Source organism: Amblyomma americanum, chromosome 9 (assembly GCF_052857255.1).
Source record: "Amblyomma americanum isolate KBUSLIRL-KWMA chromosome 9, ASM5285725v1, whole genome shotgun sequence".
NCBI lineage: Eukaryota > Metazoa > Arthropoda > Arachnida > Ixodida > Ixodidae > Amblyomma > Amblyomma americanum.
Window position 1 is genome coordinate 97781798 of NC_135505.1, and position 144179 is coordinate 97925976.

At 43.8% G+C, this 144179-nt stretch overlaps 2 protein-coding genes, 1 non-coding gene and 1 pseudogene across 4 annotated transcripts; 1 reads left to right on the forward strand and 3 right to left on the reverse strand.

Annotated features, from left to right (window-relative positions):
• Positions 1-15840: 15840 nt before the first annotated feature.
• On the reverse strand, positions 15841-28718 carry LOC144105207 (kunitz-like toxin PcKuz1). Of its 2 annotated transcripts, none has more exons than XM_077638351.1 (3): positions 27316-28575; positions 25596-25628; positions 15841-16253 (listed from the first exon to the last, which is right to left on the reverse strand). In XM_077638351.1, exons 1-3 carry the CDS (start codon positions 27526-27528, stop codon positions 16185-16187), a joined length of 315 nt encoding a protein of 104 aa, XP_077494477.1. In that variant the 5' UTR covers positions 27529-28575; the 3' UTR covers positions 15841-16184. The 2 variants fall into 2 exon arrangements, with proteins under 2 accessions (XP_077494477.1, XP_077494478.1); XM_077638352.1 differs by lacking the exon at positions 27316-28575 and adding an exon at positions 28591-28718 and having other exon boundaries at positions 15944-16253.
• Positions 28719-45474: 16756 nt separating this feature from the next.
• On the reverse strand, positions 45475-76256 carry LOC144103834 (peroxidase-like). Its single transcript, XM_077636534.1, has 17 exons — positions 76038-76256; positions 74468-74545; positions 72145-72441; positions 71408-71554; positions 66620-66749; positions 64155-64363; positions 63105-63275; positions 60953-61132; positions 58726-58827; positions 57748-57846; positions 55326-55523; positions 53061-53197; positions 51986-52153; positions 50627-50829; positions 48976-49145; positions 45812-45914; positions 45475-45726 (listed from the first exon to the last, which is right to left on the reverse strand). Exons 2-17 carry the CDS (start codon positions 74535-74537, stop codon positions 45645-45647), a joined length of 2466 nt encoding a protein of 821 aa, XP_077492660.1. The 5' UTR covers positions 74538-74545; positions 76038-76256; the 3' UTR covers positions 45475-45644.
• Positions 76257-99247: 22991 nt separating this feature from the next.
• Positions 99248-99319, forward strand: TRNAS-ACU (transfer RNA serine (anticodon ACU)). Its single transcript has one exon. It is a non-coding gene; the product is annotated as a tRNA-Ser (tRNA).
• Positions 99320-126064: 26745 nt separating this feature from the next.
• Positions 126065-126220, reverse strand: LOC144105802 (U2 spliceosomal RNA; annotated as a pseudogene).
• Between the last annotated feature and the right edge of the window lie 17959 nt (positions 126221-144179).

Consider the following 144179-nt stretch of genomic DNA (forward strand, 5'->3'; position numbering starts at 1 on the left):
TTTGTTAACTCATTAGAAAATATTCTTTTCCAAAAGAATTCTACAGACGATGATTCCTAGGAAAATGCATTTAAGTGCTTAGACTTATCTGGCGGGCGTCGCTATATATACCAAGGATTCTCCCGCACTGCGGAAAAGGAATACGTTCCAGGCATATTCCGCAATATTCATTAGCTGTTTAAAATCAAGTTTTCTTCCATTCTAAACGTTAGCTTACAGCGTCCATTCTGCACTTTGCTTCATGCCATAGCCTATAGATACCAATTTTAGCACGATAGCATTAGGGCTGTCATTGCCAACAAACTTCGCAAACTGGCGGGTTACAAATCGAACACTTTTGCTGAAAAGAAATTAGTAAGAAATACAATAACCAATTCCGCATGTATGGGCGTGTAGGTAGAACCATGCTGAAAAGAAAAAGTACTTGCACGCAAAGGAATGCACGGAAGGGAGGGTAAGTTAGACCGGTAGAGACACTAAATTTTTGGCCGTCATGTTAAGTGTTTCAAACATTGCGTATTGCTCCAGTGCGCTTGGTGCATGCTCCGCGTTTCATGAATTCGTTGCGACACTGCGCTGCGTGTTTTCGGAGGGCCGCTATCTCCGGCCGCTATCTCCGCGTCATTTGGCCGATTTTCTGATCAAGTTAGAACGGAAAGATACATAATGTCCGTGCGGACCTAACGCGTTGTGGTCTTCACATCACCCCGCCGGCGCTGCCGCACTACGAAAATTCTCCTGGTCCCGTGGATGCAGATTTCGTTATGAACAGCTAACTTTTTCGGTCGCTTCAGTCCGCGTATTTGCCTAATGAATCATTCAAGATAATTGCGAAGGATTCTGCATTTACCACGCGAGAACGTAACTGCCCCCGATAATGCGCCCAAGACGACGACTGCACTTTAGTGATATTTTTATGCAGTTGCGTGTGTACAGGCTGTAACTGCTCGTGTGTTCGGCATGAAATATAAGCTCGTTCTCCGCGGGCTAATCAAACAAGATCTTTTGCAGAGGTTGTACGCGTACTTGCTCGCGCAGGGCGGCAACCCTAAAAGAAGCGCCGATTAATGCTAGTGCGACGTCGGGAATATTTCATGCCCAGATAGTGGTCACCGCGTAGGACCGGTGTTTCTCGTTATTTGCGTCTGCGTTTTTGAATGTTTTCAGCATACGCATAGTTCACTTTTAATTGCTTCGTCCACAGTTATGTTCTGTTACCATTTGAACGAATTTAAATGGCCTTATTTGTTGTCCACAAGGGGCACCGACAAAAACATGCAGCTTGCCGCCTGCAGCATGCTGGTCGGTGAACCGGATCACACCGTCTCTGACTGGCGTTTCCCCCGGGCTGCACAGCAGCATTGAGCGAACACTGGGCGATCATTGGCAAAACTTTGTATTAAAGGTGGTCCTATATTTGCATTTAGGCAAAGCACTACCACTTTGACACATTGGCTGCACTTTCAAACCAGTTTAGGGCCAACGTTCGGCCGACCAAGCGGCCAACGCAGGCCTATTTGGCGTTCGTTCAGCAACACAGCCTAGTAAAGGCCTCAGACTGGCATTCCAGCTTTCGAACACTGGCATTCCAGCTTTCGAGCATTGATATCTAGATTTCAAACACTAGAATATCCAGATTTCAAACATTGACTCTCAGCTTTCAAACAGTGGTCTTCTGATTGCGAGAATTGGCCCATGCAACATAACAACCCACTGTCCAATGACTGGAACTATGGATGTACTAGTCAACCTAGTAAATATTTATAAATGAGGGTGCCAAACACTTCAGAAAAATGACCACTTTATTGTACGTAGTTACAAGGATCACGCTTCTAGTGCATGCAGGATGGCTTGCGCTCCTACCAGCCATCCCGGGAAGTAAAGGAAGGAGGGACCCGTGAGCATGAGGAAAGATGCTCTAGGAAAATCATTTATTTTCAAGTCTGCTGCGCGCCGATGACTCAGGTTGGACAACGCAGCGCGGAATGCTGCTGTGACACGGCTAAGTTATCCATAGACTGCTTAATGAAGCTGTTCTCCAGTGAACTGATCAGTCATATCGGAAGTAATCATCGCACTGCTCTGGCAAGAGGACTCTTGCACAGCATTCAAACAAATGCCTCGTCCAGCTCTTGCACGATGACCTCACGATGCATCGAGCCAGCAAAAAGATGCATGATGAGCCTAAATATGGCCGTCACAGGACAGAAACATAAACGATTAAATAACACTGAATTTTGTGCGAAAACGTCTGCGTGAAGACACTCGCAACACATTTTACAGGATAATTTGTAAGAACTAAAACTGCATTAATTGCACAAAGTAAAATTTATTTGCTTTGTACCAAGGGTTTGATTTTTAGTTTAATGCGCCGTGTCGCACCTCCAGTAAAGATATTCAATGTGACAAAAACAAATTAACGCGATATTGAAAAGAAATAATGCTATATTTTGTTTTGATATGATCACTAAGTACCTCTACATTGAGAGCTCATTTTTCATTCAGCTAAAAATGCCCAGATTCTAGCTTCTCCTCCGCATGGAAGTCAAAACAGGTATGAACAAAGACTTTTTTTGGGGGATGGAGTTAAAAATAAATACGCTGGACGGAAGAAACAAAGGACACCATTTTTTTCATAAAACAGTTTACCTTAGTCGCTTGAAATGCACATAACATGGGATTTTAAACTGAATTGAAAACCATACAAACACACCCGTCTTAAAGTCCAGAGTAATGCTTTTTTTTTCATTGAGAGGAAACTTGGGCAAAAGCTTTAACCAGAAATGCAGGATTTTCTATTGCCCTCAAAGTGTGCAAGCTAAAGAGAAACAGTACGGAAATAGTACACATCTCATTATCGACTGGTGTACAGTGAAACACTAAGCAGTTGTGATTACTATCCTGCATAAGCTGTACATGACAAACGTATTCCTCAATGCCAGATATGTCAGGTCACATGAATTCAAACCCGCTGTTCAACAAAGTAGTGAATGCTTGGTCAATTCATCGCACCAAAGACGAAAAATAAAGTTCTTACCATTCCGGCAGATCTGCACTGCGCACGACGTCAAGCCAGACATTTGGCAATGAGAGTAGATACATAAAAGTCGTCCTCGTGCTTTGTCTCGTCCTCTGTTCCTGCCGGAAAAAAATAAAGCCGCATGTAATCAAAGCAACACTTACTCCCGAAACCACATTCATTTCCTAACTTAACTCTAGATAAAAAAAATGTTATTCTTACAAATAAGATATCGCTGGGCAGGTTAGTAAACCGCGTCCGAGCTCTCATATGCTATCGGATGTTGCTTTTCGCTTGCGCGGATTACGAACGGCGCCAGCTCGAGTGTGCATGCTTTTTGATCGCGCTGATTGTGCGCCGCCATGCCAGCCACGGCAAGACCCGTCCTGTCAAGTATGTGTCGTGGTGATGCATCGCGCTGTGACGAGTGCCAGGGGAGACATTTGGGGGGGGGGGGGGGAGGGGGGGGGCGCTGCATGGGGAAAGTCATTATCTTTTACACAACTGTTGTGGTCGCCAGAAACAGTTTCCAGCTGAAAGGTGCAGAAAAGAAGACCTTGATGGGGGGAGGGAGAGAAGGGTGCACCAATGGCGAAGCGCGTAGCTGTGCACGGGAGAAACACCTAGAGGAAAGTGAGTAACATCACAAAGAAAAAAGTGCGCTTCGAGGAGTAGGGGCTTAACAATGCGCGTTTAGAGGGAAAGTACAGGAATTCAGGATATCGCTGCAAAACAGATATTCGGCTTTGCCTGAGGAAGACGATCTTGATGTTGATACAATGAGCGATAACCTGACAGCCATTATTACGGAGTGGGCAGTAGAAGTAGGCGGTAGGACAGTTCGACAGGATACCGGAAAGCTATCTTAGGTGACGAAAGATCTGATCAAGAAACGCCAAAACATGAGGGCGTCTAACCCTAACGATAGAATAGAACTTGCAGAGCTATCGAAGTTAATAAATAAGCGCAAGGTAGCCGACATAAAGTACTTTAATATCGAGACAATCGAGAATGCTCTAAAGAACGGAGGTAGCCTAAAAGCGGTGAAGAGGAAACTAGGCATAAGTGAAAACCACATGTATGGAATAAGAGACAAGAAGGGCAATGTCATTAGCAATATGGATAAGATAGTTAAGGTAGCCGAAGAGTTCTACACAAACCTGTACAGTAGCCAGTGTAGTCAGAGCGCTAATGAGAGAGACAGTAGCGCAAAGCAATGCGTCATCCCGCGGGTAACAAAAGAGGAAGAAAGCCGTAGAAGCAATGGAAAAGAGAAAAGAAGCTGGGAGGATCAGGTAACAGCAGATCTGTATAATGATGGAGGAGAAATCGGGCTAGAAAACGTAGCCACCCTGTATACGCAATGCCTCATGACCTCGAGTGTACCAGAAGCTTAGAAGAATGCAAACATTATCTTGATTCACAAGAAGGAAGACGCCAAGGACTTGAAAAATTACAGATTGATCAGCTTACTACCCGTTGCATACAAAGTATTTACTAAGGTAATTGCTAATAGAGTCAGGGCAGCCTTAGACTTTAATCATCCAAATGATCTGGCAGGCTTTCATGAAGGATTTTCCACAATAGATTATACACACTTTCAATCAGGTGATAGAGAAATGCGCAGAAGATAACCAACCCCTATAAATAGCCTTCATTGATTACGAGAAACCATTCGACTCAGTGGAAACCTCACCAGTCATAAAGGCTTTGCGTAATCATGGTGTAGAAAAGCCTTATGTCAATCTACTGGAAGACATATATAGCAACTGCGCAGCTACCATAGTCCTCCATAAAGTCAGCAATAAAATTCCAATAAGGAAGGGCCTCAGGCAAGGAGACACGATCTCGCCAATGCTATTCACCGCCTGTTTACAGGAGGTATTCCGAGGCCTGAATTGGGAATAGGAGTAAATGGAAAATACCTAAATAATCTGCGATTCGCTGATGATATTGCCTTGCTGAGTAACTCAAAAGATAAATCAAAGCATGATCAATGATTTAGAAAGGCAGAGCAACACGGTGGGTCTAAAATTTAACATGCTGAAAACCAAGGTAATGTTCAGCAGCCTAGCAAGGGAACTGCAGCTCACAATTGGAAGCGAGGTGCCGGAAGTGGTAAATGAATACGTCTCTATAGGGCAGGTAGTCACAGCTGATCCGGATCATGAGTGGGAAATAATTAAAAGGATAAGAATGGGGTGGAGTGCATATGGCAGGTTCTCTCAGATCATGAATGGCAGTTTACCAATTTCCCTCAAGAAAGGTGTACAACAGCAGTATCTTACCGGAACTCACCTACGGGACAGAAACGTGGAGGCTAACGAGAAGAGTTCAGCTTAAGTTAAGGACAACACAGCGAGCCATGCAAAGAAAAATAATGGGTCTAACGTTAAGAGGCCGGATGCGGGAAGAGTGGGTGAGGGAACAAACGCGGGTAATGACATCCTAGTCGAAATCAACAGGAAGAAATGGGCTTGGCACGGCATGTAATGCGAAGTCTAGATAACCGCTGGTTCTTAAGGGTAACGGAGTGGATTCCAAGAGAAAGTAAGCGTAGCATGCGGCGGCAGAAGGTTAGGTGGACGGATGAGATTAAGAAGTTTGCAGGCAAAGGGTGGACGCAGCTGGCAAAGGATCGGGTTAAATGGAGAGACATGGGAGAGGCCTTTGCCCTGCTGTGATTGTAGTAAGGGTGATGATCATGACCTGGCAAAAGGCACGGCTGGGAGAAGAGTTGGGGTGATATGAGCTTGAAAGAGAGAGGCGACGGGGCTGAAGAGTGTCAAAGCGGTTTAATATGCTCAAAGAAAAAGTCACGGCGAGTTCAGACGGCAGTATCTTTAAGAAAGGAGGATATGATTTATACCCGCGCTCAAGAATGGGCGCGGCATTGCAGGACTATGACCACCTGACGCGCGCTAAGCACCCCTATGGCCTTGCTCCCCCTGGCCCCTCACTACGGAGGTGCAGCGAGAGATCGTCGATATCACGGGAAAATGCAGCACACCACAATGTGCAGTGCAGCAGTTAGCCGGAGCCGTCGTCTACGAGCAACTGCGTGACCATCTGTTTGTATACACTGCCGGCTCCATGGCAAGCGAAAGTTCCTCGCTTCGCCGCAGCGGCCACCATCCCCGCCCTGCAGCTGCCCCGCCAGCAAAGAGTGGCTTACCTGGGCTATTAAACAACGGCGGAGCTACCGGGTCTTCGCCTGGACTTGGACCTGGTGCTCACCCTTACTCCACCGCCGCCTATATATGCTCTGCTGGGTGACTCCCGTGCCGCCCTTAGCCGCCTGCAGACTCGCGGCCATAGCATCTCGTTGCTGTGCGCGATACGCGAACGCGTTGAGCGTCTCGCAGAGCGTAGATGGAGTATTCGCGTGGAGTGGGTGCCCGGTCACTGCGGCATCCGCGGCAACGAGCAAGACCACCAGCTCGCCACCGCCGTACATAAGCTTCCTCCCAGCAACGAACCACTCGCCCTGGAAGACATGCGTGCGGTGATCTACGACCACCTCCGTCAGCAACACCCGGACTCTCGCATCGCGCGAGAAGAGCACATTTATGTCGTCGGCGCGCGCTCATTGTCGCGCCTCCAGCGCGCGATGATCATCCAAGTGCGCGTTGGCTGCGTGTGGCCCGAAGAAAGACGGTTTCGCCACGGCCTTTCGTTGAGCGACGCGTGCGGTGACTGCGGTTCAGTGGAGGCATTTAAGCACATGCTCCTTTTCTGCACAGCTTCCGCCGTGGCGCGTCGATAGATCCTTGCGGCCTACAGGGCACTGGGAATATAGTCCCGGACAGTCCCGAGGCGCTCCTGTGGCCGCAGGGCAGTGCGCGCACCCGTGACAGAACAATGGTGAGCCTCTGTGCGTTCATCGAGCAGGCGGGCTTCACTTCCCGCTTGCCCTTCGTCAGGTAGTGCACGCATGACACGAACGCTCCGAAGGTGGTACCTCGGACGGTACGCGGCCGGGCGCCCCACTCCGGCCGCTCGTGCAGCGTGCAGCGCGCGCGATTAGCTCGAGACAGGACGCTACGTGCGCGCAGGTATGTGTGTACAGATTATTTATTTCCTGTACATAATTGTGCACAGAGGCCGCTCGCGCACACTTATTTTTGAACAAAGCCTGAACAATCGCGCGCGAACAACGCGAGCCTGATTGCTTTATGCAGTTTGTAAATAGTGTACAAAGCTCCCCCTGTCCTTTATTGCTATCGCTCCCCTCTATACCTCTCCTCGCTATCATCTCCTTTCCCCTTTCACCTCCGCCAGCTGCAGCACGGGTGCTTAAGATTTTAGATAGCAATTGCCGGGGTCGGTCAACATACCTTTCATTTGGTTTTTTATTTATTTTTAAATAAACAACCACTAAACGCGGAAGCGTTAAAATATTGTTGCAAAGGCGCAGGAAAAGCATCATGTTCGGCGATTGAAAACTTTTAAGCGAAAAACATGGAGCTTCGAGATGGATTTATCCAAGACGCCTTCAGACAGTCGCGTATTATGTGCGGCCGTGTGCTAGTTCAAGGTGGCTTAAAATGTTACCAGAAAATAACAAAATATAAAACAGTAAATAAAATATTATGCAAGCAAAATTCGCACTCTTTCATAGATTATATACGGGACATATGGCAAACAAGCTAGGTAAACATGCGTCTAACTACATTTGTCAGTGTATTTATGCGCTGGTCGTCGAAGAATCCTCACATTTTTTGTTGCTGTGGAAGTTTCATGCAAAAAAGCAAACAAATGCGGATTGAATTGTGATTCTCAACTATTTCCGATGCTTTTCATCAAAAACGGTAATGTGTGAAAGCAAAAAAAATAATTTGCGAGCAAATAAGCAGAGACGTGAGCAAGAGCTATAGCCCTCATTGCAACTTACGCAACAGAGCAATGAAATGCACAAGAAACAATTATTTACAACATTACGATTTGAAAGCAAGGAAGGAAAAAGCAAATTGCAAAACACAGGCAAAGGCGCGATCACGGGGAACGACGTCCGGAATAAGCGTAGTAGTAGTAGAGTAATAGGACAGTGCTGCTACTCTAGTACTGCGCAAATACTATAATGTGCTCCAGGAACATGTGTTTTGATCTCAACGATCAACGTAAAGCATCTACTTTATCCACGTATACATATCAATTATAGTTAAACTGAAATGAGATAGGCCTATACAGGCCTCAAACCTCTTACAGAGAACTCAGGTCAGTTTTTACGAGTTCGAAAATTTATAACCCCTCTCTGTCTGTTGTGACAATATTGAAGTTGTCATGTCATTTTAGCAGATGGCATAATGCTGTGTTGACCAGCGTGTGCTAGTATACTTTTAACGCTGGATGAGTGATGACAAAGCTAGGCCAGTATAAACAGCTTTCCAGAATAGCATAGGCAATTCTAGCATACAGTGGGGGACCCTGGCTAACATGGCCAATTATACCCACGATTCCAAGATGGCACAGCCAGTAGTGGTAAAGAATGCAAGAATGTGGCCCATGATTGCCATGATCCGATGATGACACAGCTAGTACTGGAAAAGCGACGGATAATCAGGGCCAACATTGGATGTTATATTGAGTAGTTCAGCCAATATTAGATCCTCATTGAGAGCTCTGGGCCAACTTAGGGCCATGCTTTGCCAACGTATTTCTAATACTGGCCCGCTGTAATGTGCTACCTGGGCCGTTCATCGTATGTGCGTCCTAAGACGTACTCTATTGTCGATTGCAGGTCACTGCTGTCATAATTATACTTGGTCACTGTTTGCATACTCTAAAACTTGTAAATTTAATCCCACAATCACCGACATCACCCATAGCAACCTCACGGACTCGGTACGCCTACTCGTTGTGGAAGGGGGCGAGCCTGGAGTAAAGCTCAGTCTTTGTCGCTACTGAGTATCCATGTCTGATCACATCTAATATATTTGCTAGTGACGCTTACTTCTATAACTGATTAGGTATAAACAAGAACAGCTAGTCAAATGTTTGCTTAATCGCCGTGTAGGCTTCCCTCGCAACCAATGTGCTGTGTCAGCGACGGCGTATCTCCCGAGCAGACCACCGACCGCCGCCGCAGCGTCTGGCCGATGTCGCACATCGACGCTCATAGTGCGTCAGGTTACTGTACTCTGACGTCATTAATATTTTTTTATATCATTTCCAAGCTTACAGGCAATTAACTATTCTGTTGGCGACGTTTTTCAATCGTGACAATAAAAATATCTACGGAATCTTTGCAGCAAAACTGAAAAATGTTTTAAGCGCTTGTTGCGTCCGATACTACGCCGTGGGTGGCCTCGCAAAGAGAGTAAGACCATAACAAGCTTTTATAGCCTAAACATTTAGTGTGGCATCAACTTTAGGCGTAGTCCAAGATTTCTTCTTGTATTCGCGTGGAACTCTGCTGAAAAAAAAAAGTTTCCAATGGGGTGCTCTGAGCAGGATAACAAAGTAATGTCAGCGAAGGTAATGCAAAATTATTTCCTTAAAATTCACTCCATTCCGCCACTGCTCTACTTTTCGCTGTTTTTATTGCATCCAAACACAGAATCGGTTAAAGTGAAAGATGCTGCCCAGAGGGTATTCATGTTAGATCACTGCCACAATTTTCAACCCAACGGGGTTAAAGAGCACGCGTCTCAGAAAAGCCGGTGTCGTCGTTGTTGGCGTTGTAACACGATAACCTCCATAGAAAAAAAATGTGTAGAAAAGAGGAATTGAAACCCAGGTCCTTCAGAATGTGAGGCGAGCACGCGCCGAACACGCTGCGAAGGCTCGCTTATTTGAGGTGAATAAAAGTTGAACTATCGAATGCATTGCGGTCTTAGACTTCGTGAAGTGCCTTTGGGTACTGATGCATACATGAGTAATACCATGAGGCGCTGCACCACAGTGTCTCGTTTGACTTTTAACGGCAAAGCATAAGCGTCCGCCCATATTTTTTCTCTTGAGCCAGTAGCTTTAGCACTGCAGATTGGAGAGGAGAACGCTTCGCCTTTGAGGTACTAAACCTCGCTCTGAAAGATCCCCGGAGATTCCACCACCTTTTTTCTGTTTTTAATTTCATTTATTATACCCCTGAGGGCTAGAGCCATTACATAGAGGTAGAAGTAAAATGACCAAAAATGAAAATTCAGTAGCTACATTAATAAATAGCACCTGAATATGAAATGCTAAATTTTGCAACGCGGAACAGCTCATTGTTTTTATTGCATATTTGTGCAGGGTGGGTTTTCCAGTCAGTTCACGTCTGCGTAAAAAAAATTAAAAAAACACTTGGTTAAATATTTAATATAAGCGATCAATGACTGTCAACAAAGTTTTTCAATATCGACGTTTCGCAACATACTCGGTTTCTTCATCAATGTGTGAGTTGCAGCGCCGGGTCACCGAACGTAACCAGTGAGCGTAGGAAGACGGAATGGTTCCCACGGTTTCCAAGCAGCGATTAGGATCCTCCCCCCCCCCCCCCCCCCCTCGCGTTACCTGAATGTGCCACGAGTTAAGGAGGTTTTCTCTTTCCCTCGTTTGCTCGTTTTTCAGCAAAATTACTCCGCCAAATTCAATCCTATGGTAACAATCCTATGGTCCTATGGATCGCGCTGCGGTCACTGCTCATTTGTCTGACATCAGGTTCTAACCTTCCCCCGTACTTAGCTTCCCAAATGACAACGAGCATTCGGAGCAGGGGATTTTGTAAAAATCGCCTGGGTGTCAGGCCACTGGGCTGCGCTCTCCCAGTAGACTGCCTCAGGCCCAGAGCAGGCTTCATGCCTGCCTCAGTGTTGAAGCTAATCCGAACATTGTTTACCGCGTCCGCACAAACCCTGCCGCGGAGAGCCCTCCCGTCGGCCAGCCTAGGCATATATGCGAGGAAGAAAAGGTCAAAAGGAAAAAGAGGAGAAGTTAACGTCCTTGCGGCGCATGGTAGCAGTTTTCTGAACAAAATGGTCACGTCCGAGAAAGGGCATGAAACCAGTATTAAGTGACCTGCTGGAATATCCGTTAATTATTCATCCTTATCAACATTACAATCTACAATATTTGCAGGATAATTTGTGTAGGAACATCATTATGTACGCTGGTACCCAAGAAAGCGCGGGTGATTGAGTGTGAAATGATTTTGATTAATTTGAAACTTCAAGCAGTATTCCGCTTGTAAAATCTGAATTACCTACGCCTTCCTGCTTCTTCTCCGAGGACAGGATATAAAGCCTATAAGAATGAGACATCCTCGTTATCGCGAAAAAATTAGTGCAGCCAAATATTGAGAGGCGATGTGGGAGAAAAGCTTTTGCGTAACGCGATGGGCTTGGTGTGGGTTCTATCTGTTCAAACGCACATGTCCGTAAAAAACGAGCATCCTAAGCTGGTGTGAACTGACAAAATCGAAGCAATACACCTGAAATCTCAAAAGGTATGTGTTGCCACCTCAAACTCAACAAAACACTTATATTAATGAACAAAGTTGGTAGGCGTTTTGTTTCCCAAAGCAGAAATTCGGACTAGAAAGAGGCCACAAGTGGATGACAGGGTCGCACTGGTTCGACGCTGCTGAAATTAAACCTGTTCCACTCTGGCGGCAACGTGTCCCAGGTGCAAGCTTTTCAGGAGACGTTGCACTCCGCTGTCTACAATAAAAACGAGCTGACCGACTTTAATCGTTATCATCGCTCAGTGGACGGGTGGCTAAGTAGTTCACAGGAATTCTGACCTCAAAATCGTATTACGGTAACGCCATAGACACGCTGAAGGAACGCATCTGTCAACCAGCAGCTTACCGCGGTGTACTACTTGGTCAACCTCCGGCTAAGTAGCCCTGCACCATTAGTAGCTTCGGCGAATATCAAATATAATAATACTTGGTGCTTGGGGAAAGGAACTTGCGCAGTATCTGTCTCATATATCGGCGGACACCTGAACCGCGACGTAAGGGAAGGGATAAAGGCGGGAGTGAAAGAAGAAAGGAAGAAAGAGGTGCCGTAGTGGAGGGTTCCGGAATAATTTCGACCACCCAGGGATCTTTAACGTGCACTGACATCGCACAGCACACGGGCGCCTTAGCGTTTTGCATCCATAAAAATGAAGCCGCCGCGGTCGTGTTCGAATCCGGGAACTCCGGATCAGTAGCGAATATCAAAGGTTTACATGTATTTAGCGTGCCTTATCTCTAGCAGGCTGTAGTTCTTGTGTTGGTGCCCAGAATGGTAATGCAGAGTGAGATCATCATCAACTATTACAAACTGCAGAGCTTCTAGCTGAAAGCCCTCGAACGTCACTCAGAAAAAGAATACCGACGTTTACGGTATTTTCTAGCGCGAAATTTTATTCTAGCTTGATTTTGGGACATGATGAGGCAGAAAACGTATACGACACTTAATGTTCCCTAAACAACACTATGAGAAGCGTTGCCACCTTGTCGCCCAAGGCCTCCAAACGATCACACTCATGGCTAGGAGCGGTGGCGAGAAGAGTGGCCCGCAGAGTATCGGGCGTCCGTTCCCAAGGCAACGGCGTGGCTCCACTAACGGACCCCGTATAGAGGCGCACATGTACGTTCTGGTTGACAGTTCGGCTGCGTATTCACGGCTGACTTAACTTGAGACGGGTAGTTTTGCTGTAAGTCTTGCGCTGGTTCGAACACAATCAGCCGCGCACATGTGCGAAAATTACGGGGCCCACAATCTTGCGCCAGAACCACCTCACTTCGACATGTTTGTCCGCCAATTTTTAAAACTCCCCATATATTTCCCACCTCATAGGGATGTATTCTGGAGTATTTGCCTGCTGCCAGATCCACCGCAGCCACTTTTGCGCTGGTGGTTGCGGTGCACGTGCTACGCATGGCGACAATCTGTAAATGCGTTTAGGAAGTCATTAGTGAGAAAAGCCAGCTGAGCGTGAGCCTTCTCGCCTGCCCCCGCAGGGCACTCCTCCTTAACTTTCGCCTTTCACCTCACGCTTCGCCCTGCCCCTTCCACTGCCAACCCTTTCCACCTTTTTATTCTCACCCTCCGTTCTCTATACCCTACTTTCATCCTTCACCGCGCACTACGGTTTGAGTTAAGCTGGAACAGGCACCTAAGTGTGGCGCTCTAATACCAGAGCTTCAACGGTAGTAGAGTCCCCTTCAGATCAAGGCGTTAGATGAAGCGGTAAACTGGAGGAACGCGGCAAGCCTACCGTGATAATACCCAGTCTGCAGTAGTGCTGGGCTGGTGGCTAGCCTTGGAGATCCTTGCCTTCCGCGTCTGTTTCTTATAACGACTCAAGTAGATGAAGCGATGGTCGCCCTTTTCACGGTCAAAAGGGCACGCAATGGAATGCTTTACGTGCCACATCAGTCCGTAGGAGAAGAAAGGTCTCCTCGCTAGGTTTATTCGTTGTTTTAAACTCGCACTCTCATGGCCCCTTGTGTTCAAGATTGGGGAATGGGACTGGGAGGGAACAGGAAAGAAAGTGCTCGAGGTGAAGGCGAAACGAGATTGGATGTAAGCGGCATATTGTTATCTGGAGATTGAAGCTGTCAGACGGCACTTATGTGCCTCTCTCTGTAAAAGCTTTTAAGTGGCGCCATTAAACCTCGACGCCTATGCCGCATCAATGGGGGAGCTCCCGCTTTTTGTCATTTACTATTAGTAAATATAGCTGTTGTTCCCGAGGATTTAGGTTCTTAATTTATTGCGCACGTCTCGGGCTGCGGCACTTCGATGCTTCGCCTAATGCTTCTTCCAAAAACATTGGGAGCTCAATCAATGTGCCTTTAGGGAGCGAAATAAAATTAGATAACTTTGGTTGAAGAAAAACTTTTATTGGAGAATCATCAGCTCCAATCGTTTTCATATGACATGGGATAAAACGGGATCTGTGCTTTCTTCCTGCAATTCCGTTCTTTTGAAGAAAAAAAGATGAAAATTGGCCGAAGTTGCCATCTTCCCAACGCGGTTGCCCCGTATCACTCTGCAGTGCTTTAAACGTGTACTTCCAAACGATGGTATCGCTCATACCGTAGCCGAATGATCGAATGCTGCAACGCAAAGATAAAGAGATCGAACTTTTGCATCCATCCCAGATAATTGTTAAAGTAAACTAGAGAAATCCGTTTTGGTCAAGTACCCTTTGCCACCTAACCAACGACCCTTTCCTGCAAAAACGTTGCGCGCCCGCCTGACATGCAGAGTGCCGAGGTTCAAACCAGAATGCCGGCCGATTCCTTTTTTCATTTGAAACTTCTTGCGCCATTTCTGTCACTGTGCTGAGGCCTTGCTGTAAATCCTAGTTCAGGGCGATGGCATTTCGACCGAACGATCTGTACATCTTTTCTCAAAATAAAAAAAGACCTTCTTGCGAAGCTATGAGTGTCTTGAGGTGGCTGTTACCCGAGGAATGGTAAAATCGCTGAGATGAAACTATCGTAGCGAGTGCTCATTTGAAGTGCTTGTACCTAATTATTTTGTGTTCCGGAACCATTTCAGTATTTGTATTTTTGAGTCATAGTTGGTTCCAGAGAATGCGCTCAGGTGACGAAGATATTTTTTTGCTTTTAGATAGAGTAAAACAAATAATATATGACAGATTTGTTGCCCGACGCTGCTTTCAGAAAGTGCCAATCTCTGTTAAAGCGGAAGACGAGCCAACTGGCGGAAATATTTGTGTCACGTCGAGAAAACCCTTTATGCCTCTCCTCTCCTTTAAAATTTATCATCATCATCATCACCAGCCTGACTACGCCCACTGCAGGACAAAGGCCTCTCCCTTATCTCAACAATTAACCCTGTCATTTTCGAGCTGCGAAATAATTCAACCACGTTCTTTATAACTCAAATTCCAGTCTTTTATGCGTTTACCACTACAACTTTGTGAGCCTGTGCGCAGTTGATCAGGCGAACTAGTGGGCACCTAAGCTGAATGGAGGCAATGACCATGAACGAGTGGTAGGAGGGGGTAAAGAAAAGCCAGAGAGGATATCATTTAGCGTTGGCTGCAGGATTAGTTGGTCGTTCGTAACACTATGACATCTTTCCAGAGTACATAAAACAAGCGGGCATAGGGAGGGGAGACATCAAAGGCGCTCGACTTCAATGAGGTTCCCTTCCACAAATAGTAGGCATTTGTACACATTACGCGGCACTGGTTCCGTGCAGACAACGAATACATTTCGGGAACCGAATGATAATCTATCAAAAAACCAGAAACAACCAAAGTACTCAAATATGAAATAAAAAGGGTGAGTTCTCTCAAATGTAAGCTTTTGTTTATTTTTGCTCTTTAAATAATCATCCTGATCGCGAAATGTATTCGAGCGCCAGGGGATATAAGCGCCGCGTAAAGTATATAAAGAAGTACCTTTTGTGAAATGAAATTCAGTGAAAGTATAGCGTCCGTGGTGTCTCCTCTCCTATGCCAGTGTTTTTTAGTGTCATTGAAAGATGTGTCGTAGCTTTAAAGGCAGCGAGGTTAATGGGAAGAAGAAATTGGTTTGGAAGACGTCAATGGGGGAAAGTTAACAATATATACAAAGCGTGAGGGGAAAAAGAGTGTTTAAGGAAGATCAAGTCAGTGTGCAAAAAGTAAGTGAAAAACTCACAGCCTATTGTGCAAGCAAGACCGCCTCAAGTCTCTGAGCATTGCCTGGCAGGCCTGCACCGCCGACAATCGCGACGGCCACTCTACAAGAATCCTCAACTGAGTCAGCGCGCGTCGATGAACACACTGCAGCGCTGGGCATAAAGGCAGCCCTCGAGCAATGGTCAAAGATTTGTTATGATACTCCTAAGAAATCAGCTAAGCTTATTTTTCGGTACAACCAGGCGTGTGGCCGAAATCGTGTTGTGCTCGCGCTCATCAAAAACCTGAGGATGTAGAGTATCCTCGATCTAAATTTGTAATGAGGTGTAGGATATTACGTTTACTGGGACAAAATGATGCCAGCTTTTGCCTCCACGTGAAGGAGCGAAAACTTACATTCCGACGATTTTCTTGTTTATTTCAAAACACTGTTCGTCTCTCTTGCTTAATGCAAGACGCAGATAGAAGGAACTGCGAACAGAATGTTATGGTTGAGGAAGGCATCTCCTTTGGCATTCTTCAAACGTTGCGAAATTGTTGCAATTTGGGCAGCATCCTCCCCATTTGAACTGCTCGCACTTCTTGGTCAGAGGGTTGAAATACCACCTCGGCACAATTGCCTTGCATGGCCCAACTTGTTGCTGCTGCTTGCAACCTGCACAGAAAATGCCCATAATCATGGATGCCAATATGATCAGGTTACTATCATTTTCATGCCTCTAAGAGGCACATTCATAGCCGACTGCTGACAGCGTTCTCGGCTGATGTGCCATAAAAATGAAGTTTCGTAAAGTATTTAACACCAGCTTCAATCTTCTGCTTAGCCTGCGCTACGCACTAGCAGCCTAAAATGCACTGGTTGCATGAAAGATAGCGCGGACGTCTACTGTGTACCGTTATACCAAGAACTTTTTTTTTTTAATTTAGCCGACAAATAAGTGGAACTGTAAATGTTTTGAGAGCCCGGAACTATGTAAATTATCGATTAAATAGCTGAAATGGGTATCTGAAAGTCTTCACCTCTGTCATTTCTAACACTTTAGCTCACTTTTCATCATCACGCAACTCCTTTATTTTCTCGATTATACCCCTCCCTTTCCCCTGGAAAGCCCCTCTCCGAAATAATCTTACTGTTGCGGCTTGCCAGTCCTTGGTGCGTGCAACGATGTGACGTCCCTCATTTGAGATTTTAGAACTCTATGTTGATATCTTATTTCTAATCCCCCCCAAGATTTCGCTTGCGCAAAAGGCTGACATAATTTACAAAACTGAAAATGCGGTTTGTAATCTACGGAAATGGGGCGTGACAAGAGTCTAGTAAGCGCTGGGCTCAAATCTTTTGTATAATTTATGAACTAAGTGGAACCGTTTGTCTCTTATGTACAGTTCTATCATGATTCGTCCGTACGTTTCATTTTCTTCCGCTAGGATAATTTTTGTTTTCCTGTTGCGCTTGGCATAAGCAAACGATTGATATGCTCTTGTAAGCTGCGGAAACTTTATTGCGGCTTTCAGTAGCTAGAGAAGCATCTGCATGAAATGCAATTCAGAGGAAGATTGTCATTTCAGGTTCATGAAATTCTGACATCTTTTTATTTAAATAAAAAAGTGAATACTTTTCTACCAAAAAATGAAATAAAGAGTCGTTGCCAATGCAGTGCGTTATTTTTCTTTACGCTTTTTGCAACTGCAAAGCTACAAATATTCTTTAGAATAGTGTGTTAACCAAAGGCGACAATTTTTGGTTACTAAGTACCGTCACACTCAAATGTTTCAGGACGCTTGAATACCTTACTAGGGCCTATATTACGACAGGACTTGTCGGGCTAGTTGGTTGATCATAATGCAAAAAAGACGAACTGCGCAACAAGAACACGGACGAAAGGGAGGCAGACACACACTAACGCAGACCTTTTTTGCATTATGATCAACCAACTAGCCCGACAAGTCCTGTTGAAACATCTTTCTAGTACCACGGGCTCTTTTCTATGTACCCAAACAAGGCAAAATGCAGCGATCTCATGCACTTGTCTCATCGCCGTGGCCACATGTCAGTCCAGGTCTGCGTTAGTGTGTGTCTGCCTCCCTTTCGTCCGTGTTCTTGTTGCGCAATTCGTCTTTTTTGCATTATGATCAACCAACTAGCCCGACAAGTCCTGTTGAAACATCTTTCTAGTACCACGGGCTCTTTTCTATGTACCCAAACAAGGCAAAATGCAGCGATCTCATGCACTTGTCTCATCGCCGTGGCCACATGTCAGTCCAGGTCTGCGTTAGTGTGTGTCTGCCTCCCTTTCGTCCGTGTTCTTGTTGCGCAATTCGTCTTTTTTGCATTATGATCAACCAACTAGCCCGACAAGTCCTGTTGAAACATCTTTCTAGTACCACGGGCTCTTTTCTATGTACCCAAACAAGGCAAAATGCAGCGATCTCATGCACATGTCACATCGCCGTGGCCACATGTCAGTCCAGGTCTGCGTTTGTGTGTGTCTGCCTCCCTTTCGTCCGTGTTCTTGTTGCGCAATTCGTCTTTTTTGCATTATGATCAACCAACTAGCCCGACAAGTCCTGTTGAAACATCTTTCTAGTACCACGGGCTCTTTCCTATGTACCCAAACAAGGCAAAATGCAGCGATCTCATGCACTTGTCTCATCGCCGTGGCCACATGTCAGTCCAGGTCTGCGTTAGTGTGTGTCTGCCTCCCTTTCGTCCGTGTTCTTGTTGCGCAATTCGTCTTTTTTGCATTATGATCAACCAACTAGCCCGACAAGTCCTGTTGAAACATCTTTCTAGTTCCACGGGCTTTTTTCTATGTACCCAAACAAGGCGAAATGCAGCGATCTCATGCACTTGTCTCATCGCCGTGGCCACATGTCAGTCCAGGTCTGCGTTAGTGTGTGTCTGCCTCCCTTTCGTCCATGTTCTTGTTGCGCAATTCGTCTTTTTTGCATTATGATCAACGAACTAGCCCGACAAGTCCTGTTGAAACATCTTTCTAGTACCACGGGCTCTTTTCTATGTACCAAAACAAGGCAAAATGCAGCGATCTCATGCACTTGTCTCATCGCCGTGGCCACATGTCAGTCCAGGTCTGCGTTAGTGTGTGTCTGCCTCCCTTTCGTCCGTGTTCTTGTTGCGCAATTCGTCTTTTTTGCATTATGATCAACCAACTAGCCCGACAAGTCCTGTTGAAACATCTTTCTAGTACCACGGGCTCTTTTCTATGTACCCAAACAAGGCAAAATGCAGCGATCTCATGCACTTGTCTCATCGCCGTGGCCACATGTCAGTCCAGGTCTGCGTTAGTGTGTGTCTGCCTCCCTTTCGTCCGTGTTCTTGTTGCGCAATTCGTCTTTTTTGCATTATGATCAACCAACTAGCCCGACAAGTCCTGTTGAAACATCTTTCTAGTACCACCGGCTCTTTTCTATGTACCCAAACAAGGCAAAATGCAGCGATCTCATGCACTTGTCTCATCGCCGTGGCCACATGTCAGTCCAGGTCTGCGTTAGTGTGTGTCTGCCTCCCTTTCGTCCGTGTTCTCGTTGCGCAATTCGTTTTTTTTGCATTATGATCAACCAACTAGCCCGACAAGTCCTGTTGAAACATCTTTCTAGTACCACGGGCTCTTTTCTATGTACCCAAACAAGGCAAAATGCAGCGATCTCATGCACTTGTCTCATCGCCGTGGCCACATGTCAGTCCAGGTCTGCGTTAGTGTGTGTCTGCCTCCCTTTCGTCCGTGTTCTTGTTGCGCAGTTCGTCTTTTTTGCATTATGATCAACCAACTAGCCCGACAAGTCCTGTTGAAACATCTTTCTAGTACCACGGGCTCTTTTCTATGTACCCAAACAAGGCAAAATGCAGCGATCTCATGCACTTGTCTCATCGCCGTGGCCACATGTCAGTCCAGGTCTGTGTTAGTGTGTGTCTGCCTCCCTTTCGTCCGTGTTCTTGTTGCGCAATTTGTCTTTTGTGCATTATTATCAACCAACTAGCCCGACAAGTCCTGTTGAAACATCTTTCTAGCACCACGGGCTCTTTTCTATGTACCCAAACAAGGCAAAATGCAGCGATCTCATGCACTTGTATCATCGCCGTGGCCACATGTCAGTCCAGGTCTGCGTTAGTGTGTGTCTGCCTCCCTTTCGTCCGTGTTCTTGTTGCGCAATTCGTCTTTTTTGCATTATGATCAACCAACTAGCCCGACAAGTCCTGTTGAAACATCTTTCTTGTACCACGGGCTCTTTTCTATGTACCCAAACAAGGCAAAATGTAGAGATCTCATGCACTTGTCTCATCGCCGTGGCCACATGTCAGTACAGGTCTGCGTTAGTGTGTGTCTGCCTCCCTTTCGTCCGTGTTCTTGTTGCGCAATTCGTCTTTTTTGCATTATGATCAACCAACTAGCCCGACAAGTCCTGTTGAAACATCTTTCTAGTACCACGGGCTCTTTTCTATGTACCCAAACAAGGCAAAATGCAGCGATCTCATGCACTTGTCTCATCGCCGTGGCCACATGTCAGTCCAGGTCTGCGTTAGTGTGTGTCTGCCTCCCTTTCGTCCGTGTTCTTGTTGCGCAATTCGTCTTTTTTGCATTATGATCAACCAACTAGCCCGACATGTCCTGTTGAAACATCTTTCTAGTACCACCGGCTCTTTTCTATGTACCCAAACAAGGCAAAATGCAGCGATCTCATGCACTTGTCTCATCGCCGTGGCCACATGTCAGTCCAGGTCTGCGTTAGTGTGTGTCTGCCTCCCTTTCGTCCGTGTTCTTGTTGCGCAATTTGTCTTTTTTGCATTATTATCAACCAACTAGCCCGACAAGTCCTGTTGAAACATCTTTCTAGCACCACGGGCTCTTTTCTATGTACCCAAACAAGGCAAAATGCAGCGATCTCATGCACTTGTCTCATCGCCGTGGCCACATGTCAGTCCAGGTCAGCGTTAGTGTGTGTCTGCCTCCCTTTCGTCCGTGTTCTTGTTGCGCAATTCGTCTTTTTTGCATTATGATCAACCAACTAGCCCGACAAGTCCTGTTGAAACATCTTTCTAGTACCACGGGCTCTTTTCTATGTACCCAAACAAGGCAAAATGCAGCGATCTCATGCACTTGTCTCATCGCCGTGGCCACATGTCAGTCCAGGTCTGCGTTAGTGTGTGTCTGCCTCCCTTTCGTCCGTGTTCTTGTTGCGCAATTCGTCTTTTTTGCATTATGATCAACCAACTAGCCCGACAAGTCCTGTTGAAACATCTTTCTAGTACCACGGGCTCTTTTCTATGTACCCAAACAAGGCAAAATGCAGCGATCTCATGCACATGTCACATCGCCGTGGCCACATGTCAGTCCAGGTCTGCGTTTGTGTGTGTCTGCCTCCCTTTCGTCCGTGTTCTTGTTGCGCAATTCGTCTTTTTTGCATTATGATCAACCAACTAGCCCGACAAGTCCTGTTGAAACATCTTTCTAGTACCACGGGCTCTTTCCTATGTACCCAAACAAGGCAAAATGCAGCGATCTCATGCACTTGTCTCATCGCCGTGGCCACATGTCAGTCCAGGTCTGCGTTAGTGTGTGTCTGCCTCCCTTTCGTCCGTGTTCTTGTTGCGCAATTCGTCTTTTTTGCATTATGATCAACCAACTAGCCCGACAAGTCCTGTTGAAACATCTTTCTAGTTCCACGGGCTCTTTTCTATGTACCCAAACAAGGCGAAATGCAGCGATCTCATGCACTTGTCTCATCGCCGTGGCCACATGTCAGTCCAGGTCTGCGTTAGTGTGTGTCTGCCTCCCTTTCGTCCATGTTCTTGTTGCGCAATTCGTCTTTTTTGCATTATGATCAACGAACTAGCCCGACAAGTCCTGTTGAAACATCTTTCTAGTACCACGGGCTCTTTTCTATGTACCCAAACAAGGCAAAATGCAGCGATCTCATGCACTTGTCTCATCGCCGTGGCCACATGTCAGTCCAGGTCTGCGTTAGTGTGTGTCTGCCTCCCTTTCGTCCGTGTTCTTGTTGCGCAATTCGTCTTTTTTGCATTATGATCAACCAACTAGCCCGACAAGTCCTGTTGAAACATCTTTCTAGTACCACCGGCTCTTTTCTATGTACCCAAACAAGGCAAAATGCAGCGATCTCATGCACTTGTCTCATCGCCGTGGCCACATGTCAGTCCAGGTCTGCGTTAGTGTGTGTCTGCCTCCCTTTCGTCCGTGTTCTCGTTGCGCAATTCGTCTTTTTTGCATTATGATCAACCAACTAGCCCGACAAGTCCTGTTGAAACATCTTTCTAGTACCACGGGCTCTTTTCTATGTACCCAAACAAGGCAAAATGCAGCGATCTCATGCACTTGTCTCATCGCCGTGGCCACATGTCAGTCCAGGTCTGCGTTAGTGTGTGTCTGCCTCCCTTTCGTCCGTGTTCTTGTTGCGCAGTTCGTCTTTTTTGCATTATGATCAACCAACTAGCCCGACAAGTCCTGTTGAAACATCTTTCTAGTACCACGGGCTCTTTTCTATGTACCCAAACAAGGCAAAATGCAGCGATCTCATGCACTTGTCTCATCGCCGTGGCCACATGTCAGTCCAGGTCTGTGTTAGTGTGTGTCTGCCTCCCTTTCGTCCGTGTTCTTGTTGCGCAATTTGTCTTTTTTGCATTATTATCAACCAACTAGCCCGACAAGTCCTGTTGAAACATCTTTCTAGCACCACGGGCTCTTTTCTATGTACCCAAACAAGGCAAAATGCAGCGATCTCATGCACTTGTCTCATCGCCGTGGCCACATGTCAGTCCAGGTCTGCGTTAGTGTGTGTCTGCCTCCCTTTCGTCCGTGTTCTTGTTGCGCAATTCGTCTTTTTTGCATTATGATCAACCAACTAGCCCGACAAGTCCTGTTGAAACATCTTTCTTGTACCACGGGCTCTTTTCTATGTACCCAAACAAGGCAAAATGCAGCGATCTCATGCACTTGTCTCATCGCCGTGGCCACATGTCAGTCCAGGTCTGCGTTAGTGTGTGTCTGCCTCCCTTTCGTCCGTGTTCTTGTTGCGCAATTCGTCTTTTTTGCATTATGATCAACCAACTAGCCCGACAAGTCCTGTTGAAACATCTTTCTAGTACCACGGGCTCTTTTCTATGTACCCAAACAAGGCAAAATGCAGCGATCTCATGCACATGTCACATCGCCGTGGCCACATGTCAGTCCAGGTCAGCGTTTGTGTGTGTCTGCCTCCCTTTCGTCCGTGTTCTTGTTGCGCAATTCGTCTTTTTTGCATTATGATCAACCAACTAGCCCGACAAGTCCTGTTGAAACATCTTTCTAGTACCACGGGCTCTTTCCTATGTACCCAAACAAGGCAAAATGCAGCGATCTCATGCACTTGTCTTATCGCCGTGGCCACATGTCAGTCCAGGTCTGCGTTAGTGTGTGTCTGCCTCCCTTTCGTCCGTGTTCTTGTTGCGCAATTCGTCTTTTTTGCATTATGATCAACCAACTAGCCCGACAAGTCCTGTTGAAACATCTTTCTAGTTCCACGGGCTCTTTTCTATGTACCCAAACAAGGCGAAATGCAGCGATCTCATGCACTTGTCTCATCGCCGTGGCCACATGTCAGTCCAGGTCTGCGTTAGTGTGTGTCTGCCTCCCTTTCGTCCATGTTCTTGTTGCGCAATTCGTCTTTTTTGCATTATGATCAACGAACTAGCCCGACAAGTCCTGTTGAAACATCTTTCTAGTACCACGGGCTCTTTTCTATGTACCCAAACAAGGCAAAATGTAGAGATCTCATGCACTTGTCTCATCGCCGTGGCCACATGTCAGTACAGGTCTGCGTTAGTGTGTGTCTGCCTCCCTTTCGTCCGTGTTCTTGTTGCGCAATTCGTCTTTTTTGCATTATGATCAACCAACTAGCCCGACAAGTCCTGTTGAAACATCTTTCTAGTACCACGGGCTCTTTTCTATGTACCCAAACAAGGCAAAATGCAGCGATCTCATGCACTTGTCTCATCGCCGTGGCCACATGTCAGTCCAGGTCTGCGTTAGTGTGTGTCTGCCTCCCTTTCGTCCGTGTTCTTGTTGCGCAATTCGTCTTTTTTGCATTATGATCAACCAACTAGCCCGACAAGTCCTGTTGAAACATCTTTCTAGTACCACCGGCTCTTTTCTATGTACCCAAACAAGGCAAAATGCAGCGATCTCATGCACTTGTCTCATCGCCGTGGCCACATGTCAGTCCAGGTCTGCGTTAGTGTGTGTCTGCCTCCCTTTCGTCCGTGTTCTTGTTGCGCAATTTGTCTTTTTTGCATTATTATCAACCAACTAGCCCGACAAGTCCTGTTGAAACATCTTTCTAGCACCACGGGCTCTTTTCTATGTACCCAAACAAGGCAAAATGCAGCGATCTCATGCACTTGTCTCATCGCCGTGGCCACATGTCAGTCCAGGTCAGCGTTAGTGTGTGTCTGCCTCCCTTTCGTCCGTGTTCTTGTTGCGCAATTCGTCTTTTTTGCATTATGATCAACCAACTAGCCCGACAAGTCCTGTTGAAACATCTTTCTAGTACCACGGGCTCTTTTCTATGTACCCAAACAAGGCAAAATGCAGCGATCTCATGCACTTGTCTCATCGCCGTGGCCACATGTCAGTCCAGGTCTGCGTTAGTGTGTGTCTGCCTCCCTTTCGTCCGTGTTCTTGTTGCGCAATTCGTCTTTTTTGCATTATGATCAACCAACTAGCCCGACAAGTCCTGTTGAAACATCTTTCTAGTACCACGGGCTCTTTTCTATGTACCCAAACAAGGCAAAATGCAGCGATCTCATGCACATGTCACATCGCCGTGGCCACATGTCAGTCCAGGTCTGCGTTTGTGTGTGTCTGCCTCCCTTTCGTCCGTGTTCTTGTTGCGCAATTCGTCTTTTTTGCATTATGATCAACCAACTAGCCCGACAAGTCCTGTTGAAACATCTTTCTAGTACCACGGGCTCTTTCCTATGTACTCAAACAAGGCAAAATGCAGCGATCTCATGCACTTGTCTCATCGCCGTGGCCACATGTCAGTCCAGGTCTGCGTTAGTGTGTGTCTGCCTCCCTTTCGTCCGTGTTCTTGTTGCGCAATTCGTCTTTTTTGCATTATGATCAACCAACTAGCCCGACAAGTCCTGTTGAAACATCTTTCTAGTTCCACGGGCTCTTTTTTATGTACCCAAACAAGGCGAAATGCAGCGATCTCATGCACTTGTCTCATCGCCGTGGCCACATGTCAGTCCAGGTCTGCGTTAGTGTGTGTCTGCCTCCCTTTCGTCCATGTTCTTGTTGCGCAATTCGTCTTTTTTGCATTATGATCAACGAACTAGCCCGACAAGTCCTGTTGAAACATCTTTCTAGTACCACGGGCTCTTTTCTATGTACCCAAACAAGGCAAAATGCAGCGATCTCATGCACTTGTCTCATCGCCGTGGCCACATGTCAGTCCAGGTCTGCGTTAGTGTGTGTCTGCCTCCCTTTCGTCCGTGTTCTTGTTGCGCAATTCGTCTTTTTTGCATTATGATCAACCAACTAGCCCGACAAGTCCTGTTGAAACATCTTTCTAGTACCACGGGCTCTTTTCTATGTACCCAAACAAGGCAAAATGCAGCGATCTCATGCACTTGTCTCATCGCCGTGGCCACATGTCAGTCCAGGTCTGCGTTAGTGTGTGTCTGCCTCCCTTTTGTCCGTGTTCTTGTTGCGCAGTTCGTCTTTTTTGCCTATATTACGGCTCGTGCAACATCGCAGTTATCGCCAAAAATTTCGAGGTAGTGGTCAATTTCTTCACGCCATTTGTTCTACGCATAAAGCTAAGAAAGGCTATCAGAGTTGATCTTTCGGGCTTAGTGCGAACAGTGGCCGGCTGTGAATTCTGGAAAGCTCTGGACAGTGTTCTTAAGGTAGCATAATTAGCAAAATTTATAAATACAGTCAGTATTGAAGAATGATTTCTAAACTAAAACACATACCATCTGGATAGTTGCATGGCGGGGGAGGTGGACCTGAAAGAAGAATTGGATTAAAAAAGGAAAACTTTCTTAAGCATTATTGTAATAAAGTCACACCCTTCACTCCACCCTAGACACAAAAAGGCGCTCAAAATCAAGGATATTCAATAAACGTGGCCGGCATAGCCCAAAACACTACTGGTATCTGTACATCGGCATAGTCAAAAACACCACTAGTATCCGTAAATTTGAGGGAGAATATTTGCCTCAGAGGACCGCATGTCGGATTTAAATATGTATGCGTAAGTCATGATTTCGGAGAGGTAAACATGGTGGATAAACAGGGTCCTGTGAATACTGGCTGTGCCACGAATCTCGTGCTCCACCATGACCTCGCGCGCATAAACTAACTATGCCACATATTTTTTTGTATATATGCTTGCTGGCACACTATCATTTACATCCTTTACATTTGTCAACTACATCGCCGCCTCAGCAGGATTTAGGCACCTTTTTAACTTGGTTTGTTTTTAGTCAACGCTTATATTTACTTCCTCCTAAGCTGCAGATGTAATCGGCCCGATATTGTAAACGCGTTCGCGATCCGTGATCCTACGGTGGCCCGTTCTTGCCAATGCGTGGCCAATAATGGCGATGCGATACGAGAACACGTCCATTAATGGCCCGGCTATGCTCATAATTCCCCAACATTGGCATACCCTTCTGAACAACTATCAGCGAGGGCCAGCCAGAAGCAATGGCTCGCCAACGACGCGTACAAACTGGTATTCCATGGCGAATATTGTCCGAGCAGTTGCTATGGCTAGCCAGAGTAGCGTACATCATGGCATTCGTTGATTGATGTTGTGATGCCAATTTTTATGGGTGGTGAGCATCGAACATATCTTGGTGTAATTTCGTCAATATTGCCCTGGAAGTTGGGATGGCCTCCCAACAATGTATACAAACTGGGCTGGGCTGCAAAATATTGCCCCATAGGTTGCGATGAGTACCCAGTGTACCACACATCTTGGGATGCGATGGTCAATCTCGTCCCACCATTAACGATCGCTCATAAAAAATAGGCATATCCTGGCATATGTTGTTCAACATTGTCCTGCCTGTTGCGATTGATTGCTGAAATTGTATACATCCTTGCATTCCTTGGTCAATGTTCTACAAGGAATTTTGATGGCTCGCCGACATTGATCTTGGCTTTGCTTGGCATCTAAGTGTAATGTCACCCAAGCCAAATATTTTAATATCCTACTTCATAAACCGGGCAAATTAGAGTTTCCTTGAGCCAGAGCGCCCAAAAAGAGAGAAAAAAACAGCTGGAAATGCACATTTAAGTTTTGTCGATATAGCGGTGAGAGCCATATGCGCAGTGCGAGCTCTCAAAGTGTACAGCACCGAGCGCAGCCGAGTTTTTTGGCAGGCATGTGCTAGACGGTCGGGTTATGCATATACTCGGGCCTTTGGTGAGGAACGTTTTTAGAGCGTGCGCTCTTCATTCCTCAGTCCCTCACTTTAGCGTCATAGCCGTCGGCGGCGACAGCACCGCCATTATCAGGACAGAATCTTCAATTCTGGCTCTCTTCCATCGCCGTACGCTGGGTTAATTGAGTTTGGTTGAGCCACCCCCAGCTCCGCTGTGCCGAAACGCCGCCCGATGGGTTGCGGAGGGAACTCGGCGCAACATCCGCGAGTTTCTTGGAAGTTGCGGGGGCCGTTGCCTCACCTGACCGAAGTAGGCACCTGCGGGAGCGGCGAATGGCCCTCTGGGTGGAGGGTCCCCAGGAGAGAGGAGCCAACAAGGAGACGCGCTCGACGCATGTACGGCGGAAGGCAGAGAACGCATCCACCGGCGCCCGTGTTCTCGAAAGACCACTTTCCGCTTGAAGATTCTTTCCAATGCGCGGCCACCTATTTTTGTTGATTGGGCGGCTAGCATCTTGTGCCCTCAGAAGCTGCGTTCTGCTTGCGACGAGTTTGTGCAGCGTTTTCTGTAATCAATGGAGTCTCCTAGCCAACGAACTTAATTTTGCCGCAAGAAGTTTTTGATTCTTCGCGCATGGCCCCAAGCCGCTCAACAATTGTGAGCACGCGCTTCAGTTCAGAGAGCACGATCGATATCTTTCGTCTGAGGCAGTGTGACAAGTATATATCCTTAACTTTCAGGCAGTGTGCGCGATAAGATTGGAACGCATGATATGGTCCATGATATTCAGCATCCAACAACTCATTTAGCGATCACAAGGCTGTCATCGCTACGTTTAAAAATTCTAGCTCTAAAAAGAGAAGTCTGAAAAATTGTTTGCTCGCACTGCAGCGAACGCGCGAACATTCGATCACATTACATACGCGACACTGTCCTCTAAGTTTTATTTACACCACGCAAACCTTTCACGCTACTGTATGGTGTTTAATTCATTTTGCTTCCCCTCGTCATGCCCTATACAGACAAACTTTACTTCGATACGACCACTACTGTGCACACGTGTGCACTTTGCTTATATATTGTTTAAGATTGCATTACTTGGAAGCATAGCTGAAGAATAGGCTGACTTTGACAATTCCAAATGATTATTCCTCGATTCACAACCCGCTTTGCAGTTCTTGTCATTTCTTTCACTAAAATTACCATATTGGACAGCCCGCTGCATCTCGCCACTGAAAATTCGTAACAGTTTTTTCTAGCTTTCACTTCAGCTACTTTCCATTATTCTGATTCATGTTGTAATTATCTGTTTAAGTATTACTGTACATTTCAAGCATTCAAATGACATCGGCTATCCGCAAGACAAACACCGAACTTCTTCGTTTCCAGCGAAAGTTCATCTGCCCTCTTCTCACCGGAAAGTAAAAATTCGCGCTCTCCTAATAAATATACTAATTTTGTGATCACCTTTCACAGAATCTTTAGCAATGCTCCCACTTTCAAACGTTTTTGGGCTGCCACTAATGTATGATCTGAAAACCTCAGAAAGAACCAGCTTTAAAAATAAAATCTCACCACAGTCTTGGCCACATGCGAAGGCGGCGAGGAAAATCGCTACGATGGCTGAAACAAATACTGCGTTCATGGCTTGCAATGAAATCATTCAATACGATGACGAAAGGCTGCTCTTTTATATGGTGAGCAGATATCATCATAAAAAAGAAGCAGTATATATCTGATTATAAATTCCAACTATTCCTCCACGTGCGATGCATTCCTGCGGGCGTTTGGCACGTGCTGCTGCGTTTTTTTCTCTGTATTTTTCGGAGGTGTAGTGCCACATGTAGCCAGAATATTTTTCCTCTATGCTGCTAAATTTGTACAAGGAATGGCTCACCTACACGTGGCTTCTAAGCTCTAGAGTCAGGTGACTATTTTATAGCAAAGCTTCGGTTCATACCGCAACACCATTTTTTATTTTTTTTTGTATCTAAGCCATTTTTCCTCGAGGGAGCACTGCGTGGGAGTGTATGAACTGCATGCAGAACAAGCATAATCATTTTCCTTAAAGCCATTGAATTATGATTCACGTGAACTTTACGAGACTTTGGCTGACGCGAGATGGCCGCAGCTCCCTGTTCGAGCCTCTGCACGCATTTTATTAGAAAACAGGGGCTCCTTAGTGACGCTTGCTTGACTGCGTGGTTGCGTGGACAATGCGGTTACGTCTGATCAATATGGCCAGCCAGGACGTTCACAGATACATCGGGCATCAAGTGCCAGAATGGAATTTTCAATATAACAATCGGTTATGCCTCTATAAATACGTTTGTTTGCATGTCTCTATGGTTATCTGGGTGCAAACTCTTAGCAACTGAAAATTAATGTATCTCAATTCAGCGCGCTAGTTTCCGTTTAAAGTCGAGTCACTTGTTTTGTTAAGTGCGCCAGCCTACCACGTTGAAAAGGCTTCAGTCGTTTGTTCTTCAGCGTTGCCTCCAACTTGCCAACTTATGCCGCCCATGGGGCCAAGAACTGAAGAAATAGCTAATTACATTTCAAAGCTAGGCTTAAAAAAACATGCCGAACACTAGCTGAAACGACTCTCAAAGGCACACACAGCTGGGATTAGCCGCGTAGGATAGGGTGCTTCATCAATCCAAATTTTTTGGTAAACTTTAACGGAGACACCCAATATTCTACGAGACAAATTCTAACTTGCTTCCCCTGTTACTCATTTAAATTTGTGCAGAAGTTCACGCTTCAAACACGCACATAAAACACTCCTGGATCGATGAAAGCAACATGAAGCCACTACAACTTTCTTTTTGCCCGCTTAAAAACGTGCATGTGAGACTGCAAACGTTTTGTTCCAATAACAGCAACGAAAAACACGGCGTAACGCTGCCAACGGGTGATGGCGGCAGCATTGATATATCGTGTAGTGCGCAGAAAAACTCAAGCAGCACTTTTTTTCTGCAGCTGCACGTTTTCAAATGCACAGCGTATGAGCTCGGTATATTAAGCGTATTACTTTTTGGCCCAAAGGCATCCGAATCCACTGATGGTTTCCATAAACAGTATCACGTTTCCTACATGTACGTAATTTTCTGCCACGTTCGGCACCTTTTCTTCGGTTGCGGCAAAACATTAAGAAATGCAAGGTTGCTAGTTACCAAATAATCCCGGCCACGGGAATATACCGATATGCTTTGCTTTCAACGGTTATATCTGTTGTTTGTTAGCTTATTAAACCAATGTACTTCTACTGAAAAAAATGAAGGAACACTTATCTCGGATGCGTGGTTACAGTTTACGCACTACGAAAACGTAATACCTTCCAGTCATATTCCACAATATTATCGGTAGCTGTCTAAGGCCTTATTTTTCGTTTAGTCTAAACGTTAACTCTGAGAGTCTATTGTAGACTTTGACACACACAATACCGCATATATGCTAATTTTGGTCAGGAATGAAAATGAAAATTGGTTTTAAGGAATGGAAATGACACAGATAACTGTGTCACATATCTCGGTGGGCACCCTAATACTGCCGTGCGGGTAAGGATAAAGGAGTGAGTGAAAGAAGAAAGGAAGGAAAAGGTGTCGTCGTGGAGGGCTCCGGGATAATTTCGACCAGCTGACCAACCTGCACTGAAATCGCACAGCACACTAGCTTCTGAAATGTTTATACTGAGAGTCCTTCCTTTACTCGAAAGAATAAAGTTAAATATGGGATACACGTATTCCTTCCTCTATACTTTGTGCCGTAACCTTATTGAAAAGGAAGCAAAATCACTCCAAACCTTTTATTACGTTGTGCTTAGTTTTCATTAAGATCGATTTACGGTACTAAGCTAACGTCGATGCCCTTTCTGCTATTTTCCTATCAATTGAAGAACTGAGTGTGCGTCATGATGTCACATAAGTCATTTCCATACTTGTTCTTGCTGCTGGACACTATGCTGGTCCTGCAACGCCGTCGCAAGCACTATTGCTATGAGATTCGTCAAAAGAGCCTAGTTGGTGTTGCACTGCTCTGTTTCTTGAACGCACCGAGTGGCGACAAGGACAAAACGAACCAACGTTTGGACAAGGCGCCGCAAGCGTTCAAACAACAACGCTATGAGAAGTAGAAAATTTCCGATTAGCTGAGACGTCCTCCCAGCTGCGTGGAACTTTGAGTGTGATTCTCTTGTGACGATGATAGCTACAGGTACAGTACAGAATTTTGAACCCTCATCGCATTCTGATGCTCTCACTGGAGGTGCATCCTACATAGCTACAGAGGACTTGCTGCTAGCAAAGCAAGTTCAGCACCACGGCTCTCGTCCCGCCATCAAGGAAGTCGGCAACATACGCTTTGAGGTCCTGATAACTGTTATTACCTTTTCACTGAGATCCTGTCTCAAACTATTGAGGAAGGAAGACGCGGTGGTATTATTACCGCTAGAGCGTTAATCTGAAGGTTCGTAGCATAGAAAAATTGTCTAATGTATGTCCCAAAAGCAGCACTAGCTCTAGCGCTCCGTCCCGTGGCACTGCACGCACGTGGTTGTATTCTGCTTGGCACTAATCCGGAGGTTGAGAGCCTAGAAAAATTGCCTAATCTATGTCCGTGAGGCTGTCCTAGCATGGGCGAACTGCCTGCATGGGCGACAGAACTGCATGGGCGACAGAACTGCCCGCTCATAATCGTCTTCTACGTAGAACAAATCCAAGCTTTCGCTGTGATCCGAATGAAGTAAAACACAATATCTTAAGGATTTTCTAACATTATTATTTCCTCTAAAACAAGAAGGATGAGAATAAACATTCTGCAAGAGATTAGCATCACTCCTGTCATTCGAAAGACTGAATGCTGCTTGTTTACGGGGGCAACAATAGAATAAAGCTTCTGACTTCACTGGATGCTGAACTGAAAGGAGAGCGAGCCTTATGCCTGCATTTAAAATAAGGCCTTTTTAAGTATTTGTTTTACAGGCGAATAATTACCGGTAAAGCTCCTGATAGCTAAGCAAATTTAAAATGTTGCGCGAAGCAAAACTAAGAAGAGCACAGCAAATTTTTTATTGTAGACTTCTTTCGCACTGATCTGAAGAATTAAAAGGGTTGACATGACCAGAAAAATTTTCTCCTAAAGTTAAGGTAACTGCTCTTAGCGATTCAATAAAGAACCACAAATTTTATGGCAGTCTTCGTTGGGAGTCCAGCACTAAGTTTGGTAATTTTGGTGTGTAAGGCCAATATCACTTTCAAGTAGCCGCTGAAGTCACACAAAAAGCAATCGGGAGGAACAATGAGATTCAAGCTGCTTAGATTACGATGCGTATTATGTTTTAAAACGGAAGAAATGAAAGCAGCAATGTCTCTATTGGACTGTAACTCAAAAGGCCAGTTTCCAAAACAGCTCAAATATTTGTCTTTGTGCTTGATGTGACTGAAGGATCCTGTAAGAAGTTTATAACGGTGTGCTAGCCAAATAAGTCATTTTTATTTTTGTGGCACCGTAACTTTCATTCTGTCCTGGCCTTTAGATCTGCTTTCTATGCTTATGGTATACTTTGGCAACAACTCGATCGCACCCAATAATTTCAAGGCAGGAGGAAATTTCATCCTTCCTTTCTTTCGCCAAAAATAAATGAGTATATGTCAATACTTTTCCTTTTTCAGCCTTAGAATACCACAAAGCTGACTTGGTGGTACTCTGGGCAGCACTAAATAGCAACATTACGTTTGCATGTTTAGAAAATCTTTAATATGAACGCAATGTTGATGGAAGATTTCAAACCTGGAACGCATACCATCTTTATGGGTGCTTATTGGAGGGGGCTCATCTGAAAAAAAAAATGCATCAGAGAGGCAAACTTTCCACACTCGATTTGCATTCATGTCATGACCTTCGCTCTCCCTTCTTCCTGTACGCACAAATTATGTTAAAGTTTAGGAAAGTTTATAAACCTGCTGCATATAATAGAAAAAATCTGTAGAGTTTTACCACGTTTTGGATTCGTAGGCTTAACGTCCCAAGGTGACTCAAACTATGAGGGGCGCCGCAGTCAGGGCCGCATATTATTTCGACCACGGACGGTTCTTTAACGTGCTCTGACATCGCACTGTACGCGGGCCTCTAGCATTTCTCCTCCATCAAAAAGTGAGCAACGTGGCCGTGATCGAACCCGCGTCTTTTGGGTAAGCATCCCAGCACCATAACCACTGAGCCACCACTGTGGCTAGTTTAAAAATGAGCTGACATTATGGCCTGGGCTGACTTCACATCGCTTTAGCATAAATCACGTATTCCGGGCATCAATCACGTATTCCGGGCAATTATGCATTGTGGACATTGTGGGCCGTGCGTACGATGTATATATGAGATAACGCCGGCCGCACATAACTTGCGCTTAATAACTAACTGCATTACACTTTTGGTTTCATTGCTTCAGGGCGCGAGTATACTGTTAACACTTTATTCTCGAGAACAATCCACATATTGTGCTCAATCAGAAATTAAGGTCGCTGAGTTATTGGGTATTTAAATTAAAACTCTTAATTTCAAATTATAAATTAAGCAAGATGCTAAACCTTGCAAAATATTTGATTAAGTTGATTAAATTATTTCATACTGTAAAGACCTAACGATGAAGCATGCGGTGCCATAGTTCACATTGAAAAGAACACTTTCAAGCCACATTCATTGAACGTGCTACTTGATCGTTTTGTTCGTTCTATGAATACAGCTACTGAACTTCTGAACAGTATTCACGGCTGCACTAGTTAAAACGAAATTTTAAGAATAATTTTTTTTTACCTGTCACATCCACTACTTTCCGTACTCCTCGTTGCTGCTATTGTTGATGTTTAAATATTTTCTACCATTCATCTCTGCATGTCACTTCGGCGACCCGCAACTGAGATGAGAAATAAAGTATCTTCTCTTTCCAGAGATATTTCTCGTGCCATCTTTTCAGCCAAAATCTATTTTAATCTCCCGAGTTGAATTCCGAAAGTTGAATTCAAACTTTCGCATGAGTTGTGAATTCGAAATATGTTTGATTAAAATTTATGCTTTAATTTTCAAATATATATAATAACAGTTTCGCTATAAAATTTTACCACAATCTTGGCCACAAGCAATGGCGCAGAGGAAAGCCGCCACGATAACAACCGCAAATGCTGCGTTAATGGCGTCTCGTGAAATAATTCAACAACGTATTGCAAGGCTTCCTCTTTTATCCATGGGGTCTGTGTCTTCGCAAATGAAACGCATTAGATACCAGGAAAAAAATAAAAATTATTTCTGCTGGTATGATATATCACCGCTCTGTTTCTGCACATGCACGTAATTTTTTTCCGCTTTATTTCTTTGCATTCCAGAATAATAACTATAGACACGTGTGGCCTGTATTTTTTCCAGAGCAGCTAATTTAGTAAAAGATAGCAGCAAGCTTGCACGTGGCAGGAAAATGTTTCGACGCCAAACAACCTGATCTTGAACTGTATGAAAAAGAGCAATATTTTATCTCATAGAGAGTATTTTTTGTCTTTGCCAATTCAGCCTCCACAATACCCACGTGGGGGTAGATGAGCTGGAAGCTGAACGAATATAGAGTGCTTTCTAGCAAAACATTGAACCAAGAGCCACGTCAACGTTTAGCAACTTTCGTACTCTATAAACTTGGCAGCTGCTCGCCGCGATTCGTTATTGCAGCCTCCAAACCCTACTTGGTCATCTCAAGAGAAACGACGCTGCTGAGTGACGCTTTCTTGGCAGGTGGTTGCGGGGACACTGCACCTACATGGTTTCGGCAAAGATGCCTTGCGGGACAAAAATCATCAACGCATGGAATGGCGAGCTTTTCTTTTTGTGCATATTAAACCCTGAACCCGCTCTTAAGGCGGTCATTTACAGGTATCAGTGGTTGTGTGGCGCCAAACTTTCACAATAAAAAACTTTCAAGTGGAATGCAGTTCACACGCTTTCCGGTTAATTCAATACACTTGTTTTGTGAGGTCAGCCAGCCTACTTAGCTCCAAACGCTCCAGCGGTCTGTTTTTAAGGCTATCTAACACTTTCCCGTTTTTATATCCTCGCTGAAGACAAGAATTAAACAGTAAGCTATTTGGTTTGTTAAGTTTATGTAAAGGCAGAAGTGAAAATATTCATAACACTAGTTCACGCGATTTCCAAAGCACGCAGCTATTTTCCCCCGCGTAGAAATTGGACGGTCGGTCTTTTTAGAAACCAAGCATACCTTTTTTACTGGGTCGATGATGTAACTCTGATAAAACGTGCAAGTTGCTTCCCCATTTAATCGCAGTAAACACTTTGCTGAAAAGTACTGAATAAACGCTACTAATTCAATGAACGTAAAGTCATACGGCTGATAGATTTCGCTGACCAGATTTCGGCTGATTTCGAAATAAAAATCACAAAACAACGCTTTCACTAGGCGAAATTGAAGCATACGTACGTTCCCTTCCGGGTCGGAGCTGAACCGCAAAATTATTTATGAGTCATATTTTGAAACCACTAAATGTTTCGAGCCATATGCCTGGTCATGTCAGATGGCAAAAGGTATTGCAAACTGGAACCCCTTCGACAAGATCTTTCCAGATAGTCCAGTACTGTACGGAAGATTGCAGCTAACAACCACTCATGAAATAATTCTCTCAGCAATTAAACCCCACAAATTCCTTCAAACGTCTCCTGATGTCAAGGACAAAAATGATCACTTCTGTTTATCGTCTACATCCAAGCTGCTGAATATAAATGGTGTAGAGAAGGTTTGCTCCCAGCCTAAATTTAAACATGAATGAACACTCTTTCGGAGCACAGATGATAGGTTTGAATGAAATTCTTTTCAGCAATGCAGTAGAACATTGCAGAGACTAATTGTAGTTGCAAGATGTGGGCTCAGCCAAATGCAAACAACCATCCGCAGCGTCGCTCGGGCGACAGAGTGGAACTCTTACATCCTGCGCCGAACCGCCGGCCGTTGGGTTATCTTCACCGATTCAAAAGCATCTCTGCAGCTCCTGGCCAACCTGCTGAAGAAAACGAATCACCAGCCAGTTTCCCTGGACATTGGGCATATCCATCATTTAGCTATTGCCGCAGGCCACTGCATAACATTTCGGTGGGTACCTGCTCACTGTGGCATTATGGCTAATGAAAAAGCAGATGAAGCGGCCCGTAAGGGCCATCAACATCAGAGATACATTCGAAGTTTCTCACGAAATCTGATGCGTCCCAAATGGCTAAAAGTTTTGCGTACGAAGAAACGTATCGTCTTTGGAGTTTGCCGACACATCAGTACCAATTTCTTCACTCAATCGACCCCCATCTTAGATCAAGACTCTCACCCAGAATTCCTCGACAACTCGAAACCCTTTATCACCGACTTCGTCTGAATGCTGCATACACAAATGGCCTGCGGTACCGTTTTGGACAAATGAACAGTCCGCATTGTGACAACTGTGCTTCGATAGAAACTGTGGAACATATCCTGCTTGAGTGCCCTGCGTATGCTAACGAGCGTGCGTACTGTGAACATTGCATGCAGAAGTTCTGCCCAGTGCCCCTAACAATGGACAAAGTTTTAGGCCCCTTAGCCTGCTTCAGGCAACAGAGACTTGCAATGAACTTTCTTTTTACATATTTAAAAGACATTGGACATCTCGATAAGCTCTAAATTCACTTGCAGGTTACCTTCATGCATTCTTCTTGCAGTGAACTTCGTCAGCCCATTCGTCGGACTATGCACTCCATCATTCCATAGGTTACATCAATACTCGCCACTGCATCCTTAGTACCCATTTCATGGCTGCATTTTATCTTCGCTTTTTTTTCCACCTCTTCCACGCTGCTCTCCTTCAGTCTTTATCTCCCAAATTCCCCTCCCTATGCAGAGTAGCATGCCAGCGATATTGAAACGCCGGCTAAATTCTCTGTTTCTTCATTAAAGAGTCTCTCTCTCTCTCTCTCTCTCTCGATCAGAGGCATATAAGAACATACAGAACAACATATGGCTGCAAAAAAACTTGAAAACATATTATCGTGTCTACTAAATGCTCTTTGTGTCAATAACATTAACCTCTAACCCACCTCACACAGAAAAGTTTTACAATATTTTTTTTTTATTTATAGACACTGCTTTGAGTTTGTGTACCAAATTGACTGTATTGTGCTGTTCATTGCTTTGTTTGTCATTTTTTTTTCCTTACGGAAAGTACCTGTCGCGAATATTTGCAACATTGTATTGTAATTATATTCTATTATAATTTGAAAGTTTGCCAGTGTTTTGTTGCCAAAGTTCGCAGCCGGTCACGTGAGCTGCACATGCGCAGGTTAGGCAGCAGGACAAAGTGTATGCTCCTTCGCGCCATGCAGTGGCTTCGTTTACCATGCTATTAATACGACGCTGTTGTTGACGTACGCGCTGCTCTGGCAGAACGTGAGCACATCGGCATTAAGAAGCAGGCGCAAGGCTTCGCCACACTTTGTTCAGATTCAGCCGCATATTCTCTATTTGTTCTGGACCCATAGTCACACGTGGCGCGCCGACAACGGGAACTAAAGGCATTTCTTTTTGCAAATTACTCGTCGGTTACCCTCCGCGCTGCAATGTGGCAACATAGAAATAGTGCTTTAAAAGCTTTTGAGATGAACACTCTCGTGAGCAGCGACAGATGTGCCAGGGTTAGAGGATTTGTTCAACTGTTGGACTCAGACAGGTGTGCACGTTATCGTTGGGGACATATTTTCTCCATACGAAAAACACTTAAAACGCGTTGAAAACCGCCTTCGCAACAACTGATGCAAGCGTTCAAAATAGGCTATTTCCTGAGTCACAAACTTTCACTTTGCGCACGGCCACCTGTGCGCACCGAGCACCTGTGGCCGAACCAGTTCGCACGCATCTTGAGTGTGACACAATGTGTGGCTTCCAAAAATGTCGCTCCAGCCAAAATCTCCTGCTGCAGCTTAATGAGCATTCACGAACTACCGAAGCGCTATGCGTACAAAGGAAATCCTGGCCCTCAACCTGAAATGGCATTTGACACCTTATAGCATAAATTTATCTTTGACAACCTCGTGTCGTCTAGCTGCGGTGCACGAACGCCCCAACATCATCCGCGCCTTCCTTGCACACCGCTCCACATTCGTTGGTTTAGGGGATGTCGGAGAGATTAAGATCGCCTTGACGGTCCGACGAATGCCAATGAACATACTCACACCGACAGTGCTCAATGCAGCCACGGCGAGAATACGGCCACTCCTTGGCCGCATTTCCCACGTTCGTCATGCCCTGTACGGGGACGACGTCGTGATTTGGGTGAGCGAGGGCTCCGATAACAACTTGCAAAGCGCATTCCAGTAAGCTGTCGAGAGTGTACAAAGTTAAGCGACTGCCGGAGGGTTGACCTTCGAGGCAAAGTCTCAACTCTTGGTAGTCCACGTGCAGTGCCGACGATTAGACAGTTTCCTCGCGATTTCTCTCAAACTGGAGGGGGGCACCACTGCCTTAAGTCCACGTCTTGAGGTTCTATCTCGAGAGGCACTCACTCGATGCACCTCCTCCACAAACAGATCATACTTAATACAGATGGTACGGAGCGTATCAAGTCGCCGTTGCAGTCCGAAAGAGGTGGACGCTCTGCGCTGTGCAAGAACTAGTTCTGAGCCACCTTACGTAGCTCACCTTCTACCCCACATTCACCTGCGGAAAACAGCAATGCTTATTGCTCTTCTCCGGTCAGCAATCAAGATGGCAACGAGAATTCCTCCACATGCCTTAAAGCAATACCTGCTCCAGCCAAGAATCCACAATTCAATCGAAGTAACGACCGAAGCACAGCACGCCGACCACCTTGTCCGGCTTTGAAACACACGGACCGGCAGAGCCCACCCCGATTGCCTTGGGTGGTGTATTGTAATTATACTGAACATTATATTGCCTTTGTACTTAGTGATATGATGCTCTTCCAAAATTTCTCTTCACTTCTATCGCAGTACATTCTATTCACATTAGCCCAGATCTCATTATGCTTATAGTTGACAGAACGTCTCTTGCGTTACTTAAACTTTTCTCTTGCATATACTCCTGCCACGCTCTCAGACACGCGTAACCTGGAGTGATCTCTCCACAGAAAGATTGCCTTGACTTCTTCCTGTTGCGTCACTTCGCGGGCGTGATATCTGCATGCATATACATGTACGAAATAAAGTTGGCTGAGATTCTTGATAACTATCGCCACGAATGCTCGCTTTTTTTTTATGGGATCAATGCACAAGCTGGAAAATAAGACGCATTAGACAGGAGAAAAACAGGAAGCTTTTTTCTCCACGTGTTACGGCACCGCGCGCGTTTTCCCACGTGCGTGTGCTATTTTAATGGCACTGTTTGCCTATGAATTTTAGTGTCGTACCTGTCATGAATGAATATTCTTTTTTTCATGGAGCCGCAAACTCAGGCCATTGCTAAGTTATTAATATGCGGCAGCCAACTGACACGTGGCGTTTTAATTTTCCTGTAAAGCGGTCAAAATTTTCTGATGCCACAGCCTGAAGTAGAGGACAGGTACAATTACAGATATATTTTGAGAGTTACGGATATTACTTTTACCCGCTATGCCCGCTACACATCGCAGTTCACCATTCCAGCACCCCAGTGGACTTCGCGAGAAACGTGCGGTTCTGAGTGACCCTTGGTTGTCAGCGTGGTTGCTCAGTAACTGCTGCCAGGCTGCATTTAATCGTTGCACTAGGCGGACCAGAATTCCTCGAGACTCAAAAATGCTCGTCATGCCTTTTCAAAATTTTATAAGCTCCTGCCTCTTCGCGAACGGACAGCTACTTATTTGCAAGGTAACTCGGCGTAAACTGCATTTATTAGAAAGGTATCTGTTGTTATTGAGATTTCTTTACTGACGTCCGTGCTGAGTGCATTACCAGTTAGCCAGAGCCATCTGTACACATTAGGAAACTTATTCCTAAATGTACAAGGGAACTTCATCTAAACACCCGGTAGATATGACGTTGATTGGGGAAAAAGAATGAATTGCATTACACAACTCGTTATGAGTATAATGAGCGACCACTATGGAGCCACGATTATGTATGTTTCAGTGAAATTTGCTCATCGTCGATACTACGCATTCATTGTCAAGGCTGATAATCTCAGCCTCATCATCGAAGAAATCATTTCACAATCGTGTGTGCTCCTCACATGCTGCCATTTCTCTTACTCTTGGCGCATCCGAATTCTGTCATAGCAAACGAGCGGGAAATGATTATAGCAGGGCAACAGTTATGAGGCCCCCGTATCTTCCCGCCATTCTTTTATATCTGCTCTGTTTACCATAGGGGAGCGGCGGCGATGAAAGCGTGGTGGGCAGCGTTTCTCGTGTTCGCCTTGGGACCTTTCCGTCTACAAGACACGATCGCGTCTTGCCTGAAAACCTTACTCTTTATAGGTACCGCTGTAAAAATCCTTTTCAGAGCCGTTCTATGAGCTGTCATGCAGTCTATACAAGCTCCTCTCTCCAGCTGCTCTTTCCGATAAACGCAGCCCTGCCATTCTATCCACATATGCTGAAGGCCGACAGGCACACAATCGAAGCATATAACAAGCCGCATAGCTAGTTCTCGCTTTGCACGAGCGCATGAAAATACAGCATGTCACCGTTATATTTTGGCAGTAAGCGTCGCAATGTAGTTTAGCTGCCGCCCTGAAATGTTTGGCCAGCGCTGTCACTATAGCACGATGAGTAATAAGACTACTCATAAAAATTATTGCATTGTGCTCAATATACGCTTTGTTTACAGGTAAAGTGCCTGTTAGGTAAAATAAATGCATAATGAACGCTAGTTTACTTTGAAATCATGCTAGAATTATTTACTCTTATTCCTGTCCAGCGGCGCTACATTTTACACCGCTTCTGACGTCTAAGGAGTGTTCGTCAAGATTTCTGTATAAAAATACACTGTCACAGACGTCCGCCGAGCACCAGCGTCGGCGTAGTTTTGCAGAGGTAAATAAATACAACGCATGTGTTGTGTTTACCTTACCTGCAGGGACCGCGTTGGCATACGTGGTATACCATTGAGGTCAGCCCAGGCGAGCAGCTTGGTTTCAGAACCTAGAGTCGTCCGCCTCTCTATTCACTTTCCTCGGCATGTCGCAGTACCGACCAAGTTTGCCGGCATTTCAAAAAGGCGCTGGCACGCACAATATGCGTGCGATGTCAGACGGCGCACCAGTCCACATGCGTCACAACATTTAGGGCCCGCATGGCCAGGGTTGCTGCTCTTCGCTGGGTGCGATGTCATAGCACATCCAAGCGTTTAGAGACCGAAACCTAAATCGCTCAGTATAAAGAATGCAACAATAAATAATTTACCGCGCACACATGAATAGCAGAGTATGTACCACGCGTCCTGGGGCAATACGCGATGTTTGAAATAGAGAACACGTGAACGAATGCGTCGGATATACCGACTCTTTCGGAGAACATGTTCAAAATATTTCAAATATAGACTTCTTGAGGTTAACAATTGCTTTGCAGCATAATATGAACAGTGCTGGTGGGCGCCAGGAAACTGGTGAATCGTGTCAAGTGGTAAGCTGGTTTACTAATTTTTAATAAATAACTATTTAACCAATAGAGTTAGGCATTAGTTGCAACTAGATTGGTAGCTGGTCGTTAGTAATAGCCATATTATACTTTATAAATTCGAAAACGCGATTGCCCTTGGCGTTGTGGCTGTACAAAGATTGCATTTTTTCGACTAGTTACGTGCACTGGAGGGGTTGCTTTTCCTGCGTGCTTTCGAAAGCGCAAGTATTTTCGCACGATGAAGCCAAATTTTGTCGAGCCACAATATAGAGGGTATTCGCGTTTTCAAAATTATAAAAGCTGGTATGGCTTTTTCTAACTACCGGCTACAAATCTCTAATTGCAACCAGTCGCCTATCTGTGATAGCTCAAATGTTAGTTATCAGAAATTCGTTAACTAGCTTACTACTTAAAACAATCCATATTCTTTCCGGTGTCCGCCAACTCTGGTAGCCATACTGGTAGTCTTTCCCAGAACACCTGGTATAAATACTACTCTATGTTACCGACATGACGGGTTCAAAGGAACTATAAAGACACTGCTGTCTTTAGTGTTCCTCTCATATTTAAATCTTATCTGACGAGGAGGCGCACTCTGAAAAAAGAGGAAAGTGCGCTCTTTTTTTATTTGCCGCTAATACCTAGATTGCAACTCAGTTCTCTGCCATTAAAGATTGCATTCAACATTTAAGTGCGGGACGCTTATAAATCTGCGAGCGCATCCCGAAGCCGCTCTAAAATTAGAAAGCAATAGGTACAATAGTTGAGTTACTCGTTTTCATTCTGCCCGCAGGAATTAAATGAACAGCAAGCTTAATTGCATGCAATAAAGGATGTGCCTACTGTGATTTCAAAGGTACAGGCTGACATCAATATGTGATAATTGCAGCGATCATATCGTCCGCTCTCTAACCGCATCTGCACTTCTTGCTGACTCCATGAGAGGGTATGCCGGAGAATCGTGTTTTGTTAAGAAACGCGATTGTGTGGTTACCCGCCGAGGCACCTTTTCGAGATTCTTGCTTTTAAATATGTGTACGGGAAGATTTGTTCTCATGTTACGGTGTCAGTCACGAGCACCAAGATTTTATATGTTGGATTGTTCAGCGTAGGCCCTACTAAAGGTTCCTATAATTAGTTTTAAATTTCGATGCCAGCCAGGACACGCTGTCTTCTTACGCCTCTGCCGAACCACAATATTGCGAAAGAATAGTAAAAATGTCTGGAATATAGCGCATATACTCTAAGGTGCAGTGATATTTTGACAGGTTTTGGTTAAGGGTAAGGATTATTTCTCCCCGTAATGAGGGTTCGATGCTCCTTATGATGTGCATGGATTGTAGGGAAAAGCCGTTGCTTCCTTTATTAAATCTGAGAAAGGAAAAAAAAAGATAAGCAAACACGTCTTTTTCGGCCAACTAGGCAAAAACATTTTAATGCTGCAGGCATAAATAGTCATCTTTCCAATTCATCACCTTCCTACTGAATATTCACTGCCTTTGAATACGAACTGCCAATAGTGACCCGCGTTGGTACGGTCACCAGTATTGTCTTTTTTTTTTCTAGCCGTTCCTTGTGCAGCACTGATTTCATAAATATTTTTACCCCTTATGAAATAAAAGGGAACAATGGGCTAGAGTTTAGTAAATTCTTCAAGAAAACCCTCATTATGTTGCCAACAGAATATTTATGGCTGGAGAGTGCATTGAGGCAGATGCAGCTTCCTGTTCTGAGAGTTCATAAAAGGGTAAAAGGAAAAAAGTAAATCATTTTAGTGCATCTTCGTCTTCAAGTAGTTTTTCCTCACACTCTGTAAAGTGGAGTTCTAGAATGCAGTGTTACCGCTTTTCTCCCCGGTTGACAGACATCTAAGGGCTTTGGTGTGGTGGCAGCAGAGACTTGTACGCTGGCTACGAGAAGCGTGCAAGAGATAGTTTTTAAAATCCAAACGCTGTTTGGTAAGAAACCAAGGCTTTAGTTTGATAGGATGAAATAAAACCGATAAAATTTCCAACACCTGTTTTGCGGATATTTTCTCTTTGTAAGTCTTTACTTCATTGTACCTCATGTTGACAAATCTGATGGTTGAAAATAAATGAAAACTAAATTTACTTACTGCTATGAACGCATGGAACACGCGGAAAAAATCAGATACGTTTCCATTTGCACTTCAGCAAAAATGCCGCTGAACTAGAAGAGGTATGATTGAAAATTGAAGATTTGAGTCAACGAGCATGTCGCTGCGAAATGAACTTTTTCATTCCTGAATATGGTTAGTAAAAAAAATCGGCAAGCAATTTTGAGAAAGCAAATGGTCGATGGGCTCCTTATCTCAGAAAGCTCGCCCTTTCGAAAGATCCCTGGGACAGCGTACATTACGTACAGCAGCTATAGGTGAGCGCATCTAAAATAATCTTTATATTGTTTCCTTCTAGATGAATTGGCTCCAACAAGACTGTCCTCGAAAAATCTCTACGACTGATAGTATGCTTCGACCAAAATTATTTCAAGTCATTGACAGCCGGGCTGCGCGCTTTTTCGTCCTTTTTGCACAGGATCAGTGAAGAAGATCAAGGATCTGTTCTTATCTTGTGCTGTGATTCCCTTCACTTACCTGGTAGCCAGCGCTACTTATTTCATCACCAAGATTCTTCGTGCGATTTCTCGGCTTTTCCATCACTGGTAATCAGCTTCTTCCCAGTCGGTTGAAGTCACCATGAAGATAACCACATCAAATTTTTTCGTTACAAAAATCGGTTGTTTCACTTTTTCTGGTCATTATGTTTCTTCTTTCGATATGAAACGTGCATTATAGCTGGAATTATTGAAAACTAAACAGGAATCGTTATGGTTTCTTTTTTCACATTTGAATATTTGACGACTTTAGAATCGGCTATGTGATCGCTGACTAAAAGTGAACGGAGGAATAGTTTAATTTAAAGATCCGTGCGAAGTCTCCAGTTTCCGGCAACGTCATTTTATTGTAAAATCTATTCTTAGTGCCGATACAAGTGTTTCATTTTGCGTTCTTGCATAGCTAATACAATCAAATTTTACCGTAACATAGCCCCCTTCCCACTGGAATGTGGTAATACATAGATACACATCAACATCAGTTTATTCTCAGTGTCATTTTATGATGAGCAGAATGCGGAATTTACCTCTGTGTTGAGCATACGGTGCCATCCTGCCCCTTTGGCAGAGGCTCAGTCAGTAATAACAGGAGCAAATTATTGAACAAACACACTTTACGAAGCACTAATCATTTCTCAGAGGTACCATGCAAAAAATAAAAGAATCTCTTACGCGATCGTTGGCAGATCGTTTAAAAGTGTTACCATTTTCTCTTGCTGCTAGATTACTTGTAGCTCCGAGGTAAGATAATGACGTGAGAGCGTTAAACTATTAGTACCTACATATGCTTTATTGGCCATATTCATAGATCGCTGGTAGTCTTCCTACTACACTTGACGCAACGACGCAGTGGTATTAAGAGAACCGCCATTTCTATGGCAGGTGCCTGTTTCAAGCACATACACTGGTACAGCTTCTCAGCACCAGGTTGTTCTTTCCGAGCAGCCTGTCACGACAAATCGATATTTTAACTGCGGCAGTTTTCTCACAATGCGGTGGGCATGTTGCTACCTGCAGTGAGAGGCAGGTTGTGATGACGTCATAAGGTTCGCACCATGCCACGTGTCACGCTTCACAATTGTCGCCATTTCCCGTTTCTCATTGCCTTCTAATACTAGCACTATACTATGCAATACAAGTTACCCCTACCCACGACTTTTGCGTTGCCCTCACGCATGAAAACTTGAATGTCCTGCACAGTGATACTCATAAAATGGCGTTTTTTTATTATCGATGGTTGGACTAACAACAAGGGATATTTACAGTGGATTCCAACTTTTACGGCGTAGACTGTGAAAAGTTCAGGAGGTCACGTTCGTGTAGACAGGAACGCGAGATGGGGTCGAAAACTTCCGACCGGAATGGGGCACGAAATCACGTCCAGACTGGTTCATTCTGCCAGTTGTCCAGGTCCACATGCTGGATGTCCTCGCCGTCACAGTCCACCTTTGGATTCCTTCAGAGTGGAAGTATATTATGTTATTAGAACATAAGAGCTGCCCTGGGTGATGCAAAAAAAAATTAGCTCCTGCAGCACTTACCAGCTGCTTTCACGAATCATGACGAGCGGCTGCACAAACTTGAGGTTCGAGTTGTCACAAAGAAGACGCGCCAGGCTGGCTTTTCGTATTTCCTCAATTTGCACTGCGAGGTACAAGGCAGAACTTGTGTGAACACAGCACCCTATATCTTTACACTGGGTGTTAGTATTGTCAGTCTAGGCTAAATGTTTTGGGTGACAGTCAGTTTTCTACCATTGTGGCCGAGTATCGACGTTGTTAAAAATTTCTTTCTCTTTACTTATTAATGCTGTAAAGATGCTTAGGTCAACGCTTAGGTGGCGGCGAAACCGAGTCTCTGATCTGTCAGGGTCAGCAGGATCTCGGTCTGAGCGATGGCAGTGCGGCCAGGCTAATGCCCTTCTTCTTCAGAGTGCCAATACTGCCTTGTTGCAACAAAATTATGGGTTGATTAACTGTGCAATTACCAGAGCCCACGGATCGATTTTTCCAAAACGTGTCTTCTCCATAGGTTGGCTAAACTTGTCCGCGAAAACTGTAACGAGGAGGACATCGGCTGGAGCTTATGCGGTGTTTATTCTTATATTAGTGCTGCCCACATACACGATTTTTATACGCCGTTATGTCTTCATTCAGTGCTGCATATCCTTGGTATATAACTTCATGTTTAAAAAGATTCATGTTTGCCATCGGTGAGTGCATGCTGGCATAGGTACATGAACTTTATCAGTGTTGTTCGATTCAGCATTCGCCGATGGTATACCTCACGTCTACTGGGTTTCTTTACTAAGAACTCAATATTCCACTGAGATACGAACGCATTTCAGTTAATCACTTACCTCCCTTATGCGCACCCGTCTGGTACTAGTCGTATTTCTCACTTTTTTTCTCATGCCCATGCAGCTACTGTGTCGCGATGTCACAAAGTGTTATCTTTGCATACTCATTGCAGATAATTTCGTTTCCTATAGTGGGTTCCATACACGTCTGCGCAATTTTGCAGTGCACCACTAAAATGCTCCGCCAAAATTACGCTCATAGGTTGCTGGCGGCAAAAACTTAAAGCGATAACTTTGATAGGTTCAGAGAGTCCATATTAAGGCTGTATTCTATTCTTCTGTATAAGCTCGAATCTTTCGGTATTACTGGCCCACCTTTAAATCTTATTCACAGCTACTTGTCTAACAGGCCTAAAGTAGTGTATCTTAATGACCAATTCTCTTCTACTAAAGTAATTAACTGTGGCATTCCCCAAGGCTCTATACTAGGCCCATTGTTGTTTTTATTATTTAATAATGATCTACCTAATGTACTTACTAACTGTAACTGTTTGTTATATGCTGATGACACGACCATATACTCATCCCAGAAATCGCTTACCGCACTTCAAGACACACTTAACACTGATCTTAACAATGTGTATTCCTGGTGCACTGATAAAAAACTTCAAATCAATCCCTTCAAAACAACTTTTGTACTAATTCATAATCCACAAACGTCAATTTCTTCTCCAATAACTGTCTCGTTAAATACTTATGTTATACCGACATCTGATACTGTTAAATTTCTGGGTATTACTCTCGACAAACACCTTAGGTTCAATATTCATGCCAACTCGCTAATAAAAAAGGTTTCATTTGGCATCCGAATTATCACAAAAACACGCGCATTCTTCCACCCTCATAATATTAGATCGTTGTATCATGCTTATATTAACAGTCATTTATCATACTGTTTATCTTCGTGGGGTAATACATATGCCATTCATCTCAAACAACTTCAACGTCTTCAAAATCAGGCAATAAAATTAATGACCTTTAGCTCATTCCGCTGCCATTCTTTACCTATCTATCAACGTCTTAGCGTTTTACCTATTCAACAGCTGTTCTATCATAAGTTATCACTCATAACATTTCGTCTCTTTCATCGTGAAATAACCTTAGACAGTCTTCCTTTTGATAACCTCATGAACAAAAATAATACTAGGTTTTAAGAACACTATAACTTTCTATTACTTAAAATGAGATCTAACTATGGTAAATTTACACTTAGTTTCTATGGTATTTCACTTTGGAATCGCATCCCTGTTAATATTAAGTCATCTCTTTCATTGCAGTTTTTTAAACACAATATGAAAAGAATACTGTTAGCAGAACCATCTTTTCATTTGTCATAAATACATTTATCAAATTTTCTTTACAATATTTCTGTTATTGTATCGTTAGGCTTCATGTTTCTGTAAAACACTTTGTATTTTTCTTTGTTCGTAATATGCAGAAGAGCCAAATTTTTATTACACATTACTAGATATTCCTGCTTATGATTATTTATTGCGATATTACTGTATAACGCTGTTTTTAGTATATATCTAATTGTCTTCTATTTATTTGCACTTGTTCCCTATGAATTGTATTTCTTGACACGTTTTTTTTTTCTCTTTTTCTTTTTCTTTTGTTTTGTTTGTTTGTTCGCCCTCTACTTGCTGCTCTAATACTCTTATGCACCCACTAATGATAGGATGTCCCCCTGGCAGTTTCTCACTCTGGGACCTCCTGATGCTGTGTATACTATGTAAGCCCGTTTCTTGTACATGCAATAACAATAAACTTGAACTAATCTGGAGCATCAGAATTCAGCAGGCCTTACACTTTAAGTGCTACGCTGGTGCGCGCTACATTTGCTAGTCAAATTTACGACGAATGTTTAACCGATATTGATATTAGGTAATCTGGAAATTTTAGGCAGCATAGGTCGCAGTAAAAACAGGCCACATGGAATAACTAAATGCTTCTACGGGATAGGCTGTGGTTCGTCTCAGGCGTAGAATGGACGGCATGAATGATGCCTTAATTCCGGGAATAATGATTCTCTCCTTTCGCCAATTCTGCTTCATTTCAATGATTTAAATCTTTGAAATTTGGTTTTATCGCCTTCCATAGCTTATAAAATGAGAATTGATTCATTAGATAGCAGATAGCTTGTTCTTTAGTGAGAAATAATAAGTATTGCAAATTGCGCTATTCCAATGATAACTGCAGCGCTTCATCTTTATTGCCGCTATATTGTTATGGTAATTTTAGGCTCTCCTATGTATTTTCCCTATACACCTCGATCAATACCTTTTAGATTAAAAACTAAACAAAAAGAAACAAGAAAACCTCGAACAGAGTCGCGGTCTCACTGACCTTCATTCAGGGACGACTCGAGGCCTCCGTTCTCGTACCAGAAGCGGTCGCCGTTCTTCAGCCTGCGGAACTGCTCGCCGATGCTGCAGGCGAACGTGGGACCCAGCGTTCCTCCGGCTATTGGCCGCTCGTTAACACCGGCGGCGAACAAGTCGATGTCGTCCGGGTGCCTGTGGTACAGAACACAGATTATGGATAGCTAACAAAACGGCAGAAAAATTAAGTAGTGGTCGGTTATCAAAATGGGATTACAAGATACCATTATATAAATGTAGGCTGGGTATAACTATCATGCACTCGTGCACATATACTAAACCTTCGCAACACATTTGCAGTTGCATTACATAGCCACCAGGCTACCGCCAAAATATGTCGGGCATGCAGTCTTCTCAACCCTATGTCACGTGCCACGACGTATTTCAAGCACGGAAAGGTACATGCTTCGTGATATTAGATAAATTGTCCTCATTTATGAGACGTATGCGAGGACCGAATGAACGTATTGGCTTATTGGCAGTTAAAAAATAAAAATGAATGAATGAATGAATGAATGAATTAATTAATTAATGAATGAATGAATTAATGAATGAATGAATGAATGAAACTGTCACGGCTCATGATTCGAGGTTAGGACGAAGGAGCGCTGCGCTTCCTTTTCTTGAAGTCACCATCAGGAAGCCATCTGGATAAATATTCTCATTTCGCTGTGACCACTTGATGCCAAGAAGAACCGTCTTACCGTTAAGTATGAAAGATTATTTTATACTGTGTAAAGGTTGGTTGAGATGTTCGCAGCTGTTACGTTAACAATAACGAGAGAAAACAACTCGGAAGAAGACAATGACAACCTTTTAAGGCAACAATGCTCTCCTTTATACGAGTAAAATTTTTCTTTGAATTGTTCCGCAGCAGTTGATTGTAGTAATAGTTTTTTAACTATTTTTTCATATAAGCAAAAATGCTTATTAACGTCGCGTTGGTATCACTACAATAACAAATTGTAAAAGGCAGTACGCGACCCACTTCAATGAGCTACCTGTGCAAAAGTGTAGATATTTCGGAACTCGAAGAAATGGGGAGGCTAAACATAATTTCCTCGTATAGTATTTCAAACAAAGTTGTGGTCATTGTTTATGCTTACACTTCTATAGGTATGCCTGTGAGCATATGACCGGAGTGAAATGATGGAAAATGTCTCAGCACATCCATCTTTCTCTATGAAAAGACCAGAAATAACAACTTTGCCACATTTTTCAGTTCCTGGAAGAACACTACTCACTAAGTGACTGCTTGTGTATGCTTCAGGTTGCTGACGTGTTCGAGAAACGAGTAATGCGAAAAAAAGATGCGAATACCAAATTGTGGGCAACCCGAGTAATTAGGCTCTGATGCCATATTTTTTTATGTTTTGATCGGTAAAGCAATGGCTGTGATTACGGCCAGTACCTATTCGGGCAATGAGAAAACGAAGGCTCTCTTTTTTGAGCAGTATCTAGGATCCTGAGCGGCAAGTAAGTTTTTTAGCAGAGCTATCCAGCAGATAACACGTTTAATGAAGAGTCGCTTTAAAATTATTGATTGTACACATAACGGTCCCAGACTTCCAAATTATTGTTTCTGTCGGCCTTGAAATATGAAGTGGTAAGCTTACTTGTACACTTGTGCGAAAGATTGAGCCGCCTGAGGGGACATAACATCCGCCAGCTGCGAGAAGTCGGTGATGCGTGACATGCCGCAGAACTCCCGCCAGTCATTGTAGCTGGGGATGCCGTGGTCGCGGCCACGCTGCACGTTGAACGCCGCCAGATCCGCACCGAAACCGAAACCCGGTGGCTCGAAAAGATGGTTGGTCAACTGCGAGAGAGGCAGGCAGGTTAAAAGGGCGCTGTTGCAGGGTTCGTAATACACGGCTGGGCGACTGGCTTATAAAAAGGGGACGACAACTCCATGCGCAATGCATACCCCAAACACAATATTAAAAAGAAAAAAAAGCTTTTAAACATAGCTTTTGCTGACGTATACGCTTTAACGTTCGATCTTAATTCCCGGAAATACCTAATATCGCCCATTAATCTCATGTTTCGTCATAGTTTCATTCTCTAACGGTTTTTAATGATCTCTTATATTGCATCCCATTGATTTTGTTACGCTTCGACTCATTTCTTCCTATTGCATATGTCTCATTTCATCTTTGTTCTTTTTACCCCACTGTATATATTCCCTTGCTTCACAAAGTTTCTTTGCGCTTCAGTTCAGCTTGTTTGCTTTTTCCTTCCTCTTTCAGTATTCCCACCAGGGGCTGCAACATGTTTAAATACCTAAGCTAATAATATTTTTTAAGGTTATCATCGCGGCACTGCCAGTATGAACCGTGAGAAATTTTAGGTTAACTTCGAAATTATAAAAAACGGCCCCGATTCTCTCGATGACTTAAGTGCATTCGGGTGCACCACCTACGCTTCCTACTCACTGAACATGCCTCATGGCACACTTCTCGAATAAAAAAAAAAGTCAAAGGTTTTTGTAGTGATGTTCTGCAAATTATTTCTGTTTCCTAACGATAATGCCTGCTTCCGATGGCGCAATTGAAGGTTTACATATCTTCACGCCCGGCCATAGGCCGCAGACAGCAGCTGAAGGATACTTTAGAGAAATAACAAAAACCTAAGCATCTGGAGACTAAAGACATAAAAGAGGCAATACCCTTTCTAGAAAGCCGTATGAAATGCAATCTGCCTAAGATACAGAAAAATAGATTTTCTAGATAGTCAGCTTTGTTTGCGTCTACTGTGTGACTCTTGCTTGGTCCTTGTGTTAGCTCCTGGAAAATTAAAAAAAACCTATATTCTCTAATAGATCATAATTCCAAATCTAGATCTGACACCATTACAACCTTCTTTCAAGTCTTACCTAAGATTCCCTGCTTATCAATGCTGAATCTGCTCCGTTCATCGAACTTTTGTATCATTTTAAGGGCAGGTGTAGCTACCAACTGGCTCATCGTGCGTACTTGCTCCGACATGAAGCCGTCATAACTCTGTGATGGCTGGCTGATGAGACCGCGGTAGAACCTATCGAGGTTATCCGGCTGCACCAGTTCAGCAGGGTTGAAAAACTGCGTCGCCAGAGGTAGCCGCTTGTGCACCGAGCCGTCCTCGTTGATGAGATCAATGTTGCCCTGCAGCCAGGAAAGTTAGCAGATTTTAATATCAGATAGGTGTGCCGGCATAGATACAACAATAATATCTTGGTGCACTGTTATCCTTCGGTACTTTCTTGATGTGTGGTGATGTTCAATTACTGATTTCATTTGAAGGGCACGATCGCAATTAAAGGCAGCACGGTGGACCTTCTAAGAACACTACACCGAAGTTACACGCAATTGTACGCGGGAAAGGGACATAGAGTTTGCGTCTGACACGCAGCAGGATCGCAGGAGAGCTACAGGAGCATTAATGCTTCCAGAAGTGCGAAAAAAAGCGTAGCGGCCGCTACTGAGAGGACAGTCGATTCGAAACAAAAAAGTATGCAATGCTAAGCAGGAGGCTAAGTCGGGAATATTGTTTTATTTTATTCGAGATTTGCTTGCCGTTTCACTGCATACTCGTCAAATTTAAGCTGTGATCATTACAATTTTATCGCGAATGTTGTTACTAATCCTTGTATAAGTCATCTATGTTCACTTCGTTTTATACGCAATGGCTTCATTTCAGATATTTGGCGTTCGAGAAAAACATTTTAAGAATGAATTTGAAGCGAAAAATGAGGCGGCAAAGCAGGTTTCGTCATTTACGCAGAAATACGAAGGGGCACTTCTGCTTCGGGACTCCAGTGTCTAAGTCGTAGAAATGCTGTACACGGGTGGACGGAAGGCGTTATTTAAAGGCGCCGAAATTCGAAGCCCTCTGTACAGTTATTTTGGCGAACGTAGAATAGTTATAGGAGGTCGAAAATAACTACCAGTTTTCCACAGGTCCGCGGTTCACAGCGAAATGCTGCTTCCTTGGCAGGTAACAACCCACGAACCGCAAGGGAATAACTCATGCGACGGCCCCTCTATCTTTTCGTGGCGTTCATTTACTCACCTGCACCAGGGAGTGTCCGTACCGGTACGAGGCTGTTGCGAACACGTTGACGATGCCGGCATTGAGCTGCGGGTCGTAACTGCCACTGTAGCCGGAAGGTGTCAGCAGGAGGTCGAACTCTTTCATTAGATCGCGACCTGCAATCGATGCCCGTGAGGTCATGTTCAGTAGCAAAAACGTACTTACCGCCTTATTTACCCATCTGCGCAAGAAACAAATGTTTTGCTCAACTCAGATTAAAATATAATAATCGGCTCGACAGAAAAAAAAAATCTTTGTTCAGGAGGCTGCCAAGATATATGGTGACAGGATGGGATGTTCAGTCACTAGTTCGAGAGGCACAGCTGACCACGCGGAATAACACTGTGCAGTACCATCCGTAAAATGCACAAGCGGAATTTAGCCTTCTTTTAACTCTGTATAGATTAGCTGAAAAATTTATGTCGTGACAGAGAACAATTTCTGGTCCTCTTGACTTAGTTAAGTTTACTAAAACGACATAGCACAGTCTTAATGGGCTGTAACCATTTTCCTATTTACTGTTGAAGTAAGACGGTTATGCATCCTCATATCGGCCCGAAATTCAGTTTTACCTTCCACATTCAATGCAGCGTAAGTTAGGCGTATAAAGGCAGATTCTAAACATGCGACCACAATGGCTTGTCATTAAACGGAATGTAGTACACTGCACTGATCCGAAAAACATTATTTTATTCGCCAGAGGAGTATTCAATGGAAAACAAGAGCGTGGAGACAGCAAGATGAAGAAAGTGGACACAAGCGTAGGCTAAACTAATGAGTGTGGATATGTCAAACAACCAGCGTAGATATTGTGTGTGGCCTGGCTCATCTGCTGATACAGCAGCCAATGCTATTTCAACCGCAGAAGTTGAGAGAAGCTTTCGTCGCCCTTTATGCATTTCTCCAAGAGTGAAATTTCCTTGCAAGAAAGAATGCTCGAGTCGGTGCATGAAGGGCAGAATAACGTAGCCATATTTTCTAAAACAAGCAGAATGCCAACCACATTGCAAAAGAAAATGCAGTGCTTTTATCCGCGGAGTAGCTGCGTGCTTCTGATCCCAAGATTCGGCTCTCATGATTGACATGGACAATAAGCACATGACATAGGTCACCAATACTACTCAGCTCCATCTTTTTACCCAGCGCTGCAGCCCGCGTCACATACGCCACGGTACCAGGCGCTCGAATAATTGCTGCTTCAAAACTGTGTATCGATAAAGCAATTCACAGTTAGCAATTCCCTGGCCGACGTCCCGATTCCCGACACAGCCAGGCTAGTCTTGGTCGAAGTATGTTTCATTCTATCTAATAATTTGCTGTAGTAACATCCGCTTTGATGCGCGCCGTAGCAGGTGTTGTAGTTGCTTTGATTAGCCTGAGACTTTCTATAAAGCAATTTAGCTACCCACCATTTTGTTGTATCATCAATTTAAAACCGTTTTTCAGCCCGTCCGTTATGAAATAAGGAAAAAAAATCCCTCATAATGCGACGTTTTACTGTCGCATAATAATACTGAATAACGCAAAAAGAATTAATTTAGCCTAGTCGACCAATCCCAAAAATTTCGTCGAGACTCATGACGACTTATCCTGGATCTTATTTTTTTTCTTTTTACCACCAATATGCAGTCCAGCACCTTCGTTTGCAGATTTGAATTAGAAAAAAACTAGCCAGGTGGCCGATGACCGCTCTTAAACCTGAGTTAATTGAATGAAACCGGATGATAACTCGTGTCGGTTTATTGATATCTAAAACATCATCTCAAACCTCTGGCAGGCTTATGGGGTCTGCTTTAAGTGATCAAGACCGTTTTAAAGTTTGCTTATATTATTCATATTGGCGTTTTGGGGACGATTCTACAGATCAGCTTATTTGTTTATTTCTTCACCTTTGGTTTAGGCTTTGTGGTAACAAAAAATAAGTGTTCAATATCACACTCATAGAAATATGCCGCTGGTGATCTGCTTGTTTTGAAAAAACCTAAAATATTTCTGGCTCTGCTTTCGCGTTATAGCTTTTATTCCAAATATATCTGAAAGACGCGTAAAAGAGTCTAATTTTGCGCTGCGTGACATACTGTAACCGGATGTCCTTTATACAATTACCCTATAGCGCTGCTGTAGTGGAGGGAAAAAAAGGATACTTACTCGACTTGCTAATCTGTTCCCAAATATGTGCATAGTCGGGTTTGCCTGCCAGTGAAAAAACAAGTGCTCTACATGAGTGCTTGAAATGCGACTCACCGAGCAGTATGGGTAGGTACTCGTTGTAGGTAATGTGCTGGAACTCTGCGGCCACAATGCGCCTGGCCTCCTGATAAAGGATCTCGTCTTTCCAGCCCGGGTTTAGGCGCAGCAGCTCGGCGGCCACGCGGTTGTGCTCGCGCATCCACAGAGTGTGCATGGCCGTCAGACCGACTTGCTCGTTGACGCGGGCGTCACCTGTGAGTAACGAAGAGTGCAAAATTGTGTGATTTTAAAGCTCGAAACTGTCAGAACAAGTGCCTCTCGAACGTAAAGCGTGTCACAGAAATGTCTGGAAAATTGCCGACCATGCAAAGGCACCAGACAAAAAAAAGGAACACAAACAGGCAGCTCTTCATACATCGAAGGTATGCAGCTTTGAGACTTGGCGGTTGAGATGCTTTCTTATTTTGAGAATGTGGGCACAGCCGTTTTTCCTGCTATCCATCGTTTTTAGATGGAGCGCTAAATAATAAGAACGTACTAAATTAATTAAACGAAACACTTTAGATATACTCAGTCTTTCAAAAGAGGTGTTGTGACAGCTGGACTAGAGCTGTACAGTATTGTGCGTTTTCATCGTGAAGACTTTCAAAAATTTGCCCGCCTCAACCGCTGGCTCATTTGCGATGAAACTGCACACAGAGCTTGCGTATTACGGTAACTTTTGTATCTAGCAAGTTTGACAACGGTACTTACTTAGTTCAGCCGTGCATGATGCAAAAACGTAATCGCCTACGTCGATATCGGCGAGCCAAAACCCGCAAAAGACGTTTTTTTTTTTTGCAGAAGGGCGGCAGCGGCGCCATCTGTCTTCGCTGTGGAAAACGTCATGACAAGGCCGCCGAGGCGAACGTTGGATGAAGCGCTAGCCCTTTGAAAATGCCCTTCCGGCTGTTTCGTCTGCTTCAACTGAAGCGCTTACAACATTTTCGGCTAATTGAGCGGCAAGAAATTTTCACAACAACTGATTTAACGAGGCTTTACCTTTCAAAGAATATTGTTCGCACCGCTCACCTCGACGGCCTTGTTGTGAAGCTTTCCACTGCCGAGAAAAGATGGCGCCACTACTGCCCTTCAGCAAAAAAAAAAAAAAACGTCGTTTGCGGGTTTTGATTTGCCGATCCCTACGTCGACGATTACGTTTTCGCATCATGCACGGCTCAACTAAGTAAGTACCGTTGTCAAACTTGCTGCTATACAAAAGTTACCATAATACGCAAGCTTTGTGTGCAGTTTCACCGCAAATGAGCCAGCGGTTGAGGCAGGGAAATTTTTTAGTCTTCACGATAAAAACGCACAATACTGTATATCTACAATGCGAGAAGTCAGGCAAAAAAAAATTAAACGGGGCACTTCAAAAACTTATGCACGAATAATGCGAAAGTACTGCTATTCGATTCCACTATATTCCAAATAATTCATAATTTTAGTCTAATTAATGTAATTTATTCGATTGCTTGGAAGTTCTTAACATTTGGTATTTAAGCATATTTGATGACGGCACACCGTTGCTGCCAATCACGAGTTTTGTGACGCAGCAACTTTCTGGACGACATCGGTTTACCTTTCGATGAATCAGGTCATGCTTTCCCTTTAGTCAAAAAATATTTCTTTGCTTGGCGGTTGTCATCCAACGCACTTGTCACCCAACGGAGGGTTCAGTGACAAGTCTTCGCATCCTTGGTTATGTGATATTCTTTTACAACGAATCCTCAACAGGCGTGATCAACACTTTTCACTTGTGCCCTATGCTCTAATTTGGTACAGGTAAACTTCTTTTATTTTGATTGTGAATTGCATTTACATCAAGATTTTATTGTTGACGTTTCCTCCTATTACAGCAGAAAACATTTCTTTCCTAATGCAAAGGATAAATCAAAGACAGCTTTTAATTAATATTACTTTCAGCTGAATAAATCCCTGCAAGGCGGGATTTTTTAATATTTTCCCTCCTGCCCGAAGATTACTCTAGTTGTCGTGAATATAGAACGTATAGAACCATAATATCTTTTGCTCATTAGGTACAGGCATGAGTGCCACCAGAACATCAAAAAGGAAAAAAATATTCATTTGTCTAGGATAGGCGGTTTCCTCGACATGTACATCGCATGCCTGGTCTTTTAAGTGTAGAACATTGAGTTAACTTGCCTTAGCATGCAGGCTCCAGTATTTAAGAGCAATGATAAGTTCGCCAGCCATTAACACGGATAGACTACTCCGGTAAATCGAACACATTATTCTTAGTACAAGCCACAGTAAAGAGCTCCGTCTAAGGATGGGTATCGTAACAATGGCAAAGGGCTGGAGCGGATTAAGTGCCGTGAATCAGCGAACCCCTGTGACGGCATTACAAATGACGGGCGAAAGTCAGGCGATTACAGTATCTTTATACTGACCATGTTGCCAGAACAATCCTTACCTCCTCGGAAGCAAACGCTGTCTCCGATGCACGCCTGGACCCCTTCAGGCTGCTGTGGCAGCATCTCATTATCGCTGAAGAAGGTGGAGGCCAGGCGACCTGAAAAATGTCGCAGAACATTCCTCCTCATAAAGGTATGTTACTTGAAAAAGCTCCAAACAATTTTTCTTCGCTCTAATAGGGCAACAAGAATTCCATCGTTAATGCTTCACACCGGCAGAATCCCACGTCACCTCCACACGCCGCGATTGCCATGGCCTATCCGAGCCAATTTTCCCAAGCCCCCTACCACTATCCTTTCTCACTATCGCTCCCCCCTTTATTTTCCCTATCCCTGTTCTTTTATTCCCGCTAGTCGCCACTCCGGTGCTTCAGGTTCGACGGCAGATGCCCCGGCTAGCAACATATTTTCCTTCCAATGTTATTTTATTAATAAATAGCCACTAACAACAACAACAGCATACGGGCGCTTTTGAAATGAATGCGTACCACACTTCCATTGGACTTTCTTAGCAGTATCAAAATCGCACACCTCCGCAAGACCGACCAGAGGATTATATATATGCCTACATCATCTCCAGTTACACGGTCGTTATCTGCTATACTACGCTCAGTGCATAAGAATTAACTGTCTGTTTTATTCATCTTAACATAAAATTAGCTCGGTTCGTCATCACTTTCCGCATTATTTATCTTGGAGAAGTATGTTTCACGCTCCAGACTTCTGTTTTGAGAACATTCCCACGGGTTTTGTTCTTTTTTTACAGACACTATTCACATTCTGTGTGTCAATATTTGATAAACTTTGTATTTATTTTTGCGGTCGGGTTTTCTGTTCGATTTTACGCTCAGTGCTGACCTCCAAACTATGCTCCTCTAAGTGGCTGCATTTTGCTCGCTATGGCTTTAAAGAAACAGGAAAAGATGCACACGTGGGATATATGCAGGCTGCTTAATAGGCCGCTTAGGGGTACGTACCATCTGTAAAGCTGCGCAGAGCCCTGGCTTCATCCTCTGTGGAGCCGTATATCGCAGACCCGTCCAGGTACGCAGTAAGTTGGTTAAGTTGCTCACGTGGTCCTGCAAAAGAGAAAAACACAGAGGGGGGGGGGGGGGGGGGGGGTTCAGGCAGACTACAATAGAAGCAAAAAATTTATGCGAAGACTCTTCCCACGAAAGCAAACGAAGAAAAAAAAAACAGTATAAATAGCTGCTGTTGCTTTCATCGCCACTGTCGTCAATACCTGAGGAAATTTTTGTGCCCGGGTGGTAACCAATTCTGTGCCGGCCTTCACGACTATTTCGTGCGTTCCCAAGAAATGTTTGTGTGTTTTACAACCATACATAAACATTTGTCCGCAAAGTTACGAGATAGATTTATTTTCTTCTCTAGAAATGGTTCCCCAAAACAAACGTTGATGCGTATGTGTAGGGCCATCTTTTCGGGCTAACCTGAGCTATTTATGTTAATTGCTGTGGCAGCCGGTAGATGACACTACATGTAGAAAAATACCTTGTCACTAGTGGTCTGCGCATTCTGCTGTGGGTGAATGGGGAGAGATCGACGTCCACTTCGAACAGCATGAAAACCATATAATTCTCTTTGAAGCTTGGCAAGACATAAGCTCCTTCGTGACACGTACGGCAACGAGACATTTTTGCGAGCGCGAGTTTCCGAGTGGCACGAGAGGTTCGTTTCAGGGAAGACGTCGGTCGAAGAAGACACAAGGCAGGGGTGCCCTTAAACCTCAAGGCATGATAAAAAACGTGGCTCGGATCAGGGAATTCGTAGAGCAAGACCGCACCGCAGCATAACCGTCTGCATGCTGTCAGGTGCTCTCGACATTAGTAAGACAACATGCCACCAAATTTTGCGTGAGAACTTGGGGAAACGATAGCTGAATGCCAGACTTGTCCTGTACTTCCTCACACAAGACCAGAAGGACACGCAGACATCAGTCAGCGCTGATTAGACCTCCGAGGAAGAGAAGGATGCTGCATTCGCCGACAGCTTTGTTACTGAAGACGAAACATGGTGTTTTCAATACGATCCTCAAAGAAAGAGGGAGAGCGCCGAATGGCGATCAACAAACCACTCCGGCGTCGAGAAAGGTGCGGCGACAGAAGACCGAAACCAAGACGATGCTGATAGCTTTTTTTTGGATTCCAGAGGTGTCATAAACCACGAGTTTGTCCCATAAGGGCAGACGGTGAATTAGGAGCTTTATGTCCGCGTGCCCCAACACATGCGTGATGCACTGCGACGCCGTCGCCCTGACTTATGGGCATCCGGAGATTGGAGCCTTGTTCACAATAACGCAAGTCCGCACACTCCCCTCAGCGTGACAAAATTTCTCGCCAAGCACAGCTGTACTGTACTTCCCCATCCGCGACACTCGCCTGACCTCTCCCTATGCGATGTTTTCTTTTTCCTCGTTTAATGAGATCCCTAAAAGGTCGCTGGATGAGGAGCTTGGAGGCCATTCAATGCGCCACGACAAAATAGCTTGTAGTCCTGCCAAAAGAAGCGTTTTCCAACTTTCTCCATTACCTCAATAAGCATTGGAAGCTGCGTATAGACTGCAAGGGAGACTCTTTCGAAGGGATGCTGCACAAAAGATTTGAATGTTAAATGCATCTTTTTAAATGGACTCAGTCTCGGAACTTTACTGACAAAGGTTGCATAAGACGTGGCGGGCTTCAGATGTCGCGTAATCAAAAGGCCAAAACAGGATTCCGAGATTTTTAATGTGGTGGTGCGGATACTTTGTGAAACAAAAATATTTCCAGTAGAGGACATGGTACCTTAATTGGCCGTACAAGGATAAAAAAGCCGGAAGCTATAAAGGAAATTTCAAATCAAGCCCATAAGAGTGCCTTGCTGCAAAATAGTGCAAAAAGAGCGCAGAAAAGAGCAGGATTTCTACTGAAGCCATGCGGGCTCAAATCGACTGTTCTGTTAGTCACAACCTATTTTTCTAGAGCGCTGAGGATACTGGTAACGTATTATTGCGCCATACGCCGCCGTGTGCACCGGTTTCATTTTATTGAAACTTCTTTACTTTTCTTCTTCACAAAATTGAAATTCTACTGAAACAGTCCAATCACCTATTTTTCTTTCATCCCTTTTTAATATTAATTTGCAACATGCCATGAGCTTGTATGTCGGAGTCAACCTTCACAGTTCCCACACAATTCAGCTCACCGAAGTTGCACTTGGGTCTCGGCGCAGCCACAGAGCGCACAAACTCCATGCAGCCCTGCTGAAACTGGCCGTAGAAGCGGTCCTGGGGAGAAAGGTCGATCTGCATGCAGGCAAAGTGGCGCCTACTCGGATTGGCGATCAGTTCAGGGGCGCAACAGGTGATGGCAGAGCCGTTGCTGACTGCGTAGAATAGATACGGAGTGCGAGAACAGTTATTAGTTCATAAGGTAATGTAGACGGTAGTTGGATATTCATGCCGTGCTTCCAAATTCACCCACGAAACTCGATTTCTTCAACTCTTAATTTTACTGAATGTTCGTGTTTTTGTGCTTATAATCTATCCGGGGAGGCGAATGGTAACAACCGATTTCGTTACTATCGACTTTCAACAATTGTTCGTATTTTTTTTTTGTTGAAATCTAACAGCGTAGGCCGGAAACAAGATCGATCGCTTCGCTTTTGAATTGCTCCACATGGTCATATTTCCCGTTTCATATCTATGAATACTTCCGTACTGCGACTTTTCTCTCTATGAGCATGTGTTAAGAATACATAACGTGGCCTGGTAATCAATAGATGCAAATATGATCTTAAAATTTGAGCTCCCGCAGTAAACAGATTGGTATTACCTGATCCTTGAGACAAAAACTTACGTTGGGATGAAAAGTAGCCCTGTTTTCAAAAGCATTAATCTTTTAATGAAGAAAGGCAAATCTGTGAATTTCAAGCATTGTACTACAACGTGCCATCACTACAGCATTAAAAATTTTCATGGCTTTTTAGCCGCTAAAAAGTACAGCTCTAGTTTTTGTTAGTAGGAAAGTCGCTGTGCATTTTAGACAACATTCCCGCCGCAATCAATGCGTTTGGAGAAGTGGAATAAGTGAATACAAAATTCAGAATACAAGTCTGCTGGTCTGTAATGGTGCACATGTGCTAGCCGAAAAGCAAGAAATTGCAGCCAGTATGTTTCTAGAATGGCTTTCCTAAACGATTGAAGCAGCAAGCGGTTACCATGAAACAGTTTGTTTTTTTTAGCCCACTTTGAAACCACCATTAAGCGTCAGTGGCTGTGTTGACTTGAATTGAGGGTCTTACTTTTGATACTGTAGATGGTAAATCAAGGTGTTCGTGTACTGCACAGTATGACCCGAATGTCATTTTGTATATCACATGCAAGGCAACGCGAAAGCGGCGAACGTAACGTGACTTGTCTTTACTTGTTTGCTTTGACATGTATTGATGGTGAACAGGAACCACGCTTGAGAGACAATACTTTTTAGGGCAGATTCCATTCTGAATTGCTGAATGGCGACCTCTTTACTTCCACCGTCTGTGGTTATACGCCTGCTAGAATAGAGGGCAGCTAGCTGACGTCAATAACAGTGTGGTCAGTAAAAGTCCCTTACACTGTGGTGAGAAAAGCATGTGATTCCAAAATTGTCTGGTACAACAGCAGACATCATTTCCTTGTGTAATACGGTGGAAATTGTCAGTGCAGAGTTGAAAACGGAGGGGACTTTCATTAAAATGTCTGAACCTAGAAAAATAAAAAAATAAATGATTTATTTTTGTTCGGCCAAATGTGACGCAACTGCGTTAGCAATAGTTGCTGTGGTTAGTTTAACTTGGTTATTAATGGCTCCACCCTAACGTTCTGACGCGAAACGGTTATTGAGTTAATGCCAAATATGCGTAGCTGGTCATTCTCTACTTTGCATTCATAGATCGCTGGTAGTCCTCATGCCCCTCATGACACAGTGGTGCAGTGATTAAGTGATGTGCCACAGCCCCCCGGCAGGTAGCTGTTTCAAGCACAGCTACTGGTGGATCTTGTGAGACCAAGGTTGCTCTTCCTTAGCAGCCTATCGCGAACATTCATTAACTGAAGGTTCAATTGTCAAGGTGGCAATTTGCTCACAATCCGATGGGAGGGTTGCGACGGTATCACAAGGAAACGTGACCTAGGTGGCCCACTAGCTACCTCGGGGTGCACTTACGTAGCAAGGGGGCCACCAAGGGGAGGTTACCCACAACCCGTTGAGAACGCACATGGACTTCACAGACAAAGGCTAAGCGGCTGATTGGAAGATCTAGAGCTATCGCACTAAAACTTGCAATTTCTCCTGCGCAGTAAAACTACACTACTCACATCGTGTTCCTCCGGTCAAGGTGAGGTCATGGTCGATGAACTGGGCAAACTGCATTAGCATCAGCGTGTGTATAGGATTGGGCACGTCAGCGTCGGGCATCAGTGTCACAGAAACTGTCCTTGCATTGGGCAGTGGCCCTCCATCCACAGCAACCCGGGGAGTTGAAAGGCCTGTTAGGAAAAAAAGAGAAAACAAAGTTTTAATAACTTGGAAACGGAAGTGATAAGTTGTGTAACTCCTACGGCTCTGCACGGAAGGTTGGTAGCCGTCGTGATTTACGCACAATTATATTTACCGGAACAACTCACGCATGCAATCAAACTTTGGCAAGAGTAAAGAACAGGCGTGGCACCAAATCTTCAATGGGTCCCCTCTCCTTCTTCCTTGTCTGTTCTTATACTTTCCTGGCCTTGAGTTCACAGCTATTTGTAAAAATTAAAAAAAATTACTAGTTATAGATATAACTTCTCTCTGGTCAACCCTTTAAAGCATATTTGTGCACATTTGTGTACATACAGAACTCGCGACCTTATCTCAGAATGTGCTTGGCTTAGCAGTCATTTCGTTGTGCCCGGCGAATATTCTTCATTACCTTCTTATCGCTTATCATAGTGTCGCCGCGCGCTGTCTAGTCATGGCGTGTGAATTGGTTTCGGGAGGCATTGCTTCACGAGCTCAATCACCATGTCGGCAGTACATGTTTCTTTAATTAACAGAGCAGTTTTTTTAGTTGTTTTTTTTAAACGAATCTCCCAGGCTTTTATTCCTCCTTCGCACTCAAGGTGTAACAATAACAGCCGTCTCGTCTGAACGGAGATCCTGGCTCTGCCATAGTAACGCTATGGTTACACCATCCATCCTGAAGAAAGTCTCAAAGCAGCCTTTACATTCAAATAAGCTCTTGCCGGCAAAAATAAAAAACGAAGGAGATTTAAAATTCAGACAGCACAAATTGCAGCAAACGTTGCGGACCTGAGGGTGCAACTATTTCGAAAATAAAATAAATACATGGCGTATATAGGAGAGCGTTTACAGGCTGGCGAACTGACCATCGGCGTAGCTAGGCGGCAGGAGCCTCTCGAAGGCAGTCAGGGACTTTCCCCACTCTCGGTTCTCCAGGTTATTGCAGAGTCCATCTGGAGAGCGGAATTTTGTTGACGGGCAACGCGGGATCTTTGGGCAAGCATCGGCGATCACAGTGTTCTGTATGTTGAACCTTTGTAAGCCATCCCGTCCTTGTAGCGAGTCCAGGTTGAATCTGCGAATACGACCATGGAAATATTGATGGCTATTTCGGCATCCCTAAACACAAGGCTGCAATCACGAGTACTTAAAAAGCTCCAAGTTCAGCAGGAACTTTTCACGAGAACTTTTGATTCCTCCGGTGCATACAAAGGCGGAAAAACTAAAGTAATCACTTCTAAATTCGTGCTTGAGCATAAAAGTGGTTATATCTCATGTGCTACCAGAAATCTGAGCCCAGTGCTGTTCCGCAGTGGTCAAGGCGACATTGCTCAAACGAGAATAGTTGAGCACTTGCTTAAAGAGACGCAGCCGTAGCTTTCCTTGTCCTCGTCATGCCATGTAGCTGATAAGTGGGCTTCTTGTAATGATTGCATTCGTTGCTTCAAGAATATTACGGTATTTTTTATGCAACTCGCGCAATTTACACGTGAGCTTGATGAAGCCCATTACATGTCACCACCAGTGATCCTTGCGTCCTTACAGCTCCATCATTACTCGTAAGTAATAAGCCGATCATAAGTGCTTCTTGCATTGCTACTTTTTCTTATCTATTTGCCTTATGACTTGAATAGTTAGTGTGCAATGATATTTTTTTAACACGACAGCCGTTTAGGGCCCAGTGCACAAGAAGATTTACTGTCGGCGTTGTGAGCGGAAAATCGGGGGCATGGATCTGGCAGGTGGTCTCCGGAGAGCAATGTAGGAGTCAAACTGCACTTGATGGCAGGTGGCAGTAAATTTAATGATTAGTCGCACAAGCAGAGCAACCAGGGTCGCACAAGCCCGACCTCTGGGAGCACCTGTCATTGCAGGGCTGTGGCTCATCGCTTAATCGCTGCACCATTGCGCCCGCGGTGACCCCAGGTATCTACGAACGGAAAGTAGAGAATTAATGTATATGGGTATTCACCCATTACGCTATCGCATGGCGCCCTTGAGGCGGAGGTTAAGTTATCCCTTCAGTTTTTTATCTGTTATTACGTGCACAGTTGAACCGCATAGTGTATTTCTCTGCCTTCCTTTAATAAAAATTTTTTAATGAGACAGCGCTGCGTGACAAACATCTTCTATTGTCTTGTCATCTGCATAATGAACCACACGCAAGAGGGCAGTAGGTTTCTTTTTTTTTTTCCAAACATAGTTTGGGACTGAAACAAACTGACTTCAAACGTTACCTGAAATTCCGGCAATCTTGTGTGATTTTCAGTTTTCGAAAGTTCACTTTCGAGTTTTCCTCTGCTACGTGTACTTTATGGCATTGCGTAATAATTGTCTTTTAGGTACTGATTCTTGATTTATGGTCTATGTTTTATGAGGATTTAACGGCCTAAAGCGGCTCAGGCTATGAGGACGGGATCCTTGATTTCTTAAAGATGTTATTTAAATGACACTAATGATATCATTTGTATTGCCTTCGTTTATATCGACCTCTAATTGCATTGGCTCTGTGCATATTTAAATTACTAAATATTTGCGCTTAGCACAAATAATTTTTTCCACTTTGAGAAAGATTGCAGTGACGGCCTCTGAACTGATCTCCTTCAACTTACCTTCATTATGTGCATACACGATCTTTTTTGCGTTTCCTTTGGAGTAATGGTGGCGTAGTCGAGACTTAACCTGCTGGCTAGTGCAAGAAGCCAAATGCGTAACCTATTTGAGACATCATTTTTTAATCTTTTAAAGGTATCGCGTTAAAGGCCCCATTGTCAGAAAGTCCAGTGTCAACGTTGTGTGCGCTGGCGTTTTGAAGAAAAATTCACAGGCATAGCTCTAATAGGTGCTGTCCAGAGAACAACCTGGGAGCAAGGTGGGCCTCCTGGGTCACCTGAGATTGCGGCGCCATCAGAACCTTCCCACCGGATAGTGAGAAAACTTCCTGTCGTGGCAAGTGACACTTAAATTGTTGATTGGTTGACTGGGAAGAGCTACCTGGGTCGCACACGGCCCACCGCTGTGAACACCTCACTTTGCAGTTGCGCATCGTTTAGCGCCCACTACGCTGCGTCAGAAGGGGTATGAGAACTGCCAGGGATCTATCAATGTAAAGTATACATCTGAAATTATGCATATAAAGAAATTAACCCTTTACACTTTCGCGTCACGCCCTCAAGGCAGAACGTAAGTGTCTCGTGCAATTTTTTAGGTAAATCTTTCCTCAAAACCAGACTTTGAAAAAACAGGCTCAATGTGACGTCTGATTAGATTCCAGAATTGTTCGGATTCTGGAACCAAACAGCCTGTGGATGGGAACGGGAAGAAAACATACCTGCGTGCGAGCTCTTTTGTAGCTTCAAGGCCTATAAGGCCATCCCTTCCGAGAGACTGAACGTCGAGCTTGAAGCCGAAGAAGGCAGCGTGTTGAGATGCGGTAGATCTCTTGTCTTTCGAGAATATTCCTGTGAAAGGAACACAATCTCTGAGGATACAATGAAAGTTATGATGATGATGATGATGATGATAGTGTGTTTTTATGGCGCAAGGGCACCTGTGGCCAAAGAGCGCCATGACACAAGGTATTTACCCATTTCCCAAGCATTCCACCCTGAATAACCCGAGCACCAGGCCAGGGGAAGCACATTGAAAGTGCTTGTCAACGGTCACTTGTAGAGAAAGCACAATAAATAGCTGATAAGTCCATATGGTGCAAATTAACATGTTGATGTTAACCATTCTTCTATGCATTTTGCTTCATTCACAAGGATGGCGCATTAGTTGCCTGAAATAATGCTTCGTCGCTAAATTCAGTTATGTGACTGGAAAACACTGAATGTGGGCTGCATTGAATGTCGAACATTGAGAAAAGTCAGTAAGTGACATAGACAAAATATGACGCCAGCAATGGCGCCCATAGAAAGGTGTGCAAGTAAATTTTTTTTCTTCGGTTAGAAAACATTTTACAAAATGTTGCCGAGGCCTCACAAGGCACAAAAACATGCACTAAATATAAAGATCTTAAATTATGTGACTTTTCGTGAGAATGTGCGTGCTGTTCTTTAATATAGCCATGTGTGAACTCTAAAATGATGTTCTCTTTCTTAGAGGCCACAATGAAGAAATTAGGAAAAGCATTCTCGTGAAGCTCTCTGCTAGGTGACTTCGGCGATAGTTGGCCACAACGCCTTGAAAGTGCAGTGAGGTTAATTCCTTAGGTGCCTATTTGTCAAGATGTCACAAATTTAACAAAGTAAAAACGGGGGTTTTAATGTTGATAGATCAGCCACCATATTATACAGACAAATAGTTCTTGTTTATTTCATACTTCTCTCAATAAATTTTAAAGAAAGAAATCATCGAGTGATATAAAAATCTTATTTCCGCTGCTGAAAAAGAGGTCAACGCGTGTACAAAATATAACACAACTCGCACTCTGCCGCGCCCTGCTTTTATAGTTATTAGAGACACAAATAAATTAGATACTGGAAGCTGAGAGAAATCCAGCGCCTTTTATTCATAAGAGAATATAGCAAGATAATGCTGTATCTAAAACATAAATATATCCCCTAAAACATAAATATATCCCCTAATTCGACATAGTTCGTAATCTGTTGTTCAAGTCCGACACCTCTAACCTCTACTGCTCCATCGGCAAGAGGTGCTCTTTAGGGCAGCAAACAAAGGTGGAAAGCAAATAAGCGCGGAAAATAAAAACAACGTCTGTGTCGGACATCAAAACCAAAGATCGTTATCTGGACTCATTGGTGTAGTTTCGGTTCTTTACACGCACTTTTTTTCGCGCTTCTAAAAGTGCGATGAGTTTTTTTCGCCTGTACAAAAATTTGAGAAAAACACCGACAGCACGGATATTTCACTGAAATTTCTTTTTTCACAGCACGAATTTCTGAACATTCCAGGGAATTCCTAGAACCTATCGGCAAGCGCCAGGGCTATCCATTGTGTTATCAATTTCCCCAACAGCAGAATTATAGCAAACATCAAAATAACAACACCGGTTATTTTTATTCTCTTTTAGCGCAATTCTTTTCACTTTGCCTTGGCCTTCACGAGGCACTGTGCTAAACACATTAGGATCAGTTATTGCGTGCGATGAAGGCGCACGTAGAGGGTTTACCAGAGTGCTTGGGACATATGGTTTGCACTTTTGCCTCGAAGATGGGCGTTTATGCTAGCACCGAAACTCAACAACTCTGCCGGATGACGAGGTGTCTCCTACGGTCCTCTGAAACTATTTGTAGCTTTAAGACGCCGTAAGTGCCCGAGAATACAGAGCTAAACCATACCCAAGTGCACGGTGCCTTAGACTGAGGTTTTGTAAAGTGAAATTGGTGCATGTCAGCTGTGTGAGAAGCTGAATGTTCCATGTAAACGTATGTTGCCCCCTGTTCTGGCAAGTGCGCTTGCACGATTCGCCGTGGGCTGATGGCTGCCTGCAAAGCGTCAGAGCGATTAGCAGCGGGCCAAGAGCAGCCGGCACGTGAAGGGTGGCATGACGGCAGTGATTAAGTGTGGTCCGGGGTGTATCGTGCTCCAAACCCGACAGACGTACAGCTCATAGTAAGGAATAACGCCCCAGTCTGTGCGCATTAGTATCGCAAGACCACGCCTTTGTCAAACCACTGAAAATTTCCCTTCGGGGCTCTAAACGTCTGAGGTCTTTAATGATGGTCTGAGAAAAAAGTGGCGTGTTTCACCTGACGCATATACGTGCCACAATCAGTATTTGTAGATCGTGAAAGATGACGTTGTGGAAGTTCTTAAAGGTTAACTTCTATACTACCGAATTTCTCAAGTTGTCTTGTGAAAGTAGCCAATGATAAAAGTGCAAGTGCATCAGTAATGCATTTCGTCAAACACAAAGCGACTTAGCGATGGAGCGTATGGAACAGTTGCAGTTATACCTGTATCACTCATGTCAATGCTTATTATACCAGTGATCCGCATTTGAACCCTACTATAAGCATGTGACCTGAGCTAAACAACTGAATACCTGAAATAGAATAGGCGCATTTGAGCAGATTATTTTGTAAGCTGATATCAGGAATAAAAATGTAGCGTCATGAGGAAAAGCTCTTTTATGCAGCTACAGAATACTCAACTAAATCTAACCTGGACAAAATACCTCTTTAAAACTAAACTGAAATTATAATCTGCCGATTGGTAAAAACAATAAACATTAAGATAATTGAGAGGAGAACTTACTTCGCACGAAGAAATTTCCAAAAAGTCGTATTTCTTTTATACCCCTCTGCACTACGCTGTCAATGCGCACTAAAGCTAACATTATAAACAGCACCGGGAGCCTCTAATGTATGGCGGAGGATTTGCAAGTATTGCGGCTCATTAAAGGCGGCTTCAGCGCGAGTGCTTGCAAAATTTGCTACCGCAAGACCACGTGTGACATTCTTGAGAGGTGGAAAAGAATGATGGCCAGCCAATCACATTCAGTGCCACTGCTAGCGCCGGATCGCGAGCATCCAAATGGTGGGCCGCATCGTGAGTAAAGGAAATGCATCTATCAAAATTGGGATAACAACGTTGCGATGGTCGGTGTTTTTCTTAATCCGGAATTTTGCACCTAAGCTTTAAAATAACGAAGAATGATTTAGTTTGATAGTGAACTAATAACTAATACAAACATCCATTCTTTTCCAAGAAAAACACAAAAAATAGTGATATCCTTTATTATGCGAACAATCACAGGGGTCACAATCAATTTATTTTAGCGCTCGCTCGCAACCGAACCGCCTGGTAATAATACCATTGAATAGAGCACGCATATCCCCTCAGACCAGGCGGTACATCAGGTGAGGGGTTTGCATGGTACGCCAAAATCTTGATGTGATAGCATTCATATTGCCGCCTTGCTTACACCAACTGAGTTCTCTGTAGCAAAATTCTCTGATTGGTTGAGGAGGTGGTCGCGTTATCGACACCGCCAGATTTGAATATCCGATTATTAGTATGCTCCAGTACCCTTCATTGGATTGCCATAACAAGATTATACTAATCAAACCCACCTTTTGCACCTTAGTGTACCCTCTGATCCCCGCTAATCCATCCTAATTTATATTCTAGAGTGTGCCTACTTATATGGTTCATTATAATATTTGGTGGTGGGCCAACTTCGAATTGCTAGCGCATTTTCTTCGATGAGAATGCTGTTACGGACGCAAAGTTTTCTTTTTTCTTTTAATGGAATCCTAGAAATATCTCGAGCCGGTTCTATTGTTTTCATTTATTCCTTCAGTACTAATATCGTGATACAAAATATATACAACTTCGCATCTCTAAACTTCCCAAGGACCCCTGCAGTCATGTTGATATCACATACGTTAACGGCAATTTTCATTTGTTCAGATCCCGCAAACCCTGTTGCCATCAATAAAAAACTGCATTGTGAAGCGAAATGCGCGTGCTGTTGCATAATTTTTGCTGAGTAACGGCAGGAGCACTTTTCAGTTGCGGGAAGATATACTTTCGGCAAATCGGGAGACGCTTCGATTAAGATTTAGGAAGGAACGCTAAAAATTCAAAGGATCATTCTTACGAGAAAGTTTATAAGGGTGTTTGCCTAGTGCAGCAACTGCTGCCTTGCTCTTAAAAACCTGCTGACATTAAGGACATAAAAAAGGTGTCAAGCAGACCAATTGCAGCCTCATAATACAGCGCTACGCTTGGGTACTCGCGCTGGCACGGCTGGCATTTCCCCCTTTGGCGAAGTGCTGGTTCATTTCGTGCATGTAAGCGTATTTACTTCCCCACACACAGAACCGTTCAGAATAGAGGTTATTGAATGCTCAGCAGTCCGCCCGAGGGCACATTCGTCGGTCGGCCTGTTTATTATTTTTGTAGCGATAGCTTCTTTACGGTATAATTTCGAGCCTTCAGCGTGGTGGCGCCGCCACCCTGTGTGGTTCCACTTCGCCAGCTGTAGCTATTGCTTCACTCCAGGTTTAACCAGAGCTAAACCACCACCATTTTTTTTTCTCACGCTTCAGTCTTGTCGGAACATTTGTCTGATGTGTGAAAAGTCCAGCAATGAATCACAATATACCGAATGGCCTCATACTAATAAATTCAAAAAGAAAGGACCTACCATCGTTGAGCAAGGCTCTCTCAGCTTGGTCTATTCCCCGCACTATACTCAGGCTCGCTCTGCCAGCGATGTCCAGATCCTCTGGTGTAATATCAGGCAGTGATAAAACAATAGTTGTGGTCCCCTTTGGAGGCCGGCGTACTGCACCTGCGTGCAAGAGTCGGAGTACGGCACCGCTCAGATCCGATACCGGACATCGCAGTTTTCAAACCATCGTAGGCCCACGAAAGGTATATTATTAACTGTACACCTAAAAGCAAAAGAATGGCATCATATGGAACTAGTGAAATACTTACACAAATTCACCGATATTTATTATAAACGTTAGAAAATTTTATAGCTCTTCAAATGTTGTTTCGAATGCATTTCTTCTTGGTGCTCTCTTCAACTATATGATTTCCCACTTTCAATCATCAACTGGTTTAGAGATTCTCCTCGAGACAAGCCTTCATGCATGATAAATATACAGCCATATAGGAAACCTTAGCAGTATAAAGTACAAAATTTGAAAATTTCGTAACCTAACTCATTGCTAGAGGTACATAAACAGCGGCGATAAAAGAGTGAAAAGAACCATTCGAAAATAGGAATTTTAAACGATTCCCAGGTACACCTATACCTGATACTTTACCTAAGATTTTCTGATATGTTTAAAAACAGGCTTTCTGACGTTTTCAGTCCCTCATTACAGACACGGATTGCGTAGAAGGCTCCCTTATAAACTCTCGTTTACTTACTCTGTCTCGCTGCAGGAGGTGTGCTCAGAGGACAGCACACGCGGTTTCCCTTCTGCCCGCACAGGGATCTGGCGATGTCTTGGACGTCGTTGAACTGGAAGACGCAGTGCCCCAGGCCCCGGCAGATTCCTGGCTGGCCATCCGCTGTTTGGCATGGTTCTTTGTTGCCTCCGCCGCGGCCTCTTCCTCGACCTCCACCTCTCCCTCCTCCTCTGCCTCTGCCTCTTCCCCTGCCTCGACCTCGGCCTCGTCCTCTTCCTCGACCGGGACCGCGGCCTTCGGCGAATTCGAAGTCTCCTGCAATCGTTTGACAGAGACGCATTACACTTGGCTGCGAATTGATTTGAAGTGGCAGACGAGTGAAGGCTGTGACCAAGTGGTGATCAGAAACACTGGCGTAATGAAAGGAGAGAGTTCTGTCGATAGTGACGTTAGGTTCAAAACGGTAGAAAACTTAATTTCGGGCTCTTTCAGCTAAGCAGAGCGTTAAAAAACTACACTGTTGCAAGATAACGGCAGCGCCACTACGACTGCACAAAAAAAAAAACGACACATGCGCTCACGCGCACTCCTGGTCCTTTTGTGGTCGGGCCACCATTTTCTTGCTTCATGGAACAACTCGGCAAGCAATCTCTTATTCTGAACAACTACGTTCTATATGACGAGCTGGCTAGCAAAAGGTTGTCATGGTAAGGTTCGCTTACTGTTTAAATGTGCCTCGTGTGCTAATCATTGAAAATAAATAACCAAACTTTCTGTTGTTAGGTTGGCCCTCATGCTATATGTAAAATTTGTGGAGTAAGCCAATAATTTTACGTCCTAGTTGCTTGCAAGAATTCTTTGGTGCGGTTTTATTATTTTCAGATCAAATTAAACCGCATGCCTTTCGAAAACTCTTATGAAATTATGCGCCTTCGAGCCGCAATTTTAAAAGCTTCAAAGGTGTCATGACGGAAGGGAGTCGGCTATACAAAAACAAAATGAAAAAAAGAACCGTTAGTGAATGCAATGGTTCTGGAATGACCCCAAGCGCCATGTTGACAAGAGTCTTGATGCCGCAATAGCGTCGAAACCGCATTACTGTACAAACATTATGTGTACTATGCCGTAAAACCTCGACGGCTTCGTTGCCACCCAAGTGCTGATTGATATCCTCACAAACCCGAACACTGTCATCACTCATCACAGATCCATCGCCAAGCCCCGCGACCTGCTTATTGACTGCAGCATTGTGTGGAAGGCATTCCTCAGTTACTCCGCTTATGGGGTTGTTGACATGGCGAGGAGGGAGCGCGTAGTCACTTAAATTGTGCGTACAGTTGCGCACAATTTTTTAGGCGAAAAGAAACGAACCACTGTAAAGTAAATTCAAGAATATAGCTGCAACTGTCATTTCTGGACATGCTGTCTACGCTTCCGAATGAGACGTTTTTCTGAAGGTGCGAAAGAAAATGTTCCCACATCTATGCTTGCTGATCAGGAAACAATCCGCATTCAAAATATGTAGAACTGGTCAAGAAGACTTCGTACAGTCTTACACTATGGTCAAATGATCGTAAGCTCGATGCAGATGTTTTAAATCTTCGTACCGCCAACCTGAAGCTGCATATTGGTGTACAGGAGTCAAGGTACTGTGAGCGACAGTCAAACACTTTATTTACCATAGAATGCATTTTATACATTTATTTCTTTCTGTACCAGTGGCTGCTACCACCTCAGACACGGAATGAACAACCGGGGTGGAAAGGCCGCTTTTAGTTGCTTTTCTACTGAACACCTCACCCACGAAAACGTGGCGTTTTGACGAGATTACATCACAGGCTTGTCGATGACTGACGCTTTCGTTGCCACCGGCTGTTCCTTGAGTGCCGGAAAACCTTACCCATGCAGCTGCGGCAGCAGCACCACAGCGAAAACGAAGTTAACTCAACGTTAACTAATTTGCGATGTCCTGCTTGCTGCACATTTGAATGGAGTGATGCTTAAGAAGTATAATTCCACAACTACATTTTGCTGTCATGCTCCTCAAGTCGATTTTTATTGTTGATTACTCTTTCGAAGGTCCTATAAAAAGCAACAATCATGCAACTGTTTATTTCCTAGGATAGGCCAGAAAACTCCATAATATGTCATCATGATACTTAAAATACGTCCAATATATAGTGCCTTCATTTATTAATACAATAATCAGATACAATTCACATAGTTAAAGTTGCTTTGTATGTTGCTGCCGGGTTAAATATTACACTAACAATACCATTAGTTTGCGTTTTGCACAAAATTTGCGGTGGCTTGTTGATTAAATAAAAGTAAAAAGTTATACCTCCTCCTCTCTGGGCAATGGCCAAGTCAGCAATGAAGAGAACGAGTAGGAACAGGTAGAGGATCCGCATCTTGGCCCCTGCAGAGAGCAAGAACTCTTCTCGGATGTCACTTCCCCAGTGCTTGTAGATTTAGAGCACCCTGAAAGGGCAAGTGGTCAAGGGTTAAAATGCGTCGCATTTTATATTAGGCGTGCAATGCTAATAATATTGATGTATTATTGTGACTTCTAGTTAAATATTCTCAATGGCTATTTGGGCGGCTCAGAAACCGGCTTCGAATGTTTTCCTTTCATTTTCTGCTGAGAAATCTTAATTTAACAAGTGTCGGTTTTCCAATTTTTCCCTCCCAAATGTGACTGCCGCGGCTAGGTTTTCCAAGCCGCAGCCTTTTGCACAGGGCCAGAACGCAATCATGCGTCTAACATGCGCGATAGCAAGACCGTCTTATAGATCCACTTCCTGAGAACACTTTTGCTGTAACATCGCGGATCCGTAGTAAACCGATTAGTGTCATTGTCCGAACAACTCCTCAGACGAAAATTTGAAGATATTTATTTGCTTACTCTAACAACGAGTTCGGTTTCACTAAGTCAGTGGCCCTTCAAGGAATTAAGTCAGTTTCGGAAGCACCCCTTTCTCGGTTAATTTCGAGCATAGAGACGTAGGTATGCATTCTTTGTTAATGTTCGTGTATATTCTCCCTGAGTCTTTGTCCGTTAAGCCCACAGTGGTTCTCCAAAGATTATGAACCAACTAGCTCTTTTACGAGTGTTACTCGAATGTATTCATTTTCGAATGCCGACATAAATGTTTCTTATAAAGGCAATAATGACATTCGTGGTTAAAAATTATGAAGCTTGACATGGGCTATGAAAGACATAGCTGTGAAGGGCTCTATATTCATCTTGGCCAGATTCTATACGATGACGTATATTGGCATCGAGCAGCAAACAGGTGTTTTTAAAGCACTCCTGCATTGAAGCGCTGTCATCTCTGGCAAGTATGAATTCTATAAATCGTCTTGACAAGCTAATTACTTAGCCCTTAAATCACTAAACAGGGTTATAAACGATGCCCAGATGTTGTGCATGACAAAATAATATTTACATTTTACTACTGCGTTTCTTATATAATGCGCACTCGCCGCGTTGACTAAGCGGATTTCACGTTCAGCTGCTCAGCTCAGGGGAGCGAGATAAATGCTCGGTAGCGGCTTCCAAGTTTCAACGTGGGCGAAATGCAAGAACTCTTTTGCGCTGGATGATATCAGTGCCAGTTAAAACCTCAACTAGTTGACATTATTCTGCAGTCTTTGTCTGCGGCGCCTCTCGTTGCCTATGTCTCGCCTTGAAACATTTAAGCCTGCATGCCTCGCCAAAATGAAACCTCTTGATCTAGGTAGGCCACCTGGTATCGATCATTAAGGTGAAGTTTGATATAGAAATTTTAGTAAGAAAATATAAGCCGCACGTTTGAGAAAATGCGTCTATAGTTGTGTGGTGACTCGATCACCTCATGATAATTCAGTGCAAAAAGACTGGGCACAAAAATATTAGAAAATAGGCTCACCTGTGAGTGCAGGTGGCGACGAGGAGCAAACCTTTCCGAAGTTTCTGCTGCCAAAGGCAGCCAGGCGACTAAGTCCGCTACTCCGCACGGACTCGCGACTACCAAACGGAAGTTTGCAGGGAGGGCGTCATGGAGATTTCAAGACCCGTCATAAAGTACACTCTACAGCTTTACAACTCGCGTCACCAGCAACTTGACGGGACGCCCGCCGGAGTCAAGGAAAGAGACCCTCCGCGTACCTCATGATTCCTCCTGCATAGCTCTCTTTCTCAACTTGGGAAAGGCCCCCGTTTATGTCTGTGTCACGTGGGATGCACACGCAAAAAAGTACGTGCATGCAAAGAAAAGCCTCTTCTTTCGTATTCTTTCTTGCGCTGCCCGTACCAGGTATGCGCACGTCGGCGACATGCTCGCAAATGATTTCAGGAAAGAGGATGCAGCCGTTGCGAAAGGCTGCGAGAGAATGCATTCCATTGAAGCTATCGCGTCCGGCCCCGCGCCTTCACCTTTGCACGCATTGGTCCTTCGCGCACTTGTGCTTTTTATCGCGCGCGATTACCGCCGACCCCGCTTTGGTGTTTGTGCGGCAAAGACGACTGAAATATAGGTCTTGCCTGCAAGCGAACGGTCAAGGACTCGAAGGCAGACGCGCCGCGTGTTACGCAACTCTTTCCCGCGGTAAACGGCGCACGACTACAAGCGATGAATCCTTGTCCTTCCAGCGCCTCATGATGGCTGCCTGCCTTGAGAGGAAGCTTTGTTGTTATTTGGATGCGCGGGTACAACGATCACGATAGGGAGGAAAAGGGATGCTCTCAAGCTAGTAAATGCTTGATAGTTAATGCGCTGAAACAGCATCGACGCTCCTACTGGAAGAAATGCGACCACATTTTCTACTCGACTTCACCGTATAGTTACAAAGGCCATGAAAATTTTTTAAAAATATAGGTTTTCATGTAAACAGATCCGTTTGCAGCATAGTAGCACTAGTGTTGGCAGACGCCGAAAAACAGACGAATCATTCCGACAGTTAAGTGACTGAATGAATTCTAACTGTTAACTTATTGACTATTACCAACTGGTGCCCGCTTGGAGTTAGAGACATCTACGCGGCCGTTAGTAATAGACATATAAATTTTTATAATTTCTGAAACAAGATCCCCTTGCCGCTTTGACTCAAACTAACCGAACCATATGTTGCGCCATTCGAAAGCTGAGCGCCCGCGGGGAGCGCGGTGCGATGTCAATCAAAAAGCGTCTCTCCGCTACTAACGTCATATGGAGCAATCTCTGCCCCCCCGGTGCTGCGCCGCTTCCATCTTCTCGCCACTTCGACACTCGCATACGGGCGGGTCTGAGACTGTCACTTGGTACGTAGGTCACAGAGTGCCGTCATTTGTTTGACGTCGAGTTGCGATCACCGTTGGCGGGCGGTTTTCGAGTAGAGCAAAATATGGTCCAAATTATTTGAGCCAGAGTAACCAGGGTAATTGAGTTTTTTAAATTTTAAAAACTTATATGACTATTACTAACGGCCGCTATAAATCTTTAATTGCAAGCGGGCGCCCATCAATAATAGTCAGAAGTTAGCTATTAAATTTTAGGAAATCCCTTTGCTTCTCTATTGCCAAAGCAGATTATGCGATTAACTTCTGAACGTTGAGTATTGTGTGAAACGGCAAGTTTTTCATACAGTTCTAACACTTAGGTAGTTAGGGAAGCGGCAAGTAAAATTTCAGCCCAATATTTATTTGCCCATTCCAAAAAAAAAATATTGAGAAAAGGCGACAGTAAACCACTATTCCGATCTGTTAATTTTTTCTTCACATCTGATACGAATAGTGGTTCCTGCCGATGTTTCTGAGCAGCGAATAATAACATTTCTTTTCATAGTGCAGTAATAATAATTTTAGATGCATGTTTTCTCTGAAGGTTCATTTTTCACTTAGCTGCAGGGAACAGCAGGCCCTTTCATCAATGGGCATCGCGATCTTGTAACGCTTTCATCATTGTATTATGTATGGCGAAACTCCTTTCCCACGGTTGACACCTGCCTGGGGATGACGTCCACTCTCGCCGACTGCGCGAAGAGATTTAAATTTCGTTGTTGGGGCTTGAAACCTTCATGTCGAGAATTCGATATAAAGTTTTGATTGATGATGGACAGACCGACTTCTTATTTCTTCGTTAGTTTGATGGTTTATTTATGAATGGTTCACTGTTAAACAAGCAGCTTGATATTTTGCATGCTTGCCATAATGGAAGGCTACCCCTTAGTTAAGGCCACCTGAGACTTTTTAAACTTTAAAGCATAGCAGATAACTCGAGCGCTTTGAATTTTACATAAGCCGAAATACTTGATGCGAGGTGCGCACCGAAAGCTCCACCTTAGAATCAACGCGAATTCAGGACACTGGATCAGAAGGCGTTGACAAGAGCAGATTCTGAAGAAAACCACATAGTGTATTTGGCAAAAGGTGGGAGCAAGAGCAGAAGACCGGGAAAATCGCGACATTTTTCACTTAGTCTTGCAGAACTAAAAATCATGAGTTATCAGCACGCAATGATAGCCCTTCTGATCCGGCGGATATACACCAAAACACAGCGAATATTGCTGGTCCTTTTGGCGAACCTAGAAAAATGTCACCCGCTTTACATTACAAGTGACCAAGAAGGCCACCAGAATTGACAGTACACTCTTCCAGAAGGCCTGCATGGAAGGGAATAAAACCGGACAAATCAATAAGACAAGCAATCTGAATACTCACACTACTCACAAGAAAATCGACCTTTTGTCATGTGTTCCTTTTTATTGTCGTTGTCTTTCGGCATACACTTTCGTTCTCTGTACACAAACTAGCTCGGACAAAGCTTCTCGGCGGAAAAAAAAAACTCAACAGTTCTCAATTTTTCATTTTGTAGGGACAATTTTTATAAAATCGGGATAGAGAGGTGAAGGACTTTAATAAAACAGGAGAAGTACTAGACATTAAACAAATGGGCAAGTGGCAGAGTCCAGTGATTCTGGAATTAAAGGCTATTACCAACTTCCTTCTAATTAATTTCTTTTTGTTTCTTCGGAAAATAATTCATATTAAGATAAAATGAAAACAAAACTAATGTGCTTAGGTGGGAAGAGTAAGAAATAAACAAAAGCTTCGGAGAGTATCGCAGAACTTCGGCGTGTCAGTTTATCTTCTTATATACATTTGGACGTACCAATGCACGTGGTTTATTTTTCTATATATGATAAAGCTCGCTTCACCCATTAAATGTTTACGCCTCAAGCAAACGCTTAGCCAATGAGAGATATAGCAGGAGAGAATCCGGATAATTCTGTGACATAACGCAGCTTGGGTTAGCAAATCCAACATTTTAATCTTTGGTCATCCCAGAATTGTTTTCCGCGTAATCTTGGTGAGCGGTACGGAACACTGGCAAATTTCTTTCTTTATTCGTTTTTGTTTTTATAGCGGGAGGTAGAGAAAACGGGCACGTTATTGACAAAAAAATGCATAGAAGAAAATTTTACAGAACTATCACCGAAAAAATTAAATATTGGCTCGGCATGCGTTGTTTGCCTATCCTATTCCTGACTTTGTGCTAACCCTTTAGAAAATAGAAAAAAAACAGAACTATGCTCATAAGCCATGTGGCCATGAAAGCCACCGTCTCGTAAAGGTCAATTACGTTAGCCCGTAAGCTTTGCGGATGAACAGATCAGGTAATGCAAATGATGCGATCGGTGAAAATGTCAATAGTAAGTATGACGCTGGGAAACGCTCTTAACGGGAGGCGATTTTGGACAACTGTCTAAGTAGGAACTAAGAAGATAGCATCAGCATAACCGCTCACCTCAACACGATTTTAAGATTAGCGCACCAAGGCATTTTGCCTGGTGTAGAAGCCAACTACTCTTCCTCAAAAATTACAGTAGAGGATAGTGCTTTAAAATAGTTCATTTTTGTATGTACCCCATCAGCTTGCAAGCATAAACTACGCTAACTGCGCGGAAATCAGAAAAGATAAGAGCACACTGATCACATTCAAATAGCGACATATTATACAGCTTTCGCTGTGTACCGTCTTGAAAGTAACCGTTCACTGTTGGGGGCCATTCAAGAAACGTCATGACGCGGACCTATTCACCCGGAAAAGAATGGTGCGTTCCCATTTCATGACCTCCGCCTGATGCGCTTTGGAGTGGAACGTAACATATTAAGTGGATTACAGTGGACATTGCAGTCCCTAGTGAACAAGATAATTTTACGCAATCTCAATTTAGTGTTTCATATTTTTCTTTTCCCTCTATACCGCGCGTAGTATTTCTGATTCTAGAATGTCATCGTTGCTTTCATTGGTAGCGTATCTGTGCTATACGCTTCCGCATGAAGGAACGCCTGCCAGGGAAACTTTCCATTAAGTGCAGTTTAAAACAGGTATGATAAAGAATCTTCTAGCATCTAAAGTTTGACTGCTTCACTGCGCTTCGCAGTCGCACCAGAAAGCCCTTACGCTTAACGCTGTAATGACTGACGTATAAAACTCTACGCCTAGGAGAGTACAAGAGCTTCGCAGTTGACCCCGGCCTTCGGTTGCATGATGCTCTGTTGTCACCCACGCAAACACGGACGTAAAGAAAGAGGCGTTGCATTCTGACAAGCAGAAAGAGAATGCGGAGGCAAGCTTAAACCAGCAGAAAAGGTTCGTCAATGAATGTAGTACTGGAGCCTACCCTTTTCGCCAGCGCTGTCTCGTCCCGACGTTTCCGGTATCAGCACAGTGAAGTATTCCGAAGTAACGGCTGTTGCGTGTTCATGACGAGTTACGCCTTTTCTACGAAAAACGCTCTGAGGGACGTTGAGAAATTTACGTGAAGCAATTGTCCATGACATCACTATTCGTATTGCAGGATCCGGGCAGCTTGGCAAATATCAAAGCTGAAAAGCTTCAGCACAGCGATGCGACGCAACTACGTCGCAAGCGCTCTTTGTGTATTTTACTTTCCGAATAGAAGCACAGGTGTACCGATACCAGTACACATCCTGCACAAAAAGTACGCGCTAAGGTTTTTAATCGTATGGTGTAATCCCTCTTGAAGTAGTTATTTATGCTCTGTAGTATGTAACTATGCAAATTTTTCATTCGTAGGGAAGACCACCTAGTGGTGTCAAATGGTTTTGAATATTTTAAGTCCGTAATGTCACATATTGCCATTATGATGACGAAGGCAGTAATGAAAAAAAAATGCGCAGTAAAAGTTGTATTTCAAACCTTCACGCGTGCCTCAATCGCTTCCTTTTCAGAATGTCTACGGCCTTCTGTTACAGTTGTGCTCTCAGGTATATGTAACGGGATGTCGGCTCTAGTAGATAAACTTTAATAGCTGCCATTGACAACTGGCATCGGCTTTAAACAGACAGTAGAAAAAAAATTCTTCTGCGAAAGAAACGTTAACTGAGTATTGCATTCTGCAGCAACAAGCTTGGTGGTCTTCCAGGATTCTGAGATTCATCAGTCGAAGAAAAGAACATTCTGCATTCAGATATTTCTGAAATGTTTCTTATATTATGAGTGTTATTGTTTTTACCTTCACTATTCGAGGTGTACGGCGCCTTAATTGCAGATGAAACTGATTCTAAAAGCAAACAGTTTTATTTTGACACTCGATTGAAGATCGTTATGCCAATAACAGGAAAGTTCACTACCACTTGTCATAAATCAATGATGGGGTAAGCAACCGTCACTGAACAGCGCATAGCAAACCAAAAGAAACTAGCTTGATTCTCCGTAGCTTCTTTTAGCGACCAAGAAACGGCAGCAGTTAGTGCATTTTACCTTTTTTGTTATTTTACTAAATTATAACCACTGAACTTTACGTAAAACTGTCTTCTTAGTCATTAGAACCGGCAAGATATCGATGCAGGCCATCTTATATTTTTAGTCAATGTCCTTGGACAAGTTAAAATACGCCGTGATGGTGAAATGAATTGTAAGCTCTCACTGCGTCACTATTCATAGCGCACAGCACTGCTTTCACTAGAAAAATGCATTCACCATCAACAACTTCCTTTTCGATGTTGTTTTGTAGCATCTCGGGGCCACAGTGCGATCTACTAAACGTCTAGACGTGCTCACCCGCGTTTGCTTAATGCCACAAAGGCCAGGCTGCAAAATCTCCAAGGACGCCGAAATGGGACAGAGCAGTGGTGGACCGCAGACACTCCTGATGGAGCAACGCGAGCGCATGGCTGGTGACGTAGAGGCCTCCGAAAAAAAAAGGGGGAGGAGGGAAGGGGGCCAAAGCAGGGTAAAGAGAGTGGCGAAATCCGGGCTAGCGACGCCGCCGCGCCTCGCAGGTGGGGGCGCGTGCCGTCTTTCGCCTTTCTTTCTCTCCACACTGTCTCCCCTCTCCAGCCTTGTCGTCCCGACCGGCAGCTGAATTTTCCTCGAGCGCTACGCTGCGCCGTCGTCTAATGGAAGACGGAAAGTTAGAATATGTGCCACCACGCCCAAGCTCTTGATACTAGTGTCTGCGGCTAAAGAGCGGCAAGAGCTGTGAAGACATAAAGGAAAAGGGTGCTTGCGTACGTGCTCTCCCATGTACTACGGTAGGATGTTTACTTATGTGTACGCAGTTTACCTCGCGGCGCGTAGGCCCGCTGGACCACTACTCTGTGCAAAAGGTTTGCAAAAGACTGGTTGCTATGACGTTTGAAATGCAGCAGTTTTGAAAACTCTTTGCTATTTCGCTCATCCTTGAAACCCCTGCAGGCAATTTACAATTAAAGAAAAGTATCAATTATAGCCCATATTGAGGGTGTAAATACTTTTTTCCAGTCTCCGACCTTAATGACGGTATTTCTGCGCACGGCATAATACCCATATAACGTGGGTAGATGATGTAGAATGAAATGCTATATGCGGAAAAAACGGCTCTTTTAGGAGAGACAGCAAAAAAAAAATTCAGTCTGTGATGAAAAGAAGCGCAAAGGTGAAATTTCAATTAAGTTATATTTGTAATTTTGTTCAAATACCCTAAGAACAAAAAGTATGAGCGACCTAATGATATATGTGCTGAGAAGAAACATTGTTCTGTACTTTATATTCTCTTGTTCTTTTTTGTTGCCTTCGCTTTAGGCGCTGTATTTTTGGCACGCACGGCAAGTCTCAGCATAGTGCTCGACCGCTGTAGCAAGCGTGGACCAATAATGCTTCTGACGTACCCGCGCCAAAGTGCGAGAAAAACCGAGGTGGCAGGAAAAAAGCTTGTCGTAGTATTCGTGAAGAACATTGTAGCAAGACACCGCTGGAACCACGAGCAGGTACGGAGTGTTCGTGGGCCTGCATATATTCTTGTAAAGGATGCACCCCCCTCCCTTCTTCTGCAAGCAGAACGAAGACAGCCCGCGCGTGATGAACCGTGGAGGCGACGAGGCGCGGCATTCGAGGTACTCTATAGGGGCGGGGGAGGGGGGGGGCGCAGCTCGGCGTCTCTGTTGTTGAATAAACGCGGACGTGGCAAAAGCGTCGAGAAAAGCGGGATCGTCTTCTGTGGCAGCAGAGGAGGTCGCGGTACGAGCATGGGACAGGCAGTCTATATCGCTGTGTTTGTTGCCAGACTTGGACACGATGCTAACATCGAATTCCTACAACCGGAGGCTCCAACGAGCTAGCCTACACGATGGGTCTTGAAGGTTCGCGAGCCAAGAAAGGAGTGGAGATCGCTCACGAGTTGAAATGGGTGACCATACAAGTACGGGCGAAATTTCATTACCGCCGGAATGACCGCAAGGCACTCCTGTTCCGTGGTAGCATATTTCGCCTCAGATCGCGACAGTATGCGACTTGCATAAACAGTCATGTGCTCAACACCATCTTGCCACTGAACGAGGATGGCACCCAGGGCGACGGTGCTAGCATAGGTGTGTAGTCCCGTGTCCGCCTCTGAGTGGAGATCACTCGCGACTTGAAATGGGTGACCATACAAGTACTTTAGAAATTGCGTTACCGTCGAAATGATAGCAAGGCACTCCCGTTGCGTGGTATAATAATTCGCCTCAGATCGCGAGAGTATGCGGCTCTCATAAGCAGCATGTGCTCAATACCATCTGGCCACGGAACGAGGATGGCACCCAGGCTGACGTTTCTAGCATCGGAGATCACAAGCGACTTGAAATGGGTGACCATACAAGTACGGGCTACATTTCGTTACCGCCGAAATGACAGCAAGGCACTTCTGTTCCGTGGTAGAATAATTCGCATCAGATCGTGACAGTATGCGACTTGCATAAGCAGTCATGTGCTCAACACAATCTTGCCACTGAACGAGGATGGCACCATGGCCGACGTTGCTAGCATCGGTGTGCAGTCCCTTGTCCGCCTCCGAGTGGAGATCACTCGCAACTTGAAATGTGTGACCACAAAAGTACGGGCGACATTTCGTTATCGCCGAAATGACAGCAAGGCACTCCTGTTCTGTGGTAGAATAATTCGCCTCAGATCGCGACAGTATGCGGATTGCATAAGCAGTCATGTGCTCAACTACATCTTGCCACTGAATGAAGATAGCACCCAGACCTACATTGCTAGCATCGCTGTGCATTCCCGTGTCACGACGTTGCCTGCATCGGTGTGCAGTCCCGTGTCCGCCTCCGAGTGGAGATCACTCGCGACTTGAAATGGGTGACCATACAAGTACGGGCGAAATTTCGTTACCGCTGAAATAGCAGCATGACACTCCTGTTTCGTGGTAGAATAATTCGTCTCAGATAGCAACACTCTGCGTCTTGCATAAGTAGTCACGTGCTCAACACCATCTTGCCACTGAACGAGGATGGCACCCAGCCCTACATTGCTAGCATCGGTGTGCAGTCCCGTGTCCGCCTCCGCGTCAAAGTGGCCAAGGATGGGTTTAGTTTGGAGTCGTTTTCTTAGATCGTTGAGGCCCTTCTGCTGTCCTTACGCAGAGATGAAAGGTTGCTCGTCTTTTGTCAAGCAAGTTAGAGGGTCGGCTAGTTGCTAGTAGTCTGGCACAAAACATCTGCACTAGGCGCAGGGACCCAAAAAGCGGAGCACAGCACGCTGATCAGTGGGGGCCGGAGACGCAGGGACAGCAGCCGTCTTGTCAGCGTCAGGGCAACGTCATCAGCGCTCACGACATGGCATAGAAATTTCAGATGTTGGAACGCAAAGTGGCATTTTTCTGGTTTGAGCGAGAGGCCGGCCTATTTTATGGCCTCCAGTACTGCACACATGCGCGTGAGATGCTCGTCGTAGGTGGCAGAAAAAATTGCATCAAGGCAGACAAGGCAGGAATGCAATATGAGGGCAACTAGAACAGTGTCCAATTCAGACGTTGAAACGCAAAGTGGCCTTTTTCTGGTTTGAGCAAGAGGCCGGCCTATTTTATGGCCTTCAGTACTGCACACAGGCGCTTGAGATGCTCGTCGTAGGTGGCATAAAAAATGACAACGTTATCAAGGCAGACATGGCAGGACTGCAATATGAGGGCAGCTAGGACAGTGTCCATCATTCTTTGAATAGTGGCAGGAGCAAACACAAGCTGAAAGGTAGCACCTTGAGCTCATACAACCCGTTGAGAGTAACGAACGCTGCCTTCTCGTGGTTCCTTTCATCCACCTCAACCTTCTAGTACCCACTGCAGAGGTCCAGAGTGGAGAAGTATCATGCATGACGCAGCCGGTCGAAAGTGTGATTGATTCGAGGTAATGGGTAAACGTCCTTCTTGGTCATTTTGTTGAGTCTTCGAAAGGTGACACAAAATCTGAGTGGCCCGTAATTCTTGGCTACCCGCACAAAGAGGCGAAGCCCATGGGCTTGTAGACGGCTGTGTAACATCATCCCGGAGCATGTGGTCAACATGTAGACCTATCGCCTCACGTTCTTTCTTCTACACTCGATAGGGGTATTGACGGAAAGGAGGTTCACTGTCATCAACTATTGTACGAGGTTTCCTTATGGACGTCTATCTTACCTTAGAGGTGGTCGCATAGCAGTGATTAAAAGAGTCGATGATTGTTTGCAACTGGCGTTGCTGAGAACTCTTCACATCATGGTTGAATTTAGCCTTAACTGTTCGACTAGTTAACCCTGGAGAAGTGTCCCTGGACGCTGACAACACGCGGTGGGCGGCGGGCTCGGTAATTCTATCGAAATAGGCGACGGCTATATTCTTCAGCAAGTGGCGCTATTCAGCGCTAAAGCTCGCGACGAGAAGCTGAGATCGATGGTTCTGCAGGGGAACGACGCCCAGAACGATGCTGACTAGATGGCGCAGCAGCAACGAAAAGTTTTCTTCTGCGGTCCTTTTGATGTGCGGGGCTGTCACAGTCCACCGTAAAAAAACAAGCTGCGCAAAATCGTAGTGATGTGGTCGCCGGACACAAGAAATACTGCCCTGACTAGCGCGCTGTCGTCGGTTTTGGCGCATGCGGCGGAGAATATCCCCATGAGTTCGCTGACATGGACAGTAGTGCCATGTTCGCGAAGAAAATTGTGGCTGCGGATCAGGTCCTTGGAGCAGTAAGCAACCAGTTAAGATAATACCGCAAATCTTTATCCTAGCGGTGCACAATGCAGAGCTGCATCACCACATGCCGCCAACTGTCCGATCTTGTGTTCCGTGCCAGGGGGCGAGTACTCTTCTCAAGGGCGTAGCGGGACCACGAATCTTAACGGAGAAATACGGGCCGGTATGTAACAGGACAGTCACATGGTGGTTGTAAGCGACGACTGGTATTTCGGCGGAAACCATTTTATTTTCTGAAACGCGCGTTGTGGAAAGATCCGTACTAGAGGGTCGTGGTGCTCGCCGAAGTGGGGCGTCGAACAGAGGCTCCTATTGGCGTCGGAAGGTAGGGGGCGGAAGGTCGGGTTGAAGGGTCTAGTCGGTGAGCGGAGGATGTTCTAATCGTGGAGCGACGACGGCCCTGCCCCCAGAAGTCGCCGTCCTCAGTTCCCGGCGCCGACTAGAGGCCTGCCGGAGGGAGGGCTGGCGACCTAAAGAAGAGTAACGACGGGGTGACGGCCATTTGGACTAGCGCTATAGCGAAGGTGCAAGAGGGACGTTGGCCGTAAGGTACTGGTCACTGTCACGGGATTGTTAACCATAAATTGGCCGCGGAACGTCTGGTGAAAATCCTCGCGGCCCATCAGACGATACGGGCAGTGGCGCAGTATGTGGCCGGATTCACCGAAGTGGACGAACAAGGGCCGATTGTTCGATGCGCAACACGCGTGTGCTTTGCTGAGGGGTGGTCACGCGTCAGAGAGAGCAGGCGAAGGCGAGAAGCGTTGATGCGGTGAAGGAGTAGCAGGAGGAGCAGGGCAGTAAAATGTCGGTGGTGCTGGCGTAGAGCTGCGTAACATTTCGCTGTACGTCATTACGTATAGCGCAGGCGGCGACTGGGGAGAAGGCACATTCAGCCAACCCACGCTTGAGCAGGGGAAGACGAGGAAGATCAGCTGTGGCTGTCGCAGAGCACGGCGGCGCCTGTAAATGGTTAACAGTGCAATATCATGTCAGACAGCCTAGCCTGTCGGAAACTACTGCATTAGCGCAAGTTCGCCAGTACGGAGAATATTCTAAGTGCCCAAGTTCAAGGCCAATATTTTAGTTTAAATCAGTTATTTTAAAGTCATGCACTGCACAAGCATCACTCATTTTGCGTTTTTAGGCAAAAATTAGTCCTATGAGGTCTCAAGTATGCTGTAGCGGTGGACCGTAACCAATTTTGTCCACACATCGTTTGAAGTTTTTTAAAATTTTAACTGACGTACGTAATGGCCTCAAAGGAATTAATTCATGGACATTAGTCTTTTATCTGCCATCAAAAATGATGCTCAGGGGCCGCAATCACGTTGCTACTCTCAGAAACAGCAGATGATTAGAAAACAGACTACAACCAAAATAATAGGAGGAGTTACGGGAACTACATTTGAATTAATGTTTTGTTGCGCAGCGTTTTGTAACGTTTTCGCACAAAATAGCAGTAAAACCTCGATGTATCGCTCCCCCAGCACCTTCCTTTATTGTTGTGCACTTCTCAAATCAGGCACTCCAAGTATGCAGATTTCTGGCTGACCAACGCCAGCGCTTACGGCGTCTACTTACATTGTTTTTGTCTTCGTTTTAAGTGCTGTCATTTAGGGGAAGTATATGAACTCGCCCATCTGACTAGGAGCCCATTTTCACAAATAAAGGCCGGGCTTTTAGGTTTGCGTCGCTGTCTGCATTTTTAACGCGACAGCATTAAGGAGCTAATGCGGCTGGTAATATGGCGTCGGCGTCGTTCACCATGGGCTAACGATCCAAGGAAAAAATACCCACTTAAGCAGCCTAGGAGGCAGGTGGGCCGCCTAGGTCACGTAACCTTCCGGCGGCATCACAACCTGCCTATTGGATTGTGAGCAAACTATCCACAGTGACAGGTGCCAGATAAATTAATGATTCGTAGCTCGGGATGAGCAGCCAGGGTTGCAAAAAACCCACCTGTGGCAGCACCTTTCATCGCAGGACAGTGCCGTGTCGCTTAACATCTACGCGATTGCGCAAAGATTTTTATGAAGATTTCCAGGTGTCTATGAATGGAAAGTGGAGAATGACCATTTCTGCACATATCAAAATTACCCCCTTACGCTATTGCGTCATATCCTTAAGCGGCAGCTTAAGTGCCTACCCATCTATTTTTTTTCTGTCGTGCCTGCTATAGCTGGGTAATTCAGTAATTGGCATTACCCACCAAGCGACAGTTTCATATTTTTACTCCCCACTGAAGGCTATGAGAACAAAGTGGAGTACAGTGTCAGCCTTGAGTTGACTTGCATAAGTAAAAAAGTAGAGAAAATGACTTCTGGAAACGAAAACACAAAGAAGGAATTTATTATTACTACTGTTCCTTTATAGTTATTTCGGAAAGTTTTTTTTTTCTATGAACTCTAGTTAACTCTAACAAGCACCACTTGCAGCTTTTATTTCTTGGCGCTTGGAATCCCGTTCACCACAAAGAGCACCTTTCATTTTCCTCTTTATACATTGGGGATCTCTTGGAGCAGTTGAATGCTTTTGCAAATCCCTCATCATTTTGCATAGTCAGATTAACTCTGTGAGGGAGAAAGAAATCCGAGTAATTTCTATTTTTAAATGTCAGTATACTTGGGTTTCAGAATATACAGAAAAAACCATATCCTTGGGACAAGAAAAAATTCTTTTTTTTTTTGAACAAGAAAGTGACTTTTGCAATCAAAACGTAAACGCTAACTCTAAAATAACATTTATTCTTCCCTACATACATAAACACTGAATTAAGAATGATGCAAAACATAACTGCGCATTAAAAGACCTTAGTGCCACAAAGCAAACGGGACACTGCTTCGTGTAGAAGTTGAACCAGCATTTTGGCAAGTTCAAGAAACACTGAACACTGAGCATCAAGATAGTAATACAGCTCTGCCCACCTCTGTATTCCAATCGTCGATTGGTGCATCAGGCTCACCCTCGCAATCTGAACGTGCCAGGAGACCTCCGCATTGGAGGGCCTCACATTTTTTTTCGGCCACCTATATTTCTTTAACATGTGTACTCACGTCCCACAATACATAGACGCCCTGCGTTTTGCCCCAAACGAACCGCGTCCTCGGTCTCAGCAGGCCTGACCAGTAAGATATTCGGCAAAGCTCCAGCAGTCTACTACACCTACAGTAAAAAATTCTCAAACAGGATGGCGGAAGTTATGTTTCAGGCAGTTCTTGTCACTGGTTTCATAACCTAAGATTTTCATTATTTCTTTCCCGCTTGAGCCATAGCGGCCAGTGCTTTTTTCGTAAGGCTGGTAACACGATAAGCGTATGCAACGCAGAATGAGCTAATGACCAGTGCTAGAGGCCGGGAAGTAGTACTTTTTAAAGATCGACTTGAGTGCGAGTAGTTTACTGTGATATCAGATCGAATATGCAAAAACTTTAGAGAAACCGCACGCTTTCAGTATGTTGTTTTTATTGGGTTCGCCACTGAAGTGTATCGCTGCTTAAAGTGTATGTGCAGTATACAGATATTTCTCAGTCCCGTCTTCAAATCGCGCCATTCCTATTAAGACTAGGCTTGCGAATTTTAAGAACATGCCCCGTGGCAAACACTTCCACTTTGAATACGGAGAACCGAGTTGATAAGCAAAGCTGACCAATCAAGAGGTAAAGCTGAAGGAAATATTGCTTCTGCACGAAGGAAGTAACGTTCGTAAAGACAGGCAAAACACGCGCAAAGTATCGAACCTACTAACGATACCTGGATGACCATATTTCCTTCAGACAGAAATATCTACCCGAATGTATAGTGCAGTATGTTGGGCTAGTTTGTACTGGCTCATGAATGCATAAACCACTACTGTGTTACAACAAGGACAAGCAATGTACATTTGAGGAACAGGACAAGCGCAGTCTACTCGAATGGGGGAAATTTTATAATTTCCAAGTTGTGATGATGCGCATGCCAATAGTAGAAAAGAACGTTGACATCATCCCACTTGCCTATATGAGCAGTTTAGGTTGAAAGCTCCCCTGTTCACATCACATAGCGATATTGGTTCCAGGGAGTTAGTAATACTGCTTTTGACTCAGTCTTCTCAAAAGAACTCGTTGTATATACGAAGCAGCCCGTGTTTAGGAATCTCCAGCAGTCATACTAACAAACTAGAACAAAATAACTCTGACTGGAACCATACTAGAGCGGCTGGAAAACATTTAGGCGTTAATCTTAAATATGACGTTTTAACTCATTTCAATGGCTGGCTTGAGATCGTTCTGCAGACAATTTCTAACATTTCGGCGCAATAATATAGCACCTACATTTGTGCTTATGGCTCCTTCTATATGTGGATGCGGGAAATTTGTGTACAAATGAGACTGAAAGGATAAGGCCGCAATGGCTGCATCACCACATTCCGCAAAGCACCAGTTTTAATCCCAAGTACATTATAATGTGAAATTTTTCAGTTTTATTGAAGAGACTTCCTACATTGCAAGACAAAAATTTTTATTTACTTTTTGGTCGCTGATATCGCTATTTATCTTTTTACGATACGTAGGAAATATAGATAGTTATCATTATATTTGGCACATTTCTTAAGGCAACGAGGTAATTTCCTGGTATGTTTTATGCGCCCGGGTTAGAATCTATTGCACTACAGACTGCAAGTCCACTTACCTGTACACATTCGGACCTTCCATATTCGAGGTCATCAACTCGAGCAGACCGTCATCATTGATCGAACTGCACAAAGTCTGTGAAAGAAGAGCAATATTCTGCGCTTTGTTTTCCTTTCCTTTTTGCATTACAGAATGTTAGCAGAACCGCTCACCATTGCCCTTCCTAAATAGAACAGCTGAATGCCCGAAAGCTCTTCAAGACCCTCTAGGCGGGTGTCCACATTGTCACATTCTTCTTCAAGCAGTCTCTCGTAAGCCTGGAAAATGTAAAATGTTTTGAACAATGCGAAGGTCTGCGACGCGTAGGCAACTCCATTTTAATAAAAGTTCTATATATAATTGAGAAATTATACTCTGTGTGCTAACAATTCGTTTAATTTGTTGTTTCCGATTTATGTATGTTTTTCTGAGTAATTTATAGGTGAGAGAACATCGGCACTGGAAAAGTTGTGTACGTAATGTTACCGACCGTAGTTCTTGGTAAGTGCAAAGCTGTTTTAACTACATTTTTTTCACTGCTCTAAACACAGCACCGAAAATATTTAGGCCCATAGGGATTATTGGCTAAAAATTACACTCCCTGCATTACGTAATGAGCAGCCGCTCTGGATTCCGCACATTTAACAACAAAACCCCTAAGGCATATAAGCGAGCGCAGGCTCAAGGGAGCATTCTACTACGCGAAGCAAATGTTTTCCTTGTGAAAAAGCAGGCGAGTATGAATTACAATGTAGCAATATCTAGCGTTCTTTCCATTAAGCATTTAACTGCTTTTTATGTAGATAAAGGGAAGTTTGTAGGTTTTCAAGGCTAAAAAGCCTTGAGAACCAACAAACTTTACTTCTCGTACGTAGAAGCAGTTAAATGTTTATTGCAAAGAATGCTAGATAGCGTAAAGACAGGCAACCAAAACACCGTCGAGCCTTCGTTTAGGCATTAAAACAATATTTCTTCAGATATACAGTTTTTCAACACTCCCCGTGTATACAAGCCACTCACAAACCTGCAAGAATGCCAGCGCATGGTTTCAGCTATAGATCTCTGTAAGGTAGAAACCAATTCATTGTGCCTAGCTGTATAAACTGTGTGAAAATCGCGCAGCAGTTGTGATCGCACGATTTACTCTAATAGCACCATGTAGTTCTACTGGAGGCTGACTGCTTCGTCACTCCGAGGCAGGTAATCCTTTTAATATCCCGGTCACACGGACACTTGTAAGGCCTTAGGAATTAAGGTCCTTTGCCCAAAAGGCGCTTGCCGCGCATCTGCACGGCAAAGCGTCGATACCTTTGCGAAAAAGGTCCGTAGCCGAAAAGCCGGCCGTCAGCGGCCTTAAAGTTGCCTAAAAGAGCAACCCAGACGGCAGCGCCAGCTAGCGAGCTCAAAGAATAAAAATTGACGCAATTTTTAGTTTTGAAAACGTAAAAAATATCTAATTTATCTTTAATTAACCTTTAAATAGGTTAATTTTCCGTTACAGTGCATACAACCGTAGAGGAGGCTATGACTTAATACACCTACACTGCTAAGAAAGGACTTGAACGCTTTTCAGCAGCCGCATCGACACACACGTGCTTGCGCTTCTCGCTTTGCTGTTTTTTCTACGTTAGATCTTCATGGCAATTACACACTTCGTTCTAGCGTCTTGCGGTTCGTCGTTCATGATTACGGCAGCATGCTAAGCAGACACAACCTAATTTCTTTGAAATACGCACAAGGACATAAGCAACAAAGCACGCTTCTCGCACACAACGTGGAGCCGAACGGAAACGTGCGCCTACCGTGGTCGGACCGGGAACGATGAAAAAAAGAAAAAGAAACTGTTGTTTAAAAATATCCGTTTTTCACTGTCAGAACGGTCGTTTATTATCGTGATAGCTACTTTTTCAAATATACACGAAAGCATTCTTATCCTCCTAGCTGAAGTGCTACCGTCTGCTTTAATTTCATAATGTTACTAGCGCCGCTTCACACACAGCGGTGACTTTTCTCATTCATGGAGGCCGCGTTCTAGCTCCTTGGGATTTTCCATGTAGCAGCGCCGCTGCTCCTTTTCGGTTTTCCTCCTTTAGTGCATTAAGACAACATTACGGCAAAGGCCGTGAAGAAGTCCCGTGTGACAGGGGTATAAGTCATCTTATGGGATAATAAATCTTTTTGTAAAAATTTCTCCTGGAAAGTTTATGACGTCTGCTGGCAGCGCGTTTTTAATTTTTTCGAATATAAGCACAAGTATTGCGCTGTCTACGGCCATAATAGAGAAAGATTACAAAGCTCTGTGACCAACTTACAGCTAATACTGCGTTTGGTATCGATGCAATACAACGTGGTGGTTTTTATTCTGCGGAAAAAAAGCCTTACCAGCGCTTCTGCTTAGAAGCTTCGCTTTGTCCTAAAGATGCCTTGCTACGAGCATTTTTTTTATCTTCGCAATGTATCTACCAGCAAAATACAACCGTCAAGCAAAACCTTTGTTGGTAGTGTCCGAGTTGCAACATACTGATTTAGCGGCTAATTGTTTCTTCCGCCTGAGCGACACACTACTCATTAGAATTACTGACGCCTGTCAGTCCCCGGAAGCAGTGCATAAATGATCCTTAGCGTTTTCGTACATTTGGTAGCATGCTAGACTATCTCTGTTCAAGGGTGGTGTAGAGACAAAGTTCGTATCATCTTCAGAACACAGCAGAACACAGAAGCCGCCCACGTTGGCATCTTGTCCACGTTAAAATTAACAGATAAAGTGATAAATTGCCAGCAGTGGTTCTCTGGCTGGAGCCGTTTGCCCACATTTCTTTTGCAAAGAATAATTATTTGGCGCATATTAGACGTCGGTCCTGTTTTCTCGGTGGCCGACGTAAATGTCTGTAGTCACATTAGTGGAACGAGGCATATCGGCAGCCTCGAAGTCGGTTCACCAAGCGGATCGAAGGGGGCTTTTAACCTGAATTTTCCCAGGTTCTCGAAACATGCGAGCGGAACTACGGACGTGTGAGTTGTCACGGCCCATTGGATACACTATAGACACGGCGGATAATCGCGCGAATTTAAACGCATAGAAATCAGTTTTCGGTGTCACATTTATAAAACAAGAGCGTGCTTTTAGTCTTTTTCGCATAGGTTATGCCCAAAAATCATCGCATTACTGCTATGAATGTGCGGGAAAAATTCAACAGCTACCCGCTGCGAAGGCTTAGTGGCATCGTGCTTGGCTGCTCAGTGCAGGAACATGCTATCAATTCACAGCAGTTACAGCTGCTTAGTGCGGGAAGCAGGACGCAAAAACTCGTGTGTGCTAGGCTGTGTGCACGCCTGTTATACAATCCCTGGGAGTCGAAATGAATCAAGAGCCCTTAACTACGGAAGCTTTTATAGGCCCTACCCAGCAACGGGATGTCTTTCCATACTGACCATTTTGCCATAACGTTCGGCGCGTGCTCCGCGTGTCCTGTTCACCAGTGCCTAGCGCATTTGTATCACCTAGAAAGGGAGATACTTCATCACGGGGCCTTCTTGAGGTAGCGTGTCTACCTACAAACGCACTAAGCCAAAGAAGGACGGGAATAGTTTCCAGAAGTCATATTCTTGAAGTCAAGTGGACACGCTGTTTTATCAAAATAGACTTATTGTGCACGAGATAGCATTGTTCTTTTCTGAGCTCTGTCGGTGTGACACGAAGCGTGTTGTGCTGCCTGGTACTTTCAAAGAATTATCTGGACAGGTCATGTCGACCTGCGTCTTCAGCACTAGGGCGCTAGACTTCAAGATCTGACGGGACTCGTATATTTGCTGCTGTAGCGTCCACTGATGAAATGCGTTTGATCGAAATGTACAAATCATACCATATAAAGCATTTCCCTCCTAATAAACGGTCTCTGCTCAACCTTTCCGTTTACTCCGCCCGCTTTTTTTACGCACCTCTCCGACCTGTACGCTCTGTTTTGATGCTACCACAGATGACGCCAGATAATGGGAATCGACTGTGACGCCAATCCGCCACCACAAAGGTAGCTACAAGTGCTTTCAAAATGGGCCTATGGAACAATTTTTATGAATACGATTGTAGTACTAAGCCTAAAGACAGTTTGAGGTGACAGTTTTAAGACAGTTTGAGGTGACATTTACACTTCGGAAACTCTTTACGCTTAGGACATGAGGCGGTTAGGAGCAAATTTTATATGGAAGATATATGGAAGTTATATGAAAGTTAGCAATCAAGACGTTTAACAATCTGCTCAATTGCACTACCCACCCTAAAATTTTCTGCAGTTTTCAAATTCACTTCAGTTTTCAAATTCACTTCAGTTTTCAAACCGCCGTTTACTAAAGGCGCAGGCGACAGATTGCGGCACTGCCAGACACACACTCGAAACTTCACAGGCGCAGCGTCTCTACAAGCATTTGTTTACGACCACTTATCGCCTGTAATCCAGAGAGCGCTAAAACTTGTGATAACAGCGCATTGCTCTCGCTTAATGAATGTGCCTTGAAAGTTATCGAATAAAACCGGCTCCATTAAACTCACCATTAAAGCCACCTTTAGTCCGCTGCTATCAGCGATGTTTGCGTCTATTCTCCTTCGGGTAAATACTGGAAAATTTGGCTTGTAATAGTTCTGTCGATGCTGTAAAAAATCACCCACAGTAGGAACGAAATTTTGATAGAATACTGATTAGGCAAGCGAGCAGGTTTCATATTGGAACACTGTATCGCGAATCAATCGAAGTGCTTCACAGAGTGTTCAACATAGTAGCGAGATGACACACGTAGACGGCAGACTTAAAACGGCGCTGAGCAAAAACAGTCTTTTAACTGAGTTTGTAACCGCTAGCGCGTAAAAATTCCGGCAGGTCTAACAGCTACTGGACACAACCGTGGCCGAATAAAAAATGGTTGTTGCTTGCGGCTGCGCTCTATTCAAACTTGTGAGGGTGCATTAATGACAGCGGTACTAAAACACAGACAATCTCGCACATTGTAGAAGGTGATAAGCGTGAGCAAACCACGTTAGTCAAGCTTCACTAAAAACTGATCAGGTGGAACGCCCAAGTTAATAAATAAAATATAACGGCAAAGTAAACATAGCGCACTCATGGCGCTCTGATTGCAGAGCTCTGCATATAGCGTTGAACCTTATTAGTGGTTTGGCTTCTCTAATTTTATTAAGAAATAATTATCCCTGTGTTGATAAGTATGTTAAGTTCGTGGCCTGTAGTGCGCAATCGTGACATTTTAAAAAATTAAAAAACCATTGTACGTGTCGTAAGATCGTCGTGGAAAAGAAGCACAACATCGACATGCGCTTCTTTTGTCGGCTACTTTCCAAGCAACTTTGTTTCATATAAAAAATATTTAGGTCCCGAAGTGGTCTTATTGAAAAGAACAGAATCAAAATGAAAAGGTACGATGATCATGAAAGTTGATGGGAATGTAAAATAACTTGTTGAGTTTTGAGGTGCGCTGCCCCACTACTAGTTGCGAGAAAATATTTTGTAGAGAATGCTTTGAAGAGAAAAGCTCTTAGAGAAAGCTACTGGGAACCAATGCCATGATTATGTGTCAGCGTTTGTGATTAAATAGCAAAGGTAATGACCCCTTGTCAATGTTCAGCTCCCGGGTGCCTTGTGGTCTGTTTTCATGAGTTAATCACTACAGGTTTATATGTACCTCGAGCATAACTGGCGACAGCGCCAAATCTGCTTGTACAACAGCAAACTCTGGTTCATGTTCAGAGAAGATGGAAAAAGAAGCAATCATTTACGACATCTGCTCGGCAGAAAATGAGCGCTTCTTCACTTCAGAGGATACAGGAGGTAGCAAACCATCAGTGACAGTAACCGGTATGTCCTCCAGAATTTTCTCTCTGAATAGTACCTCATGAGCGTTGTCCCTCGGGAATACACCTCGAAGCTGGAGGCGCATTTACATTTCGCCTGAAAAAGCCCTTGGAAAAGTTTTATTTTTTCAAGTACTGCTGAACTTTTTTTAGAAATAGTGGACGGGCGCAGGTTGCGCATCACTGAGCATATGCAGAGTCATCTCGCGAAAAAAAATCGGGAAAATCGTGCTGGACACAAGAGTAAGTCACATATCAACAAAAATCGCGTGCCTTTCAAGCGCGTCCGGGCAATTTGCGTTCAAGGCAATAGAAGCTTTATAAGCGCATTCCCCTGAGGACAGACGACCGCTTTCATATACCCGCCGTTTTGAGTGTTTCCCCGCGGTGTTTTAAGATAGTTGGATAGGGGAGCTAAGTACTGTAAATCCATGGAAATTTGTTTTCTCATGGAAACCTTCAGCGAGGTGAAAATTACCTCGGCGGAGACTGCACCACCATTGGTCGTAGATAAAAAAAATACACATTCGAGAAGGAGTGCTAAAACTTCAGGTGAAGCACAAAAGTTTGATTTCCGTTGATTGTCAGGGCGCTTACTATTAAGAAAGAAGAAATGTCTCATGGCGTTCAAAATTCGTTTTCGAATTATCCTCAGCTATCTGCTTCTCATGCTGTTACACAATCTTGATTAAAAGCATTACCAGGACATTAAAAAAAGAATAAATACGATGAACTTATTGACTATATTTTATGTTGATGTGAGATTGATAATAAACAATAAATATATCACAATAAAAAACGTGATGAACTCACCATTGCTGATTCACATTGGTGCTTATCTAAGTATCCCTTGATATAGGCTTCAGATAATCTCCTGTACACCTGCAACGAATGCACCCTTGTACACTGACCATGTTATCATCAAGTGATAATTAGATAAAAATTGAAGTCAGGCTACTATTTTTGGCGACTTTGATGCTGAAAGCAATAGAAAATGAAATCACTCGCATTATTCTGGATACTTGTGGAACCTTATTTTACATGCCATAAGCATTCATGATGGCTCATAAGGTGCAGAAATGCGTGATTCCCTGCCTTTTCTGTCAAAATAAAATGCTTCAGACCCTTCAAAGTTCGAGGTTATAATAAGAGCAGTCGCAATTTTATTATTATATACAAAATTCAATATATTGCAAGCAAGTCAAAAGACGTAATTAAAAATTAAAAAACGGCACCCGAAACCCTAATTCTTATTCTGTTGTTTTTCCAACTATAAACGGTAAATTATTTTATAAAATTTTCTTCTTGAATTTTAAATATTCGTCAATCAGTGTAAAAATTCAGATCCTCCACCGCGCTGCCCTTGCGTTTTTTGAGAGTCACATCCACTTCAACTGATAAATAAAACAGTTGTGTAATGCCCTCTGCATAGTTCTATGATGGCCATGTCTGCCGCTAATCACAGGCAATTAGGAATGGTCTCTAATGAACAATTTCAATTGCAGCGTAGGTGGTTTAGAATAACTTTTTGTTGGGCTAGATGGTGCATTTTGTAACAAAAGAATTGTACACATTTGTATGTCAGCGCACGTTAAAGAACCCCAGGTGGTCGAAATTTCCGGAGCCCTTCACTACGGCTTCTCTCATAGTCGGAGTCGCTTTGGGACGTTAAACCCCCGTAACCCGTAAACATTTGTACACATTTAGAACAGTAAACTGTAAACAGTTGTAACAAAAGAACGGTACACACTGTACGCCTCTTTCTTGTGTTCGTCTTGGTTGCGCTACAGTTCTTTTGTTGCAGCGTAGGTGGCTATCTCGCTTCAAAAAAAGAACCAAACCTCGAGCCAAAGGACAGGCTTGATGGCCAAATTGCCCACACATTTGTTTAAAAAATGCACCGCCGCAGTCTAAGGAGTGTAAAACACCTGCATGATGTGACTCGATATTGTTTAAGGGATGAAAACAGTTGCCGGTTAGACCGGACCTGCAATCTGCGCAAAAATGTGCAGTTGTGTTTTAAATGTTGAATTTGGACCCTAAGTTCTGGCCGAACAATCGAAGATGTGAGGGTGGCAAGTTTGTGTTCACAACTTATGATCATTTGAAAAGAAACAGGAAAAGAGGTATTGCACGATAAGCAAGCCCCGCCGCGGTGGCTCAGTGGTTAGGGCGCTCGACTACTGATCCGGAGTTCCCGGGTTCGAACCCGGCCGCGGCGGCTGTGTTTTTATGGAGGAGAAACGCTAAGGCGCCCGTGTTCTGTGCGATGTCAGTGCACGTTAAAGATCCCCTGGTGGTCGAAATTATTCCGGAGCCCTCCACTACGGCACCTCTTCTTCCTTTCTTCTTTCACTCCCTCCTTTATCCCTTCCCTTACGGCGCGGTTCAGGTGTTCAACGATATATGAGACAGATACTGTGCCATTTCCTCTCCCCCAAAACCAATTATTATTATTATTAAGCAAGGTAATTACGAAGGTGTGGCATTCAAAAGTATGATGAAGACGGCCAGTGGCGCTTCCTCAGAGGCGTGCGATAACCGTTGTAGTCGTCGTACGAGTTGCCGCACTGCCTCCAAATATCCAAATTGTCTTTTAGGCCACTGACGTAAAAAGCATGCGCTGCCATGTGAACGCTCAGAAGACTCAGAAGAACAAAGAAGCGTCGCGTTCCACGATCCCAGGTAGCCTCTTTAGTCAACTTTATTCACATCGAGGCTCATGGTGTGTAAAATTCTATAAATTGAGCGGTTAAGTAGGATAACACTGGTCGTCACAAATCGCTACTATGGATATATTTCCCGTGCTGCGAAAACAGCGAAAAAGACACACAGCTAAGAGGTTATCGTTAGCGAGGCAACAAGCACCAAATAATATATCCATTCTCCGCACCAGAAACATTTCGATTCCTTTCTAACGCGCAAACTAGACGGTTTAGGAACGAATCAGAGTGGGTACACGAGGGTGATCTCTGAACTTCGTAGTGTTAGTGGCGTTGATAACCTGTAAAAGGTCCCATAACAACATTATGCTTAAGAGCACCGAGTACTCATGCCGAATACGACCTCTTTTCAAACTAAACAGAAATGGCTACTGCCTTTGACGCCTCTGTTCGAGAAAAAAAGAGGTAGAACTGAATAGAAATAACAGAATCAAAGAGAAATAGTACATTGGATGAACAGGAATGAATACAGATCCAATATTTAGCATGCCATGTTCATATTGCGGGCACCCTGATTATAAAGTACTTGAAATCCGGAGAGAGAATTTTCTTAAAATACGTTCGAAATGCACTTTACATGAAGGTATTGCTGCATCAAGGTTTACTTAGGATGCGTTTTTAAAAGACAGAAAGATTCTACGTTTCAATCTCTACAAGAAAACAATGCTCGAATAGCGGTCCAGTAGAAGAGGCAAGGGCATGAGATAAGGCGGCTTGAAATCCTCATGTTAACAAATTATTAATGCAACACCCTATTGAAGAGATATGATTAGCAATCTGATAAGTGGCAAACAACAACTTTCAGACAAGAAATACATTATCACATTGGCCATCTAATATGTACAAATAGTCGACAAGAAAAGACACTAAAATACCTCTAAAACAAAGAAATAGGAACAAGAATGAAGCTATATGAAGCGATTACTAACGGAAAAACATTGTGCTGCAGTAAAAAAGGTTCCCATTTGTTAGCAGAAGCTTCCATTCAACTAGAGCGACATATTAAAACAGAAATTGCACAGTGTTACACGAAGTGAACACCTTAGCACACGAACATACAAGAGTTAGAGAAATTTTTATCAGTCATATTCGGGGCTGCTTTTAGGAGTTCCATACGTTGCGGTTCAAAGTGATTCACGCGTACGCCAGTGAGCCGTCTTTGTTCCGCAGCCTAGTCTTACTTGTAAACCTAGGTACTAGTCAATTACTTTTTGACAAGACATGTTTAGCCACCTTATGGTATTGTACACACTTTATATTCCAGGAATTGCACCTATGAGCTTCAGAGGGAGATGGTCTAGAGAGTGCATTTGCATTTTTTTATGCTTTGCCATGCATAATCAGGAATACTCCTGTATTCATACAGAAAGGCAGTGACCCGAGCTGTGTACCTAACCGCATCGTATGCCACGGGATAAAATTTGGGCCTATACGAAGCAGAGCTCTAAAAGGATGTGCATGGTGGCCCTACTGCTGGGATAAAGTGCCAGAAAAAAGAAAAGAATGGTCATAGACTCACCGGTTCCGTGGTCTTCCAGTACAGGTCATAGAAGCACTCGGCACCCTTGTTACATTCAGTGTAAGAGCAATTGTCGAACAGGTCACACGGGGTACCTCCATGGTATCTGCATGTACCTTCAGAGTTTAACGCGAAACGGAAATATCACAAAGTGTGCTATATTCGATTACAGTGCGCGTATTTTTTTTTTAAATGCGGTCACCCACGCTCTGACACCTCTTCAGTTCTAAGTTACATGTATCTTTATCCTTTGTTATACAAGGTAGTTGGTGTTGATGTCAAAATCGCCTCAGCGTTTGTAATTCATAGCATGGGTATTCATTATTATGCACGAAAACTGCTAAAACGCCAATTTCTGTGGGGCACAAAATACAGCTCACATGGTTGGGACTAACAAGCACAAGAATTTATCATTTTTTCCATTGGCCCCTAAAATATTTTTGGTGAAATACATACTCCAACTTTACAAATTTGTGAACAATATTGATGAAAATTTGAAGTAGAGCTCTGGCAAGTAGTCACCGCTGCTCTTTCTTTTCTACGAAAACTAACTTTAAAGCAAAAAAATATATACCAGGTACCGGAGCTGTTTCCTAGTGGTTTGAGCATCCGCCTCGCATGCGGGAGGTGCAAGGTTCGATCCCCAGCGCCGCCAGGCACCCACCGATGATACAATGAGTACAAGTGTTTCCATGGTTCCTTTGATTAAAAAGTGCGCAAGCGTGACGCGGCTGGCTCACGCGGAAAAATGTGCGTCGGTGTGCAACCCGTTCTGAAACGCTTCGAAGAGCAGAGTACGGCTCTTTTTCAAGTGAGCACAAGCAAGCCGCGCAATTAGCAGTGGTCACTGGTAAGCATTCAGTGCATTTAAATAAACGTGATTGGTTTTGAGATCGTTAGCCTTTTTTGTCCCTATAAAAAATTATTTCAAAATAATCATCATCTTGTGTTTCACCAACTGCTTTGCTTTTCTCACAGAAAAAAGCTCCTAAAGCTGTAGGCATGGCTGATTAGTGCCGACGATTAAGCAAACAATGCTACACAAAAACGATGATAAATATAAGACATAACGGTCAGTACATAATGATCACTGACCCTTTCACGCTGTTATCGTTTTTAAAATTATATGTGGACTATCGTCAAAAGGCACTGAACAGGTAAATAATCGGGTGTCAGGGAAAAAGCTAATTGTGGAAAAATTCTGATCAAATTTGCCTTTCTATCTGCGCATCCCCCAATTTTCTATAAGCACCGAGTCTGCTGGTAGCAATATTTTCAAATATTCGTTGAGTCCTTGGTGCATTCAAAAACATTGCACAGACCCTTGCCACAAACATTGCTCAAAATTTTTCATCACACATGTCCTCATTACGTGTTTCTGTACTGCCTGTATGTTTCGTATATTGTTGCCTGATAACTGCTCCCCCGTGACTGTTGAATAGAGGAGTCACTAATGAAGAGAAAAGATGTGCTTATACCAGAATGAGGGCCATGAAATCATCATCATCATCATTCATCATTTATTGTCCCTTAAAGGCCCCTGTCGGGGTATTACATAAGGGGGGAGCGTATACAAGGTTGATGTGGAAAAACAAAGGTCACAAAAATATAACAATGCAATATAGGAACATAAAGAGAAGCAAGGAACGCGAATAGTTAGAACGGTGCATGTAAAAAATGCCTTTAGGCCACAAGCACCACACACGTCGGCGAGAGGTTAGGGCAGAAAAAAAAACATGTCAACCCAGGTGATCTAACAACATCGCCTTAAACCTTGTCGCATCGTGCACATTTGTTAGTGAGTCGGGCAGAAGGTTCCATTCTTCAATTGCGGTCGGAAAGAAGGACTTGTTGAAAGCATTGGTGGAGCCATGAAGTCGTTGGACGCTATTTGAATTAAAAAGGCGGCGCGATGTACGAAAGGGAGGAGATATGAGGGAACCACGGAGATAGGGGAAATTGAAGTATAACTTATGGAACAAGCAAAGGCGCGCAACTTTTCGTCTGAGAGCTAAGGAAGTGAGGTCAGGTGATGATTTAATGGAACTTACGCTGGAATGAAAGTCGTATGTTGACGATATGAAGCGTGCTGCACGGTTCTAGACGGCTTCGAGCATGTTAATTAGGTAGGACTGATGAGGACTCCAGATCGCGGATGCATACTCCAGCCTACTGCGGACAAAAGTTTCATATGCCAGTTTACGTATGTTAGCGGGGGAAGAGGGAAGTGATCTTCTAATAAAACCAAGTGTACGTGAAGCGTCGGCCGTGATTTTTGTAATATGATCAACCCAAGTTAATTTGCTATTGATTGTGATGCCAAGGTAACGATAAGATTCAACTTGCAATAGGTCCTCAGAAAATAAAGAGTAAGGATAAGTTAAATTGGAGCGTTTCCGAGAAATTTGCATAAAACTGCACTTCCTAATGTTCAGTTCCATCATCCACAAAGAGCACCAATTTTCGATGAGCTTCAGATCGTTTTGGAGGGCAGCTTGATCGTCTTTAGTATTTATACGGCGGTAGATAAGGCAGTCATCTGTGAAAAGACGGATGGTGGATGAGATGTTGTGTGGGAGGTCGTTAATAAATATTAAGAAGAGAAGCGGACCCAACACAGACCCCTGTGGTACTCCGGAGGAGACGGAAGTAGAATTTGAAGGAAGTCCGCCTATTGCGGTGAACTGAGAGCGAGCTGTGAGAAAATTGTGAATCCAGTCTAAAACAAGTGGGTGAAGGTGAAGACCTGAAAGTTTGAACATAAGACGTTGATGTGGGACACGGTCGAATGCTTTGGAAAAATCAAGATAGATGACATCGGTTTGGAACAAAGAATCAAGGTTTAAGTGAAGGTCCATGGTAAACTCAAATAACTGTGATTCACATGAATAGCCGTGACGAAAGCCATGCTGATTTTTGAAGAAAAAGGAGTTGGAATTGAGGTGGGATGCAATATGCGAGTATATAATATGCTCAAGAAATTTACATGGTATGCAAGTTAATGAAATAGGACGATAATTCGACGGGTCACTCCGGCTGCCAGCCTTGAACACAGGAATGACTTTGTTAATTTTCCAGTCACTAGGTATGGAACTGTTCGCAAGAGATTGATCAAAGATTATTTTTAGAAAATGAGAAGATACATTTTTTGTAGCTTTTAATATTTTGGCAGTGAGGTTGTCAGGCCCGGCAGCACTGGATAACTTTAGTTTGTCTATCAGAGCACAAATGCCAGCAGTAGTGATGTTGATAGGTGCCATCGCAGAAAAGTTTAAAAAATCTTTGTGTGATGTATTCCAGGCAGGTTCATGTGTGAAGACTGATGTAAAATAAGAGTTCATGACGTCAGATCGAAGTTCTGGAGGCACCTGTGAACCATCAGGATACAAAAGGGTAATGCAATGAGTGTTGCCTGATTTGGGTGATAACATCCGCCAGAATTTTTTTGGGTTTGTTAGTAGAATGCCATACAGATCATTGTGGAAAAACTTTCTTTTTGTACACCTTAGGAGACGCGTGTAATCCTGCAGGCACGAGAAATATTTTGTCCATTTATAAGCCAGTGCAGTTCTGTTAGCTTCACGAAAAAGACGCTTTTTCTTTTGAGAAAGCCTCCTTAAGGAGTTAGAGAACCAGGGCTTGTTGGAGTCACCGTGAATGCATATCAGCGGAACATAGGTTTCGACCAGATTTGAAAGTTTGTTTTTGAAAGTTAGCCAGTTTTCTTCGACAGACCTATTAGATGCAGACTGCTTGAAATGAAGGAAAAAGTTCTCAAGCTCCGAGTTGATACAGGCGAAGTCTCCCCTTTTATAATCGCGAATGAACTTAACAGAGCGCTGCCGTTGGGGAAACGGGAGTGATAGGTTGAAAATAACGGTGTTGTGGTCACTGAAACCGTCAGTGCTCGATATGTATTGGATGAGTTCGGGGCTAGATGCAAAGACTAAGTCAAGGGTGTTACTGCCACGTGTAGGGAAGTTTACTGCTTGGGTGAGGTTAAATGTCATGACAACGTCAAGGAAATCTTTCGCTTGACGAAAAGATGTGCTCAAGTTTCCCCAATCGATGTCAGGGAAATTAAAGTCACCGCAGAGGATGTAATTGGCTTTAGGAAAACGGGTATTAAGAACGAGCAGAACCGAGTAAAAATCGGCAATAAAGGAACTGTCACTGTCAGGAGGGCGATAACATGCAATAACTATGCATGTGCTTCTGGAAAGGGTAATTCTGATACAAAGAATTTCCTGGCAGGGATGAGTCATGAGAAGAGAAGAATTAAGACTGGTTTTAATAAAGACTAAAACACCCCCACCCCTGCGCGAGGCCCTATCACGTCTGTAGATGAAAAACGGTTTATTGTTGTCCAGCAGTTCCTCGTCTGAGATATTATCGGAGAGCCACGATTCTGTAAATATGGCAATATCGGTGCCGTGATCGTCAAGAAAGGCTTCCACTGACTCTCTCTTCGGAAGATAGCTACGAATGTTTGCTAAAACAAAAGCCATAGTTTCACAAACATGTGAAGGTGACGGAGGCAAAAGTGGCTGATGGTGGGAGGGGAGCCTTGAAACAGACAGTGACCGCTATGACCGATGCTCTACCACGGAATCAGTATCCGCATCGTAGACGAACTGCTTATAGCCCATGGTTAACCTGTCATATCTTACTTTGTATTTTAAACCACTTTCCTTGCCGAACGCACGAAGTTTCTTTTGAGCTGTACGCACGCGCACTGCAATATCTCCTCAAACACGAAATGAAGCCTTAAGAACACCAAACACTGCTTCTGAAAGACGCAGCAAGTAGTTACAATGCTAACTCATAACCCAGAAGCACACCAAACCGTTCGTTTTCACCGATGATAAATAATACTGTATATTCGGCTTTAAAGACGAGGGCATTTCTACTACCCTCGACCAAACCAGGCGCCAAAATCACAATTTCTTTGAATTTGAAATACCCTACGCGGCCTTTTTTGAGTTATGACCAAAGTCTAAGAATTACCGCAATCTTTTCTGCCAATAGAAAATTATTTGCGGACGTTCACATGGACCACATTGCATAATTAAAAAGCAAAAATATAGGCAACAATTTAAAACACCACTCTTTGTGAAGTATGTACAGCAAAGATATTCCGGAGACAACTTTTATTGTGCATACAATTTTTCTTTAAGGTCGCAATGCTCAATAATTTTAATATCACTACCGAAGCATGGTAACCGAATGAAATATAGTTCGCATGCAGGTTTGAGTTTTATATGTAAAACACTATAATTCAACATTTATCTTTTGATCAAGAATTACCGGGAGCTAAAGGTATTGCAGGAATATTTAAAAGCAAATCGGGGAGGCTATTATTTTTTTTTGTAATCACCGTGAATGTTCACCTTCTTTGAATTTTACGAAGTTCGGATGATATCAGCTCTGAACTAAAAAAAACTCAACGGTCTAGAAGTGCATGTTTGTAAGCTGGTAGTAAAGAGGACCGAATAATAGTGAAAGAAATTTCTGCCTGAAGTTCTAATCTCTTCTTAGCCCGTTATTGACCTTACAGCGGCCCGCAATGGTATGCATTAGTTTTTCAAAAATGCTTGCGATTCTTTTACTCTAAATTATAAAACTCCAAAATGTTTCTGAATACTTCCAGAAGAATTGCTTGCATGCAATTACGGAGAAAAATTCCAGGTTCTACGAATTTTTGTTTTTCCTTCTGCGCGGATTTAAACTCGCGACTTCGCAAAAGCAACTATTGCACTTCTTCTGATACACATATTTTTATACACAAACTATACAGTTTCTGGCAAAACTAATTGCCATCCCTTTATGTCGACCCATTATCTCATCACATATAAAACTTAATTGAAATCAAAAATGATCATGGGACCTCGATCGCCTTTCTTATCTGAGCACATATAGTTTAAATATTCGTTATTCTACACAGCCATAATTTGAAATAATAAAACATCAGAAGCGCATTCTTTGTAATGGGTGTAGCGTGGATTTCAAGGCAATAAACGGGTAGCAGGTAAGAACAATTGCTCTGTTCCAGAGATTAAATTTTAATTTTTTTTCCCCATTTGGAGCCCTTAGCTGGCGTAGTGCAGGATTGATCGGATATTAGCAGGCAGGGCCTTTGTCTAGCATCCTTACTGCCAATAACTAGAAAATATGGAATATACTTAACTGCCCAAGTCAATTTCGTTGAATACTACAAGCCAATCATACTTTAGAAACTCACAAATGCGATGTTCTTAGGCTACCATACTATGGAAGTGACCTCCAACAAGGACTTACAAGTGGCCTATATAGCTTTCCCTCCGTTAACGGGATATTTTTCAAGACATTGTTTCGGTGGCAGCATATCATGATTGTCAAGCACAGTGCATTCAAACTTAAAAGGTCTTTATTTTGCTGGTTGTTTCTTTTATTTCAATACGAAAGTATTTACTCTGCACGAGAGTACAACATTGGAGGCCGGCAGTTCCCAAAATAGTCAAATTTATTCTCTCACCTTAAACTATTACTTGTACTCAGGATGTTTCAATAATTGAATTTCATTGCGTTTATTCTTTGGTTGTGGCATATAGTTTCAGTGTTTATAACCTACATTCTGGACGAATTTCGTGACACGGTTAAAAATACTAGCTTCCTTACTGACATATAACTCCGATAAATGAGCCGTACTTTAACAATAATTTCGCCACAAGCAAGGGCAAGTGTTATAAGATATTCAGCCGCTGATCTCCCCTACACTGCAAGTTTTCTGACTATTTCTATAGCAGTTTTTTTTTGCCTTCCGCTTAAAAATGGCGGGAAGAATTTTTGCGTCGAGTAATGGATAACCACCTTCCGCGAGGAGTGATATACGGTGTACCAGTAATGTATCTCAGGATAGCAATTTTAAATTCATTGACACCGTTCTTCATATTAATTAGCAGGCAGAATAATTTAAACAACAATCTCATTTCCCAAGGCCATTCACTTACTTTCTCTTCATGCTTTCTTTTATTGTGTTGAAGCGTTTTTAAATATAATATTAAATAAATAGCATAAATAAGGAAACCGTTGCTCAAAGGTATACAATAACATTGCTCATGCAAGAGTAAATGCGTGTCTTATAAGAATTTCAGTACCACTATTTAGGCCTTATTTCTTTTTATGCTCTGGTTGTGCGTTAAATATTTACTTTAAGCCAGGGTTAAAGCACACGATTTTGCGCGTTGTCGTGAGGCTTTTACCTTGTGTGTGGAAATGGTGGAGCAGTTGGTGGGCAAAAGATGCTCCGAAGCCGCCGTAGTTTAAAGACCTGTAATGAACGCAGGCTTAACTTTGCACCTATGGTGCTGTAGGTTGCACAAATTTGATAAATCGGCATAAAAATACAATGTAGCTCTGAATGAATAGGGGGAAAAACGTTACTGGTTTGAAGTATAGCGCGTTGTACTGCCAAAAAGATTTGTGGCTCGTTGTAAAACCTGTTCGTGCGGAAGGAAGCTCAGGACAGTACACCTAGGACAACGAGTCAATCCCCAGTCGACAGCGAACAAAACGGTCATATAAAAATTGTTTTACATAATATCGCCCCTTTCTGTTGCGTTACGACGTACTATGCATATATTCTCGAGAAATGCAAAGCAACGGCTTAAAAGAAGGCATGTCTCCGCTGGAGTGAAATCAAGTTGTTTTTATGATGCTAATATGTGAGGCAAAAGGAACTCAAAAGCGCCACATCTTCTGTTATCACGAACATTTTGCCCACAATAATGCTCTCATGTTGCGAAAAGGCGCGTCAGCTGAGCCCCGCGATGATTTTATATATTATATGGACATGAGCGAGCATGATTATCTCAGGGTGGTATTGAAGAAAAGGAGCACTAAAATTCAACATTCAGAACAATTCACTCGCAATTCACAAAAGGTTGCTGGTTGCCTCGACTTCGCTGCTTAAACGAGTCATCGAATTGGTGTCTGTTATGAATAGTGTGTCCTCACAGTGACGTGAAAATCTCGCGAAGTCAGAGTTGGCAGTGAGCGCTGGAAAGCTTAAAGGACAACCATTTATATCAGGAGGCGTTGCTCTCAATATTTAAGAAACGCGCGCTCTTGAAGGTGATTCCTGCGTGTGTCCTTTTCTCTTGTGTTGACGCGCATGCTTTATTCTGTGCATCTTTGTTGGCGGTGCAATTCTTAACGTTTAGCGGTCACGTCATTAAAGATGAGAGATGTCCGCCTGGACAAAATCTGGTTTCCTGTAACACCACGTGTGTGCCACTTAGTGCGCACCGCCTGTGCGCCACCCATTAACGAGGACGGCTGGTGAGGGCGAAGAACTTCACCGAAGCCGAGTGGCTCAAAAGAGCGCCCCACCACTGAGTCGAGCACGGCAGGTGAGAACCAGGAAGCGAAGACAAATGATTAACTCCTTTCGCGGATTTCCTTTACATGTCGGCCAGCGTTCCGCCTTAATATTCTATCGTTCAATTTAACTGCACTGAATCCTTCTAACTGCCTCGAATTTTTATCGACATTGAGGACAAATATGTGACGCCTTTCCTATCTTAAATTTGGGTGCGATCGTGTGAGACGTCATAATTGTGCGGAATTGCAAGTAAACATCGTTTCGTCTTTCCTGGTGTTTTGATTTTGGGGGGCAGTTATGGTATATAATGCACATATTGATTAGACATGGCGCACACCACGGTAGATTGGCGGCACAGGTATTGACCTACTGAGCGAAGGGCTGAGCCTAGAACCCTTATTGTAAAGAACGTCCAATGGCAAATAGGTCCGTTGGCCTATATGTGCACTTTAATGAAAACAACGCGAATTAGATGAATCCGAAGCTCTCAACCAGAAAATTTTTCACTGTTCATGCGTAGTATCAAAGGTGAATTCTACATAAGATACGAACTTCAGAAATGGCAGTCATATTTTTCTTCAGAGAGTCATAACGGCTGGCCTTGCCTTGCAAAATTTCAAAAAGGATATATGTCCAACGGAATAAACGCTTTGCTAGATTGCGTATTGAAGAGCCACTATGTGTAGCGGTTTCCTGTATATCTGCATTTCAACCATGGAATCATTCTTTCCATATCTCTAAAGCTTGCGCGTAATTGCCTCCGGCTTTCTTTCTCTTAAGTGTTTAGAACGAGCAATTCGGGCATATAATTCGTATTTGGAGATTGTATACGGGGTGCTTCTTCGAACACTTTCAAATATTTTCAAAAATGGGCTTTTTGGGTTAAATATTTAAAGTTTTTGAGGCAAAATATTACCAGTATTGGCGGACCACAGAAAAGCAGTCAATCGTTTTAAGTAGTCTGCTGGTTAATTACTATTTAATACTTAACTTTTTAACCTGTACTGTTTGGCACCTAGTTGCTATTAGAGATTTCTAGCCGGTCGTTTGTGATCGCTAAATCAGTTTTTAGAATTTCGAAAACGCGATTCCCCTTGGCGCTTTGGCTCCACAAAATTAGGCTTTTTCGACTGGTTGCATGCACTCGAAGGGTTGCTTTGCCAGCATGCTTTCGAAAACACATGTATTTTCGTACGATGCAGCCGAATTGGTCGAGCCACAGCAGCAATGGTAATCGCGGATAATACTATGCCGCAAAAGGCATATTTTTACCCTAAAAATCCTAATTTCAGAAATTCTTGTAAGTGTTCCCTGAAACCCCCGGTTTTAGGGAATTGTACACGCTGAAACAAGTCTTCGGTATGAGGAAAAATGCACAATCGCGAAGAATAGACAATTACGTCGAGAAATGGCACTTGGCCACGGCGAAAAGCACCTACCTGAGCTTTTGTAAATCATAAGGTGCCGTGTTCTGCGTGCAGGACTAACGGCATGCGGGACAACCCACTAATTCGCACAGCAAGAGGCCACAATATTATGCAATCGAGGTGGTGCGCCAGAAGTGAAACGGCTGAAGGATGTACCGAATTTGCAGCCTTCGTCGTCCTGATCCAATAATCACGCGATATCATCTTGGGCATGGACTTGCTGACCTCTGATTCGAGCTGATTACGCTTTCCACAGACGAAGCCATACCATGGAAGACAATCTTAGAGAATCACGCGGCCTAGAGTTTCCTTGGGCGAGGAGGAAATGAAGCTGCAGCATTCTCTTCGCACTGGTTTATGCCTACAATTAAACACTGCTTCCTTTCGCTTCTCAGCTCTTACGATATCCTTTTTTTCGTTTAGCGCCAAGAGCTGTGCCGTAACGCGTAAGGAAGGTACCTCACTTCTAAGAGGGGGACGTGTGGTTAACGGGAGACCAGCGGGAATTTTGCTTTCCACAGCCTGACTTCGCTCTGACTCCATCAGTCGGTGTCGCTTGATGCGGATTTCATTGGGCGGAGAGGTCTCTCTCAAGAGTGATGCTCCGGCCCGCACGGCGTGACCATAACCTGTAGGAGCTGTGCGCAAGGGGTGAGTACTCGAAGCAGAAGCCACAATGGCAGCACCGTCAGCGGCTGCCTTACAAATACCGTAAACCCTACAGCTTAGATCAAGAGGGCACGAGATATTGAACACAAAACTAGAAGCTTGCAGGAAGCCCTTAAACTTCAACATCCGTCACTGGTTTAGCTAAATTTAGGTCACTCGCACGAATTTTTCTCGATGTTTTGAACGGTATAGGGAAACTCTTCATGTTTTCATTAGGCGCAAATCTTAAAGTTGCCGTTTCAGTCTATTTTCTCCCATTAAATACACACATGTTAATCAGCTGATAATCGAAGTAGAATATGCGCTCCCTTTAATGCCGAAGCACAAAATGCCGTTCATGCGCAGTTGGAATCGCCTTCCTTGTGCCGTTACTTAAATTGCGAATGTCATTGCTTTTCACGCAGCTGTCACCAACCAATTTTTATGAGTGTATTTTTGTTGTCGTCTTTCATTTTTTGTTTTTCTTTCAGTTGTTAAACAGATATATTGCCTTACTGGGTTCTTGCTGATTTCGTAACCTGATATCGTGTTACAAATTCATGAATATTAATGAATAATGATCATTGAGTTTTGTGTTATTTTTTTGCTCTTGTTTTTTCGTGTTGGTTTGGTTCACCCACTCTGCTCTGTGATGCCCTTGGGCCGTAAGGGTAAATAAAATGAATAGAACTGTTGTGTTACTGTACTTTCTCTCTTCCTTCTTATTTGTACGGAGTGTGTGCTTTTAGCCTGCCGCAGTGATCTGAATCCAGTACCCTTCTTGCAAATATTTCGAACTGCAGCTTTGCCTCTCTCATCTCGGCGTTAAGGACGTAAGGCTTACTCCCAAAGAAGACATTAGTAGTAGTAGAAGTAGTACTAGACACATGATTAGTAGTAGTCATATTTTTAGTAGTAGAGCGAAAGCAGAGGAAACTGAAAATTAAGTCGGTGCGGCGAACGTAACTGCGGCACTAAACGATCGGGAGTCCCAAGAACCGTAGTAGAATGTATTCAGGTGGCATGCCGAACTGGAGGCTGTAGGCATAAACAGTGTTTCATCTCCAAAAGAAACAACAGTCCGCCGCAGTCGGCGATCACGATGTGCCGCATATTAAAGAAAACTCTCTTGAGGTAACCTGATATAGGTCATGTAAGGGTGGTCTGAAATACTTCAGTGATAAATTGTTCTCTACTTTCTGTTTTCATGCAATGTAACAAAGCTAGAGATAGTGTTATCATTAATTTATGGCAAATGCTGGAAGCGCAGTGCCTTTTAAGCTGTTCTCATGCATTGAATGGAAATGTAAAAAGTTTGAATACATGAGAATATTGAAGTGGTGCTTTTGCGGCAAGACCCCATGTTACATCCTTGGTTTAATAGAGGTTCGTATATTCATAACGTTTTGATTTCGATGAGCATGGTTGCTTCGCTGCTCTCTTATCCAGCAAAAGCGATCACGCAATGAGTCCTGTAGAAGGCGCAGCACCATCTTGCAAAGATGTGAGAGAAATTCTTCCTATAGTCTAGTTTTCCTGACACATGACGCGTGGTACACGCCAAATATATCACATTTTTCTACAGCGAAACATGTAAGGAAAGCTTAAAATTGAAGTTATCTTATTTGTAAAGCTTACCATGGGAGTCCATGAGTATAGAAAGGTGCCTGGAATAATTCCATTGGAAAATCTGCAAGCGATTAGCGTATATGCGATGTGCATTTAGAGAAGAGGCGAAAGGATTAAGGTTCCTTAGCAGTTTTGCCCAATCTTTAAAAAGCCTAACAAGTACCGGGATGAGTTTAGAATACATTAAAGCAAAACAAAAGCTTTAATGAATTGTGCACAATATTTTCAAGATTACAAAGTGAAAGTTACGAAATATGCACTATTAAAATAAGAAAGCATAATCCAGCTCAGAACGAAATTAACTCCGAAACAGATCACATTGTACTAAACAGCCTTAAATTCTATCGGTGGCGGTACGGTTAATGGCGCATGAAAATAAAGTTCGACAAATCAGTCGTCGCGTCTCGAGGCAGAACGTCCACTTCAGTTTGCATATGTCATTCAGGACAGTCATGCACTGAGGTTAATCAATTTAAGTATTTGGGAGTGACCACAAGTCATTTCAACTGGAACACACATTGTCTTCTCATCAGCCTTCCGAAAACTGTGTACTACGTCATAAGCTCAAAGACGTGACATCTCAAATTAAATACCCAACTTACGCTTTTGTGATATGTCCTCAACTATAGCATGCTTGTATCAACTCAGACCCTTCAGCAGAAACAATTCTGACATATTAGGAAGAGTCGAGCGCCGAGCCGTTCGCTTCAGATATTCTTTATAAGGCCACACTTTTTCAGTACATGCTGTAATGGCATTTCATCAAATTTATACCCTAAATTTGAGATGCAAGTTTTTACGCCTAAAGTTTCTGTACCAATTATTATAACCGAAAACTAGTCTGTACCCCAACCTATATTTAACGCCGCTTAATACAAGGCAGCCCAACAAGCTCACCTCTTTCTTTAACTCTCTACTTGACGAGCACAAACGCATTCCAATATTTCCTTTCTCTTAAAACATAAAGTGCTTAGAACAACTTACCCGATAACTGTCTTGTATTTTTGAGCATGATTTATGCACATATTCTAAACTCCAGGGAGAGATATCGAAAACATGTTTCCTTTTTATTATTTTTGTTTTTAAATTTCGCGGGTGTATATTATTGTCTCTGCTTAATTACCAAACTATTTATTTTTGTTTGCTTTTTTTGCTCGTATTTTATGCATGTGCTTCTATACATTTAGCTTTTTCTCCAAGGTTTCATAGTACCCCATTATCTTATCTACTGTATAAATTATACTCCTACACTATTCCACTTCCTGTGCAACAATTTTTATTAGTGTTCTCTTTCTTATGTTACAAGTATGTCGCTCCTGCTTGGCCATGAGCCTGCAGTATTTCGAAAATAAATGAAAACCGCATTTTAGACTGCCGCAAATGTGAAGTGTTTAGCTTCAGTTATCGTTTTAAATCATCAGCATCGTCGTCGTCTTCGTGAACGCTTATCACTCAAGACAGCAGGCCATATCTTCATCAGTGCAAACAATATGACCACACTTACATTTTCTGTTGATTTCATGGCACGGGAAATAGAACTGCATGTCATTAATTCATTTGTGCGAACTTAAAACCACCGGAAAAGCAGCTATTAGATGATCTAGACGAAAACCTCTCACCTAAATTTAGCTTCGAGTTGCAATGCAAGCAATCCTCAATCGCTTTCCGGACGACCCATCTAAATTAAAGAGAAGAGAATAAAGTAGGCGGTTATTATTTTTGTTTAACAGAAGACAGAGGTAAAAAGGGATATTTTGCTGCTTGAAAACATAACCCCTCGTCCGATATAGAAATGGCTTCTCGCTGTGAAACGAGAAAATAAGAAACTGCCAGCCGCTGTTTCACAGCGATCTCTAGCAAAACGGGGGTCTAAAGGCCGTTGAGATTGGCCTGTGATCAACACAATCCTAGATCCCGAATAAATGTTCTTTAGTTGCTCTAGCCGGAGCTTCCTACTTCATCGCCGGCCTCTGATGCAATATTATCGTTTGTTTCTTGCGCTAGGCACTGTCAATTGCACCAGGCAGATTTTTTGTTTAAGCATGAAGCTTGGTTTAAGTTATATGGGGGCTTAACGTCTGAAAGCGGCTGAGGCTATGAGGGACGCCGTAGTGGAGGGCTCCGGAAATTTCGACCGACTGGGGTTCTTTAACATGCTCTGACATCGCACAGTACACGGGCCTCTGGAATTTCGTCTCCATCTAAATTCGACCGCAGCGACCGGGATCGAACCCGCATCTTTCAGGGGAGTTAAACAGGAAGGATCGCTTTTTATGCTTAATATCAAGGTGTTAAAGCTATGTTCAGAGCGCTGTAATTTTTCAGCATAATGTGTAAATGTTTTTCTGTCGCTATATTGACTACAATGTGTACCTGCGCTTCGTGGAGCTATCCGAGCGCGTTGTTCGTCTTCACGCGTATTGATTCTCCTTGAGTCATCATTTCACGGCTATGACAAGCAAGTATATGAGTTTCTTTACGTGACTAACATCTGCTCAAGGCCAGCGCAACTTGGATCGTATATGTTTAGGCATCTTAGACAAAAATCAGTGCCTTTTTTCCTACGGTGACACTTCCATTCTTCAACCCTTTGGTTGGTTTTCGATACCAAAGCAGGAGCCGAGAATAAAACCTCCGGTAGGCGGTTGACTAGCTTGTTGATTCATGAAAGGGTGGCATCGCAAATTGTCAGACACAATGCGAAAAATATTTTTCACAAACATTCCTCAAACAATTATTACTTCACAATTCGTAGAACTGCACGCAGTGAGCTTTCTTAAATATGACGAAAACTCATGAAAATTTATGAAACAGGGTAGATATCCACATACAAGACCGCAATACTTTCCAATGTAGCAGGCATAATATGACATCGGTGATGAGAGCGTAAACCTCGCGTCGTGAATAACAACGGGTAGATCACGAGGTTGTAAGAGTTGGCAAGTGGCAAATATGAAGGAGTCTCGAATTTACTATAACAGAAGCGCTCAGTGAGTACAGGAGAACATTCTATATTGGACACTGCGATGCTCCAAATGATCCGTACTAAGGTAACAAGAGAACACTTGCTCTCTTAGCTTGTATATCGCCGCCACGCTCTCTAACTACAAGTCTGTGTGAAGAAAGGGCAAAGTAAACAAGCACCAAAACATCACACCAGGTTGACTTTATATAACTGCTCACCATCATCAAAACAACTACATGGCAACTAAATGCGAAAAGCGGCTTTCGTTCTCATCGAGCAGTGAAAATCGTTCGGTTAGAACTAGGTTTAATGGCTACTCTGAAGAATCTCCATTGGGCTTACTCACATGCCATCTTCGGTTTCTCCTTCCCGCAGATTCAGCAGGTTATTCATGCGTGAGTTGTTCTCTATCGTCACCAATACCTCTAGAAAGGAACTATTGAGTGAAAGGTCTGGTACCTGTTGGACAGCAAAACGGTCGTTGCACTGTTTCATTTTAAAGTATGCAGTGTGCAGTGGTAGCCGGAATTCACAATGAGGCGTAACCATACATCAACTGCAGATCTCTCAAATCAGTGTGCAGCATGCTATCGAAATGTTTTAGTGATGACTTTGCGACCTGCTGATATTTAACACCTAGAACGTAACCGATTAATTTGTATTTTTTATATTTTCTGTCACCTGGAGTAGTCCCGTCTCGGCGGCCATTACTCCGTATGTAACAAAAAAAGTTGCGACATTTATGAGAGAAAACACAAAATACGCAACGGCAGCGCACGAGAAGCATTCTCAGTTCTGTATGATTTCTCCGCGTGTCATGTTTCCAACTGACCGCATAATAGCTGCAACTTGTATAAAGGCCTTGTCTGAAGAAGGATGGATAGCTGAGTGTTTGCATTTTTTCATTGTGGGTGGTAAAGCGCAAAACATACGAAAGAACGGTGGCTATTTATTTTGTTCTTGGTTTCCTTCGCGCTGTACCACCCACAATGGCCCTGCCTGAGCATTTCAGAACTCTAGGTGGCCTCAGTTCAGTGAAATGCAGAGTCTCAGATAAAGCTTGCCTGAATACATTTGGAAACCAAATGTTTCTGTGTAAATCCGTTACGAAGTCGGCTAGTGTGAATTCTAAAGGAAGGTGCCTAAACGCCCTCTCTTTATTCTGTGTTTTTCAGTGCACTCGTTAGTGTGAGCAGGCAGTGGGAACTCTATGCTTTAATCCAGCATCTATCATGCATCTCTTTATAATTCTACCAGTTTCATAGTGGCTGTTAAAAAATTTAAGTACGCACAAAAATATAAACAGACATTCCTATTAATTTGGAACATATTTGACAAAAATCAAGAATATAGTCAATTAGACACAACGTGCGAAATCAAGAAGTTAAGAAGTGAAAATCGCGACGCCTCAAAAGATTCAAATTGACATGCCCAGGTTATCGTGCACAACATATAATACATGCTCATAACAAACATACTTACATATCTGAAAGGGTGTTCAAGACTGGTCATGTTAAACAAACTGTCCGAATACCCAAACTTCGTTGTGATCTTTTGTAGCTGCAATACAAAGTAGGAGCCCATGCATGAGGTTATTTTAAAATACATTTCAGAGGCCTTAGCATCTGGAATTCATCAGATTAAACATCTATCATGCATGGTTCCTTTATTTCGTTAATCACAGGAAAGGAGTAAATGTGCGAATCAACCAAATGCTGAAATATTGGTTGCAGCGAAGTATAGTAATGTGCCTCACGTCCACAAAAATGTGCTTCCTTCTGTAGTTTATGAAGTTTAAAGCTTTAATTGCTTCACGTGAGGAAGTTGTAATACTAAAATTATTTTTTGCAGTTGCGAAGTATGATGCAGTACGCGGATGCTTTTTAACGAACCAACGTATATGTTCTCTTTGACACAGGGCGTCAACCACCGCTCCCCCAAGCGTACATCTCTTGAAAAAATGACATTTGATTCAGCTTGGTTTGGCAAAATACAAAATATGTACGCTAGCAGTCCGGCTTTCACTTCGGCTTCGGTTTCGGGTTTTCGCACGATTTTCAATATCAAGCAGGCTTCAGACAAATATCGGCGAATTCGAGGAAGAGGGCGGGGGGGGGGGGGGGGGGGAGCAGCATTTACCTTGTGCTAGTGCACTAAGACAGGCGCAGACATTTACGCTCCGTCTATAGGGTATCACGCGATAGCGTTAATGGGTTCATGCCCTTGTATCTGGAACTGGTCATTCTCTACTTTACATTCGTACATAGCTGGAAGTGCCCATGCCACTCCTTGTCCCGGCGCAGTGGTGCAGCGGATAAGCGATGCGTCACTGCTCTGCGATAGATGGCAGGTGCTGACACCGGTGTGGCTCGTGAGAGCCATGTTGCCGTTCACGAGCAAACTCTTAGCCGCTAAGCAAAAATTGATCTGCCACCTCCTACGTTGGGCTGTTTACTCCAAGTCCAGTGGGCATGTTCGGATGACGTTAGAAGGTCACGTGACCCAGGTGGCCAAAGTTCCACACAGGTGGGTGGCGCCAAGCCACCCAGCTTGTAAAGGTCACAGAGGGACAGCGCACGCTGGTGAAATCAGTGAGTGGGGGTTCTAGAATTAGCGCGCTAAAAATCAAACGCTGCTTATGCTGACATAATATATGGTGAAACAATTGCAGGCTCCGTAGTAATGGGAAGAACACACACAACTTTTTCCTTGATGGACATGCAAGGAAGACACTAAAAGCAAATGACGATTAGAGTCAAAGAATGGCGATTGAAGATGAGCGTTAGGTATGGAGACACAAGCATGTTTAATTATCCGTCTTCATTGCTGACACCACTGATGAAGCTACTCTGGTGTGGTTTTCATTCTCACAGGTTAGTTCGAAGGGACGAAGATGGGATAAATATTGTTCGGAGTGTTTCATAAGGTAATATTCATTTTGTCAAATACGACACAGCGAAAAGTATCTGCAGTCTGTCCACAGCCATGTCACAGGCGCTACAAATGTTCATGCAGAAGTTTTCAAATAAATCAATGACACGTGAAGAAATAGTTACGATACTGCGGCGAAAGAAAACTTTCGCCCTTGGAGGAAAAAATGCGGATAAAATGAACTCCTAATTGCTATTTAGACACTCTGATCACAAACCATATTTCAAGCCGTCAAGCGGCATCTGGGCCACATTGAAAAAAAAACGTTGACCAATATTTTTACTTAAACATAAATATCACTACTTTCACATAGAGGCTAAAAACATGTCTAAAACATGTAGGCTTCGAAATGAATCCGTGGGCGTCCAATATTAAGTAGTGCGATAAAGGTGCTAATAGGTAGTAGAAAATAATATTGTGGCGTTAAATTAACAAAAACTTCTGAAGTATGCTCTACATCAATGCACATTCAGAACTACTGTGCGTCATTGCTGAATCAGCAACTTCGCACGCTGAATAATAAAAAAAACTTTTTTGCAGGCGAGCCATTGGTAATGGTCTTCCGAGCGCCTGGGTCACATATGAAGAGAGTGGTAAGCACTATCACACGCTCCGCAAGTTAACTAGACGCCAGTCTTACAACAAGGACTTATCATCTGTGCTAGCAAATTGTCCTCGCCGACTATGGAAAGTGATAAACCCAAATAGCAATTCCGATATAATTCTTACAGACAACGATGCGCTTCCAGTTCCAAAAACAGTGTGCTCAGCTCTTTAATAAAGCTTTCTCTTTTATACTGACTAATCGAGACATCTCCTCAGCACCTCGCATAAATAATCTTTCGGGCATAGCGGTGTCGGAAACAATTATTAGTCAAATTGGTATTCTATTCTTACTAAATAACCTTAAGATTTCTACAAGTTCGAATGAGCATTCCTTTGGTAACCAGGCACTGAGAAGCACATCATTTTCCATTAGTACAATCAGAACCAGCCTGTTTTCTCAATCATTATCAACTTGTTGTATACCTCATGATTGGCATGCTTCGAAAGCGGTACCCATTTTCAGATGAGGTGTTCTATCTTCTCTGTTTAATTATCGTCCCATCTTGCTAGCAAACACTTCCTGCAAAGTTCTTGAGCATGTCATTCATAGTCATGTCTTTAACTACCTAGAAACCAGCAAAGTTATTCTCAGAAGGGAGCACAGTTTTCACAAGGTCTTTTCATGTTACACTAATCTCGCAAGATTCGTTCATGATTCACATTCATCTACCAAATCCTGCTGTCAAGTTGACGCCGTTTTCCCAATTTTTCTAAAGCATTTGATCGTGCTCCTTATCAAAGCGTGAAATTCTAACTCAGTCGCAGTCACCCTCCTGTTACTGGTAGGAATAAGGACTTTCTCTCCGCTTGACTCAAGTTTACCTCCGTTGAAACTATAACTGTTATTATTCTAAAGTCACCTCTGGAGCACCGCAAGGAATTGTTCTAATGATGTGTTAATCATTAACGCCACTCTGTGACGTCTCGTGTTAGGCTATTTGCCGAAGACTGCGTAGTATACCGTATCATTAACCCTATCACTTATCAACAATATTTGCACTCTGACATGGACACACTAAATGAATGGTCTTCATGCTGGCTTATGCCGCTTAATGCTTCTAAAACAAGGTGTATTTCTTTTACACGCCTTTCAATCGTAGTTCTCTCGCACCCCCACAAGTTACTTCCGAAATAACGATTCTGTAGAACTTGCTACTGCTTATAAATAGCTCAGAACGCACCTGCAATTACACTTAACCTGGAATCTACACAATAATATATATTTAGCATCCGCTAACCACTCTCTTGACCTTATAAGGCATAACCTCAAACATGCTCCACAGTATCTCAAAACATGCCTACATCACTCTTACATATTCGCCCGACAATCTAATATGTATCAGTCATTTGGGCCACTGACCATGCCTATCACTTAGCTAATAATGAGTGTTTGCAAAACCATGCTGCCGTTCTAATTTGTCAGAATAATCCCGTACACACACTGTCACTGGCTTAAAAAAAGGGGGGCTGAATTAGAAGCCCTATCTTACCGCAGGAAACTTTCACGACTAGCGCTCTTTCATGAACTTTGTCGTCATGCATCGCTTCATCACGATTTTTTCCGCTCATCGTTAGCCTTCAATCCGCGTCTCGACCATCCATTGAAAGTTATACTTTCTATACCAACCAGTTATACCATTCAATGTTATACATACCAATCATCTCTATTTGCCGTCTTTACTAACGCGCGCTATAATCGAGTTGAATAAACTACCAGTACACATAGCCATCCAACCTAACACACCTCCTCCCCTAATACGCAGTGATGTTGGCATATAAAAACAAAATTTCTTTGTGTCTTTTTTTGTGCATTTTACTGTTGCGATTGCTTTTTGCTCTTTTTTGTGTCCAAAAACGTTCGTTTTGATGTTGGCACTTAAAAACCAAATTTTTCCGTTTTTTTTTTAGCCTGGTACTCTTCCGATGGTTTCTTGGTCTCTGTGTGTCCAAACACGTTCACCGTGCTGTTTTCATTTAAATACGATTTTTTTGTTTGTTAGCCTTGTACTGTTCCTATTGTGTCTTGCTCTTTTTGTCTCCAAAAATGTCTACCGTTAGTTTTTTTCATTGCTCGTCTTGATCTAATTCTCTCGCCTAATATTTCATTACTTACTCTGGATTTATATTATAATGTTCTTTATTGTTCTTGTCTCTTGATGTTTTCACATGTTTTATTTATTTAAGTTTTCCTGTAATGTTATTACTAGACTGTGAATTGTGCCTTGTTTATGTTCTTGTTTTTTGCTTTATTTCAATGCGGGCTAAACCACTACCCCTAATATAATACCTTAAATGAGGACCTTCAGGATTATCGGAAGAAAAAAAAAAGCGTGAACAGAGTGTGAAGTTTTCTTCCAGGCAATTAAAGAATCAGCTTCCTTGAAACCTGTAATGAATTAAGTGATGAAAGTTCTGTACTTTTTATCCGTAGAACCAGATAAACTTTTAAACGGCGGAGAAAAATACAGAATGCTTGCGCATCTCGCGTAACCTTGACAATTAGCTATAGGTATAGCAAAATCTTTCATCCTTTACTCCCGCCTGCATGCAACATTTTATAGGTACTTTCGCAAGCGCCAGAATGAACACTGACACAGGAAGAGATAGACAAGGACTAGCGCTACATCCAGCTCATCTATTTATTGAAAACCGCATGTGCTTTGTGCGTATCCTCGAGCACTATAACGACAACAGCATTTAGGAAAGGCAGTCTGGTTGTTTGGCTGATTGCAGTCTAAGGTCCCGTTAGGTAGGTCCTTTGGTTGATTGGTTCCTTGGACCTGTTAACGACTACCTTAGCAAATGCCTTACAAGCGACAAACAGTAAACTTGACGGTGTATGTTTTTTGATTCTCTGATATCGCCTCCACTATCTATTGGGAAGATCTTATCGTTTTCTTGAAATTGAAGTACGAAAGATATCCTCGTACATTGCGGATAAAGGGCGCCAATTTGCTTCCGCGTAGAGTTGCAGCCCAATACTGATCGACTGTGACATCATACCGGCGAGCCACGTTTCCCCCCTAAGCTTCATGTTCGGTTTTCTTTACTTAAATCAAAACCGATTTCTCGCCATCACTACCGTTGTCATTATATTTACGACTATTTCGTCCACTTATCAAAAAACTGAAGATACCTCAACTCATTTATATTTTGTATCAATTTGTTTCCGCGTAGAGTTGCAGCCCAATACTGATCGACAGTGACATCATACCGGCGAGCCACGTTTTCCCCCCTAAGCTTCATGTCCGGTTTTCTTTACTTAAATCAAAACCGATTTCTCGCCATCACTACCGTTGTCATTATATTTACGACTATTTTGTTCACTTATCAAAAAACTGAAGATACCTCAACTTATTTATATTTTGTATCAATATTAGTAAAGCATTCCCGTTCCTGTGTCTTATTGCGCACGTGTGATTTTCTCCGGTAACCAAAATTCCTTGAATTGCTTTTAGCCCTTTGTGAAGAAAAGTGTTTTGCGGAACGCAAGACACCAGTTAAGGCTTTCATAGTAATGCGTATTACTTTTGTTATTAGTTCGTGCTTTCCTGCGGTTCTAAGTTCCTCTTCACAGCTTTTAAACTATTTTTATGTGTAGAGCATGCTAGCTGCTGCCGATATTTACCGTAAGCATTTAAGATTATGTTGCAATGGAATAGGGGCCCAACCTTGCTTAAGAAGAGACCTCAAGTCGCCAGCGCAGTGAAGACGACGGGGGCCTCGAGAGACCAAGCCCTTGAAAGCACCCAAATAAAGCTTTTTTTTCTCTCTCTCTCCCTCGTTGTGCTGTGGATTCTGAGTGAAGGATTAACCTTTCGCTTTTTGGGTTTTTTAATCCGATCTGCCTTCTCCTGATAGAGATCTCAATATCACGTTATGCTCTCTAGCTATCCTAGCGCGGAATGCGTGCGCTAGAAGATACGAGTGAGATGAATTCTTCACTTGAGCAAATATATATCTGCCCGCGGTGAAAGTGGAACATCTCACCGCCATCAAGACTATGAACTCCTTTTTCGCTTTTAGCTCTAATTTCCTCGTGGTTTTATTTCTTACCAACTCTCTCCATGCCCGATTCAAATCTTGAATATTTTAGACATCGACTTATATGGTCGACACTTCTCATCGTGTAAATGTCCTCGAAATCCTCCAAATGCTGAGACAGGAGAACGTTATGCCCTTATTTTGCTTTTTATCTCACTTTTAAGCTCTTCAAAGACGAACTTCATTTTCCTCCCAGCAGAAAGAGGCTCACTAATCCGCTGAGTATTTTATTGCGAATTCTCCTAACAACTTCCATGTCGTACTCTCACAATTTACGCCGTAGTTCCCACTCCACGATGACCTGTCTGCTTTTGGTCTAATTTAAGTTTAAGGCCACCGATAATTAAGCAATTTGCTTGCTGCTGATGGTGCATCTTTATAGAACCTTTGCAACCTGCGACTTAATCTTTCGAGCGGCCAGGGGTAGGAAATGTGAGGCTAGTTATGATATGCCACTGAAAGAAAACAACAATCACTGAAACCAGGGCAAGCATAGAATAGCCTTTAATTTCACAGTTTGCGGTGTTGATAAACAGAAAACATTAGTGTATGTAATTTATGGCTGGAAGATCACTGATTTGAAAGTGCAAGAAAAAGCAGAAAAAATGGCTGTTAGGCAGCATACCAAAATAAGGTGATTCCATAAACGAGAAGGCAGATCACCAGCCTTGGCTAGCGAGAAACAATTAAGTTTAATTCTCAGTAAAGTACAAAAAGCACACACATGCCACCTGCGAAACCGGAACCCTCGATCTCCGAATTTCGCGTACAAGGCTTGACCAAATGAGTTGCGGCAGTGTCTGTTCAGTTATCGATTTTCGGAGGTTTTTATGTTTCGTGTGACATAAAGCTGAGAGCGTTCACCATCGCCACCCTCCTCTATAAGAGGCGGACGTAGTACGTCCTCTATTACCGAGAGTTTCATGTGGAACGTGATCGGACGCTGGAGTTGCCGTGAGTGCGGCAAGCATGCATAGTGCTCAGAGTAGGCTCTGGATTATACAGCCTAATGAAAGGCAAAGTGCGATACTCGCGTGATGCCGCAGTTAGCAGTGAAATGCAACTGGGCAAAGCTTACAAATTTCTAGAAACAATAGTTCTGCAGGAATCATTGTTGTTCATTGCTGATTAATTTCTCCATAAGAAAATTTTTCACGTACCATATCGATTTCGTTGTAGCAGGATTGAACAGTACTAGTCTGATTCATTTATCCTTTCCCAAACATGCGAAGTGCGCATTTAGAAATGAAAAGAAGAAGACAAAGGCCATGCAAGGCTATTGAAACGACCAATGTCAACAGCAAGCTATGCCAGCATTCTTGACTCATGGGGTCGAAACTAAACAGTGAGATAACTCATGCTTGATTGAAAGTATGAAGCCTCCTCCATAAGGCCTTAGTAAGCCAATCTAGCCTTCAGGATATGATATCTGCTTTTACTAGCCCCACTCATTCACCCCCCCCCCCCCCCCCCCCCCGCGCTCCCAAAAGAAAACATCATAGCTGAACCTCTTAAAAGTGACATGGATGTTACAGACAGTTCGATATTAGACACCTATTACTTACTTAGTTGGCCGCCCTATCTATCCCATTACACGCACCTCTTTGAAACAGAGATCGGTATGGAAGACATTAGTTACTTAAGGATAAGTACTGTTTTATTTTTAATCAAGAATCTTGTGCATAACAGGCATTTTAACTTATAAAATTTAGTCGCATAATAAAATGAAATCAGTCGTAAGACCAACCGACCCCCTAAGTTTGTTATTGAAAGTTTTCTTTCTTTAAGCGTTAGTTTTTACTAGCTTCCGCCGTCCACAGTGCTGGCCTTTGCAGCGCGGCAAGATGCTACCCGCCGATAATATCACGCTGTATCTATCTTTTGACAAGAGCTCCTGCGGGGTAGCACGCTCAGCAAACTTAGCAAAGACCCAATACCCCGTGCGCCTTTGACAAAAGAGTCATCTGTCTGTCTGTCTTGCTGCCAGGAAGAAAGAAAAAGAAAGTGCACAGGCCTGCTCATTGGCTCAAGCCGAAGCCACAATCGCTACCACGTGCAGATAGTAGGAGAGTTGAAAGATGGGATAGAAAGACAGGATACTAAAGACGCGCTAAAGACAAGGCCGATCCCGGAGGCAGTGCAATACCGGGCCAACCGGTGGCGGGAGTGAAGCATCCTTCAAACTCTCCGCCACATTTCCAAAAATGAGTCCAATTGTACCCGTAACAGATACTATACGGGGTCCGGACATTTGCGCCCAGAAGAGTCGTCTCTGGTGGTATATATATATATATATATATATATATATATATATATATATATATATATATATGAGTAGACGCAGGCCACGCATGAAAGAACTCGTGTAATTTCATTATGCGGGCAAAGAATTCTAAGCCTTTTACTAGCTGGAATTTTTCGTACCCGCCTGTTCCTGTACAGTGGTTGAAGCCACGCGAAAGTACAGTAGGTTCTGCTTCAGAATATACAATTTAATACGTTGAAGATGTTTGTTTGCAACGGCGCATTAACACGTACATCACGTTGTCGTGACAGCACGGGTACAACGTTATCACGTAACAAATTTTTTTAATTTGGTAGATTTAATTTCTATTGCCTTTTTCGCTTGGTATTCATCAAGTAAAATAATCTTTAGATTTCTTACCGTCAATGCGGGGCGCTCTTATCGTTCCCTATTACGTCATTCACAGACGTCTGATAATGATCAATGACAATGCGTTCAAGATCTAACAATGCCTTTTTAGAGTAGGATTCCGTCTATTTGCGCTTCGGTTCGACATTTTAGATTTCGATGGCTTTATAGCGAGTTTAAGGCCTTCGGGAACAATTGAATCAGCGGGGTAAGAGCTTACAGCCATTTATCAGTGCTTTTTGATTCATCTGCCCTGTTAACTGCACTAGAACCCATAAAATCCAAAGAAATACCCCCAGCTGTACTAAAAAAAAACACTATTCCGCTAGCCTTACTGAATTTTACTGCTAAACGGAGAAACAACAAGACGGGACTAGAAAGTACTACCACAATGGAATAAACGCGAACAACTCAGCGCCAACATGCCCCTTTGATGGAATTTATTTTCATCACGATTTTACCTGGGTGGTACGAACAAGAGGTTAGAGTGGTCCTACTACAATGCATCATGGACGGGTCTAGGGTATTTTTGCTCCTATTGAAGTAAAAGCTCGGTGAAAAGAAATTGAAACAGCAGAGCGTGTTGGAGCCGGGTTGTTCCCGTTTCATTCCATCGTGGTAGTGCACACAAATGAGCACTGCGCGTGCTCTTTGTTGTCCCGTCTTGGTTTCGTTCTGCCGAGCAGCTATGAGCAACCGACTCAGGCAACAAGCATCAATTCTCACTACATTGGTAAATTTTTAAACATTCTCAGCTTGTGTTTTAAATGGTGGGCTGTCGGATTGAGAAATCTGAAGGACCCAACATGACTTCTTAGGTTTGACAACACGCCAAGAAAGTTGCTTCGTAGACTGGCGGAAGAAAACCAGTGGAGTTGGTGTATCAATAAAAGAGGTAATGGCTACGTACTACACCAACGTTGCGAGCATCTTTTAGAGAGGGGAGGCAAGATGTCCATAGCTGGCTGTCGTCGCCTTGATGAGGCTGCACTTTATGCCTAATTTGTAAATTCTCTCTACGCAACGAGTGCCTTGTATGCCTTGAGGGCAGTCGACTGCTGTGGCCACGGACCGAGGATCTTTTGCTCTGTTAATGGGTGAGGATCGAGGCGGTCCAGGGCAAAACACAGTGTATGTCTTGTACTCGATAATGCAGGGCACTCACACAGAAGTTGAGCGATGGTCTCCTCACAACCACAGCTCTCACAGGCAGGGCTGTCGGCCATCCCCATCCGGAAAGCATAGTAATAGGTAAATGCAACACCGATCCATAAACGGCATAACAGTGTTGCGTCGCGACGTTCTAAGTTACGTGGAAGACTTTGCCTTCTTGAGAGCGACAGGATTGAGTGACAAATTGTGACAGCGTTGTGCGTGTGTGTGTGTTATGCCTTTTTTCCTATCTCTCTTCCTCCTTTTAGTCCCCTAATCCCTCTACCCCAGTGCAGGGAAGCCAGCCAGAACCCCTTTATGGTTAACATCCCTGCCCTTCCCTCCTCCTCTTTATCTATATATCTATCTATCTACGCAACGATTTTTTTTCGGCCGAGAGGAGCAGAAGCAGCGGAATTCGACCCACTGCACCCTTTAAAAGTAGGTGGGTGGATGCTCTAGATGTGCACCTCAATAATTGTTATGTCAGGGCTTAATTTCGTACAGGCCATGACACCCTTTCCAAAAGCGATACCACGTTGTTTTCTTTTTCTTCTTCTATATGCTCCGCGTGCATAAAGCTCACTTTGAGGCTGTTAGAGCAATGCTTTGAGGCTAATTTATGTTGTAGAATTGATTGTCATTTACATTCTAGAAGAATAAAACTTCAAGGTCATAGCAGGTAATGAAAGTACGGATATTTCTCTGTTGTCAGTAGTGTACTGAAAGATGAGATCATGTATACACATCAATTACGCAAGTTGCATTGATAAGCAACATATGAGCAACGAAATTGGTCAAGTGAGAAACTTTACGATCAAATGCGGCACAAACCGCCTATCTCACACAATAATTGCATTCATCAAACTGAACAGAGGAATAGATTCATTATTTGTACACGAATGCTGAATTGAAAAAAACAGTTTCATGCCCATATATACGTTTTTCGTAGCGCTCACTTTCTTTTCCGTGAACATATAAAGCTCTAACCATTCCTTGGTAAGAGACCACGGCAGCCACTCACTGTTTCTTTAGGAGTTACTGAACGACAACACCCGAAACTTCTGATCTCTTTATAGGGAGTAGGGTCAGAAGTATTCAGAAAACCTGCATCTCGGGTTCAAATGAACATGCAGGATTTGGAACTCGCGCTTAATTTCTAGTAGTATGTGCTCAAATTGTCCCCGTTGAGTGTATTGTGTAAGAGAGGCGATGGCTGAATTAAGGAACCAACAAATAATATGACTAACAGAATGGCATTAAAAAGTAAAAACAAAAAGTCTTCGCTCACCTTCTTGATTAACATCTCCTTGGTGGTGTTTTCTATCCAAGTGCTGTTAATAATTACTTCAATAAACGTCTGGTTGATTTTGTTGGCAATCTCTGCTACCTGAAAAAATAAATGTCATCATGAAAAAAGTTGGTTCAAATATTCACGAAAAATAGCACAACGGTTACTTAAATCACATAATCACATGCATGTTACCCAAAATAGCAGCATGTCTTTTGCTCTACATTCTTAGTTTCACTCATTTTTTGAACTATAATTGTATGTCAAAGTTTCGAAACTCTATAGTGTACAGAGTCGACCGCACATATCGAGAGCGCTCGGGAGGTGTGCTTCGGAGCAAATAAAACGAAATATTTTAGCAGCTGCTTTGCTAGTGGTAAGCTGCTGGTGCCTGTCCGGCTCGTGGATCCCTTTTCCTGAACTCCAGCGCAAGCACTATTAGTGAAAATCAATATCTGCTTTAGAATTTCGCTTTATTTCTCCCGGACAGCATCTCCCGAATGCTCCAGACAAGTGCAATCGATTCTGTACATGCAGCGCAAAGGACACCTGACCAGAAGCGACGAAAATAATCAAATGGCTTTCATGTTCGGGGCAGGGCACACATATGAAAGAATCCAAGATGATCGCAAAGGAAATTTGTCGCCAGAAACGGGCTTGACCTCTACGAGCCATCTTATGCATTGCACTGGCGGCGTGGCCGGGACCTTCTGTAGGTGTTTTATGAAGCTACTTTGCCTGGAGTGCTCGCATATGGGAAATCCTCTTTCAGGCGACTTTGAGAATCCTTCCTTTTTTTGCCATCATTCTATTATCTCCTCACTATGACGTAATACCGCAGAGTGAGAGAACGAGGGGTAATCTCCTGCAGCAATCCAAGCACCTCCAGGCTCACTTATTTCCCACTGTAGCTGGGCAGTAAGTAGCCCAGGCAATGCCGTCCAAGCCGGGCGATGGTGCAAGTACTGGAAAACGATGCAAAAATGTGTATGTTCAATACACTTCTTACTGCAGAGCGCTCCAGGAAATTTGTTCTCTACGCACGTGCTCATAAGGCATGCAATAGATCTCTTCAGTTCGTAGCACAAATGTCGACGTCATTCTCAAAGCGACTAAATAGAAAAAATCTGTGAGGTCTGATTGTCGAAATTCAACATGTACATAGCGTAATTCGCTTTCAGAAATTCTTTGTTTTTATTGTATACAACGGCCACATAGCTGATGCAATGTTTTAAGAGTAGGCAAAACAAAATGCATATATGAATTTTGTAGCCATCTTATTCGCTCTGTAGCTCTGCAAAACAAAGACTTTTTGTCACACTGACCACGGAGAGCCTAACAAAAAAGGAGGATATGCGAGTTGGTAGCATTTATAAATCGAAAAATGGCGTTGTTTAGCTACTACAACGACTAACGTCTCTGGTATATGGTTATTTGAACGCTTCTCTTTTACGCTCTCGGAGGATCAAATTATGAATCAACTAAAAACGCTAGCTATGCCACCACTTGAACATCGGTTGCCTATTACTAGCAGCTTGTGTACAGTGAATTTTCAGTTCGAAGCGAACAAGAAGCGAACATACTCAACCATTCTGGACAAAAGCATTTTTGATCGATAAACAATTTTATGAACACAAATTTTTTCGTATAATGTAAGAAATCAGTAAAACACTCAATATATCCGCCGACCAGCCCGCGGCAATCTTGAATTTTTTTTGCAATTAGCTTTCTTGCTATCGTCATAAGTTTTCCTCATTGGTTTTCTACGTCAGCCTTAAGTGCTCGATGCGATCGATTGAAACAACAAAAGAAATACTTTTGGTACACATCAGAAGAATAAACCATTACCTTAAATATTTCAATAATAGCATCTTACAGTTCTTCAAAAGGAAGACAAACTCTTCAGAATACCTTGAGGAATATATGCACACAGCTCATCGATACTGGTCCTGCGATAATCACGAATGATTTGTTCAAGCTTCGCAACTGTCTTCTCAGAAATTGATGGTCTCCCGCTTCTTTCTAACCAGCCGCGATAGCTCAGTGGTTAAGGCGCATGAATACTCAACTTCGGTTTGAACCCAACCGCGGGGGCCACGTTTAGATGGAGACGAAATGGAAAAAGGCGCCCGTGTGCTGTGCGTTGTCTGTGCAGGTTAAATATTCCCAACTGGTCGAAATTATTCCGGGGACCTTCACTAGGGCAGCATTTTTTTCTTTTCTTCTTGGCCTTCGTCCTTTATTCCTTCCCGTAGAGCGTTGTTCTGGTGTCCACCGAGATATGTGACACTGTTGCTGCTTCATTTCCTTTCCTCAAAAGATAATTTCATTTCATTTTTCCCTCTATTTTTTTCTTGCGACCAGCTGTAACTTATTGCACAACTCGCTGACGTTTTTGACGTTCATGCACGACTTTTCTTGCATTTCTGCCGATTCACATTATTTATCATAGGAGTTGAAGGTTTTGAGTCTTTACGACCTGATTAAATTTGTGAGTTTCGCACCTGGTGGTAGCGCTAAGACGGAGCTCTATTAGAAACTGAAGACGAGCCAAGACTCAGTGTCCCAGCAGGTTTAGTTGTGGCTTGCTTGAGAAAGGGGCAAGCATCGAATATAGCAGTGTGGCCAGCAACAACGCGAACAGTTTCCCTACAGCCATGCGCTTTTTAGACCTTCCTATTGAGATTATTCTCGTATGTGTGTTACAGAAATAAGAAAAGGATTGAGGGGACTTTTTTTCGGGAGGAGGGGTACTACAGACAACGTTTTCTCATGTCTGCGCTCAGAATATTGTGTATTAAACAACTTAGCCAGTGCGATGCTTAAGCAAATATTTTTTAACTATATTGAACAAGCAAGTTAAGAAACGATCACAATAATTGCAAAATATGCTTGCCTGCACACAATAGCATAATAAAATGGTCATTTTGAATCAAACCAAATCCAATAGAAAGAGTTAAAAAGTTTCTTGCTGGAGGAGTTGCTGAAACGCGTCTTAGATGGTTAATGAGCAGAGTAGATGAAAAATCGCACTGCGATAAGCATAAAATCTCAATTCTTACGTCATTCTCCTACATAGTGTATCAAGCCATTCGTGGGCATTCAGCATAGACTGCATCCTGCTTATAAACCGACATTACACAGCAGGTATACAAAACGCTACGTAAACTCGAAAAGAAGCTTAGCAAGATGGTCTGCTCACTTGTGCTTGAGCCGCTGGGTCAAAGCTGTCGTTGGCGTAAATGTAACTGACGACGTTTGGCATTTCCTTCTTTACCAGCTCCAAACACATCTTCCACCTATCTTCGCTCTTTGTGAACATCATTTTCTCCCACTTATGCCAGGTTTCTATAAGCTGAGACATCGCCGTTACACCACCGTAGTTGTAGAGCACCACTCTGAAAAAAGAAAAAAGCACATTCTCTACCATCAGTTAGAAGAAAGCAAAAAGCAACGTGGCTAAGGGCTCCGCTTTAATTTCTATCATCTGGGGTTTCCGACGTGCAGTGACACTGACGGCATACGCATATTTTTGTGTTTCACCACCACACGAACGGGGCCACATTGTCAGGTATTAGATCCCGCGAAACAGTTCTCAGGAGCCGATGGCTATATGCGCTAAGTCACTATGACTACTCCGTTGTGCAGTAAAATAACAATGGACGGCAAATAAAAGGGTGCAAGATAATTTATCTTGGTTGCGAAAAAATTGACATCAAAGTTTCGCTCATAAGCACAGTCACCGATGTCATCTGTTAATCATTTAAAACTCTCTTGAGGCGAAGTAAATAACATTCGCTTGCACATAATCAAACCCAGCTGCAGTAACCTTTATGTCTATATACTGTTCATAAATCATCGATTGATAACTTGAGATAATTTGTGAATAATTTACAATGAGCGACGTTCTTGCAAATTACGCGCGCAAGGGTGATGATGTGTAATGCAGAACTCCGTTCAGGTGAAGGAACTGAAGGTCAACTTAAGGTCAGCTGTGTGGCAGCCAGCTATGTTCATTATAACGGAAGAACTTGAGAGCGACAAAATGAACAAAAAAGCGCCTTCAGTATCTAGAATCTGAACTGTAAATTGGAACACTCTAAGGATGATAAGCATTCTCCATATTGCGAAATTTGACCGCAGCTTTGTCGGGGTCTCAGCGTCTTTAGGCTCACTGTTTTCTTTTCCTGAGTCGTCGGCGCATCTGGTGACGATACTAGCTTGGTAGAAGCATTAGTTGTTGACGATGACAATGTGCAATGCACAGCGCGAGACAATGTGCATATTAGTCAGATAACAGCATTAGTTGAAGATAACAATGTTCAAAGCACAGCGCAAGAGTGTGTTGCAGTGTAACACGACGCGTAGTCTACTGCGGTGTTAGCCTAGGGCCCTCATGCAGTGGCCAACGAAGCTGATCTCCTTGCAGCGCCGCGTGTTCGAATCCCATTCTCAGTAATTGTTATTTGTGGTTGTTCTCAGTTACACCCACGCTGGCGACGCGCCTCAACCCAGGAGCTGGCGCTTAAGAGCCGCTCTTTAAAAGAAAAGCAGGAAGTCGTTTGAGCGACAAATAACCGGCAGGGCAGGAAAGGATGGTGGAGGCGTTTTACTTAAGGATATGTTTAGCATGGAAAAGTCGAAATGGACAAGGTGCTTATGAGAACACCTTTCTGATAAGCACAAGGTATTGACTTCGGTGTCCAGCTTCACCAAGATCTCACGCATACTGCATAGATGTAAGCCACTGACAGCACTTTCCAGGATTTTCTATTGGTTAATTCTGCATTTGAAGAATTTGAAAAAAAAATCTTGGAAATTAAGCTTACCACTGAGGGAAGCCAGAGGTATATACATCCATTTTCACATATATCATTCCGAAGAAAAGATTTCGAAAACAGTTCGCTGCAAGATACGCTATTCGCAATTCCCACGAAACTAGATGATTACGTTAATCCCATAATATTCTTACAGACATTACGACGACGGCGCCACGGGAGGCTAGGAGGGAAATGAGACACAAGAAGCATCATGTTCTCTTTTGGTGGGCTAGCGTCTCCCAGCCAGCACCTGCCTATTTCTGCGTGCCTACGTGTCTAACTCTAACACTGCGGATTTGATCACCCCGAAGTCCTAAATGCACCGCGGCAGCCCCTGGAACCTCGCCGCAGCCGGCACCTGGCCGGTCTTCCTCCGCTGCCATGTCAACATGCCACTCGTGGACGCGCATTGAATAACACTTCACGGCTCTTTATTACTGGCTCCTAAACGGATTCTGTCGAATCCTAGCGGACCTTCCTAACCATACCAAGAGCCACAGCTCTTCGCTGGTGCAACGGGCGAGCATGTTGGCGACCAAATTACTACCAGCGGGTGAGCCGATACAACACGTTGGACTCTGCCCGCGTTCTTTACTTCTTAGGTAACACCGCCTGAATCTTATTTAAAAATCACGACGATACGCTGACCATGTGAGAGCGCTTTGTCACCAAACATCAACACTGTTTCGGAGACTCCGTCGGCCGCAAGATGGGCGCTGAGCAAGCGCTTGCTCAGTGGGCTCAGCTTCCTTGCGAAACATGCACTACTTACACATCCTGTCTCAGACTATGCAAGAGCTTGACCTGAATGTCAAAAGTCAAAAGTATGCTAAGGGTCAAGGGTCAACGAACTGTCGTGAGTCAAGGTTAGGGGTCAAGGGTTCGACGCCATGACTGTACCACATATGGTCATACATGGTTAAAGTGGTTGGGCTGCAAGCCATTCAAGCTCATTCTCTAGCCTACGCGTCGACTGCTTTGCCCAGCGTAGTGAAGCTTTTCGCTTCAAAAACAAGAGCAAATTTACTACGTATCTCACAATGGCCACTGAGAAGGAGCCAGGAATGAGTAAATAGTGTGTACGAAAGCAATGAAAGAGTCTATTTCTTAAGGAGGGCTAAATTTCGGATGTATTTCTTTCATCTTTGATGCATTAAATTCACAACCTTTGAGCAGCAAAAAGGCGTTTTGGCTTTCGCATCTATAAATATAATGCCACCATCGCTAGGAGTAAATCTATGTCTTCCTTCTCGGGAGGTCCGTGTCCTAGCTACTGAGCCGCCGTGATGGTTTCCCCCCACGCATATATTCTTCATCCTGCGGCTATGAACCACTCAGGAATTTGTTCTTTATCCTTCTTTATTTTACACCAGTAAACACTCAACGCACAAAGAGATTAAAAGGCGGGATACGCCGTTTAAGTTAACTCGACAAGGTGCTCACAGAGATCCTTGTGGTGCAATCATGGAGGCCCCAGTAAATGTAGAGTATTTAGCACCCCACTGAGCATAAAAAAGACAGCGCGTAATTTTTTGACAAATAATTCTCCCTAATTCTAAAATGATGTGTTAAGATCAAATGATCTTCCAGCAAGCATATGAAAACAAAGTGATCGTGAAAGGGGACTATACTGCCGACGAAATCTAGAGTTTCGTACCGTGGTAGGTAAAGCGAATTATTGATAATGTAGGGAACCATGACGGCCGCGCCTGATGCCGCCAAGGCAGATCACTGACGAAGCGCCAGTGAAAGACGGAAGACGAAGTGCCGCCGCTCTGCACGAGATCGCTTCGATTGGACTGGCCGTCTTTTGCGCTGCTCGCCGTTTTGTGTCGCCCACCAGTATCTCCATCCCCTGTTTTGTTTGTGCACAAATCCCCTTTTCACTTGGTGGAGGTGCTGATTTGTTGACGTCCTGGAGCTTAGAAGCCGTACGCTCCCGATCACCACAATGCCTGAAGACTCTGGCCCTAGTACAGCTGCACTCGCGCCAACCGTCGTCTACGCTAGAGCTTTGCGCCGAGGAGATGCTGCTGTATTGAGCGGCACCGCAGACCATGACGTCGAGGACTGGTTAGCCTCATACGAGCGGGTCGGTACACATAACAAACGGGACGATGCTCTCAAACTCAACAACGCCATCGTTTATCTCACGTTCGTTGCGAATCTCTGGTTCTGAAACCACGAGGCTGACATCACATCGTCGTCTGCCTTAAAACGGAGTTTCGTCGATGTCTTCGAGCTGTGGTGCGCAAGCTGCACGCTGAGCAACGCCCGCGTGTTCGAGCGCAGTTGCCTGGTGATAGTTTGACAAGTTATATTCAGGATGTGATGGATCTCTGCAAGCCTGTGGATGCTTCGATGCCCGAGCGCGCCAAGATCGACCACATCCTGAAGGGCATTGAAGATGGCGTGTTCCAGATGCTTCGGGCCAAAAATTAAACAACTTTCGTCGACATCATTGCCTAGTACCAGCGCTACGGCGAAATAAGCAAGCGCCGTCTTCTCACTCGCTCTCCACTCAAGCACCCGGAGCCTTTGGAGGCTTTTACGTCTGACTGCGACCAGTTGCCACGGCTGCCCTAGATCAAGCAGTTTGTTCGCGAAGAAGTTCCTCGTCAGCTCTCTCTCGTCCACCCGAGCCCTGACGCTGTCCCTCCTCTTGTGCCTTCGCTACAGCTTGTCATCCGAGAACAAGTCGCCGAGGCTGTTTCTGCCCTACCTGAAGTTCCTTCCGTCCCTCCTTTAACATACGCCGGCGCCGCGGCACATTATAGCCAACCCACTCCCGCGCTGGCGCCCTTGCCGTACGCCGCTGTGGCTGCTCGGCCTCGGCCTGTGGCGTTTCCACCCAGTCAGCCTGTCCTGCGCCCGGCACCTGTTTCACCAGCGGCTCGACTTCATCCGCAGCATTACAACCCTTGGTTCACACCTGACAATTGCCCTATGTGCTTTTCGTGTGGTTCCCCCGGATATGTGGCCCGTCTTTGTCGCCGCCCCATGGTCGCTCCTCCAGCGGTGGCGCCTTCTGCCTGCTCACCTTAGCTGCTTCCTTCTACTCCACCTCCGGATGCCTACGCCATCGACCAGCGTCCTTATGCGATCCTTCGATCCCCGTCCCCATGTCACCACTCACTGTCACGTATGCGCCGCCGCCCTACATCTGCCGAAGAGGGAAACTCAGTTCCGCAGTTCCAGAGGCAAGAACTGCGTGCTCTTCGAACAACTCAAAGCCTCATCTTTCACCCTTGAACATTCTAGTGGTTTCGGTCGACGGTCTGTCTGTGTATGCGCTTGTCGACACGGTTGCTGCTGTGTCAGTTATTCATGAGACTGTGCCTTCGCTTACTGAAAGTGGCTGCGTCATTTTCTGGTGTGTCACTTCGCACTGCTAGCGAAGAGAGGATCGCACCTTTGGCCCTCATGGTTCGCTAGAATAATATTAAAAAAGCAAATTTCCTTAGCTAGAATGAACAGAAGAACGAACAGAAAAGGAAGACACGCATACCACTTACAGAACATGTTCACCGTGGCAAACAGGAAATACCAAGGTGTAAAACACGTTTCACAGCCCTGCTAAGTGGGAAATGTCGACATCACACAGCCTTCAAACTGATTTGGCACTTGCTCTACTTATCTAAGCCTTCTCACACGTTCTCAAATTAAAAACAACAAATTTTGTACGATTCAGAAGTGTAAATATGTACGAAAGTGTAACGCATCGCCATGTCCGTTCATCATCCTACGCCATGCGGTCAAGAAAGAATGTTTCATTACGAATCTCGACCCTCCTATTCTCAGACTTGTAGCCCAGCTTTAGAACTTCACATGAATATTTTTTCCTTCATAAGACCTAGTTATGTGCATGTCTCACATGCATACAGATGATATAATCTCGTTCAAAAATGAAAAATGACTCTGCGAATTGAATGAGTTTACTTTCAAGTGGTTTCCACTACTGATATTAAAACAAAGGGTACAGGGTTGTACCAGTTACTTTTTAACAAGACTTCAGATGTGATACGTATCAATGCTTCAGTATTTTGGACGTATCAGGCAGTTTGCATTAGAGTTCAAAACTGTTTAGAAAAGTGTAATGGGGCAGTTTACTGATGGTAAAAACACAAAAGCTAAATTTAAAAAAAAATTCCCTGTCAAAACGGGTCTCGTAAAACTGTACGCACACGCTTGAAAAGCACTCAGAACTTCAAGGAAGCCTACTAACGAGATATAAAAACACACTTATTGGCTTGTCTAATGCTTCGCAAGAATTCCGCAAACAAAAATATGGTACGCAGGTGCATCGTTTTTCATTTGCATGAACTTGAAGAAAGTGGGAGGACATGTGCCCGGCTGCTGCACAAAGGGTCGAAAATAAGCAAAACGTACGGATCAGCATCTATGAGAAACGTGTTTAGTCTCTCGTAGTACTTCATGGTGAATACCTCCACACTGTCGTTTTGTGTTATCGAGATATTAACTGTTGAGAATATTTTTTCCAACCCAGCAAAGAGTGGAACCTGAAAAAAGAAAAATTGCGGGTAATGTTTAACACACTATTTTTATTGCTACATTGCTCTACACAGAACGTCCTTAGATATTGGTCTCTCCACGCTCAGCGATGCCCTGGAGTGTTACAGTGGGCAGGATGTGACTTACTCCTTCCATATTGTCACAATATTCAGTTCATTTTCAAATAATTTTTTGGCTGCGTTAGTTGGACCTCTGCTCGGATTAACCCATCTTAGAGAATAACGGTATTCAGCACCATTTCATGAAATGTACCCGATCTTCGCTAAATTATTTCTGCCTTGTGAAATAGCTGTGCAAGCATTTCCTTTTTTTAGCAAAATAATTTTTCTGCCATCCACCCCCCCCCCCCCCTTACCCAACCTCTAAGTGATTGCTTCTCGCCAATTGAAATTTATCGAACGTGCGCTACGTGGCCCAAGAAAAAAGGTGCAGAGTATTTTTGCCAAAATTCTACAAACGTGCGAAAGCAGAATTGTATAAACGATAACAACGACAATGAAGACAGAGAATCGGCCTTTCTCACAAACCGCTCTGTGCATCCGCGTCTTTCCACCTCCAGCTTCACTGCTTGACAAAAAAGCGCCAGCTCCTAGAGAGCATGAGCAGCTAATTTTAGCGACAGTCGTGAGCGACAGATGGCTCTAGCTGTTAATCACACTTGCAGATCCACAGGTGGCGTATACATCTCGTTAAATTGGTTCGCTGTTGCGTCTTTCGCATGCGTTTTTTTTCTCAACAAGTCCTTGCCTACTCACCAGGAGGCACCGCATCTTGTGAAAAAGGGTTAGGATAAACAACGGTGCTTTTTATCTGAGAGAGCATGAAAAATGTGTAATGACAAACTACTAGGAATGCAGCTGTCATGAAAAATATGGCACTGTGGAATTGCAATAGGTAAAAAGTGGTAAGAGAAATCTGGAAAGGGGTGATGGTTCCGAGCCTGACTTTCGGTAGTGCGGTCCTGTGCATGAGACCAGATGTTCAAGCAAGGTTACAAATCGAACAACGTGGCGTAGGGAGGCTAGCTTTGGGACAACATGTCAATACACCAAATCAGGGGGTACAGGGTGATATGGGACGGCCGTCGTTCGAGAGCAGAGAAGCTAGCAGTAATATAGCATTTGAGGAGCGATTGAGAAAAAGGTGGGAAAAGCAGTGGGCTAGAAAAGTTTTTATATACTTGTACATAAGGACATTGACAGAAAATGGAGAAGGCGAACTAGAAAATTGACAAGCAAATATCTGGACAGCAATAAGGGGGCAAATCAGCAATTATCAGTTAAAAAAAGGTTAAAGAAACAGAAAGAGCTTTGCGGAAAACATGGATGCTTAAAAAATCGGCACTGGGAACATACAGGGTCTTTAAGCAGGAAAGTGTGAAAGAAATTATCTATGACAATTGCAGGGGAAGCTCTTTGTTGTTTGAGGCCAGGACGGGAGTTTTGCGGACTAAGACATATAGAGTCAGGTACCACGAGATAGACACGTTGTGCGTTGCGTGCGGAGAGGAGGAGGAAACGGCTGAACACTTGATACTTTTCGGTAAAAGGCTTCACCCTACAGTGGAAAGCAACGGTGCAGATTTATCCAAGGCATTGGGGTTTAAGGACAGTGAAGGAAAAGTATATTTTAAGCGGGTAGAAGTAACCAAGTGAAGGTTATGTGATTGGTGCCTAAAATCAAGACAAGAGTAAAATTTCACAAGTCATGGTTAGGTGACTTGAACCACCACCTGATTTAAAGGCGGTGGTTCCATCCTTTAAATCGGGCGGCCATCCATCCATCCACCCATCCATCCATCCATCCATCCATCCATTAATCCATCCATCCATCCATCCATCCATCCATCCATCCATCCATCCATCCATCCATCCATCCATCCATCCATCCATCCATCCATCCATCCATCCATTCATCCATCCATTCATCCATCCATCCATCCATTCATCCATCCATCCATCCATCCATCCATCCATCCATCCATCCATCCATCCATCCATCCATCCATCCATCCATCCATCCATCCATCCATCCATCCATCCATCCATCCATCCATCCATCCAACCATCCATCCGTCCGTCCGTCCGTCCGTCCGTCGTCCATCCATCCATCCATCGAACCATGCAAGGGGGATTCTCTGTATGTATTTTCGCGCCCCGCAAGGAAGTTCTTGAAGAAGATGAGCAATTCACAGCGTGAGAGTGGGCGTGTTCGTCTCTGACGAGAGACGGTTGCGATGATCAGTTGCATCGACCGCTGGCTGAGGTCTTACGTCTTCTCGATCTGACATGGACAACAACAGCATTGGCTACACCAGCGTGCGTTTAAATGCAGACTTCAAAGGCCGTCATTACCAGCGTGCGTTTAAATGCAGACTTCAAAGGCCGTCATTACCAAGCTCCTGACTTCAGCTATGCCTTGCTACCGTTATGGACAATATCAGATGATGACATGTGAAACAAGACTTTCAAAGCAGAAGCTAGTTGCCATTATTGAGCTTCGCGTCAAAGGTCTTAAATATATGTTGTTGGATCCCAAAGCAACGAAAATACAGGTGAAGCTTCGATGATTTCCGTGCCACATGGTGAACTCACGGATAGAGGAAGCTCTGGAGCCACACGGCTCTATCCAGTCAGTGGAACGAGAAATGTGGTGGTGCGAGAGCAGGGAACACATGGAAATAGCGCATCGTGATGTCACGCTGACGCTGAACGCTGGTGATTCAACTTCTAGTATCCCCCATACTCTGTCTGTATTTGTCATCCAGTGGTTGGTAGTAATTCCCAGCAGATATTCTCTGTGCCTTCGGTGCAGCAGGGTTGGTCATGTACGAAGACAGTGCCGTACGCCACGATGTACAATATGCAGTCGCTTTGGCCACTCTGTCGACAGCTGTGCCTTGATGTACGCCGATAGGTTGCGAGAGGGATATTCATTGAAAGAGGAAGATTATGTGACTGATCACATCACGGATATTTCGGAAGTTGTGGATGCCTCTGGTGAGGTCAGCAATGAGGTTTCAGGTGCCGGCCATCCTGAGTTGGCACCGCCCCATAGCGAGAGAGCGGAAGATGCAGAACTGAAGCTTCCTAATCCCAAGCCTACGGACCCTGGCCGGAGCGAGCTTGATCGTTTGCGCTCAGATAGGAAGGTAGAGCCACCGTATTTTTAAGCCTCAGAAGGAGTTATGGAAGCTGAATAATTGTCTCCTGACATTGGAAATTTATCAGATGGCTGTCACTTCTTGTTTAAAAGATACATGAGCCTGTGTTGATAGTTCGTTCTTTTATAAGTGGTGTCGATTCAAGCAGGAGGCTAAAGATTTGGCAATTCAGGCGTCAGCATGAATCGCCCTTCTTAAGCGTCATAACCTACGTGAGTTTGGGCGCACTTTAAATGACCTACATTAGCTACAGACTATTAATCTGGGTGATTTTGTTGATGAAATAAACAATACTAAACAAAGTTGCAACCACTTAAGAGAGAAAAATATCAGGGGGCTTTAATAGTTATCGGACGCGTAGGGTTCTTGAGGAACGACCATCTCGACGGGCATTAAATGATTAAAGGCAGGCTGCAGGAGCCATTAGGAGGTATTGCTATGTCTGCTGTGCAGGGGCAGAATTCTCCTGGCACGGATAGCTTGAGTAGCGAATTCCAAAAAAACATTTTCGCCTTGCTTGGCGCCTTTCCTGTTGGAAGTTTTTAATGTTGCTGACCATGTTGACTTTTTACCTCCTATTTTTTTTCTTCTCGTACCACACTCATTCCGAAAAGCACAAATAAGAATCTCTTGAGGACTATCGAAGGTTACCATCCCGTTGCATTGTGTAATGTAGACCATAAAGAAATTGCACAAATCCTTCCTTCCACTTGCAGCTTGCGGCGATTGATTTAATCGACTCGCATCAGGAATGCGGAATTCGAGGCCGCAGTATCCGCAGTGTGCACAAATTGCACGATCTATGTTGGCCACCGATCAGTAACAGATGCGGCCGGTCAGCTTGCTCTAATTTAGATTGATCTTGCAATGTTTTGCTTTTGATAAGGACAGTCATGATTTTTTGTTTGCAGTCTTGGAACTTACAAGCATTTGGGATTCATTGCTTAAGTGCATTAGGTTATGCTACAAGCAGTCCCGTATAAGGATGATCGTAAATAGTGAACGTACGAAACCGATTCCATTTATCTCGTCTGCACGGCAGGGTTGCCCATTACAAACTGTTATTTGCTTTGTACCTCGATCCCTTGTGTCTATCATTTCACCCCGAGCTATTCAAGCATCACTAGAAAATTATGGTTTTAGAATATGCTGACGACATCGTCCTTTTCTGTTCTCATAAAGAGAGTGTGCTTGAAGCTTTTCATTTAGCAGCGCATTTCTGTGACTTGTCTCACGCGGCTCTAAATTTTGAAAAATTCAACTATTCTGGTTAGATCACAGGGCTATAAAACCTAATCATTGTCTCGGTGTCATAAGTTGATGTCATAAGTGTCATTCCCTACAGCATCTTTGGAACCCATTCATCATGTCCGGAATAATGGGTCTTATTTGGAGTCACAAATTCTCTCTAGGAGGCGCCAAACGCCGAGGGGTATCGGTTGTGAGCTCTCGATTTCTGCTCGGGTGCAATTTTAAGGCAAAAGCCAATTTTGGCTTGAGAGTGGAGTAGACGGAAGTTGTACACGGAATCTGTCTGCAGGAAATGTCAATCATATTCTGCGTGGTAAATAAAACAAAAATGTAAAAGTTGTTTAAGCCAAAGCTCTTAAGCAACGTATGTTAAATAACAAACCAGATATTAAAAATAAAAACAAATGTAAGCAAATAAATAAACAAAAAATTAAATGAATAAAAACAAAAATTGTTGCAGCAAGCTTAAGCTTCGTCTTTAAGACGGACGCGACACCTTGTTGTAGCGTTGCCAAGGGGTCCACGGAACCCCATCGCACATTCGGCGCGACACCTTGCCCATTGGACAATTTAAGGAAAGGAAATGGTGCATGTCTCACATATCTCGGTGACCACCTGAACCGTGCCGTAAGAGAAGGAAAATGAAATAAAAATTGGTTTTAAGGAAAGGAAATGACGCCTGTCTCATAAATCTCGGTGGACACCCGAACCGCGCCGTAAGGGAAGAACTTTATTTCCACCAATGTAGCAGGCCAGTCTTTAGGAGACTAAAAGCAGGCGAAGTTAAATGTATTGTTCGCGGCTTCCATCGCCAGGCGGATGACTTGCTGTTCGGCGGGGGACGGCTTGCAGCGCCGTAAGGAAACATATATTTCCGAGTCGCGGTGCCGACAACTACAACTAATACTACTACGACACCGAGTACCGGGATCACCCGGACACACGTGTCGTCACCTGGACCCCAGCACATGCGGGAATAGAGGGAAACGAGGCTGCAGGCGCCTCAGCCCGCGCGCTCAACCACCGGAATCGCCGCGACGCTCGCTTCCTGAGGTTTCAGAACCTAATCCAACTATCACTTAAAAGAATTTATTTAATTACATCAAACACAGCATAGCCGCTTTCATGCCCGTTCTAAATGGCTACTCAAAAGCGAGGAGCACTGGCACCTTCGCTTATATGCCAACACGGTACTGTACCCAGCAGTGCTACAATATTTTAATCCGACCTTTAACGGAAGTGCCGCATTGTAGGTGCACGTTTTCGGACGTGTACCACATGGTGTGGGCATGCCCCTCTAACACTGCATACCCCGTTTTCCGCCACCTACAAGAGAAAGCAGGGAGGCTGCCCTGCTCGGCTGC

Excerpts from the sequence above, each read along its gene's own strand:
- LOC144105207 (XM_077638351.1), bottom strand. The coding sequence starts at position 27,528 with ATGCTAGCCGCCCAATCAACAAAAATAGGTGGCCGCGCATTGGAAAGA. Across the intron at positions 25,629-27,315 it reads CAGGTGCCTACTTCGGTCAG|GTCCACCTCCCCCGCCATGC; the intron begins GTGAGGCAACGG and ends TTCTTCTTTCAG. Across the intron at positions 16,254-25,595 it reads GCCATGCAACTATCCAGATG|GTTGCAAGCAGCAGCAACAA; the intron begins GTATGTGTTTTA and ends TTTTCTGTGCAG.
- LOC144103834 (XM_077636534.1), bottom strand. The coding sequence starts at position 74,537 with ATGCGGATCCTCTACCTGTTCCTACTCGTTCTCTTCATTGCTGACTTG. Across the intron at positions 64,364-66,619 it reads ACAAAAGAGCTCGCACGCAG|ATTCAACCTGGACTCGCTAC; the intron begins GTATGTTTTCTT and ends TCGTATTCGCAG. Across the intron at positions 45,727-45,811 it reads ATGATTCGTGAAAGCAGCTG|GAATCCAAAGGTGGACTGTG; the intron begins GTAAGTGCTGCA and ends TCCACTCTGAAG.